Below are 119,425 nucleotides of genomic sequence, written 5' to 3'. Positions count from 1 at the left end.
GTTAGAGTTTGTACTATCACAACAAATGTCCACTTTATTTTTCAACTGAGATGAAATCAGAGTCAAATATGCAAATTGTTACACTTTACAACTTTGCAGATGCAAAGACATGATTGGTCTGTCTCAAGCGTATTTCCCCCGCTTCCATATAGTGCACATTCGGAATGAATTGTAACTATGTAAAAAATAAATAATAATAATAATAATGAAAAAAGGATCTTTAACAGACACAAGGTGAGCCCTTTTCTGGAGCCAGAGTGTAAAAAAAAAGAGTGATATGAAACTAAGAAAAAGACAAGTTAAGTAAAGACAAGCACATATGCATACTACAATTGTTATGGTTAGCGGTACAGCTTGTGCAAAGATCTATCTCAAAACACAAGTCCATGCCTAATTACTAAATATCATGTCTAATATCTGAAATAACGAATGAACAATCAGCCCTTACTAATAAGCTTAGAAACACAAATGAAAATAAACAAACAAACATACAAACACAAAACAGTTGAATCAGGACTGAAATGCCTCCCACAAGAAAGTAGGGTGACTTTGGCATATGCTTAATCGAGAGAAGGCTACCAGTATTGCCATGGAAATGGGGAGCAAAAAAGGGCATCAGGGGGAGGAAAAAGGAATAAAGACATTGGAGGCAGGCTACCAAAAATGAGACCAATAAACAGAGCATAAACTAGAGATATATGGTTAATATTGTGTGTGTAAGTGTGGTGGTGGACCCAGGATGAAAATTGGAAAGCCACTGCTGCTCAAATGAATGTTTTGCAGCTCATTATGAGAGAAAATGGAAAAGAGAGTTGAGAGGCAGTCTTGTATATTTGCGTGTTGAGAGGCCTGATGACTGAAAGAGAGGCACACTGTTATAAACCACTGAGTGCTCCATGAGCCATATAAAGAAAAAGTAATCAGCCATGAATAGAAACAATATCAAATATCAACATACCTCACTGAGTTTGGACAGACTGGTCCACAAAAAGCATCTCAACTTGAGGAGCCACATATGACCATGAACATCTCCCCCTCACCCGACTCCCAAATCTGCCCCCTTGTTGTAACTCCATCACCATTCAAAACCTTTGTATCGCACCATGTACACAGTAGAGCATAAACTAGCAGCTAAATGAGTGGAACAGTGTGGGGGGGGTGTTAAAAAAAAAAAAACACGACTTGAAAGCTTCGATTCAAGGACAAAAGGTATAGCCACTCTGTTTGTTCTGCTTCATACAGCAAAGGGTCCAAAACCCATTTCAAGCAGTCGTGCTTACAATGACTACAAAACAAAATGGACAGCCACAGAGGTGTACCGGGCGCACGTCGTCTTGAAAGCACAGCAGACCTTTTGAAATAGTTCTCATTCCATTTCCGTAAAAATGAAGCGAGCAGCGAAAACCTACGTGGGAAGTTTTGAAGAAATGAGAAACTCAAGAGACATTAAGCTACATAAGCGAGAGAGTGCATCTGCCACTACATATTGCTGTTGTGAAATGCGCTGCATAAATAAAGTTGTATTGTATATACACTCTAAAATAGTTACTCATCCCTAGTAGCTGTGGGCCAAATGCACTTATATGATGGCGACATATCATCACATAAACCTGCTACTAGCGTTGCAGCATATCTAGCTCTCATACTCTTTTCTCATGTCAAGTTCAACTTCAGTTATATCCATAAGTTTGTTCTGGTACTCAGCTCCTGTAGTGTCAAAAGAAATCTAAAAACCTTGTTTATGAAATAACAGAGATCATAATTGCTGGCCCCTCCCTGAGATGCACATTGTACCTATATGTTCAATGTATTCAAATGTTTAAACATAGTCCTGTGATCATGGCTGTGGTAATTGATGTTGAAATATGCATAATTCATGGCGTAATCGCACTATTTTACCTTGTGTGCATCAGACGACAGCAAAATGGTTAGTTTTGAATGATCGTCTCAAAACTCTCAATTCATTATTTCTAGGTTACCATCCAAACCTAGCAAAACCAAAGTCTTTATTCAAGACAACATTATGATTCACTCCTCGCTTTTTACTCAAAATTAAACAAACAGCAATCAGGAGCAGCCAAATGTTATAAAATGTTGGAATAAAACACTGCCATGTGATTTATATCTGATGCTGGTGTATTGATACAGTGGCATGAGAGATAACACTATGTTGCAAGAGGGATATTTTGTGCCACACGCAAGTTAAGATTCCACCTAAGCAATCATAACACCCTTTGCCACTACACTCGCTGGAATTGGTTTGCGGCGACTTCCTCCAATTCCCCAAAATGTAATAGAAAACGAAGAGTCCAGTCGTATGGCGGCGAATCAATAGTGTGATCTTATTTCGATTAGCTCCACAGCCCCGGTTAAAGTGCAAGAAAAGGAACAGAGGGTAAGCAGAATTAGAAAGCAATAAAGTCAGACAAATCCTGGAAATTACTTTTCATTTTGGTGAATAAAGTTTTGCCTATGAACACACTTTTAAACACAAAAGGCATGCGGACGAAAGAGCATGTGTGTGTGAATAGATCACGTGCCAAATAACATTACATTCCTTAATTCCTAATTAATCCTTCTAAACTGGATTACGGAACAGAGCAAGACAAGGCCAGGATTCACCCTGATGACTCTGTGTTTGCGTGTGTCTGTGTGCACATTACACACGCTTTTCTGATATTTAGCTTTTGTTCTCATAAGGCTCACCTGTCCTCAATAACATTATTTTGGAAAACGAAAGCTGGCACACTTGATAAGTGTGATGACACAAAATCACTTGCACATGGTCAGCAACACCCTCTTAGCTTCACACTAACACACATGCCCAAGTCCCGAGATCATTTTACTTTTAAAGAGCCACTGAAATTTCATTGAAAATGTCAAGAAGTCCTCACATTAGATGACAAATTCTAATTGAAAGCTCTGCGGGACCAGATGCTTACTCACAGCACACAATGGCAATTACCAGAACATTAATTTTTATTTTTTTTATTTTCTTAGTTCTAACCCTTCCCACTGTGAATCCTCCAAATTGATCATGACGGGGGTGACAAATCTGCGACACAAATGAACGATCACCATTGGTTTTAGTCACCCATATGATATTGGTTCAGCATTCTTAAAACACCAGTTGACCATTCTTTTCGAAAGTGTGAGTTAATTTTGACTAACAGCTAAATACTGTATTTAATGGTCTCATTGTAATATTCGTTGCATTATTATTATTATTATTACTATTATTAATATTATTATTAGTAGTAATAGTTGTAGTGGTGGTAGTACAAAGAAGCACTAGAAATAGTAGTAATTAGTAAAAGTAGACCGCAAATATACTGGAATATGAGTTTGAAAAAGAGTGCAATATGATGCATGGATTTGGTGAGGATAAGAGGCCATCACAAAGGGGAAGATGGAATGAGTTGGGAAAAATTAACAGGCTTTCGTGCATGTTATGCCTCGTTGGAGAACCACAGGGCTGCTTGATGCCTTTAAGTGCCATGAAGTATTAAGCAGCCAATCTCTAAGGAGTCTATTGGCGGTGTGTGTGGGGGTGTGCGTGCGTGTGTGTGTATGTGTGTATGTGTGTGCGCGCGCGCGCTTGTTTCCTGACCATTAACTGTGTACAGTTAAGTACCAAGACCTAAATAACCTATTTGGAGAGCGGGGAGAAAGAGAGAGATTGAGTGGGGTCACAAACAACAAGCGGGGAAATAATGCTTTCTGTGACATCGTCAAGCTCTTAGACAATAAAAGCACACAAGTAACAACAAAGAGGTCATAAAGCAAAGTGTATGCTCACTCTGCCTGGAGTGCCCTACATTTTGTTTAACAACAACCAACAATAGACCTTATTCTTTCAGTTACTTTTGTGTCCAAAATATATTCGTTTAACTTATCTTTATTCATCCCCTTATGCCCGGGGACATTAAGGGTTGCATAACATTATTTATAGATAGCCACTGTGGTTATCACATTTGGCATTCACGGAGGTGCAGATTAGGTTCATGATGAAAATGCAGTAGCAAAGTATCAACAATGACGTAGAAATACTGTAGGAATCTCTGAAAGCACACGTTTCGAGTTGTTTTTAAAAGACTTCACAAATGATAAAAAAAAAAGAATGAAAACAGTATTGTAGGGATCTTGTGAAGCTACACCCAAAGAGAGAGCAGTTGAGTTGATGTCAGGATGCAAAACAAGTCCTGAAAAGATTCCTCTCCCCTTTATATATTTCTAAGGCACTGACACACCAAGTATTTTACACAATATTGCCTGCGCAACTTGATTACAGAGACTACAGTAATACTGTGTGTACTGGCACAAGTTAGTCTCTTTTTAAATTGTGTACTGGGGCATTTTATACATGTGGTACGTCAAATAGCCTTGCTTAGCTACGGCCAACAAATATACGGTACAGCTATGTTACATACCCGCAAGAGCTGGATGACTATTAAAAATATAATGATCGCGATTATTTTTGCTTGAGATTGAAATCACGATTATTAAAACAAATATTCACTCATTTCAAAACTTAGAAGTAATTCCACTAGTAAAACTCAAATAACTCAACGATATCATCATAGCCTCATGTCGATTCATCCCTGTATATTAAATATATTATTCTTGAACACTATTCTTTTTGTCAAGTAAAAAAATGATCTTGGGAATATCATGTGAAATTGTATTCTTGAATTTTGGGTAAAGGAAAATTCCTTGACTTTTTAAAAACTCAACTTTACATAAAAATTGAAAAGAAAAAAAAATATTTGGAAGAAAGTAAAATAATATAATGCAATACAAGGATTTGAAAAAAAAATACTGGTTCCTCCTGCACTTTTTGCCCCCTTGAGGGCACTGTGGTGCCGTGGATGGACACTAACTTCGAATGAGAACAGAAGAAAGCTGCGACCGATGTCACTAATTTTTTACAGATTGGGAAGAATTTGTTCCTTTAAGTAGTGTTATCTTAGTAGTGTTTGTGCGTGAATATTCTCGATATGAACAAAAAAAAAAAACTTGTTCTACTTTCATTCGGTATAGCCTTTTGTCTTAATTACAAAACTTGTCTCTTGGCCTGAGGCAGGGTAACCCAAGAGGACTGGGTTTAAAATAAACAAAACAACTTAAAAAAAAAAAGACAACTGAATCAAACCGACATCCGCATGGTATTACAGGACCGCTGTGCAGTAGGTGTAAACTTGTGTAGACAACCTCTGATTTGGCCATGCTGTTAAGGCAAGGGTATAAAATATGACTGGAATCTAAGAAGGGAGCTATTACTTCCGCTTCTTTACTTTGGACACAAAACAAGTACAGAAATGGGCAGTTAGATTGTATTCCCACTGAAACACAGAAGTAACAATTCTCAAAAGTACATTGAGCAAAAAGAACAAAATATTTTTGAAAAATGCTCACTAAGAAACTTAAATCTTATTTTCAAGAACAGTGGTGCTTTCTCATCCCGCTGAACTGTTATCACTCCAAAGCCAACCCCCACAGTTCCAAACTTAAAACTTCCTTCCCCGGATGACAAATTAGGGATGTCTTTCTTCCACTAGTGGTCCCCAATTCCCTGCTTCCATCACCCTGCCTTGCCAGTCTCAGTTTCACCCCACATTTAATCTGCTAGGTCCAGAGATGAGCACTTTGGGAACTGAGGAAATGAAGACGAAGGAAGGGCAGAATGAGTTAAAAAAAAAAAAAAAAAAAAAAAAAAAAAAAAAAGGAGTAGTGGGTGTATGACTAAGAAATGGCCATGCATTATTGAACATACAGAGTGAAGTTTTACGGGGATAAATGTGAAAGCGCGTTTAGGGAAAACCTTTTCCCTTCAGCCTCCTCACCTACCTCCTTCCTTCATTACATGCCCACCCCTACATTCCCTTCCCTTTCCCCACGAGGCCAGCCACATATCTTATTCAGAGGGGAGGTTAAAAATTCAAAGCTGGGAGAGAGGAGGTAGAGGCGTGTGGGGAGAGACGCTACCTGAAACTGGTCAAAATACGAGAATGTCTGAAGGGAGTTTTCTGAAGTATTAATCTAGAGAGCGCCCTGCTTTGATTATGCATGCACGTGTGTGGCAAGGGGTGGGTGGTGATTGCAGTGGGGGTGTGTGATGATGACAGGGGTGGGAGATGAATAGGGAGAGGGTGTAGAACTACACATCCATACAGAGCAGTGTAGTGTAACACCATGGTGAAAAATTAAGGTGCCTTCTGGGCAAAGCAGAACCTACATCTCACAAAACACGACAGATGCAGATACCGCGTAATAGAGCAAGGCTCCTGTATCCAAATGCACCCACATACACACCCAACTGTGTTCTCACAGACCTAACAAAATAGCACTCATGAAATTTGCATTCAAGTAAAACTGGCTCAATGCATGACACAAATACTCCATTGCAGGCGAACACCAGAGCATTGTAAAATGCCGCAGGTAGAATGTAGCAGATGAAGGGCAGAGAATGGAGCATGGCCTAGTGTAAATGCCACCGGGTTACCCATATTTGCACTGCGGCTACAAAACTAGAAACTACACTGCAATTTGCCCTCACTGGTAAAACAAAATCTAGCCATGGCTATAAATATGGAATTAAAAAGACTGAGAAGTTGCGTAGTTAGCTAGCTAACTCCAAATGAGTAGCAGAGAACAAATATTTAACAACTTGACTGAGATAAGACACTTCTTGATGCCTTTAAAGCTTTAATCTTTACTTCATCAAATTATAGCTAATTTGCCCCCTCACCCTTCCACCCCAGCAGTCTTTCTGAGACTGGATATATCCCTCCTTGTTTTCATATGAATCTCCATCTATCAGGCATAGAGATAAGAGAAGAGTGATGAGTAAATCTGGAGACATATGAAAAGAAGGAACGCAAATAGGGGTTAATGCTCCTATCTTGTCAACCTTATCTTTGAAGTTGTTTCTGTTTAAAGCTCCATTTTCTTATGCATGTTATCAGTGACATCAAAGTCTTGTGTTTGTGTGTATGTGTGACTGTGTGCGTGTTCCGCAGTCCTCAGATGCACAATTCTTAGCTAATATTACAACGCTAAGTAAACGGAACAACGCTTTGTGAATACTTCTTCTAAATGGATTTGGGTGGCAGTTGGATTGATGAGCACTGAAAAATACAACCACAATTAGGGCCGCAGCTACCGAATACTTTACTGAAAATGGTATCGCGCAATTAGGTATTCTGAAAAAAAAATGAACATATTTTGAACTGGTTATCAATGCAAAAGACAAAAACACATTTTATAATGAATGACCAACAATTTAAATTTTTTTAGATACTATTTAATACTTAAATGTAGTCTATGCATAGCCACACACTACTTTCCTCTCAAATTTCTCCACCATATTTTGGTCTACGAGACAACGTACACACATTTTGGTAACTTTGCCAACAGTTTTAACCGTTGCCCCTTGGTGGGATGGGGCTTTATTATTTTATTTGTATCTTTTCTAGCGCCCTTAATTAGCGATTGAACATTATTTCAGGAGGACGTGTTATTGACGTTGGTAGGAGTACAGTCGAGTCAACCATTATGTGCGACACACTGCTGGGAACAACTTCAAAATAAAAGCATTCAAAAGGTATTGATGTCCAAATATTATTTGGTAAGGTACGGTTCATTATTATTTATTTTTTAATCGTATCTTACGTCTCATGCATCGCATTATTACGGTTGGCTTGGCTTCTTCTTACTGATACACACAAGTGGATAAAGAGGCCAAAACAAAATGCCTTTTTTTCCTTTTTTTTAAACTGAGATATCTGATTTACTTGAGGACCCGTTTCAACCATAACCACAATTAAATAAGAGTTCAATTCATATATTTCGGATAATGTAAAGGAAAAAAACATTCATAACGCATTAAACTATTCCTAGCTGCATTTTGCCTGTAGTCTAGCAATGTTTTAAGTGGTTGCTGGCTAGTGATTGCCCTGTTCTTTGAGATCCTGTCTGTCAAGATTTCAAGTATCCCAACAGCCACGCGATATGTTTGCTTCCTGTGGGGAGATGTCCAACACTTAAGACTCTGAAATCGCCTTCCCCATGGGAGGGGTTTGAAGAAGGAGTGTGACGGTTCTGCGCCCTACATCTGATACGTGTAACATTTACGGATAAGCGTACAAGGTCAGGTTCGGAAATTTTGAATACGTGTGTGTGGTGGGATACCCGGCAGATGAGCGGTGAAGGCACTAAAACAGAGCAGCATAGCCGCTGTTGTGTTATCTGCAATTTTAAATTATCTTCAGCAGGACGGATACTGGATGGTTGGTATTTAAGTGTGATACAGCTACTGCAATCATCGAGACGAGCGAGCTTTCTAATCATAGGAATGGTTTAGCTTTGACTTATCTTCTTTTGATACGCCATGAATAAAAAACTAAAACACCTCTACCTTGACGAGCACTCAATGCCTCAGATGCAGCAAAGCACAAAAAAATGTGTATATATATATATATATATATATATATATATATATATATATATATATATATATATATATATATATATCACACATAATATAAACAGAGTGGGAGGAATAAGAATAGATTACTATGACCAAAAGGAGCAAAACATGAAAGAGGAGTGGGCGAAAGGAATGTAGGTATGTATAGATTTCGCTCTTCAGTCTCTTACATCCTCACATTGTTTTTCAGGATTTCTTTTTTAAAGATTGAATACACAGAATAGCAACTAAATCAGTCAGACAACAAGATTGTGTGCTTATGCAGATTACAAAATGCAGAGACATATGTTCTTAAGGGCTACTAAACTGTCATAATATTGAATACATTAAAATGCTAATGGCAGTTGCAGATCTGAAAACCGGTTGGCTGACTGACTGGCTGTTTAGAAGAGGAGGGCGAGCAAAGCGAAGAGGGTCTGTTCCAATTCAAATACATTATAATCTCTGAGGAGGAGGAAAAGACAGCAAGGGGATTAGGAGCAAACGTGGTGATGACGCAGAAGGCGTAAACTTAGTTTATTTGCATGCAAAACAGGCGAGAAGTAACGAAGGAGTGACTAAATGAAATAAAAAAACAAGCAGGACAAAAATGTTTATTTCTATGTTTGGGTATCTGTGTATCTGTATGTGCTTACATGTGTATACACGTGTGCGCTTGTGCTTGCATATGTGAGCGGGTGCCTGTGTGGGCACACAGATGTGTTTCAACCTGATAAGGCCTGATGAATGAGCAGCGCTTTGTGGTTCTTCGACAACCATAAAGAGATGGTGAACAAGGGAGTGCTCGCAATTGCAACACCAATAATACATACAGAGGCTCAGACATCGAGCAAAGCCAATCTAATGCACCACTGCTGATCGCGGGTAGAGGGGCTTATGCAGTACACTTGGGATTTCAACTTGAGCACTAGAACACACAAACACCTAAACGCATTCACAAACCTCTAAGACGCCCAATAAACAACAAACCTTTCATCCCCACCCAAATGCCTGCAGATGAAAATCCAAAAATCGGAAATCCCGTTGTCAGTGCAAATACCGGTACCCATGAATTTCCAAGCGGCAATATCAAAACAGTTAAATTGATGCTTCTTTGCAAGGCACCAAAAATTACAATTATTGCCATTCTACATTCTCATTGTTGTCCAGGAAGAACAAAGTAACTTGATTTGATGCCGCATTTCCATTGTCACAGTTCCATCAAGCATATCTGTTACGTCCAGTTTGCAGAGGACAACAGGAAAGCCTGATCTTGCTTGTGTCAACCCAAAAATGTTGACATTGCAACATAATATAAAGTCACCTCCCAATGAACTAAGCTAAGAGGACAATGATACAGCACAACACGGGCAATAATAGAGAACATCCAGAATACCATGTTCTTTGTTTTTGGCATGTGGCTCTTTATAAACAGAACGATTTTCTTGAAAGGAACATTTTGTATTCTTGGCATTCCATTCTCTAAAGCAGGCATCACCAAATGGCGGACCGCGGTCCGGATGGTTCGGACCGAACCCATGACCAATCTATGATGATTTTTTTTCAGGGCGCATTCGCAAACATTGGCGCTGCAATTCAAGTTAAAAAGGTGTCACTGATTTGAGCCAATCAAATCTTTTATTTACGATCCACTGTCAATTGCGCAGCAGACCGGAAGAGAGTGCTGCTAAAAAGTTAGCAAAGTCGATGCGTGTTGTTTTAAATGAATGGACGGAGAAATTTAGTTTCGTTCTGGCTGTAGCCGATTCAAAACCAGTGTGCATCATATGCTCCGAAACCATCGCAACATTGCGAAGCGCCACTATGAAACAGGCACCGCGCTTTTTTGCAAAGTTATCCGCTGAAGTTTGAGGTGAGCGCACGCAAAAATATCGAACTTCGAGTGCAGTATAACAAATGTCTAGATATTCGTTTACAGCCCAGCGGCGTGCAAACGAATGTTCACTAAAAGTATCATGGATTTTGGGGAAACATAAAAAAAACATTCAGTGATGGGGAAGTTGTGAAGGAGTGCTTAAATACGGTTGCACAAACATTATTTAAAGGAAAACACAAAGGCCAGATGTGTGAAATAATCAACCAAATCCCAATGGCCCTGACTCCGTTGCAACCAAGAATTAAGTCACTGGCAGGGCAGTCACAAACTCATTTTTCTCATTAAAAGATGTTAAAAAAAGATTCAAAAGAAAAGGTGGTGTCAAAGCTCATTTTGAATTAGTTTTTTATGGGGACAGCCATTTTTATTGATTGTGTACTGAACATGTTGACCTGGTTTACTTGGATAATTAGGCTTTCCGTTTTTCTTTAGGCTGATAACTCTTTGATTTAAGAAAAAAAAGGTAAAAGATGTTAACTCAATGCTTAGGACTTGATATATTTCTCCAGGAGATATTTTACTGTTTTTTCTGGAAGTGGCAAACTTAAGTTCCTGGAGCGACATTTTCTTGAATGTGAAATAAACGCCTTAATTTGTTTGACCGGCAAAGGTGTTTAATGGGAACATTGCTAAATATTTAGTATATAAGTGTGCTTTGTTGAAAATGACTAAATATTGAAACTATATAAAAATGTGAACATAGGCTAGACATTAAATTGGACTTTGGTTCGGACCTTTTAATTGGAAGAAATTTTAGTCGTGGACCTCTGTGACTTTTAATTGAATACCTCTGCTCGAAAGGATTATTTGCCAACAAATCAACTTGATGCAATAAGTCCAGAAGAAGTTGTCACCCCATGTACATGTGCCAAAAAGGTACCGTGCATTATTTTCTTAAGTCTTGTTTCCGGAGTACAGTCCAGTATTGCAGGCATTTTTTTTTTCTTTCTATTGTTATGGGTCCTAAAATACCAGATTGGAACTAGACCTTTTATCGGAAACTTTTTGTGGGGGTATTAATCACAGCAATTTTGTTGAGTTTATTTGTGCGATGTGAATCCCTAAATAGATGACAGAATAAATATGACATGCAAACAAAAAAGGATGAACAGAAAAGAACAGAGAAAGTCAAGTGCAGTATATTTCTCCAGCTCTCTCTATTGCATTGTGACCTTTGAATTAACCTGTTTCTTTCTTTCGTTCCAGCCTGAACACCACATGATTTATTCACAGCGGCTTCCTTCCGCTGTTGACTTCCAAGAGAGAGGAAATAATGGACATGTTTTATGAAACATTTTCACATACAAGTCATCACATAACATCAAGGCTAAAGAGTTTATAATCTTAATTTATTATTGTTGACTTATGCTGAGCTCAAAATAGACGATTGTAGCGCAATTTGGACACGACAGGTCGAAGACAAACGCCAATTCTTTTTTGTTATGAGCTGCGAAACAAACATTGTTACCTTGTTTACAGTGTCATAATCAAAGACTGCTAATCTGGCATTTTGGATGCCTCATGACCACGACACAGAAAGTCTGGCGTGTCAGAACTTTTTTTTTTGTTTATTCGCAAGTGTCCTACGTGGCCCCACAATTTGTTCCTAGACATTGACCAATAGTGTGATGGAGCGAAACACCAGTCACTCTCTGTCCAGCACGCTCTAGCTCTCTTTTCAGCCTCCCAAAAACATCAGGCGTGCACTTGCAGCAACAGGACTCACTGAGCGCACACACCATGCTTTTTGTTCCTGCAGACTTGCACTTATGTCCCGTGGTCCTGCATGCCCACAAACTGTTTCCTTGCTGCCTGCACGCTTTTCTTTTTGTTCCGCCTAAACTGAAACTCTCCATCATAAACGGCTTGACACGCACGCACACACACAAACACAGAGTGACTCCCAAGTCTCTATGGGATGTTAGCTAGAATAAAACAACAAATGCTTGTTGAAGTATTGAATAGCAGTTGTGGTTGGGCTGGTAGTAGAGCAAATGGAAAACATTATTTGGCATTTAAACTGACCAAAGGAGACCTTCTCTGTGACATTACTTTCCATGATGTTTCAGTATAAATCCCGCATTACAAGTGCTGCACTTAAAACGAACAACACCGAGAGGAATTGGAGTTTGTCAAATGTCTTTCATTAGCGAGGGTTTTCTTTGACCGAGAATAGCCTTCAGCCCACCAACTGTTCAAAGGCTACAAATGTGAATTATTTTAAGTAGATACTGTAATGATCTAATCAACAACACTGGCTATAATTGTTCATACCGCCTTGGCCTATAATGAGCTGCATCTCTCTTCCCCTTAACTGATTGGTCTAAGCCCCCCAAGAAGCCAAAGGCAAGCACGTGCACCTGCAATCACACAAGGGTCCTTATTTATCAATTAATGCCTCATTAAGGTGAAAAATGAATTGGAGAGACTTGAAAGGAAAACCAAGTACACATAGACACCTACAAGGAACAAAATGTGTACGTGCTTTTGAACACAGAGAGATCAAAAGGCTTATTATAATTGTTTTGCAAATGTGGCCAAGCTGAGCCGCCTACTCCGTTGAACAAAGCACACAAACATGCAGACCTCCTCCAACGATAACCATTGCATCCGTCTGTAATAAACCCATTTGGGTTGCAAAGGGACAGAATGTATTACAGGATTATATATTACACTGTGGGACACTGTCATTGCATGTGAAACGATACAGAATAAAACCTCACTCGAATTGGGATATTCTGCCAGTGAAGAAAAATTAGGTCACCTTACTGCAACAGACCACAGAAATGTAGTAATTAAGACAGAGACAAGGAGGAAGAAAAGAGCGTACAGGCTGGAGAATTGGGATATGAAAATGATCCTCCCATTATGAGGATTAATAATCTTATACGCTCCTGGCCCTTTTCTCTTCTTTTCTCTCCAGAGTCAAATTAATCACCAACGTTCCTGCAGCCCAGCCATCTTTTTGTTGAGTATTTTGCTTTTCCAAGACTCCGTTTATGTTCATTTGGTGACTGTACTGTCCGAGATCTAGGCTTCAAAGTAGCTACTATCTAACATGGATTAGGAAATTGAAAAGGACGCACTGGAATAAAGTTTTTCAAATTATTCTCCAACACTATAATTGTCACTATACAAACACACAGAGAAGATTTAGGACTGTATTGTATAGAAAACAGATAAAACCCGTAAATGTGGATTTAAATTCAAGGACAAGCGTTCTCAGAGGAGTATAAGGCTTGGCTTGCACCCACATGTACTAATGTGAAACTGGCTTGTTTATTATTACATACAATCACACCAGGTGCCTGGTTACAGGCCAAATCAGGCACAAAGTACAAAACAGCAACAACAAAAAAAACATGTTTACCAAAGTCACACAAAGTAGTACAATGTTCCACAAGCAACCTGCATGAAGTCGGCAATTACGTCTAAGAATGTTCTAGACCACCCGATGAAAAGCATAGTCATTTGCGTGTTTTATTTCCCAAACCTCGCTCAGTTTAATGACAGAGAACAAAACACATATTGCTAATAATGTGTTAGCTCCATCTTTGAATGAGCAGAAAACACCGGGAGATGATCTGTTAGTGTGTGTGCGTGTGTAAAGTCAACAGCAGCAGCTTAATGAGATCAGGCATATTCATAGAATTTAAATGAAGAATTAAACCAACATAATACCGCACATAACCTGCACGTTTAGAAACTGCTTGATGATGGATTCTCTCTCGATGCTGAGCGAATAATTACATACAAACACCAGATAATGTATGCTCTGTGCCTCTGAGTAGTTTAAGTGGTGTAAACCAGACCTAAGAGGTTGTCAACATTTTGCTCTTTGTCGGGGGGAGGGGACGTAATCCTAAAATAATTTGAATAAATCAGAGCAGAAATCTGTGTCTTCCTTGCCCTTTCCCAACAACTTGTTACTGCAAATATGATGAGCAAATGCACAGGCCCTACGTGGTATGTCTGTCAAAGATTGTCACCATCCCATCTCTTCCCTTAAGCCCTTAAGTCATAGCCCTGCACTGAGCACTGTATTCCCCAGCATGTATGTCTGCGTGGGTGTGTGGGCTGCTTGGCTGTTGATGGAAAGAACGAAGGGTCAGTAAAGGTGAGTGATGGCTTGGCGTAGTGTCTGTCTGCCTTTGCGGCGTAATGAGGAAAGGGAGGCGCAAGAGCAGGAGAAAGGGCACCAAGGAAGGAATCAAGAGGAATGAAGCTGGGTTCCCAAAGGTGAAGGATAAGGAGGATCAGGAGGCCGGGAAAGAATGCATTAGGCCTTGGGATGTACATTTAAGTAAGAGGATTGATAGATGTAGGGTGAAGGGTTACTCTGCATAACTGGAGCTCCTTGCTTATAGAGCCACACAAACATGTACACAAAAAGAGCGTGTGGGTTGAATTACCTTTGCACTCAAAGCACATAATACATAAAGATGTTTACACAATAGCTTCAGTCATCTTCAGCCTCAGTCTTTTTCAAAGGCAGACACATGCATTCCAAAAGTAATAAGGCATTCTGCAAAACCTTGTTCACACTAGCCTTTTTCCTTTCTTTTCATCTCACTGGCATTCAAATGTGGCACTATTGACATTGACATTCCCTAAGAAAAAAACAAATTGAATGCAGCCTGAACCCCAACCGGAGGTTTTATAAGATTCTTGGTTCCAACAAAAGTTCCGGTTTTCTGACCTCTTAGATAGTAGAATGCCAATGCCGCGCACACACGCACACAAACAGACAGGTGGGAGCTTATGAAAAGGGCACAGTGTCTTTATAGTCAGCTATGAGAAAAGGTTATTAGACATCATCTGGAATAGGCGGCTGTCTTGGCCTATAAAAAAAAGTGGAAGCCACGGTATATGGGTCATGGAAATTGGAGGGGGGGGTTATGAAATTAAGGTGTGATAGGGGAATGTTACGATTTGACATATAGGCGAATGCAGTCCTGACAGCTGCCAATGGTGACATTTTAACGGATATCAAGTGCCAGAATTGGCCACGTGCGCAGGTGTCCATTTGTTTATTCATGACACGTCCATGTCTGTGCGTGTGTGTTTGAGACTATATATGAAGGTCAGATGAATGCACACAAAAACGCCCTCACGTATACACACTGCCTGTGAGCTGATAGTGTTCTCATTATGATATGAATATGGAGGAGTTCGAGCAGAAGGCTAGGTGACACTGGGACAAGGTGATGCGATTGGACAGGTGTGCTTGTGTGAGTGGAGAGCCCTATGTCAGCGCTTTGTGCCAGGACAGCAGGTGGCACGTCTACGGGTATCAGCGACCTTCTCCTTATCTCTCATTTCACCTTCAGCCCAGAGAACATCTTTCCCCGGATTCCCTGAAGTGCAAATTTATCTGATCTAGCACAAGTCATTGAGAGGAGGATCCCATATGCATACAAGTGTGGGCGACTTTTACTTGAACCAAGGCAGGATATTGTTTTGACAGGGTGTTCAGGACTAATGCAAATGTGTGGTGTCCTTTAAACAGAGGAGAATAGAGGGATAGGCTGAGAATGAAATGAACGGCTGGTTCAGACTGTTCTTACCTTTAGCAGCTGATGAAAGGAGAGAAGGAGTATTCAAATGGACGCATTGTGCCAGGAGGGAGAAAAGAGAGAGGACAACGCGGGAGAAGTGAGAAGCAGAGAAAATCATTGCTGTCGCCGATTACACATAAATAATGACAGTAAATATGTAAAGCAGTCACACACTCACTCTTAGTCTGTGAGGAGAAGGCCAAGGTGAGTTTGGCAAAGAGCTCATTGTTTTCATATTTCTCCTCTTTGGCTGAGGTCCAAAAGCTGTTCTCAGAAAGGTCTTCAGGGCCAATCTAAAAGGAGAAACCGACATGAAGACACTAATGTGAGACAGACAGATGGAATGCCACATGGAAATAAGATTGATGTTTCAGAAACTAATCATCAAACTTATTCCACAGTCGTGTTTATGAGTGCAGCTGCCTCATGAGCTACAAACCGCGAGGCTATAACATAAAAAAGCAAGGGCATTGTAGTAAAGGGAGGGGATGCGGGAACAGAGGAAGCAGGGCTCAAAGGAGGAGGAAGAAAGGAAACAAGCACTCATTTTCTCTAATCTGCACACTGTCTGCACCACAAAGCAGCTTTCGCTTCAGAGCTTCACTTAGAAGTCTGAAGAAATAAAGAGGGTTGGACTTTTTCCTCCACCCCCCACTGTTCTGCACTTTCTATTCTGGTCACAAGTTACAATTAACTTTGTATGTGGTTCCATCACTTTCTGAGTGTTCTCATTAGGAAAAGGAGAGAGTGAAAGCACTGGTAGTAAATTGACAGATATCAGACGTTTCATTATGGACGAAGCCTTAGGGATGTAGAAGGATGGAAAAAGCTGAACAGTGGAGAGAGAGAAAGTGATACAGGGTTGAGCAGAAGGATCTCACAATAGAGCAATAGAGCACACAAAAAGCAGGTTGAGTTATAAAAAAAAAAAGTTAATTTAAATTACAAAAGAATACGGTCTTTTCTAGCAGCGATTTAATTATCTTTCAGTGGAGCAGTTACAAGAAGAAGGCTTATTAAAAAGCAATTTCTGTGACATCCTTGTCAAACACTCGCCAGAGTGAGCAAGCTACAGCAAGAAAGAGAGAGAGAAGGAAGCTAAACATTGATGAAGTCTGCTGAAGCCATTAAACAGTAGCTTGAGGCTAAAGGAAGACAGAGGGCCATTTTGATGTTTTAACCATCACAGATGAGAGGGAGGCGCAGAGCATGAAGGATAGTCATGAGATACAAGTATGCAAGGATGTGCACTCTTCAACCTCACAGTTGTGGCTCACACTCAGAGCTGCCTCCAAGACCACAATAGTTTACTTAAAAACCCACTCCAAGTTAACTCCAGGAAATAATTTTCAAAATACAAATAAGAAGTGGAAGCTAAAAATGATGTTAACAGTTAAATAAATAAACCATCAAATGTTTAAAATTGTCATTAATTAATCAATTGTTTCATTTATTCATTAAATATTGAATTAAATAAATCTGATGAATAATTTGAAAATGTGTGTGTATACATATAAATATCTCTGTACTTAATTTTTCATGGTCTCGAGTTGCAGTGTTTCATGAATTTATTTTATCTGTCAAACTCGCCCATCAAAGTAAGTGGGCAGGGCTAAACGCTGCCAAACTGTAATCTTATCTAAGCCATTGCTTTGGCCTGGAGTGGTTGGAAACATGACGGCTAAGATGATCGAGGACTTTCATGAACTCCCTTGATTGAGCGGTCGAGGCTTGTATTTAGTTGTTTTGCTTGAGTATTCAAACCAATGTAGAGGTGAATATCGTCACTCAGTGTATTGGAGTATTTTCACTAGACACTCAGGTTGGCATCAATCCATTATGCTGGAATTGATTTGCCTGGACTTGATGAGCAGCACAAACAATCAGGTATTAGGACGTGCCCACCAAACTTTGATGCATGGGTTTGACAGATAAAATAAATTCACAAAACACTACAACACAGGACAATAAAATAATTAATTAAATGGTGAGTGAAATTATTATTATTTAATTGCATATTTATTTTCCATATTATTGTCATGAATGCATGAAACAATTAATGACAATTTTAATTAAACATTTCATGGTGTATTCATTTGTTTAATTTTTGCACTTTCGGTCCAATTATGATACGAGCAAAGGGCTGTTAGTACATATGGCATTTACTTTAATAAGATATTACTAAACTGTACTGTGAGGGTTGTCTTCATAACATATATTATTAATTGGAGACACAATTGTACAGTATAAATAACTTAAAGATGACCTTGCTCCAGTTGGCTCTCTTCAGTTGCACTTCGGGCTTGTACTCCTTCTTAGGCGTGAGACCATACGGCAGTTGAACTATTGCAGGGGCCCCCCAACCTCCCATGCCAAACGGTGGCGGTGGAGGCATACCAGGACCTGGAGGTGGTGGAGGGATACCAGGACCACCTGGTGGCGGAGGTGGAGGGGGAGGTCCCATCCCGGGCAAGGGTGGAGGAGGTGGAGGTCCGGACATGCCTGGTAAAGGTGGGGGTGGTGGAGGGCCTGACATGCCTGGTAAGGGTGGGGGTGGTGGAGGGCCTGACATGCCTGGTAAGGGTGGGGGTGGTGGAGGGCCTGACATGCCTGGTAAAGGAGGTGGAGGAGGAGGCATGACCACTTTCCCTGGTAGAGGAGGTGGTGGAGGTGGCATGATTACATGTCCTGGCAAGGGTGCGGCAGGTGGTTCAAGTGGCACACCAGGCATTGGCACAGGAACTGAAACTGCGACGGCTTTAGTCTTCGCCTCTTCCAGATCTTTGGATAGCGTTTCAATCTGTAGGAAAGGAAGTATGCACTATAATGAATACTATTTTCAAGACGTTTTATCATGTTTTATAATCACTTGTCTGCTTTTTAGTCCATTAAATCACGTTTCCCTGCAAATTCTGCCATGTCCAAGTGATGGGCATGCCAAGAAAGTGATTAGATTAGACGGAACAAAAGAAGGAAACGGAGTTGACATATAAAGGGATTAAAGTCTGGGCTGAACGGTGTGTTGAGAGAGATGAGAGGAGAGAGGAGGACAGGCAGAGAAAACCTAGCTATGGATTAAATCCTCAAAGAAAATGTGTGAAGAGTTAGGAAAAAAACATGAAGTACTACAAGTCAACCCTAATATTATAATAATAATGATAACACAATTATAATCATAAATGTAATAATAATAACAATATTATTATTATTGCCTCACTAACATGAAAACTTAAACTAGCTCACGAGAGGTTTTCAGAACGTTTGATAGTTGTGATGATTTAATGTGGATGTCTTGTGTGGTTATGATGAAATGAAGGTTAAACCAAAGTCAAGTGAGCATTTCTGAAAGTTAAGATACTACTTTTATTCACGTTCACATGACAGAATGTGTTTATATGCATCTTCATGAACAGTGTTTTATCAGACTTTGAAAAGATGACAGTAACAGACTTTAAGGGCCTCTGAGGCAAGCTTCTGTGGCAAGCTTCCGTAATGAAGAAGCAGATGAAGAGTTGGGCGTCGCATCAAACAGAGGGATGTCTGAATATGAAGAAATCTTCGGTGGGCAGTGTCTCAAACGGAAAGAAAGGGAGCCATCATAGTTTGAAAGCCTGTTTGATGCTTTGGACAACTCTGTGAGCATGTGAGCGTGTTTGGGCTTTTGAGTGGCAAGAAGATGATTCTGGCTCCAAAAGCCTGGATGAATCTCATTTTGGAGATTGTGTAGTCCAAATAAAAAGGCTCACAAAGGCATGACACACAGAAAATATTTATCTGGTGACGCACACAAGAACGGCACCAGATTGTTCTGGGTCACTTGGAATGTTAGTGAGTTTGTGTTTGGGTATCACAGTGAAGCAGAGTCCAGCTGGTGTAGCAGCAGGGTATAGACAAAAAAAAAAAAAAAGAAGAATTGAGTTTCCACACATTGCCCAGTAAAAAGTACTGTTTTACAGTCTAATCGTAGCTAGAAAAAAATGATGTAGTTAATAATTGTATAACCACACTGGGTGAGTAAATGGGATTTCAGATGGAAATATAAAAGTAAGTTTTACCCCATCTCTATCAATTATTATGAGCTAGATTTAGCTAACTTCATAATAGCCTTTCATTGCAACCCCCCTTTTCAAGAAAAACTAGTTACCCTTGATTAAATCCTTTAAAACCGCAGCCATGCTCATTGGTTAGGTGAGTGTGCGAAGCTCTTTGGCAGCTACATTTCTGCAACATTATATCCGTCTGAGCACAAAATAAGTGTCCATTCTTCATTGGCGTACACACATCAAACAAGCTTGGTCAGAAACGCCATTGATTTAAGATTAGGTTCTCCTTAATAGAAATTCACATCATAAATATTACAGACTATAAGTGATTACAAAGGCTTATTTATGACTAATTAAGACACGAATACATTAATAATTTTGCTAACCCTACCACAATAACTAGCTGTCAAATTAAAATGACATTACAGGACCTAATGCTGCGGTCAGACCAAACGAGAGTTGAGCGTTTCTGGTGGAGCGTTTCTGGTGGCGCGTTTCCATTTCGAACATGGTTGTGCCAACCACAAGTGGTCGGAACGACAATGCATGCCCCAAACCTGTTTTTTGATAATTAAAAAAAAAGAAATAAATATATGCAGCACCGGGAACCAGTGTTTGATTATGTTTGTATTTCCACACGAATATTTGTAGCTGCGGCAAGATATGTTCATGGAAATGACGAAGCCAAGGGTTTGTGGTCGTTTTAGACTGAACTGGGAGAAAAATTTGTATTATAGCAACGGGGAGCGGGCGGCGCTTAAAGACTTGAACGCAGAAATTTGAACCACGTAAGCGACGTGTCGGGGTTGCTTTGGTGGCTACTTGGTGGACAACTGCTGCTAGAGGTGACAACAACAAAGCTTTAAACTCATTTTTACGCAAATTTATCACAGCACACCTCATCACTACTTTACGAAGGCCAAGAATCTTCCACTGAATTGTCGTGACTGCTCGGTGTGGTAAACCCTCACCAGTAAAATTGACTTCTCATAGCTTCCTGCCTGTGTCTTATCGTTAAAAGCTGAGCAGTGATGCGTATGCGTGTAAAGTGACGTGATTATTGTGGGAAATATAAATTATAACGCAGGCAAGCGTGACAGTCGCAGCTGGATCTTTTATTGCATTGATTCTTTTTATGTAAGCCCTAGCGTCCACTGCGGGCCATCGCATCAGCTTTGACACACCGACACAGTGCCATACTGGTCCAAGGCTAGCGGCCACCTTTAATCTTGAACCCCGATAACCACTATTTGTAATCTGTGATACAGTGGCACCAAAAAAAGTGAACTGAGATATGGCCAAAGAATTCCATCATAAATATTTTGAAAGTGAAATTGTTTGTGTGCAAAAGATGGGAAAACCTTTTGTACCTGCTGTTGCAGAGTGCTTAGCTGTTGCTGCAGACCCTGGTTCTCCTTTTCCCGATCATGCTTGGAGGAGGCCAGTTGCTCCTTTTCTTGGCTAAGTTCCTGCAGCTTCAGTTCATAGTCACCCTCGAGTTTATTCATCTCCACCTGCAACTCGTGCCGTGCGGTCAACTCCGCATTCAGCTAATACACATGACAAAAGGCAATAATAGGCATAGTCTTTAGAACTTAAGTGATGGCATAACAAGGAACTACCACAATTGCACTTTGATTGCTGCAGTCCGTTCCAGGTTCTGTCACATTAACTTCTGAGACTTCAGCAGAAAAATATAACGGATAAAACGAAAAAAAAAATATTAACAATAGTTTTCAATGTCAACTTTGAAAAATCTGTTTTAAATAACTTTATTAACATCTAGGAGACTTTGCAAATATACTATTAACCGAAATAAATACACACATAGCTGTTCACTTTGCAGGCAGCAGATATTGTACGCGGGCTGTCAGCTTCTTGACAGCCCTTTCCCTAATTCCTGCCAAAGACCGTCTGCAATTACGCCATCAAACACAACTAGAGCTAATATGTGTGGGTGGCCAATGACAAAAAGTGTGTGCTCTGTGTGTGTGAATTTGTACAATGGATATGATCCAGTATGTGACAGTCAGAATGAGGGCTAGTTTCAGCTCCCTCTGCAATTATCCCGTCACTGGGACGGAAACATTAGAGTAGCAGCACACCGCAATTAAAGCATTTAGCCCCTTATGCGAGAGCGTGTGTAGTCTTTAAGTGTATTTTTGTGTCTAATAGCTGTCAAGCGTGCATGCATGCACGCACACACACTCAATTCTTTTCATCATCTTCTGTTCCTCTTCCCCACCACCCCCCTCATTTGTCAGCCAATGTCAGTCAAACACTAGCCACACGGAATGTTATTAAATCCTGCTGCATAATATTAGTGAGGTGGAAATCTATTATCTTCTGGGCCCTTGTACGCAATGTGAATTGATGTGTGTGCATTGCACCTTCTTCTCAAGCTCAATAGCCTTGGCCTCACTGGTTTCCACCTTGGTTTGGTCGACCATGTTGTCTGTAAATGAAGGGGAAGGTGAGATGGGAAAAATACAGTCAGTTAACATTTATGAAACAGACGTAAAATAACTATGTAAGATCTGTTAGGTAAACTAAACCGACATAATAAGCAATGATTAATCAGATATGATAATGGTAGATTAAAAACATAAAATCCTATAGGAGAAGTGGAGAAAGACTCTGGGTGACCAGCAGGGTCCTCTAACAGTACAATTGCAGAGACTACAGGTGGTTCACTGCTCAAGGACTTATTGAATATGTGCAGTAAAAGGGCTAATTAACATGAAGATGAATGCCCGAGAGTGGCTGGATCAGAGACAGCTGGATGAAACAGACAAGTGATGACAGACACTTTGTAAGAACTTCAAATAGAGAGGAAAATTATATAAATGCACAGAAAGTAAAAAAGTGAAGCATACAGAATTGGAGTAGATAATGTAGCAGCTTTTCTGAACTGACAGAATGGCTGCTGGGTAAAAAGAAACCATGCAAGTTAATCCGGTACAAGTAAAGTAGAACAAAACGGGAAATATATTTAGTCAGAATATATATATAAAAAAACAAAAAACGGTAACCCACAAACAGATTTGTGTCACCCTGTTTACATGGTTATTGGATATATAATGGAGGAGGGATTTTTCCGTCATGGTGGCAAGGCTAAATGGGACAAACTTCGAATAGAGCGCTAAGGGAGATAGAATGTAGGGGGAAAAACTGAGCTGAGTTTCAGAGTTCAAAGAAAAACACTAAATAATGCATGCGGGGCAGAATTGGGCTGCTTTCCACTGATAATAACTGTGGCAGCCTTAAAGGAGGCCAGACAGGCTCACTGTGTGTGTTTGTGTATGTGTGTATTCGCATTTAGTAGCAGTGCAATTAGAGCCTCCTCTAGTGAACAACTGAGTCCTGCTCATAAAGGACTATTGAACTCGGGAGACATTGCCTGTTCCGCTGCTGCACTCATTTTGTTGATTATGACATGTTTTTTTTTTTCTTGACCACACATTAAGGACCCGTGTCTAAGGCCACATTCAGACAGCAGGTCTGAAACCTAAATTCAGATTTTTTGGACATGATATACAAGCCGCACCATGGTATAAGCCGAAGTTTTCTATGTGGAAAAAAAATAGGATTAGTAATAGTAATAGTAGTAGTAGTTTACTGCATGTAAAGAATGTTTGTACTGTGAATGCACATAAAGGTACATAAACAGATTGTTCAAACAGTGCCTTTCAACACGGCAACTACTTTGCTAATTAAAACAGAACAGACCAAAGAGAAAAAAAAAAAAAGATTAATTTAAGCGTATTTTCTGAACTATAGAGCGCCACTAATGGTGAAAGAAAAATCCACAGAAAAGCCGCACTGCTGTATTAGCCGCATGGTTCAAAATCTAGGAAAAAGTAGCGTCTTCTAATCCGAAAAATAAAGTATGCAGATTGACTGACAATTTTCAATCTCATTCAGGGGCAGTCTCCCATATACATGGAACGCATATTAAGCTTTTATAATCTATAGGGTGTATACATGCGGCCTGTCCGTTCAGACTGAGGTTGCATGTAAAAAAAATCTGCTAGGTATGACGTTTAGGAATACATAAAAATGACAGAGGTCACATTTCAGAAAAAAAGAAATCTAGTGGTTTGGAATAAAAAAATAAAAAAAAATACATAAATAAAAATACATGTAACATGAATAAATAAATACTTGATCCAGGTCACACATGGACAAAAAAAAAGTATTTGAGTAGCATTTACCTGCAGTCTAAACCTAGCTTAGAAGGTGCCATTTTGCACCTTGAAAGAGACACAAATTCAATGTCACGCAGAATATTTCAATTCTCAATTTATGAATAATAATTTAATAAAAAATGCCAGTCACATAATCATATAGGGCTTTACTTACACTTCATGTTTTATCAAAATATGGGTAATTGTGATATTGAATAATATTATTGATATTATGATGTGCAGTGGTTGGCATATGTTTGCCTCACAGTCCTGCGGTTTTGGTTTTCCAAGAAGTGGTATTTATGTTCTCCGTATGCCTTTCTCCGGGCACTGTGGCTTCATTCCACATTGGAAAAACATGTCTGTTAGGTTAACTGAAGATGCTAAATTGTGGATGTGAAAGGCTGATTGTCTACATGTGTTGTGTAATTGTCTGGCAAGCATCCCAGGGTATATCCCGCCTCTCACTCAAAGTCGGCTGGAATAGGCTCCGGTTCACTCAAGGGCCTCATGAGGACAATTATTAATTATATCTTAAATGCGTCATTAAATGTTACATCTACTGTTGAAAACCCACCATCTTCTTGATTGTGCTGAGTGAGTAAAGAGGAAATAACAAACATTAATTAGCTTGGCGCTTTGCCTAACTATTTTTGCAATGAATACATCAAGGTCATCTGAAAAGAGGTGTCCCCACACACCAAAAAAGGTTCCCTCCGGTGCATGCACACAAAAAAAAACGTAAAAAAAATAATTTTACTAGTACATCAGTCACCAAGAAGCATTGGGGGAGTGAGGAGTTGTGTAAAGGTCTTTTCTTTTGTGAAAAAACATCAGAGATCCTGTGACGCGCAAGATAAATTTTACAGGAAACACCTAAAAACCAATAACAACTTGATGTTACAATCTAATGAATCATCCAGGACTGTCAAGGATGAAATATTGCAAGACAACAAGTTATTCTAAATAGTTTTGTGTTATGTGTATGGCATAACAGAGACTTTTGACTGTACTGCTTTAGGATTGCTACAGCCTGGACTATTTTCTCTATGGCGCCACCCTGTGGTGTGTCTGAGTTGCTGCACGTTCCACTCGTTGACACGACGGCTGTGTTGTGAGCAGATCAGCCTTGATTGAACATGTATGAGGTTGCAGCAATTTTTCAGTTCTTTCACATCTGACTGTGCAAGTGACAAATGCACTAATGTCTGTTAACACGTAAAACTCAAGTTCTAGTTTCATCACTGTCAAATTAATATTCTGATAAATGTACTTGCATGGTAAAAGCACATGTTGTGTCGTGCATTTTCGCACAACTCACCAATTAGTCTTTCAATGTTGAGACTGATGTTGTGGCACTTAAAGTCAGGGTCTGCTCCATTCCTTTGAAGCACGATCTGAGCAATACACTCATCTATTAACTTGTAGTACTGAGGCCTGGGGGTAAGAGTGACAGATTGACAAAGCAATGATTAGGAGACACAGAAAGATACTAAAGGTGCAAGGCAGACAAGTGTCGAGCAATGGGGCATGATTCTGCAATATCTCATGACAATTATTGCAATTTATGGTTTTCATAAGCCCAGTATGGCCTAGATTACACACAACGTTGGAAGGAGCAAGTACAAACACATACTGAAAGTGTCGTTTTTGCTTTAGTGCATGGTCCAAGATTTTGTGTCAGTTTCACTCTCTTGAGTATATTGTTTGTGTACGTCGATACAGAAGTGTGGCACAGCGTCTCATCAACTCAGCACAACTTTAACACTTCATTTTGGAAGCATTTTATTCTTTGACACCATTACATGCTGCCATATGTTACGTATTTATTCTGTCTGCCTACCTTGCCTATCTTTCTTACTCACTATGTCTTGGCATACATACTTCATTCTATTACTATACTACAACAGCACTTGCTGCAAAACTCAAGATTTAAGCGTGGAGCGAGAGAGACACCTAGTGTAATTTTTTGAACACTGTAATTGCAATAAGAATCACACTCTTAAAGTGACATCTGTCTCGATTCCTCCCCAAGGGTCTCCTTGCAGTGCATTTCCACTCCCCCTGCACTCTGTTTTCATCAATGTAATTAAAAAGTGTATATTTCCCGCAAACTAACACTGGTGCCTGCCTCCCGAAAGCCTCAATCCCCATTTTTTGAAGAGCATGTCATAGACCATCTGTGCAACATTTCACTGAGCCACCTGGAAAAATTTCAATCACAGTTTTTTAATTGTCCATGTTAGTTCGATTCAACACCTTTAAATTAACACAACAACATAGTTAATGAGAAATGTGAGCAGCTGCCTAACTTTGTGTACATGTTTTGGTAATTTTCGGTGTTGTATTCTTCCTTTAGTGCTAATGCAAGATATGTTTACAGATGCACCACACAATGCAATATAATTCTCCATCTGCCATGTCAATCAATAATTACATCTTGCTTTCCCCTACCTTTTTACAGCAAGGACTTTGAAAGAAACAGGGAGAGGTATTAGCATTTTGCTGGAGATAAGGGTTGATGGGCGCTCGTTTCTATTAAAGTGGAACTGGCATGTAATTTCATACATTGGGAATAATGTCAGAGAAAACAAACAGCAAATTGAGAGAGAGAGTGTGCATGTGGGTGTGTGCGTGTGTGAGAGAGTGAGAAAAAACAAGAGAGAGCGAGAGAGAGACCATGTCATTGCCAATAAATTTGTGTAAATAGGTTTAATATGTATGAATAACGTAGAATGTGTGACTATGAACTGTGAAGCCATCAAAGAAGAGTATTTACACTTGGAATATTTATCATTATCATCACACTACAAACTTTAATAGCTATTTCACGGCATTAATTATGATTGAGCCAGTGAATGGTATTAAGGTTTAATACCAATCTGGAAGAAAAATGTAACGTTGCGAACTTGCGACTAACTGCCCTTTGCCTGAATGCATGTGATCTGATTCTTGTGTGTAATTCATGTAACAAAGATAAATTAAAAAAAATTGCATCATAAATACTCATCAACTAATAATAAATATTTGAACCCCACAGGAAAAGTATTCAATTAATTTAAAATGCATTAATAAACAAAAAACATCTTGGGCCTTTTGCCATTTTGAATAACAAAAGCAAACAGGAAGCCTCTTTCCTGATGGAACAGCAGTGTAACGCAAAGTTGAAAAAAATAAAAACAGAAAAATATGTAGCCGCAGGTGGTTTGGGAGATGAAGAGATTATCATCAGTAGATTCTGTCGTGATCTTCCTGTTTATCAGCAACTGCACTCAGATCAATACCACATCACACTATTCCAAGTTTCATTTTAGACCTCTTCCTATACTATGTACGTGTAAGTATGTGTGTGTTTAAAGAAACATTTTTATTCTTCAACTTTCAACTCAACATGTGACTGTCACTGTTCTGCTGTTCTTCTGGTATCTATTGTAAATGTGTTTATGTGTTTTAATTTGTTCTAATTACCTGATAATTTACATGACGGCATATGGCAAGCGCTTTGTTACAGCTACAGCTGTTGTGAAATGCGCTATATAAATAAAATTGTATTGTATTGTGTGAGTGGCTTCTCACTCAAATAGAAATCTCAAAACCTGGCCTTGCTTAAAACAGGGAAAACTACTAGAAACACAGGACCAGTTTTATTATGTAGATGTGTCCACCAAAGTATGAGACAATGATAACTGTAGCTGTGAAGTGTTTGTATACTACCTGGCCAAATAATCATTGCGGATTAGCAGGAGGTGCTGCATCAAGGACAGGAAGTTGCTTTCAGCTTTGGAATCCTTCACTGTGTTGACCAAAATTTCAAACACTTCCCTCACGTCAGTAAAAAATATTCAGTTAAGGAAAATGTTATATATATTCACGTGAGATGCTCAATCTACATTAGGATCTGCTTGCACCAAGTTTGCTATGAAAAGTAAAGTTAAGGCTTCGTCTAATCTGTAGCCAAAAATCCCACCTCTCCCCCCCAAAAAAGACACTGTCTTCATTACATTTGTATTTATCATATGCGATTCTCTGTGTGTGGTACGGTTATGGTTAAAATACACAGCAGAGTTTAAATTACATTTCCGCCTGTGGCATTCTATTCAGTCCAATAAGTAACAATAAAAAATAAAAGAAAATTGCATTGTGACCATAATGTGGACATTTGAGACACCTGGTGTTGAAAACTCTAACTGCTAGTTGCATAAAACGCCACGTTGACGGCAAGGAAACAATTTTGAGCACAGACATGATTTTACACACTCCACCAAAAATGATTAAACTGTAGTTACACTTGTGGCATATCACACCAGCTAGCAGCTGCTCTTATATAACCATCATTAGTATTCAGCTTGAATGCTTTAAGATATTTACAAATTAATAAAAAAGAATATTAAGATGGTAGTACATTCATCAATGATTAAACTTTGCAGCTTCTACCAGTATTGCTGACATGTTTATACACGATGAAGCAAATTAAATATAAGGCTATCGGATACAGTGGTCTGAAGGTTTTTGTTGAAAATGTGCATTTTAAAAATGGAATAAAAAACTACACACTATGCAGAGTTGCACTAATACTATGAATCTCATATCTATGAACACAAAAATAATTATTTGAAATCAACAGTGCTAAAGAAAATGTAAATACATATATTATTATACAAATATTGGATTTTAATTTTGTTTTAATGTGAACTTTATCCGAAATGTTTTGTTTTCCCACACTAGGACTCCTAATTTAATAATAGCAATCGATCGACACAAACTAAAAATGGTATGTACCTGAAACGAAATATAAACAAATCCTGAATTGTTAGAAGGAGTGCAATTTTTTTTAACACTATAAATCAGTATATTGTAACAAACTAGGTTGTGTTTTATGTGTTGCCGTTGAAGAAGGCTTGTGGCAAATTTTATGTTCTGAACACTCAAAATTACCAACTTTTGAACGCAACACTCGCGATCTTGCATGCTGTGCTGCCAAGGAAGGCAGGTTTGCAACGTATGAAGTCTTTTGGGTGAAGTGCGCCTAAACATTCGGACTCACGCGGGCCAAGTCATGCACCGCATTGCCCACACTGCTTCTGTTTACATCACAGACGACCGGATTACTACTGTGCATACAGCCAGCAGGAGAATCAGGACACAAGGCATTTTTTGCAATTAAAAACAAAGCGCAAACTAAATAAATAGATAAATAAACAATTTGTCGACTATTAATTTCAGTGTCTACGATTTAGATCAGTGACGTCGTTGTGGCTAAAGAACTAATTGTGGCAGGCCTTCTCTCCATCGTCGAGCACAGTATTCATTTGAAATGATTTAAAAGGCTAGTTAATCTTAAGAGTAATTGAAGTGACTTTGTATTGCCACTTTCAAATCAGTGATTTTTCAGGTCAAAGTAAAGGGGAGCAGTACAGTTCGGACTCAAATTGGGGCAATGACAAAGCCGACCACGGGAAAGATGTTTGCACTGCTGCATGACTAATGCATGCCTGTAGGATGTCAAATGTCATGACTCAGTTTAGATGTGTTAAAAAAAAGAAAAAGAAAAAGAAAAAAGAAAAGCATCCTAAATTAGTCTTGGCAAGTATGACTCCGACAATTAGTATTGGTCCAAGATAAAAAGAGTCAATCTGACTAACAACAATAAGGAGAGTACAATTATTGCATATATTATTTTTTTTGTTAGCATTGTCAATACTAGGCCCTGACACCACTTCGATCAAAAAGGATATTCCATCTCAATGCGGATGTCATCGAGGCGTGCTTTAAGGTCCTCTGAGTCATCTTCGGCCTGTTCATCAAAGACTGTGAGTTGCACCCTCAGCTCTTCATTTTCTATTGTCCGCACCTCCTGTAAAGACACAGGAGGAAAAAGCAAAAGCAAATATTATATTTTATTTAAAGATTTGTTTACCACAACGGATTAACTTTTATTGAGGGCAGCATCAATAGTGAATGTTTGAAATGCATTGCGAGAGAGTATTTTCTCTACCTTAAGGCAGTCTCTTAGTCCTAATCTTAGAAGTTCAGAGCGAATATGGATCCTGAAGTCCAACTCCTCTCCCCGACTGATCAGTGCATTGATTAGCTGCATGCATCCACCCTGAAAAAAATAACATGAGATAAAGTGTCAATAACCAATTCAAAAGCACACAGCGTAGCAGGTGGATTATGGTGTCTAGCATTGCATCTATTGAGCAAATGTGCATTTTCTACCTTGAGGGCAATGCTAGAACTGTTCATTCCAGCCAGAAGAGGCTGGAATCTCTCAATGTCCCATTTCTCTGCCTCCTCCGTGATGGCCTCTAGAACACGCTCGTGACTGCAAGAAAAAAAGTATTTAATAGCACTTTGTTGTTTTCTGTGATTGCAGGTATCAATGCATAGAAAGGGCTACATATTTGTTTTGGCAAACAATTTAAGATTACAAACTATCACAAGCACATTTGTTTCCACCAGTGCAAATTTCTTACAGATTATCCGAGTGTTCCAATATGGAGATGGCCGAGAGCAGCTTGACAGCATCAACCATCATATGAGGCATCCTTGGGTTGATGGCTCTGACCAGCAGAGGAATTCCCTCATCGGACTCCAGCATTGATTTTAAACCGTGCTAATGGCAAGGAGAGAACAGGTGGAATGGCAAGGTTAGGTGATCACACTAAGAAGGTATCTGAGTAGTTGTGAAGTCAGTATATTTGCATATCACTGGCGATGCATGGAACCAGCATACCTCCAAAATCACTTTTCAGGAGACACCAAAAACAGCACGTTTGTTCAACCATTATTAGAACAATACTATGGATTTGTGAAAACATGTAAAAATGTAACCAATTTTGACAAGGGAGGTTTCAACCCGGCAACTGTGATATTTATTTAAATGGTGGAGTGATTTTCAAAGGGAGGTACAATATTGTACAACCACTGGTGGTACACAGTCTCCCTCTAGTGGTATGCAAAATAATTAATTGATTAAAACACCGCTTCTCCTGTGTCAATGCAATTTTATTTTAGTTGGGCATGTTTACGCCACCTATGTTTACCAACCGTGCTATTGAATAATCCTACTCAAATCAATTAAATTCACAACATGTGCGCGCATTAGCCTGTAAGTGACTCAAGTGTTTATTTTGATTGTAGGTCATCTATGTACACTGCCAGTTGATGTTAGTTGTACTAGTTTGAACTTTGTGAATAGTAATGACCGCAGCCAATTAGGATACTGTTGACGAGACATTTACATGCAATCGCTCATGTTTATTTCATTGCAACTTGTTCGACAGAAACCACACACACACACACTCCTACCCATATCCGCGCAGATAAAATATTAGATCTGATCTGATTGTTGCTCACCTAGAAAATATTTTGTTCTAACCGGACATATACAGCAGCGGTTAGCACTCCCATAACTAGTAATCTTAGCAAATATTTTTCAGTACATTTACAGTTAAGTATAGTTCAGTAGTAACTTTTTGGTACAATATGATTTGCATTTAATTTTTTGAATCATTTATTTAGGTACAATTCGTGTTTAAATTTGATACTTAAACTATTTTAATTTAAGCATTATTTCACATATTTATACTATAACATATTTCCCTTGCTATATTAGCGCAGTACAAATGTTGAAACGGTGCATTATGTTCCAGCCTCAGACAATAATAATAACTTTTTTATTGCGTAGGACAAAAAACTGTCTCATTTTTGATGGTCTTTTTATCATGATGTTACCATAAGAGTCAAGTATTTTTTTAAGCGTAATCATTTGAGAACCAAAGCACTACAATCTTTAATCAATCTTTGTCTTTATCTTTGGAATTATTTCCCCCTCTCGCTGTAAAACTGCCAAGTAGATAGTTTAATGACAACTTTGCTTTTATAGGCCAACCCAACTACAACAAGTCTTGTATTTTAAAGGAAGTAATAAAACAATTTACCTTGTTGTTCATGAAGGCCTTGAGACAGCGTATAATCTCATGTTGACATTTAACTCCCGTCATTCTAGGAGGATGATAGTTTAATACATACACAATTTGCATAAACAATTGCACGCTCAATGGTTTGAGTATCTTACGGGTACTCGTCCTTCTCCTCTTGCAATCTTCTGAGCAGATTTAACAGAAGGGCCAGGCCTTCATCTCCAAAATTCTGGACCCAACTACAAGTCAAAAGACCACTTTATTAGCATTATTCTCGTTTTATATGCTGTGTATTTGTCCTTTTTTTTCCAAAGACTATAGCTCCATACACAAAAGGTATTATTAGGCGTATCACCTGACAGGGTTGTTATTGAGCGACACCCGTAGAGATTCCAGACAGCTCAGCAGCTGTGAGTCCCGGTAGTCCGACCTCAACTCCTGTATATACATCATGGCTGACTTGGAGCTTTCTTTCTGGTCTTGGCCCTGATGGAAAAACAAAATCAAGGCAGACTGTGAGACCAGTGTATTCAAATATTGTATGTTTTTCAGCTAGCTAGCTAGCTAGCGACCTACCTACCTACATAAATAAATAGATAAATAGAGCATATAACTAAATACAAAAACAGAGCAATCTGAATTGTAGAATTAAATGATATTTAAATTATTTATGGTGTTAGAAAGACGAGGCAAGCTGTTGCATAAGCGTCATTTTGATCTGGGGGTTCTTCAAGATCTCACCAGGGAGTTTATTACACAATAAGACTGTAATTCCAACACTTTTGTAGCATTTTCAGCCTGGTGATATACAGTAGTGTCAGGGCTAATGTTCTAACTCACAATGTTTACTTTACTGGAAAAGTGCAGTTGCGTAAACCAGTTCTGATTAGAGTAGGGAAATTGCACATTATGTTCACTATGTGAAGCGTGAATAATCACACATTCTCCATCTTTTACGCACGCTTTCGTCCTGGCTGGCAATTATTACTATGTTGAGTTTGCAGTAATATTAAAAATGATCACAATCCCACAATGTCATGAAAAGTCTACAATACAAAATTAGATAAGCACAATTTATAAAGCCACGGTATAGTAGGACATACAACTGCACTAGGCTTTAATTTCATCGAATAGAGGTCAATAGTACCTTGTAAATTACATGTAGACATGGAGTTTGTCATGACAAAGTCAACTGATCGCGTTCAAAATCATGTAGAAAGAATATATAGAAAAGGATGAACTTGAAGAGTCCTGTTAAAAATGTTTCCACTCAAGAGGCCCTGATTCACATCGTCAACTTGAAATATATTTTTGACTGACCGCTTTAGAGGTGTGGAGGTACCGGGAGACCATTTCACGTTTAATTGTGATATCTTTTTCCCTGAGAGGTTGCTGCTTCTCCTCATTCAGGTTCATATCCACCTAAACAAGATTGAAGACATTGGATAGCATGATGAACAATTTGTTAACCTGTGCAGGTAACAAACACAGGCTTTTCAAACATCCAGGTGGGTCAGCTCAGTTGACATTGAAGTTCAGTAAGATTTTAGAGTCAAGTCGATGGCAGTGTAGGCATTTCCATCCTTTCCGAAGATATTTTACATTTAGAAGCCAATAATTATACTGAGAAGTTTTACTCTGTGCTTGCTTACCAATTACGTCACATGAAACTTCAATGTCACATATTATCATGAATGGTGTTTGTTAAAAGGCAAACAGTCTTTATTTACATACGATAAACCAAACTAGAGATTATGACTCTCTCAAACATCATGTGAAGCTATTCTAGACTTATACTGGAAGGCATTCTCACCAGCATCCGTTCAAAAAGTTCCAGGACATATTCATCTGGATGGTCGTGGAGCATGGCACTAGGTGCGTTGATTTCATAGTTGGCGGCTGCAGAATGACGCTGACCTGGGACATGGCTCAGCTTCTCCTTGTCCTTTTTTATCCTCATGCTAGTGAAACGTTCCAACTAGATATGCAGACAAAATGGTAAAAGTTAGATCCGGAGCTGAGAATGAAAATCTACATAATGAAAAAAGGCAAGCGAGCAATCCCTAATCAACTTGTGGTCAGACAATGACATAACAGATCAATTATGAATCCATCCATCCATTATCAATAAAGATAAATAGTTGGCTAAAAATTGTTTTTAGGATGTTTTGTCCATCAATGGAAACCTAATTTCAACAGTTTCACAAGTTTGATTCGGGATTATCTAAAACATTTACCACAACAAATTGCCAAACAAATTCAACACGTTGATAGAACATGCAAGTGCAGAGGAATGATTATTAAACAACACATGTGCTAATTTCCCTTGGGTGCACACAATGTATGCATTGTTGACTGCCAAATGGGAAATTAGTTGTATAAACTTTCCAGTAGGTGCATATTCAAAAGCATGCACACCCAACATGAGTGCACTTGACAACAACTATGTTCATGAACAAATATGTTAGGGTGGATTAGATTCTGACAAGCAAACAAACAAACAATGGCAAGGTGAGTTTGTTTATTCAAAGATGACAAGATGAGTGAGGCAAGCAGACTAATGATGATGCCGGGCAGTTAGAAAACCTACCTCATCTGGAATCAGACGTTTCAGTGTCTATGGAAGAGGAATGGGCAAAAGTGGGGAAGCGATTGCCATAAAAAGGATAAGAAATATGAAACAAATGTCAGAAGGATAACCATGACAACAAAGGAGGCATATTTAGGGGGAGAAGGAGGAAAAATCAATTAGACAGAATTCATTGTTGACAAGGAAAGAATACAGAAAACTATAACTTAAGTCTTTCACAAATGGACACGTGGAGGTTTTGAGGCAAGGTTAAACTATTCTCTAATTCAAATCAACACAGTATTAAATATAGAGTAATACAATGAACTCAATTTTAGATGTAACAATTATGCATCTAAGTTTGAATCCAAAGTCTCTTCAAGGTAGAAGTTGGGTCATTTATATTATGTGTAATTGCTAATCATGTCCACAAGGTGTCAGTCTAAACCTACACATTTTCATCAAGAGTGCCCATTGAAGCCAGTAAGCAGAACGACGTCTACCTCATATGCCCCCAATTTTAATTGATGATTCAGACAGTTATTTTTCGAATAAAATTGATTTTGTAAATGTAGTCATACCACAAATTAAGTAATTTCACCAAAAATGTCGACTACTTCATAAAACAGGGGGACATGGTAAAACTCATCCAAAAAATGTGTATGGCCTATTTTATGGGATCGTTTGTGTTTATTTACAAAACATTTTAGATAGACCACACAATAAAATGCAAAAAGGGAATTACCAAAAATAAAATGAAACTAGTATCCAGTGGCCAAATAAATTCCATTCCAAGACATTGTGCTCCATAATTATAGGCACCCTTAGCTAAGATGGGTTATTTAGCTTCTGATCAATGAATTCATTTTTCCATGAATAATAGAGGAACAAAATTAAAAACTACATAAATTTGAAACAACAAAGCGGAAAGTCCAACATTTAATTCAAGTGCATTTATTCAGTGGTTAGGGCAGTTGGGGGAAATCCCACCTTAAGAGTTTTTTTTTTCTTTTAAACATCAAATCATGTGTGCCACCATTATTAGCAGCCATGATGTTAAGTCTTCTTCTCCTCTAATGTTTCACAAGAGAGGAGAATACAGAAGGAGCAATCTTCGACCAATCTCTCAAAATCATCCAGAAACCTGGGTACTCTCCTCTGCATTCTACTCCTTAGCTTGGTTCTACCATTTTTAGACTTTTCAGTAGAGGCGTATGATTCTGCAATAAAAATGTAATTCATTTTCAGGCTTTTAACGCATCTTCACCAGGAGAGCCAATATTTATGAAGGGCTTACACTGATATCTGGTAGTTAAACCACTTTTCAAGGAATGCAGTCAAGTGCATAGAATTAAGATAAATACAAAAAAACACAGCAACATTCAAGTGGGCCTGGCATATACCCAAGTAGATGTTTAAAAGAAATGTTTCAGAGGATGAATTGTAGGAACACAAGATAGTCAACTTGTTCTGAAAGACTGACTGTTGTAAACAGTGATGGCGGTTGAGAATAACATTGTGGTTTAGACTCAGATGGTGTTGGTGATTCAGTATGCCAGCACGCTAACCACGCAAGTTGCTTTTGCTTACCATGTTGCCATGGGAACATTGTGAGCGGAATTACATCACTCTGAGGGAAACTGTTACAAGCAGCCACACCCGAACAAACTTAACATAGGAAATGACACACAGAAAGCTCTTTTTTTTTTTTTTAATGCATCTCAAAAATGTTGATTCATATTTATCCATTCTTATTTATATGGCACATTTCACCCAAGATAACTTCACAGAATTGCTGTTCTTCTGGTATCTATGGTTTGTCCTTTAATTTGCGCGCTAATTTTGCGCTAATTTATATTACACCATATGAAAAGCGCTTTGTTACAGCTCTAGCTGTTGTGAAACACGTTATATAAATAAAGTTGCATTGCATAGTATTGTGTAATTAAAAGTACATTTAAAAGCATTATCAAACAAAAGAGTTGAAGACATTTAAAAGAAAAGGAAAGAAGTAAGTACCTTATTAAAAGAGCAAGACAAACAAAAAAAATAGAAAACTAACTGAGAAACACGAACACCTAATAGAAGAGTAAAGATTTGCAGTCTTTCTTGGATTTTTTTTCCAAACAGCACTTTCGAGAGCACTGCTGATTTCAGCTAGAAATCAATAGGCTCACTGGCTATGTGACAGACAAATTGCGTGATTCTATCAGTATCCAATAGGCTTTGCCTGGTAATTCAACAAGCTTTAAAAAAAAATTGAAGTAGTCCTAAAACACCTAAACCCCTGTTTCTGCCAAACTTTCAACAAACATCGCCACACTCTCAACAACCCACTGCAGCTAGACACGTACTGTCAAATTTTTTTTTTTTTTTGTATTTTTAACAACACACATTTCTCTTTGCGTTCATATGGTTTTCCTCAGTGGCAATCTAAAACACAAAAGAGAGACATGGAGCTGAGAAAGGAAGATGAATGATTTACTGTAAACTAGTTTCCCTCCATTTACATCTAAATGGGCTAAAATGGGGTGAGTGTAGCAGATAGGCTTGGGAGTTGTAACAGACAACAGTGTCAGATTAGCTGTAATCTGTCAAAGGGAGATTGAGAATCACTGAGGATGACCAATTTATAATCCGATCTATTGTAAAACCTCCCCGGCATACACAACAGACACATATCAGTTAGGCTCAGTCTATCCAGCTGAGTGCTTACATCATATGGAGTAAATAGGGTCTTTGCTTATTTATTTGTATTTACTGAGGGAAAAAAGACAAGATCTGAAAATGGTGTTGTTGAAGAATCTGCTCAATCATTACAAGCGGCAGCGGTCCAAGACCAAATGCATCAAAGTGTACGGAACCAAAAATATTTGCACAAACTGATACAGGATTTAGGGCTCAACAATTTGGGAAATTTAACTCTCAAAATTGTGATTTCATTAAAAACAACAACAAAAACATCATACCAATGGTCCTCAAATGAGGATACGAGTATCCCTGAGGGTACTTGAAGGCACTTGAGGGTGTACTTGAGAATTGAAAAGATATTCAAAAAGTCGCATCAATGTAAAAAAGAGCTTGATCACAGCAGTTGATCCCTGCCACTAAGAATGACAAAGCTCCAAAAGAAATCCCAGAAACAAAACAAAATATTGAAAAAAATATATACATCAGCAAATATGCAAATTTGCGAGTGCCGAACGGCAATTATGCATCGACGGCAGTTTTAAATTGTAATATCATCATTCACCAGTAGGTGGCATACATGGCTTAGTTGCACTTACACAACATCTTATACTGCACGAGTAGGCCTAAGAATTTGTGGCGGATTTGGAATGATATACAGGACAAACATAGAACCTTAATATTATTACAATTTTAAGAGAATTGATTTTTGTGAACAAAAATTCACAAAATGAGTTCTTGCACTTAATGTTGGTTTATTGTTGAGCAGGTTTGTGCAGGCCTTGAATAGTCATTTACATGCAAGACTGCATTTGCACTGGGGAATGGGGCAAAAAAAGAAATCACACTATGCGTTTATTTTTTTATTTGCTTAAACCTCTTGTTGTGTTAGGGTAGTGGATTTTAGATCCATACTTTGAGAAATGTATTATGAAAAATGAAACATATTAAGAGCACATATTTTGAGCAAACGTATGTATTTTTTTTGTATTTAAAATGGTATGTTTGTCATACATCTGATTGAGAAGTGTGTGGTGCTGTGTGACTCCAGAGTAGCAGTGATCAAAAATTGTGACACGGTCTAGAGTTTTAAGTTTGGGTAACTGAGTTAGTTAGTAATACTGTGAAAAAGCATGATCTGGAATGTTTCAAACCGGTCCTGGGTCAAGTAATAAAACTATCGACTGACATCATCCAGACCTCTAAAGAATTCTGACCTCCAGCTTTGAAAGCGGGTGTAAGCATATTTATCAGCCGCCTGCTGGTACCTCCTTGCACAAGGGACAGGGCAAGTGGGGAAAGATAAGCGCATTCAATAATGGGGAAGAATAAGAATGTATCCTGTTTGCTATTTTTGCACAACTTCCTGACACAGCCCTCCGAAACACGGTCATATCGCATATGCCTGTGGGTCCACATGCACAATGCACACAAGAGTATTCTTATCACTACTGGCATCAACAAATAGTGGATTTAATATGCTCATAAATAAGTATGCACTCAGTAAAGTTTGCATATGTGTATTGCTTTTCTAGAAAATAAAGTCATGCTTAATTGTATTCTGACTTTATTTTCGTGGAAGGTCTAACAGATGAAATGTGCAACTCAACAAGACGGCAAAAAGAAAATCCACTGTACGCTGTGGCCATGCGACATATTGGAACATACTAGGATTACAATTAACGATTATTTTAATAATCAATTATTTTGTTGAGTACTTGATTTAGCGATGAATACCATTTTCAAAAAAGTCATTTTTATCCCTATATTGAAAAACGGGACATTATTTCCTTTCCTGTCATTATTCCTTCTGTGGCCTGCACGCCTGCTGATGACGTCACGCTTTTATCACGTATTTCTCAAATATATTTCTTTGCCTCTGTGGTTTTTTTTTTAACCCCTGGCTGTTTTATTTGCATGGATTGATTGATTGGCTGGCAACCAGTTCAGGGCATACCACACCTACTGCCCGAAGATAGCTGGGATAGGCAGCAGCACCTACCGCGACCCATGTGAGGAGAAGCGGTACAGATAATGGATGGAGGGATTTTGATTGATTAAATAAAAAAGTAAAAATAAAAAAAATGCATTACTGTCACATTGACGAGGCAGCTCCTGCATCTCTTCCAAATATGCCCCGAGAAGAAGCCACTTCCCTTCTTGTGAAATAACAGCAGTGGAACGTTTACGTTTCTCCGGTCGAACTCGCAACAATAACGTGGTTCACTCTGGGTGCAAGATTGTCTGAATATAATATCTGTGATATATTTGTTAATAAAACATTTCCATGTTTTACCTCCGACCCTCAACCACAGTCTGATTTCCAAAGCAACGGAACATTGATGTGGTGTCTTCAGGAGGCAAGCAGGACACCGAAAGAAGATTCTCGCCCAAGTAGCAGTAAATGTAAAATGTGTATGCTAATTAGAGGTAATTCGTCATTCCACCAAAAGGTGGCGCATATCTCTAATACGTGGCCAAAAACTACTGGTCAATATCGTGATAAAACGAAGCAATCTACCATTAAAAAACAAAACTGTGATTAAGTCACTCATATCAGCATCTAATGAGTAGCTTGCTTGTTCCACAAATGTACGCATACATTGACGTGAGGAACTGTTTTCCATCAGATGAACCCTCATGTCAAGCTCAAGTAAGCAAGGTCACTGCTTGCTACGAGGCTAAAGAAATTGGTCAAAACCCATCGGAGTCCTAAAAGTGTCGAACACTATTTTGGTATGTCTTATATTTTACTGCGATAAAATGAGTAGAAGAGGATGCTAACGCTAATTGCGAGTGGTATACCGCTATGCTAGCACATACATTACACGTACTACACTGCAGGTACTTTGCCGAATGTTAACTATGAAGGTAGCTAAGCTAAAGTGTCAATATTGTTAATTCATTTTAGTTGTATAAAATTGAAAAATGTACACAGTTCATTAGAAGTGATTCATCCATTTCAATTATAAAAATATAGAATGTTAAATGCTATGCAACTATTTTCTGTATATATACCAAATCATTTTGTAATGATTTATGTATTGTATTGCCTGTGATAGTTACAATGTAAATTATAATTTAAGTAATAGATACTTTGAGTAATAGAATAATGGTTGGAGGATATATTTTTTTGATTAGAATTCATTTTGGATTATGAACCTTTGAGTGGTTCAGTGACAAGCCAAAACCCGGGACAATGACAGTGGATAGAAGTGTGGCGTGACCAGCCGTGGCATCCGCCCTGAGGATGTCAAACTTCAAAATTTATTCTTCTCATTGACCCAGATAAGAACACAAAAACTACCCGAGTAACCGGGTAGTAGCAGACCAATCGGAACGGTGTACACATACACATTTGTAAAACAACATTTTTCAATTTTTAGCTGTTGATAGAGAGTTCTATTTAAGTTTCCTTTTCATAGTGTTTTTTTGTTTGCAGCATTGTGTTGTCAAGGCAACAAATTCCTGCTGTTAAACTTCGCATGATGCTATTTTTCCGAGTAATATTGCTAATTAATGGTATCCATCTCGCCGAACCTAAATGTGTAAGTGTCATTAGCTTTGGGTTTTGAGTACCATTGAGATTGCTACACACACACATTTACGTGATGAGTTTACTGAGTTTGTGACAATTTTTTAAGCCTGTCCTGAGGTGGGAATTTTAATCATTATTTTGATTAGGTCATGTTTAATAACAAACATGGTTAATCTAAGTGCATTAGGTCAAAATGTTCAAGTACACAAGTTAGAGCAAGACGTTTCTACTATTTTGCAGCATTGGTTCTCCTGAGAATGTCTTCCATATGTAAAGAAAACTGGAAATACATGAAATCGTTAAATGAATCAAAAATCTAAGTGAATCGTTAATCGAACCAGGCCCTTGTGAATTGGATTCAATCAAATTGATTTTGTAAATCTGAATGAATACCCAGGCCTACTTTGAACCACGAAGGTGTAATGTAATACAAATGTTCAATTACAAGCAGGGCTGGACAATTAATTGACACTTAATTGTCATTTAGATTTTGGCTTCTTTACATCTTTAAAATGTAATAGTCGAAGAAAACAATTAATGTGCATTTAGAAGTTCATGACGTCGTGAAAGTACCTGAATAAGCCATGTACATAAGTTGCCTATGTAAATCTGCTATTCCTGATACTAATCACTCAAAAAAAAAAAAAGAATTACACACGTAAATTTCTATACAATATGTGCTTTTTTATCTAAACATCCCCAGCGCTAGTTTAAAGGTTTAAAGTCAATGTCATTACCCATCCAATTGCTAAAGGGAAATTAATTACTGAATGGCACGAATTCTTCCCAATGTGTGAAAAACGAGTTATATTAACAGAGTTCAATCGCAATGTTCTTCTTTTCTCATTCCAAGTTTGGACTCTATCCATGCACGGCACCACACTGCCTCTAAGAGGCCAAAAGTGCAGGAACAGCCGGTATTTTTTTAAATTGTGTTTTTCAACTGCTGTTATTTAGATTTTACTTTCTTACTAATGTATTTTCCCATTGTTCTTTTAAGGTATATTTAAAGTTGACTTTTCAAGGACTGAAGGAATGTTCCTTCACTCCAAATTCAAGGATACAAAGACAAGGCCTTTTTTTTATCATTTTAACACACATTTTCACATGACAGGGCACAAAATACAACCCAAAGTCCCAGTTTTGCCTAGTAAGACCCAAGACTTGTGAAAATAACAATATAAAATAAATATTATAAAGAGATAAGGTTAATATTTATTGAATTGTATTGTATAGTATTGTATTATTCAAGGCTTCAATGTATAGAAAGATGCAAGCCATTACATGTGTGGATGTAGCGGACAACCTTACATTCAACAATGGATAGCAGGCGATAATAGTTTTGAGTAGTTCAGTTTTAGTATTTCAATGAAGTTTTGACATCAATGAATAAGCACTTTACTAATCGTGATAACAATCAAAATAAAAATAATCTTTTTTTATCTTTTTCCGCAATCATCCAACCCTAATTACAAGCATCTGCCAGTAACTTGGCACAAGTGATCAGCCCACTTTTGCTTTCACACACAAGGTCTGTCATAAACTAATCTTTTTGTAATTGATGATCCTACCAATTATTCCATGACTACTCATGGAATCGAATAAATACCAGTTATTTTATTTAATAGATTTTTTTTACCAGAGAAAATGTTAGTCCACAAATAACGTTTCAGTTTGCCAATCTTGACATTCGAAAACTTTTCCAACTTCAAAGTAAAGGACATTTAAATATTGCTTTTCAAGCATCTGGTGTTGATCACAATCACGAGTGCCTCAATTTTCCATTAATAGCTGAGGGGACGTTAAAAAGAATTTATCCAGCAGCGATTAACACGCACACCTTGTCTTTATTGTTCCTACACATTTCTCACAATAATCACATCACATCACATAAAATTCCCATGCAATTACTGCTTAGTGATGTAGATGCGCTTTGGAGTAAGCTATGCTAAAATAAGTTCAATAGAGAAGCTTGAACTCGCACGACTTGTACTGTAAATCTGGGTCATCAAAGGGTGGATCTTATTGATACTGCAGTTCTTAAAAATTCAGTCCAGGGGCCAGTTTAGTTCCGAGGCTTGCTACCCATCCCGAGTCTGAACATGTTTTGTCAGCAAGTTTACAGTGTACCGTTACAGGGCAAATACAAAATTAGGACACATCTATAATAATAGCTCATTTGCATTTGATAGCCACAAACAACTAAATGAAGTGAATAAAAACAAAAATCCCACATTATTTTGCTTAGATGTGTGGAAAAGACTCGATGCTGGTGGTGGATTTTCTCAATACAAAGCAGCCAAAGAGGCAAGTAGCTACCAGAAACGTTAAACTACATTCATAAAAGAAAACTGAAAGTGATTGAAAAAGAAACCAGGTGAAGTGGAGTCCAATCCAAGTCCGAGTATTTCACTTGTATAGTGAGTCTGCATTCCTTGTCGCGCCTGCCTCAACATATTGGTCAACGCCACCTTCATTACACAATTCTCCTCTCACATCCAGTCAGAACAGGCGCTGAGGAAAACCCAACAGTCTTCTGCCAACATTAATGAGCACAAAATACTAAACAGTCATCACTATACGGATGTTACAACTGCTGGATTCACACACTGTATCCAATGGATACAATATTTTTCGAATACCAAATGTTTGTGATGGAAAAACATTTGATCAAGATAATTCCAAATGTTTTTCAGCCTTAATGTGGTCTTGCAAGCAAAACAACTCGGTTGGGGAAAAAAGTATATCTTTTAGAGAGTGCAGGTAATAACCCTCTTAAAGGTGGGTATGTGGTCAGGTTCAGAATGAAGCAAACACATTCAAACAAAGTAATCACACACCATTTAAAGTAGGGCTGAGACTACGGATGTGCCCATCACACTTTTGTGGCACCCGAATCTGAGTCTTTGGTTTTAAGTACATATCTGATATCGAGTCCCAGTCCAAGACCTCAGCAGATTCAGATTCAGATATACTTTATTGTCATTCTTGTACACATGTATACAGAACGAAATGTCGATACATCTGACCCGCACAGGTTCCATAAATATACTGATATAAATATGTAGTATTGAGTTGGAATATAGAAAAGGGATTTTATGTACAACAGTGCAAAAAAATAGAAAGTTTGTAGAGAGAAACACGCAAGTGGGGGGGTAACAGCTGGGTAGGCTTGCAACACATTAAGAAAAAAAGTGTGCATCCAAATCGTCTCAAATTAATATAAAATAGATCATCTGTTAAAACTCGTATCTGGAACAGAGGAAATATAAAGTGTAGTCAGATGTGACATTCTCAGCTACTTTTTAGTAGAGATGCACAAGAACTGTAAACCAACCAATACCAAACTTTTTTGCACACTACAAATATATTTGTTGTTGCAGCATAAACGAGAAAAACATTTCAATCCCGCTTCCTACTAACTTAGCATGGTCGCAGGATGCCATAAAAAACAAAAGAAAAACTGACCAGCAACAAAATACAGTCGTGTGTTTATGATCTCTCGTCACTTCAGACGATGAGGCGATAAGCAAGCTCAAAAGCTTTGACGCTTATCAGGAACTATTAATAAAATCGGTAGCGTTTTGTTCAGAGGTTGGACGCAGCAAGTTCCCAGGCAGTACAAGACATTTTAAAATGCTTTTGATGTTTAAGGAAACAAAAGATGTTCAAATAAACTGCTCTGGCCAAACTAAAGCCAACAAATCGCTCACAGTTCCTTGTTCTTTTGTTTATAGGCAGGTGGCATCTGATGAACAATAGATGAAGCCATGTATTCCGAATATAAAGGATCTGAATGACCAATCGGAATAAAAATGCTCCTTATGACCACCCCAATCGAAATAAAAGGGCTGAGTCCGAATGGAATTTTATTCCAATTCATAGGGGTGGTATATTCCTTTCGCCAATCCGAATGAGTGTCATGTAAATAGTTCGATCCGAATAGCCAGGCTGCGTTCGGTGTGCATTGGGTGGCCTGACATTGTCATATACGCACTTTAAAATGGCAGCTTCTTAGCAAAGCTCGTCTGCGACATGAAAATTTATTTGAAAGAACTGATAAATCGTTTTTATAATGGTGCTATGTTAAGAAACGTGTAAAAACAATCGCAGATATTGCGCTCCATCTTGATAAATCATGTGATGTTAACATCGATCTCCGCGTGACACACAGCTGTAACACAACTGATCTGATTAACAGGGTAGAGTGTTTTAACTGCGGATCGTAAAAGATCATGTCACATGTAAACAGGTGACCAGAGATCTTCATTCGGAATGATTTCAATCAGAATGACCAAAAAGTCCCCATGGAATGTCACTTCTGAAGTCACGCAACAACAAAGTTTAGTGGGGGAGGAAAAAAAAAAAAGCTGTGCTCAGCGGCACCATATTACCGTATTACCTCTTACGTCATGCAGCAGAGGCCCAGCGCTTTAAGTGACAGTAACCAGACCCACGTTAGTGTATTTGAGGCGGCTTTTGTGAAATGTTAGACAGTTGGACGCAACATCCCAACCCCCCAAATATCGGTCTTATTATTATTGTTCCGATCGTTATCCTACATGGCCGCTCAGTGGACAACAAGTAAGCACGATGGCCTCACAGTGCAGAGGTCGTGGGATCGATTCCGGCTACGGTCTCCCTCTGTGGAGTTTGCATGTTCTCCCTGAGAATGCGTGGGTTTTCTCCGGGTACTCCGGTTTCCTCCCACATTCCAAAGAGCACCCCTGCAACCCTTGTGAGGAGAAGCGTCTTAGAAAAGGGATGGATGGCTAGTCATCATACATCCCCACTTTTTAGCTAGAGTCCGGCACCCAACCACCTTTCTTCTTCTGTTCAGTGTAACATTAACCTACTCAAGATATGTCGACATTGACAAGGTACACGGGATCGACGTACATCAAGGCAAATGCCCTTTCCCCAGCTTTTTCACCTTTGTCGAATAATAATCCAGGAACGAGACCTCATTAAAACATAAATGACTATTCAATATTTATCTATTCCTATAAAGAGCACCCTTAGATGCTGCTGCAACCTTGACAGCCTAATAAGTCACACTAATGATGATGCATATTATGCACCCTATTCTGCGAGCGATAAAGTCAGAGGAGGGAACAGATATTACGCAATAAGTATTTTAGATGGTGCTTATACTGTCAAGCTGCTAGCAGAGCATCATATCAATAAGAAAATAGGACTTTGTATTTATTCAACCACCAAAACTCAACTTTAAAATTAACTTGAAAGAACAACCAGAAAAGAAAAGAAACCAGTAACATAACAGCTATAAAACACAAAAAGTGAAAATAAATAAATACAATATAAATAAATTCTAAATCCCCTGCTATTTTATGTTCAAAGTAGTACCAATTTTCTATTTAAAACAACTTAAATCCAGTAAGACATCTATAAAACGTGTACTCCATCACGCAAGCAGACAATTCCACGATTACATGTCACTCTTGGGTTAGCAATTAGCATGGCTTCACTGTTTGTCCTTAAAGTGTAGATTATTCTGCGTCGATTACTGATTTCTGAGCAACTCCGGAACATGTTTTGCTGCACTCACTAGCCTGTTACTAGCTAGCTGGTGAGGCGTAAGTAGCACTGAGCTGGCTTCAACCTCCTACTTCTCCAGCGCAGGTGACGCAAGCACATTGCACCACTAACGCATGGGGATCCAGCCTAGCGCGGCTTTTTGTGAGAATCTCCAATCTTGATAGAGTTGTGCTATTCATTGTGTTTTAATGATGAGCAACACCTGCGATGCAAAGCCATACAATTGGAATCTTACATACATGTCGTTTTCTGCAATCAAGACAGCTGCATTCAGTGTACTTTCGCAATGGAGGAACTCACGCACACACAGCGCTTGGTGCGGCACATTTTTCGGAAATTGTGTTTTCATGACAAGCCTAAATCAAATATCATTTAATTGACTAGCCTTAGTGTCCCAGTATTATTAATCTACAGTTTTTGGAATCAGCAACAGAAATCCACCGAATACGTCATATAGCATTCAGCTCAAGTCTCACAGAACGATGAGTGCTATGGTTTAATTATTGTAAAGAGAACATGAAGAAAGAGGGAGGGTTGCACATTTTATCTGGACCTTCTCACTAGGACTTGTTGAGTCATTACGTTAAATTAGGCATTTGCTGAGGTGGTTCCCCCAGGAAGTGGATGCACTGTTGTATGAAGGCACACGCTGGCAAGATTTTATGCTTTATGAGAGCGTGCACACATTGTCGAAATGAGCCACATGCTCCATGATAGATGCAATTCACTTTTCATGTAGAAACATGGTTGGTACTATCACACAGCTATCTTCATAAACTCAATTCAGGCCAATATTGTTTAACATGACTCTTGACTATTTTTGAACACAGACTCTCCCCAAACTTTTCCAGTTCAAGATGAAATCTGGTGTGTATGCGTGTTGCATAATAAAGATTGTATCAGAAGACATTCAAATAGAGCACTGGCGTCAAGGACAGAGCTAAAGTCTACGGAGGGCACCGTAGTCATGCAAACACAGACTCGTGTACTCAGTGTTCGCTCTGGGCACAGCATATTTCTGTCTATGACTCATGTTTACTCATAGTTCTATCAGAAATATGCACACATTGGCATTCCTGAAACATTTTGTTACGTCTGTAACTTCACTTTTTTATTTTGTAATGGAAATGCGTAGAATAAATCTAAAAAAATTTACAATAAGCAAATGCAACTCAAGAAGTGTGGAAGATTACTCGGCAGGGTGACGGACTGGTACTATTAAAATGTTAAGGTACAATATTATTTAAGACCAACATGTGAATGTGGTACTACTGTTTACTTAGTGATCATGTGTCCCCCGTTGCTCCTCTATGGTTACTGATTGTCAGTATGCGTGCTATCACTTTTCACCTGTTGCTCGACTTGACTAAGGAGCCGAGTTAGGCAACACAAGTAGCCGATGTAGACGTCAAAAGTGAATCACATACTAACTTTCTCCACAACAGCTAATGAAGGACAATCAAAAGGCTAACTTTGCCATTCGAAGTTCATTTACAACAGCACTTTAAATGACAATGATTATAGAGTAATTAGCGGCAATGACACTCATGTGTTTGTTTGTTTGCTTTTTTTTTTTAACTCAAAAGGGGACGTTCATGTGTTTAAGTGAAATAACTTTGGAGGTAAAGGAGGGGGCAGGTACTTCCTTCTATTTTGACACTTCCTCTTGTATGATACTTCAGAGAACTATAATAACATGTAAGAGTACAAACAGAGCTGATGTCCACGTTTAATCATGATCGTAATTGCAGGTTGAACTCTTGATGGCTTTGTAGTTTCACTTAAAACGCGAATTTAAAAAACAAGCGACATGAGTGGGGCAAACCATGAACCCAAACGTGATTTGCCAGCAAATAACGCTAAGAGGATACTCACAAATTTCTTTTTGCCCTCTCCATCCTCGAGGCTCTTCTTAGACTTCTTGTCTTTCTTGGGACCAGGAGCCGATGCGGCGTACCCCGTGTATGGATCCATAATTGTAAAGTTAATCCTCCAACAGGGAGTCAAAATATTCTCCGCGTGGAGGTAATGTCGTTGACGCAAAAAAAAAAACACAAACACACTCAAAGCAAATGACTGATCTGACGTACTACTACCAAGGTAATAGAGACCAAATCATAAGAATGATAATAATCTCCTCGGGCCCGGGCTGGTGTCCCGGCTAACTAGCCACAATTAGCACAGAGTTGCTAATGATCTGGTCCCGAGCCAAACTCGCAGAGTGAACTTCACGCTAAACCGCCTGTCTGTCTTCCAGAGGGAGGGAAATTCAAAGTGCTGCAGCTCGTCGTCGCGACGTACACAAAAGAGACACTCTAACGTCTTAAAAAAAACACCAACAAAATACGAATTCAACCACCGGTATCCGCGTGCAACGTAACCTCAAGTTTGTTACGAGTTGAGTTTAGTTCACCAAAGTTTGGAGCCAACTCCGCTAGCGTTAGCTTTAGCTAGGCTACATTAGGTAAATTCCCGACTGAGAAATCCACATTTAGCACATTGATTCAGACTGCGGGGACGCCTCGTCACTGTTGCCAAGTCACTACCGAGGCTATCACTTGACGTCCCATGGCTGCTATTCGTCTAGTTAAGGTTTCAATTCCGACATGACAGCAGTAGAGCGAAGATTTTTAACTCCGAGCCAGACGTCTTCCTGTATTTTCTTCTGACAGTCAATGCCTGGCCCTGAAACCGTTTTGAGGGTGGAGGCAGCGTCAGACTACACCTGAACTGCTTCCTGATGTGCTGCTTGGACTTGGCTTTCTTGTTGATGGATATAACAACTTTTCGAGCTATATGGAAAAAATATTCCCCCACTCCCCCTAAAAAAGAAACAATTTTAACCACTTTTGAAATAAGAGTGTCATCTTTTGAAAAGTCTAAAACGCTAAAACCACGCCCCCAAACGTTTATTGGTTTTAAGAAATCCTGCCAAGTTGAATTTTCCATTGGATATTGCTTAAGTTAGAAAGACCAAGACATAAGGCGTTTTCAGTCAGCCTGACATGCATGTTTTGGTATGTGAGAACCTACAGAAGTTCAGGAAGTATGCAAACACCACATTGGAAGGGCGCGTGTCAACATTTGAAACGCGATGGTAATAAGGCAGATGGTCCAAATATCGACCACTGCTCCACAGAACACATTGATAAGTGAGAGATCAGATGTAACAGAATGTATTTCTATATGATAGAACCAGGTTTGTTTGGAGAATAGCAAATAGGACGTTGTTCCTGTTTTTTTCATATAATCAATATTAATATTTGTCGTTCTATGATTCTCTCTAGCTATCATTCTATGTTATAGTACGGAATTTTGATGTACAATTGGTGACATAGTTGTGATTCAAAATACAAAGTACATACGATAGATTTACACACTGCATCATACTGTATAGTCTCTAAGACTGTCATGTTGCTAATGGGTAATCGCACCCACAACAATAAAATAAATACTAAATAAATGGGCCTCTGACAGCGTCAAACAAAAGTAAGCATATTTATTTTTACCAAGTGTAAGCCAAATTCTGTGTTGTTCAGCCTGCATTGTTACTGTTATTGAAATGACCACTTTAGAATAAATTATATAAAGGTCAATACAAGTCGTTATAATGATTACATTAGCGCCTACATTTAATCCGAGTATGTTTCATTTGGTGGTCACCGCACACAAAATAACAAAAAGCCCTCGGGATCCACCAAGTGGTTAAACGACGAACTTCAAGGCAAGCACAGTTTCTGGACAAACGAGAGCCTAATACACTCATTCTGCCAATTGGCCCACTTTGATAATTGTCCTTCTGTTGCGATCAAGGACAGCAAAGGCCAAATTGTTGGTTGTCTCTAAAGCTTTTCCTGAGTGATTTTTCGGTGGTGCCTTTTGTGGGATGTATTAATCGTGATCTGCTGGCAAACTAGTCAGGCCTAACAACCGTAAATGGAAAAGATGTTGATTATTTACGATCGCACATCCTGACGTTTGTGGTCACCACCGAGTCCTGCAGAGACACTGAGATTGTGAAATGATAATGATAGTCAATTAAAAGTGAGTTGAAGGTTGTACTTTTGCTAAATGAAAACCGTTATAACAGTGTAATTGCCTAAATACATTTTAATTTATACAATAGTGACCAACTCAATCAAAAATACCAATGTACTTGCTAAAAGTGCTGTTTTTTCTTTTTTCTGAACACTTCAAATATACCTTGGGCAGCTGTGCTAATTAGGTTAACGAACAGCAACTAGGTTGAGTGTTTGTACAGCATGTCTCACAAGTCATTCACCACATTAAAAATGATAAGATTTTGCCACAGCAACATACTCACTAGATAAGCTAACAGGTAGCCTAGTTACATCTTGGGTAGTCAGGGCTATAGATAGCCCCGTCAGAAATCTGTGTAGCTCTAGTTAAGCACTTCCAACATTTTATTTGATAATCGAAAATCTATTTATAAAATATGTTCTCAGTGGGGTGAGAAAATATCCTGGTGGTGTCCCTGCTGGATCCCTTTTGACACCATGCTGCCTCTCACAGGTCAGTCTTGGAACTATGACAGGCTGTGGTGAGATGTGTTGTTCATCTTGAGTAAGTTACACATGATAAGCGCTGACAAGGACACGCCTCGATTTTTTACTGTGCCGCGTTTCTCACATTTTAAAAAAATATTAAAATATATATATAAAAAAAGAAAATAATTAAACCAATTGTATTCTAGTACTCTGCATGAGAAATGCCATAATTAAAGCAAGTAGGCCCTGTTTGAGTGTTTAATTGGTTGCTTTAGTTTGTGTTTTTGTGGGTGCACGGAAATGTTGGTTTTCCAAATTAATATTTTGTGTTCATTTGAAATCCAGCTCTCAACAATAACAAGTGTGTTTATACTCATTTTAGTGAAATTCTCGTTCAGATAATGCACAATGAGTACATGTTTACTGAATTTCAGGAAGATGCCCATTACCCCTGTTTTTATGTAATCCCCAGAGTGTAATACAAATGAGCTTTAACCCTGAAAAACGTACACACAGACGCCCACCAGTCTGCACTGGATTACACTGATAGACTCGATTATCCGTCGTGGTATGTGAGAGATGTTTCCAACAACAAGGCTGAAGAGGATTTGAGCATGACTGGTGGCAATGAAGCTGACAGTACTGCAGTTTGGTTTATTGCTCGCAAGGTGTCTTGTACTTCAGCCTCAAGTCTTACTTCCTTAGGACATTGACTCTTTGAATTGGGGAAAGGTTCATTAAAAGTGAAAAATGGAATGGCCGGTAGCCAGATGGCTTTCATAAAGATGCCCAATGAGGCTGCGTTCAATCACAGCAGTGACCTCTGCAAAAAAACAAAAAAAAAACCCCACCACATTCCATTCATCACATGAGACAAAGACTGCACTTAAACCACAAAGAGGTTTTCAAATTCTTTATCTCATGGTGTAGTCTTGCAGTCTGCCACTTAATCACTATTGTACAGTCTACAGAAGAATAGGGAACGTGATTTGGTAGCATCATTGCACAAGACAAACACTTCTATATTCTGGATAATATCTTTCAAGGCGATGGTAAAATATTATGAATGCTGAATTCCAGAAATCTGACAAGTCAGAAATTTTCATTGACGAAAGGAAAAATGCACAGTCACGGCCATCTACATAGCTACACAATCTTTGTATGAAATATGATCCGAGGCTACCAAAAATATAAATTTTCATTTGTGTATTGACAAAAAAAGCAAATACTTGCTCATCAAAGTCGCCTACAATGTTTTTGAGTTATTTCTGACCTCTCAAAAGACTTAACTAAAACAGACATTCCGACAAATGTGTTGAAATAAAAAATGATAAAAGCAAGGTTTGTTGCAAACATATGAGCTGTTTTCAGCTTTCAGAGACAAATTACCCAGTGGGAGAGTCAATACCTGGGTCTCCTCCCGCAGTAAAGCCCAATCTTCAAACATTACATACAATAGTTTGCTCAGTGACAGGACGAGAAAGCTGTTGCATCTTTTGATCGAAACCTAGCCTTGCCCATCTTGTGTGTGTTCATATTTCAGACTGGTATCCAAACAGTCCAGTGTCTTAGAGAAATGAGAAAGGCAACAACTTCATATGAAGACGCAGTCCACGGTCCAGTAAAGATCCAGAGTCTCATCCCGTCAGGCTACTTGTATGAGGTCCGGGCTTCTCTCAGTGACCTGTCGTACGGCATGGAGGCAAAGAAAGAATTCCGCAGTTGACAGTTGATGAAGAACACAATGATCAGCACCAGCAGAAACAACAGGAGGCACATGACGATGTATGTGAACAGGTCCGGTTTGTGGAGCTCGCCATCTCGGAGCCCTCCTCCTCCTCCCCCGCGGCTCGCGGTGGGTCTCAGTAGGGCGGCCACGCTCACCAAGCCCCCGTGAGACACATTGACGGAGGTGGGGGCGCTCGTAGAAGAATGGGCCATGAGCACGAGGTCAAGGTGTGGGGTACTGGTGGAGTTGAGGAGGACCTGTCTCAGCATGACCTATGTGGGCTCACCGGCTGACTGGGTAGACGAGAAAGGAAACAACACAAATTCTCAATGAGGCATCAGACTTGCATTTGTGTCTTGAGCCAGTCACTGGAAAACTTTGATACAAGATGTGTTAAAAACAGAATCAGAATCAGAATGCCCTTTTTTGTCATTGTACTCAGTGTACAACGAGATAGGAGAGCTCCCCTCGCCGCAGCAATATATAAAAAAAAAACAATTTAATTAAATAAATCAATTATATTAATTAAAGATTAAATAATTAGATACAAAATAAATATGAAATTAAATAAATAAAACATTGTGTTGCAATTCTGCAAGGTAAGGGTTGTTGTGTGCGTGAGTTCAACATGGAGATGGCTCTCGGGAAGAAACTGTTTTTCAGTCTGTTAGTTTTTGTTTTGATGAACCTGTAGCGTCTGCCAGAGGGCAACAGGTCGAACAGGTGCGCGCTCGGGTGAGTATTTTCCTTGATGATCTTGTGAGCGCTGTGCTAAGGCACCGGGTGGTGTTGATGTCCGATAGGGAGGGGAGAGGGCATCCAATATGGAGCCATGTACCAAAAAAATCAAAGGATGAAAGGGTCACTTGGGCATTCTCGACATTAGTGAACACACTTAAACCAATCGAGTATGTTTTTTGCTATTTTCACTTCGAATGGCAAAGTTATTTTTGACGTCTCATTTAAAAGTGAAGAGGCAAATAATTTCATGATTTTGTGGTGACTTCGAATAGGTCCGCCCCTCCACTGAGCATATCTTCAGAACCAAAACAAGACCAATCTGCAATAAGATTGAGACCATTTTTAAAGCAGTTTACTTGAGGATCTTAATTATTATTGTGATGTATGTTCAAATTAGCGCTGTCAAGTGATTAATTTTTTTAACTAATTAATCAGAAAAATTCCATGATTAATTGCGATTAATCACATTTTTCAACTACAATTTTTTTGCCATGCTTGGAACAGGTATTTACTTGAATAATATCTTGTAATTGATGCAAAATCACCAAATATGAAGTATATTTACAATCAGAATCAGAATCAATCAAAGACTGTTCTAATAGCTTTCTTTGATTCTTGAATACCATCTAAATGGAGACATCTTTACAGGCATTTTTTGTCGAAACATTTCTCAAAACTGCCCACAAGCGCCACACTCCAGCAGTGTTGTTTTGCAAGGCCCAGTGGTAACTTGAACACGGTGTTTTGTTCTGAGACTTGCTAAAGATGTACAGCTAATATGGCACAATATTTGCCAAGTATGCAAATTATTTTTGAAGTCAATCAAACTGACTTAATTGAGTTCAAATATTTTACTGAGTTAAAAAATGTTCAATTAATCACCTGAGTTAACACTTTAATTTTGACAGCCCTAGTTCAAATCAAATCAGACCTTGATACAGACAGCACAATGAGAAGGAAAACATTATTTGGCTTCTGAAATGTAATTATCTGACCACACTACAACTGAATGGTAACATTTTGACACAAAATCTTTTGATAATACAATTTCATTTTTCATCTCCTTGCTTATGTGTCAATAAATTTGCAGATTTGTTTTCTGTTTAATTTGGTGTTGAAAAACTCCACACTTTGGGCATTTATCAGTAATACAGTGAAAAGGAGTGGAAAAACTGAATATTTAGTTTGCAAGTCAATTTGTGTTTCACGCAATAGTCTGGAGACATTATAAAGTGAAATATTGTTTCTATTTTAGTTGTTAATAGCTTCTTTGCACATTGAGAAAAGTTCCTTAAGTTTAATTTATTACTAGAATCAGTCATATAGTTGAGGGATGTGGGTGTCGTAACCACCCTCCTTTTTAACACCCACACCCAATAAGGTTACAGGCCATGTGAAAATGTATTTTTGGGTATTTGATGTGGGCCGCTGAGAAAGGGACGACAAGTGGCAAACGGCCGTACTTTGGACACCACTGCCCTAGAATGTGACAGTAACATGTAACTACAATTATGTGGCTAGCATTAGCTGGTTCAATGCTAGATTAGCGTCGTTGAACCTCAATAAGCATTCTCCATGACGGTTTGTCATGACTACACTCTTTCATAATTGCACGCCATTATGAATGGCCATGTTAGAGGATTGCGCTCATGCACATCAGTGACAACCATAGCTTTGGTCAGAGAGACAAGGGCGGAAAGGGATAGGTGGAAAGAGGCTACATTTAAATATTGCTCACAGTTTTGTTATATTTATTATTTCAAAAATGCTGTTGGTACCCGATGATTAAAGACAAGTTAGCCAACCCATTTTATCCATCCATCCTTTATCTGTACCGCTTCTCCTCACAAGGGTCATGGGAGGTGCTGGAGCCTATCCCAGCAGTAGGCGGCGTACACCCTGAACTGGTTGCCAGCCAATCACAGGGCACATGTAGACGGACAACCATCCGCAGTCACACTCACACCTAGGGGCAATTCAGAGTGTCCAATCAACCTCCCATGCATGTTTTTGGAATGTGGGAGGAAACCGGAGTGCCCAGAGGAAACCCACGCAGGCATGAGGAGAACATGCAAACTCTGCACAGAAAGGTCGGGGGCATACAATTTTATATAAATAGGGCGGGAGGGTGTAGGCCGGAAAGCTTCCTAGCTCACAACTGGAAGGCGGGGAATGGCCGGCAAAAAAGGGTCAAGTGCCCAGCTCTGCCAAAGAGTCATGTTTTTGTAAAATGGGTAGAAATGAGAATAATCGGACACAGCCCACGCAAGCGCTGTGAGAACATGTTAAATCCACACAAGATCTAAAGCAAGTGGCAGATGAGCTAACAAATACATCAAGGTACTGCATGTCAGTATTCTTTTCAAGAAGTTATCATTAACTTTGATCCCCGATTGACAGGGACTACTCACGTAGTTTTACTGCCTCCAGTTCACGCGCTAAAGGGTTCATAGTATAGCTTCTGTTTACTGCATATGACGTATTGATTTTTTTTTTTTATTCAAGCACTGCATACTCATATAACTACAATTTGTAAAGGCATCCGACAACAATGGGAGAAAACTACACAAAGTGTATTTCAAGGTCAGTGTTGAACTTCACAACAATTGTAATGGACATTAATGTGCACACTTGGCTCGGTAATCAAATATTAGGTTTGGTTCAGCAGTACCATGCCCTAGATTTACATACCATGTGACTTTGCTCTTTATAAATTATCATCAACACGTAAATTATATGAAGAGTCATGAGAAAGACTTACGTGGGTGCGCACTGCTGGGAGTGTCACAGGTGATAGTGGATAGGACAAATCCGGGCTCCGCATTCCTGACAGTTCTCTGTTGGGTGCCGACAAGCCTCACCGAGGACGCGTTGTGGAGAAGCAGCTGTGCGACTGCTTGTACACTGCGCCCTGCATAGTCCATATGTATCGGGGTCGGATTAAAAAAAAACGCACAGACACCTACCGAACTGGACTCAAATCTAGGTTCTTATTAGGAAAGATAATTACCCATCAAAGAATCCCAGCAGTTTGCAGAAATAACGGTTATTAAAAACTGTAAGTAGCGATCTGGAACCGAGTTGAGGCTTCTTCTGTGAGTGATCGCGCACATTTCTTCTTGTGCGTCGTAGCGTGCATCACAACAAGCCAGCATGCGCTTATGCGCGCAACATGCGGAGCGCGGAGGAAGGACACTCCGAATCTTGCTTTTTCTCCAAGCCCACGTTTTGCTCCTCCAGTGGCGGTGGTACAACCAAAGTGATGTGGATTCGATTAATGCTCCGGTGAGGTTAGAATGAGTAGAGCGGCGACATTAATTAATCATAAATTCGTGGAGCAGCAGGTCGGCTGCTCCTGTCTTCGCCCTTTTCTGCATGTCTGTGTCTCAGGGGAGAGAGCAGATCAGTGCGTGTGTGTCGGGGGCGTGTCACCTGACAGGGATGTGCTACAGTAAAGTCACAAAGTAGACATAAATCTTTCGCTCTCTATTTCTCTCCCCAACTAATGAGGATGTTGAGGGGGCTATTTGTGGGGCCATGGAAGGTAATGCCTCACACTGCAGTTATGAGAGGGGGGACATGGGAATTCTGTGAGATTTCGTGTCCAGTGATTATGAAGTTCTTATCACAGTTTACAAAATAAAAAAATAACAGAAAAGAACAAGAAATAAAGAGAGAGAGTGGGGAGAGAGACATCACAAAGATAAGAGAGAGCGAGGGGAGACATAAAGTGAGACAGAGAATGAGAGAGAGAGAGAGGGAGTCACAGCAGGCCAGCAGGTAGCTGCAGAGCTTCCCATATTTAAAGTAATACAAATAAGATAATTGCACGATTTTTATTATTTCTTTAAAAATATCCATAGTGCAAATAAAATAGATCTCATTGTGAACGCAATGTCCTTGTAACCTTCAGAGTTGTACATACGTCCTTATTGGATGACAGTGAAGCTCTATTTAGTTTGGAAGAAAAGGAATGCCGGTTTACTTGGCAAACTGTTGGAATCATAAACCAATGTATTAACCGAAGACAGAAGTTTAACCTATCATCATTTTCTGTAGTCCATTTTTCAGTTGTACTTCTACCTCATGTGCATCACTGATTCAAGACAAAAGGAAATTAGTTTTCTTTTTTAGCTTGTGCGTTGTTATAGTTTTTGGGTAGTTTCAAATATCAGCATGCCTTACTGTTGTGTGTACGAGTGTACCAATCAGAATAAAAAGAAGTTAAAGTTGTTCTCAATACCAAGAAGAAACAGGCTATTTCAGAATCACCAAAGGACCCTGTGGCTACCAGCTATTAAATGCGTAAACTGGACCAAGGACATAATCAGGAATGCCCTCGTTTGCGGTGATGAATTCATATCTGGTAATGGTGGCGATTAGGTTTAACTCAACCTTTGTCTTAAAATGAACTCTAAAATGTACAGGGAACCAGTGAAGTGACGCCAGAATCTGAGTCATATCCTTTCTTTTATGAGCTCCAGTTCGTAGACAAGCAAAATAATTTTGGACCAGCTGGAGGGAGGGCTGGCTGACTCCAAAATGGTGTATTACAGTAATCCTTCTGAGATGAAATGCAGGCATAGATTTCTGTATCTAAGTGCTGTTGAGAAAGAAGAAGCTGCGTAAAATGAACATAGAAGACAATGGTACCAATTTGCCGGTCCAAATTAAAATCACTTTTCAATTTAAAACCCATGTCCGAGACTGCACGCTTTAGATAAGGCGTCAGGGGGCCCAAGTCAACAAGGTGAGAAGTACAAGGGCCCCTGGAACCAAACACCATAATTTCTGTTTTCTTTTCAGTAACATTTTGACTTTAATTTCCTCCAGACAGGACAAAAGTGGCCTTAATGAGAAAGCGTCCTTAGATCATTGTCATACCTGTTTGATAACATGTTGGGTCGGATCTTGATGTTTGAAAAAGGCGGCAGGGAAATAAATTAAAAAAAAACAAACAAAAAAAAACATTAGCCTTGCTACATGCAGTTAGCCAGGTCTTGTTGCTCAACCAGGTCATGGATAAAGTCTTTGGACTGCTGAATGATTATGCTCTCCGTCTAATCAGAGCTGCACTTGCACATGAAGCTTCCCCCCGGATACGAACTCTTCTAAAAAGGTGTTGTCTTCAGTGTCTTCACTGAATTATTGAATTTGTCTTCATCCATTTGTTTTATCTATATCCGATTGTCTTTAAATAACATGGCCTGACCTGTCAGTCAGCCGCACCTTATGACAGACAGATGTGATGTTAGCCTCATGGTGGGAAATTGGTGGTATGTAAGCTGTCTCACACGCGCCAATATCTCGTACTGAAGAGGAACTACTGCATGTTCAACTTTTATGAATAACGTACCCCCTTTTGGATCAAAATATTGACCTAACATTTTGGACCTAGTGATGGGTTAGTTATATAACAGATTGATTGATAAATAATTGATGTCCATATGAAATGTTATGGATTCTGATATTTAAAAAGCTGAATATGTAGCTATTTTATCTTTGATGGCGTAAAATCACATGACCCGGCGTCTGTTGAGTTTGTACTGTGAAATTGTGGGTGTTATAGTGAAGCGGGAAGCCATACGGAAGCAGGAACACATGTTACATCATCAAAGAGACATACACACTGTACTCAGGTGCACAAGAGGCACGCACGATAATTGTGCTTTTGTTTATTTGTATTTTATATTTATTGATTACAATATGCTTGCTTAGGCCATGTTGTTGAGACACAATGTGTTATTTATTGTACCCTGTGTTAGCAATGACCTGAGCCCTCCCAACTGAGCCTCCTGCCATCCCCTCGCCACACAAGGTAAAACGGTCTAGAAGCCACAGTGGCCTTCGGTTTAAGTGAGTGCAAAAGTTCAAATTTTGTGGTTTCATCATACTGTCATGTTGTCTCTCTCAGAGTGTGTATTTGATTTGACACTTGAAGCCAGAGCTAATTGACACAAAAAAGCCAGACGTACTCCTCTTCCATGACGCCTCAGACATGCGCATGGACACACAAGGGGCCGACCCTAAAAGCGCTGGCCGTCTGTTTCATATTCATTTGCACCTGTTCTGTCACAACAGAAGGGTGAGCAGGCACTCTGCAAGGACACTTACACTTTCCACACACACATGCATATCGCAGGAAAGAAAAAAGGAAAAACAAGACCTGCTGATTGTTACAGAATTAGAAGCTGTGATGCTTGAGACATAACAAGGTTGTGGACTACAAATAACAGACCTCTCTCATTTAGTGGCACATGGAAAATGCACATGCAAATATAAAGACCAATTAGAAAAAGGGCAGATTTTTTTTTAAACATAATGTTCACATGGGAAATTTGAGCACAGCCCATGGCTTTGTTTACGTATGTGACGGGTGAAGCAGTAATTGCGGTTTATTACACACATTCCCTGCATGGCTGCCGGCTTGCTACTATCCTCATCATCAGCATTACTATCCACAAGGCTAATCTAAAAATACATTGAGGGGGAACTTGGGAAAGAAATAAGCCAAACATTAATGAAAATACCCTCAAGTTGTTATCAGTGTTCCCAGTATTGGCAAGGAGTATTAGCAGGATGAAATCATCTTAATCAGCAGATGTGATCAGGTTGAGAGAGGAGATGCAAAGAGAAGTGTTTTCCTTGAAAGTTCAGGAGGTATTAATTTAGTGATATGTTTTATGTATTTTACATAACAGTGGTGGTAGAACTGCACTGAATCATAATGTTCCTAATACACGTCGTTCCAAGTTATTATACAAATTTTGTTTTTCTCTAATCCAAATGGCACTCAGCATAATTTCCTAGTCATCAACTGTTAAGAGAATAATTTAATATTTTTCCAAAAGCCTCCCTATTATAACTCTATTTTTTTCAAAAATAAAAATGTAGTTTTTCTTGAACGGCACTGTTCCAAATTATTATGCACAGCAGTGTTCCAAGAATGTACATATTGTAAAGAAGTGAAAAATAGTTGTTAAATAGATAAATAAATTTGCAGCATTAGGAGTTTGTATTGAAAAGGTAGTTCAATCAAAAACCTCTTAAGAGGTCAAGATACATTTTAATTTGGACCTCGTATTTGATAGCAGCTCCGCAAGTCTTACATCTATTGAACTTGCGAGTTTTTGCAGATGTTCTGCTTGAATTAATTTGAAGGATATTAGAACAGCCTCCCGAGGTTGCTGTTTGGATGTGAACAGCCTCCCATTCGCAAATATCTTTGCTCGAGGAAAGTCAAGCCTGAATTAGTCCTCTTTTATGCTCATAGCAGCCAAAGATGCTAGAAGGTATTCCATGCAGCATAACACTGATCACTACTGAGTGTCGTGCAATATGGATGTTATATATATATATATATATATATATCTATATATATACACATATTTACCCATATAATATTAAGAATATATTGGAAATTAGTACAAAAATAAAGATATACATTTTGTAATTCCTGGTAGTATCTTGAAATTTTGTGATCTCATTACACTGTGCAAATGAACCTAATTTTGTGGCCATGCAGTGGGTTTGGGACGGATTGCACTGGCAATGAGGGTGAGCTCATTAGTCATAGGACACCAGAATGGAATTTTGATGAAGAAAAGGTCAATTGCAATTCTACACATATGTGCAGCCTCCATTAAAGGCTTCTAACAAATTTGTGGTAAAAAAAAAGTAATTCAAATTCAATGACCGCTTTCACTATGTGAAAGCGCTCACTCTCTTACTGGGTCTGCATGCTTGTACATGTCTCTTGTTGCCTTTTATCTGTCCTCCATGTTTTTCTCATTATCTCCCTTGTGCTTCCTTCTACGCCCATCATTCGCTCTCTTTCTGATTCCTAATCCACTTAATCCATGACTAAAAAAATAGTAAAGCAAATTGGAGATAAACAAAATAAAAATGAACAAAATTATTCTTCTGACTTTAATAACGTTGAAGAAAAATGAAACAAGTTAACAGAAGTCTCACAGTCCCAAATGCATTCCTTGAAAGTCAGCAAAGATTACGTGTGTGCACTTGCCCACTCTCCAAACAGACACTGACGGAAATTTTCATGCACGTCGCAATGTACTGTAGCATTTATGCAAATTTGCTCTTTTAAAACAGTTCAAAGGTGTCCTAATAACATGCCTGTGTTTTTCAAGTGTCGTGTCCTTCAGTGATAGAAAAGTTTAAATGTTTTCTCTCCAATGACTAGTTAGACTCTTTTTTTCTTCTTTGCATTTCTTTCCTCTCAGGATCAACTCTTTGGGCGCTGTTTCCATTTTGTTCTTGGCTAAACTCTTTGCAGCTCTACTTTCCTTTTGGTTTGGATATGATCGAACAGTGTTCTCAACTCGTGAATTCACCTAATCATATATTTTTGAGGGAATACATTCCTTATTTGGTGAAAAAGTCACAGATTTGCTGTTGCCAAAGCCCTGTATAATATGCCAAGTTGTGGCATACTGGTGCCAAGTAACTATGGTGAAGGGAGGGGAGATACTTCATTTACACAGGTCATCGTCATGATGAATAAGGAAAGTATTGCTTTGCTATCATATTGTGGAGGAGGGCCTCAATTAATTTCGCTCCACACCCAGACTGAACACAAATGACAATCGTGGCTAATTCAACCATTGGTCCATTTGGAAATTCACTCTGATGCCCTATCACCACTCAGAGAGTGTTTGTATTCCAAGAGACAGATCGTGTTCCCCTCTCATTCATTTCTGAGTCACAGCCCATGTTAGAAACCAATCAGAATCTCGTGCTCCTGCTCCAGGACGAATGCACCCCATTTTGCGCGATTGTGCTAAACCTAAAAGCAAACATACATATTTATTGCTTGAATTTTGAAATACAAGTTAATCATTCCCCGTTTTAAAACATAGTGAAAGAAAATAATATTATTAAATGTTAAATAATAATATTTTTTTTCACCACAGCTATATCTACTGGATATTGCAAGTTTAGCCCACAGATGGCTCTCATTCAAAAACACGCTAAAAATATTTTTTTCCAGTTTTGAATGTCCTATATGTCCTTTCCAGTCTGAATAAATTTGTCCTAGACTAATGTGAAATGTACCAAACGCAGAATCCCTTCCAATCATTTTCTCTATAATTGTGTTCAGTTCCTCCTTTGCGGACAAAAATCAGCCATCTTTAAAGATTTTTTTTTTTTTTTTTTTGCCAGTGTAGCAGTCACCCCCAGTGGTGCACATCACACACGCTACAATTAGTCACTTGATTATCTCACCACAACACCAAATGCTGCACAGGCCATTAAAAATAGCGCCACTGTAAAACAAACTGATTAGGCTCTGTCGCGCAGGCCTGCCCCCTCCCACACATACGTATATAATTAGGACCACCACAGAACAGGATACTGAGGCATATTTATAATTATAGTTTACATGGCCAAGTATTTATGCAAGCCAATAACATGTTTGCTACTAAATAGAAAAATATGAAAGTACAGGCTCAATCAACTTCTTATTCGTGATGGGTTAAAATATGATTGATGTCTCATCTAATATGTATTTAGCATCTGTGCATTTATTTTACAAGTCACGTAAATGAAGCAAATATTATCAAGTTATTTGTGCGGTATCACGATTAAATGTCCGTGTGCACTGCTCAAAAGAAATGTTAGAAGAATCCAACAATGTCAGAAAACGCCAATACTTTTGTGCAGCTGTTGTATGTTGTCAGTTAGTTAGATTTGCATTTTACAACTTTTTTTTTTTTTTTACACTAAATGACACCAAATAATTTAAGGTTAATGTAGAATGTTCAGAGGTATTTTTCAGTGTTCATCTTTGATCCACGACAGCTAACAGAGGATGTCCTTTTCAGGAAATGACAAACAAAGGAGTCTGCACTTACTTTGGTGTTCCATTTCCTCTTCTACTGCTGTTTTCTGTGTGCATTTTTTCATCAGTGTGGATGGCCTGTAGTACCATGTTGCCTCTCACACGTCAGCGTTGGTAATAGGAGACACTTCTGGTTTTGGGGAGGAGACTCACGATTGTTAATAGCGATAACATTATGTGTGTTTTGCTGTGTTGGTCATCTTGAGTTCACCATGGTAGTAAGCAACAATTTCCTCTCATCAAAATTACATTCACACAACAGTGATGCAGAAAATTCATAATCTAGTGAGAAAGGATAATTTCAGTGCAGAGCCACAACAGGAGCTAGATGTCACAACAAGAATAAATGCCACACAGGTAAATAAAGATAAATGATAGCTCAATAGAAGAAGAGTAGTAAAGGAACATAGCCGTGGAAGATTTAACTACACAGCAGAAGACATAACTTAACATAACACAAAGAAAGAAACAAAACCTGAATCACACAAGTTTAAACCAAAGCACCGAAGCAAAAACAAAAAACACAATATACTTTTGTACAAAAGTCTTAGCAAGAAAATCAGGAAGCATGTACACCACTTACATGGGTATATACCTATGTACTCATACAGTACATTTATTTAAAATTCGAGGTTCCTGATTGATCACATTCCCAAAATGTTAGGGATCCCTGCCTTTTATTCAAAATGAACCTAAAATAATCTATAAGAAAAAAATACATAGACAAAATTCATGCACATCCACTTCTAGGCCTTTCTGTGATGCTTCCAGTTTCTTTGCATCTCTGTTTTAACCAGATGATGACACGTAAACCTAAGCTCAGTGGCCACATCTCTCTGACAATTTCCTGTTAAAAGCTTCATAAAGGTGAAGTACTGTTGATCAGTTGTTAGGTTGTCTTGATCACATGATGTCAAAATGTGGATAGTGGCTTGTTGAAATAATTCCAATTGAACCTGAGAATTACACATTTTTCCTTCAGTTACAAGATGTACAAAAAGTAATCAAAAGTAGAAATTTCGAGACGGTCAAATGAAGTTGTACTGTAGAGGTTGGCTTATCTTGAAATTTCACCCGAGAGCCTTCACTTTGCTGTGTGCAGTGTATGTCAGCCGAAATACCTACGAACTAAAAGCATCGATACGTCGATGGTGAGGAAATAAACAGATAGATGCGCTAAAGATAAAATCAATTCAATGTGCGCAAACTCACCGGCCACAAGATTTAGCACACTTGCACAATTTAATGAGAATCAATAAAAAAAAAATACAAATCCAACTTGGAAGACAATAACTGCACAGTTTCTTTTCCAACGTTAACCTTTCAGCAATGTGATCTTACTCAACAGGAATAAAAAAAATAGTTGTGACCCAACTTCCCTGGACCCAATTGAAGTTCCATTAACCATCTTGTGCGACAATGACCTCACTTCGAACTCGTGTGTCATTTTAACACTGCCACACCAACACTAGTTGCAGCCACATTGCAGTGACCTGATACATCACACAATGCAGGAAAGATGGAGGCTTACATGATGATTTGTATAAGAGAAAATTAATGTTCACAGTTGATGTAAAATCATAACCTGTAATATTTCATTTCAGGAGAAGTGATGCAAATCATATTCTAAAATGTGTTTTATATTCACAGCACACACAAAATTACAATCACTTGCACAATTTAATGAGATTCAATGTTAGGAATAGATCAACTATAGTACATTAAATATAATGTTCCATTTTATTTGGATTAAAATAAATTGTTGCTTTTGTAAAGCTACACTAACCAATGTAACCATTCTGGATATCATTAATTTTGTAATTGTTGGAATGTAATTAACTTTAATGAATTATAACTTTCACTCCATTATTATTATTATTTAGTCTTTCACAGAGCCTAGTGGGCGTGGCTTGCATGTTTTCCCATGATCTAATGAGGTACCTAAAATTAAGCCCGATGAACTCTGCCTAGCAACAAATGACCATGCTGATGCATCACATGCATGAAATGAGGCAATTATGTTCTATATCTGTGTCGCTGTGTCTACTAGAGTAAAAATGTTCAGTTAGAATTTCTTTTATGGGTCCCCAGTGATTTGTGTTATTTGTAACCTTGTAGTTTGAAGAGAAATTGCTGTTTAAAAAGAACATCGGCTGGGAAGTCAGACGACTGCATTTTGTTGTTTGCCACCCCATTATTTATTTGTTCCACATAAAGCACCACTGTTACAGACCTAAATAAATGCTATAAAAGCTCAAGAGAAAAAAGTCACAGAGTGAGTAAAGGAGGATGAAGAATGACATAGAAGCAACACAAAACAGAACAAAGTGGCCAGAGAGGCAAAGCGAATCACAAGATGAATGGTGTTGCAAACAGCCCATAAAAGGCAAAGTATGTTGTAGCAACATAAATACACTGAAGCGCATTGGCGCTGTACATTGCGAGCGACGGCTCTGCTATTGCAATAAACACAACTACTTCTTCTGGACCAATCATTGTACAGTTACTCCAAAAAAATGTATTCCTCTAGTTCGCTTCTGCACTCACTAATATTGGCACTTTGGTACAACAAACAGCCTATTCTAGCTGACAACCCCACAAGCCTCTGCGAGGAGCAGTGCCTGTACGTAAATGGTCACACCTTCTGTCTCTGCAGTCTCTGATTGGCTAATTTTAGAGATGTGTTCAGAAATAATAATTAAGAAATAAATTAGAGACATAAAATCATTTCCTTAGCCATTTGCTGTAAAATTCACCTTTTTATTTTTTTGTGCTAATTAACTTAACACAGTAAGATGCTACAAGATGGCGCCTAAACCTTGGCCAATATGAAAGTTGTAATCAGCGTCAAGGAAGTATTATTGAAGAGATACATCTCGACTGGGTGGCTGACGGCCTGTTTTCCTGTGATCCCAAACAGTTGGCGCTAAGACAGCGTTCAGATTGCAGGTGTATCCGATTCCAATCGGATTCCACCTCAAATCTGACTTTTAGGGATGACTGTCAACACTGTTTTTGCTGACAAACTCAAATCTTGTCTAAATCATTGTTTTGGCCTGAGGTTTTTGGAAAAATGGTGGCTTTGATGATGGAGGACTTTCATGAGCTACCTTGATGGAGCGTTCGAGGCAGTATTTAGTTGTTTTGCTTGCAGACCAATTTAGAGGAGAAGAGCGTCCATCAGTGTATTGGAGGATTTTCACTAGACACTCAGGTTGGCATCAGTCCATTATTCTGGAATTGATTTGCCTTGACTTGATGAGCTGCATAACCAATCCGGGGTCAAATCACCATGAGACTGTCGCTGGTCTGCCTTTTTTTTTTCTAGTATCTACTGATTATATGCTTTAATTCATGTTTTAATTTACAGCTAATTTATATTACACCGTATATAAAGTGCTTAGTTACAACACCAGCTGTTGTGAAATGCACTATATAAATAACTTGTAAAACTGATTGATGTGTTTGGAGCTGTTCAGACTGAGACGCATCCTGTCCAAATCGGAGCTAAAACTACCCCTCGACTGTGGTTTCAATCCATCTCGCAAAAATCACATTTCATGTGCTTTGTGACTGTTCCGCCTCCCTTTAGTCGTACAGTACTTGCTAGTACAGAACAGTTCAGTTGTATTTAACTTTTAAATTCAATATATTTGTGTTTAAACTTCAGCTTTGTTTTTATTCACAAATTCTATTTAACATTAATGTGCATAGTGCAGTCTTATTCTTCAAATTGAGTATAATTTTACAGTGACTTGCAATATTAAATATACATTGGAATAAAACCCCAGTTTTGTTTTTGATAAACATTTTTTTCTCACTGCAGAGCGTGTTGCCTATGCCATTTTTTCATGATGCTTTTTTTAATATAAAAAAATAATGTGTTCAAATAAACACCCCCACCAAATGAATGATGTGAAAAAGATTATGTCCCTTAAAGATACAGGTAATTGGTAAATGTCTATCCCTTGTGGGTCACCACAATTAGATCGATTGTATTTGTTCTGTTATTAGAAGCAAAAAAAACTAAACTGTGACAAAGTAGTCACACAGTTATGATTTTCACCTTTTTGAAGTATTGTCCCTCAGTGTTATTTTTCATTATGATGACAATGTGTTGATGGCAGATAGAAGTGCTCTTATTCTGAGCACTTCATATCGCGTGTACGTGAGTGGCCGCAAACGTACATCTCGGCTCTAGTCACACACCTTGAGGACGGAGCAGGTTGCGTGGGGGGCTTTTTGTGTCAGTCCCTACATCCATCTCAAAGGTATGCCTTCATTCCAGCAAAATTGGTAAACACTTGACAGCTCTTTTATTTTTCGTCCGAGGGCAGCCTGGCAGAACCTTCTTAACGAACTTCATCAGTGATGGGCCTGCTCCACAAATGAGATTTTGACATTTCACCAATCATTTCCACTCACAGAAGAGAATAGATTTAGTGTTATATATTGTGTCATCATTTTGTAAGACATACAAGCTACGACTGTTAACAACAACAAGAAAATTAAGAAAAAAAAAAAATATATATAAGGACTGCACTCAAATGTAAGTTAGTAAAAGCATGAGGATTTCATTTTGTCCTGATGAGTTTTGGTCTCCGGGGTGTTTTTCTCTAATGAGAAGCTGTGATGAGAAACTGATGGCTTAAAGGAGTGATTGATGTATTAGATATACAGAAACATGTTGGCTGGCCATTGGTTTTGCTGTTTTAATGACACTTTTCCATAGCAAGTCCAGAAAGAGTCGGTTGAATTTCAATGATCAAATACGCCATCATTATTTCAAATACAGAGTGTTGACCATAAGCCACAAAACCAAATATTTAATCATCCCATTAGACTTTGGAAGACAACATTACACGTGGGCTTAAAACATATTATTTTTACAGATGAAAGGTAGGTCAACTTGACTCCAAATGAGTATATGAAAATTGTATGCAGGAGCAGATGAACAAGTTATGATCCAAAGCATACCACATCATTAGCCAAACACAGTGGCGCTATGTGTGGCTGCTATTGCAAAAAAACGTTCTCACTCTACCGAAACCGTGACCGCTGACACAAGTAATTCAATTAATTGAGGGGTTATAATTGAAAGCAATTTAATGGAATATATTCTATGGCCCAGTAAAGGGGCCTGAGCTATAGTCTATATTGGATGTGTTTCACTTACTGAAGCCAAAAGTGAAGGATCACTAACAAGCAGCAAATAAGGTGCTGCGAGTGCTAAAGCACCCCCAGGGAGGAAACACACACTTTTGATCAACGGCTCCAGACTGCAAATATTTTCATCCACAATTTTTGAAAATACGGTCCTCTTTTCAATTATATGACTCTCATTCACGGACACCCATGTCACTCACCAGACAAGACGTCGCCTTTTAAAGACACACACATTCAAAGTCACAGATAGTCACAGGGGACAAAAATAATACATGGACCTCACATTCATTTTGTATTGGAATTATGAATACAGCTTTAAAATATACTTTATAGTGATGATATAATAAATATAAGGATGCTACTACCGCAAAATTTCACGGCGGGTTCTAGGACTTTAGCCCCCATGAAAAAAAAGGGAACTACTATGACGCAGAGGCACCCAAAACCCCTAAAGATGCGACACCCTGGCTGCTACCATGTCAAAGCCAATTAGTAAGCAGAGCTGCATTGATTTTTGTTAGATGCACAGATTAGCTCAGCGAACAGCGCTAACTTCTGATAAGCAACAAATACTTGATTAAGTGATGTTATTAATGTGTTGGCAGGGCAGGGTACTTGTGTTTTGGTGGCGTCCATCCACATACAAATGTTTACGCCTATTTTGGGGCGGTACAAAGGAAAAATAAAACACTTTCACTGACACTGTTCAATTTTTTCAGGATATGGTCATTGTAGAAAATATGTTGAGAAAGAGAGAGATAGAAAGAGAGAAAAAGAGAGCGAGAGAGAGAGAGAGAAAAACACAAAGATACACACGTAGATAAGATTGTTCGTATTATCTATTAATGAAAGATAAAATAAAACTAATGAAAAATAAACATTTAATAAAAATGACCCAATTGAAATCTATCTGGCTATTTATTTATCTATGCATCCTTCCCACCTACGCTATTTGTGTTTTATTTATTTATTTAAACATGCTTACTACTCTGCTTCCCTCCCGAGTCCCGAGGCAGACAGCTGGGAAGATGAGAGCTGCAGAGAAAAGCCTCCAAATCCTTGGAATCCTTGTCTCATCTGAGGCAGGAGGTCATGTTGTGATAGATGGCAGATGCAGTGGTTGAGATGGAGACGGACAAGTGAAAGAGAGAGAGGAGGAAGAGTTGAAAGAGGGGGCGGGGAAGACCCCAGTTGAGGTGGGGTTGGGCGCAAAGATCTTGCTTTGGGCCTCTGGGCTAAATTGCACCAGCGAGGAGCATGTCAGTTAGACTGTTTTGTTTGAACACACACACGCACACAGAAGCAGCTTGAGCTAATAAAGTCAACTGCTGCTGCGATCGAATCAAACACACATCCACATTGACGGAGTGTGTTATTAAGTAAGGCCCTTTAGACTAGAGAGTTGTATCCAAAGTTTGACAAGAGAGCACTGAAGGAATCCAATAATACAATATCCTATCAACGTCTAAACGCATCACTCTTGGACTGACTTGGTTGCCATGGAGATCCAGTCATTCCTTTTGTTTTTGTTTCTAAGTGTGCTTAATCACAGCAGCTTGTGTGCACAATTAGAAAATAGTGTTGCCTCATTTTTTTTTGTTTAGGTGTACAGGACCAATATCCAGGTAACTGGTAAAACAAGGAAAATTCATGTACTGGATCGTAATTACTCAAATAGACCCACTCATTGATTGAACATAACGATAATGATATTATCATGTTTGATAAGCTGTCAAGCGACGCATCACTAAACCAACTGACAAGTGTCATTTGGTGGCTTGGCGATGAAATGCTGCCTCCACGGGTGAGAATGCAATACCTTGTACGTATGTGAGAGGTGTTTAAATGAGTCAAATGATTACTTGCATTACTTCCATTATTTTTAAGTAAATCTTTGGCCACTATTTGAGGATATGGTATCAACCGTATGTCTGTGTGGATTCTGAGTCATCCATTGTAATCGGCAAAGGTTGAATCAAGGAACAGACTAATTGCCTTAATTACACCTTAGGTGTCCAACAAGAGGGAAAAAAAACAAGTTCTCAAAATGGCATTGAGGCCAATGTTGCACATCAAACCGCAGTGGATTCAAGAGGAAGAAGGTGACAAACCAAGCAGGTTAGAGCTTAATATTTATTTCAAAGAACAAAAAAAATGACAATATACTGTAAGGTTTAATTTCAATAAGTATTAAAAAATACAGTATTTTAGGTCAATGTCCTCCAAGCTATGGAAATTAATGGCTATAATTTATGTGTGTGTGTGCGTGTGTGTTTGTGTGTCTTACTTAAGATCAAAGCCTGAATATAAATAACATCTGCGTCTTGAAACTCAACACACCACCTGTGGCTTTTGTGCATCTTAGCCTCTTAATCAGCCCACTTAATAATATTTCAAAAGGACAAATATCTCATGTATAACATTCTTAATGGCAAAATTCAATAGATTGTATGAAATATCAAAGGTGGAACAATAATACAGCAGAAACATTAGACATTGACGGAATTAATAAAGCGTCCAATTTCAATGGTGGTCCTGAAGTAAAAAACACAAAAATAAAAAAACTAAACACAACAGCAAATAAAAAATCACAAAAACGAGAATTACTGGAAACGGTTTTTAAATAAGCGGAGGGCACAGGGAATCTGCCTCGAGTGATTGGACGAGACATTAATAGCGGAAGGGCTGACACTGCAGTCTGCCTGTGAGCCTCCAATGTGACATCTAACACAACTCTACGTCGGTTAAACATAATTGGTTGTCTTCCTCGAATTCCATATTCCGTGGTGACATACAGGTATGTGGCACAAATTACCGTATAGCAAATACAAGTTTTGGGGGAAATTTGTTCATGTGATTTTTGATTTTAAGTTTATGATTTGCAATTCCAATTAGGGTTTTTTTGCATTTGCTGTTTGTTTTTGTGCTTTGCATTTCAGGGCCAACATAAACATTGTTTCTGTTGTGGATCAAGCTATGCATTGTATACGTTTCTTTTTTAAACCTAACATCATAAATACAATACGATTTCTCATCAGTTGAGTCACTGGCTCTGTTATAGGTGTAGCTTCTTAGGAGTGCAGCTACCACAACTGAGTGTCAAAGTTTAATACTGGAGATCCTCTTCATTGAATCTAACTCCATACATCCTACCTCTCCAATAACAAACATCTGTTTGGCCTGACGCTATCTGGAGTAAAAGGTTTTTCAGCCCCTGGTGATCCTCATAAGCATCTTCAGGCTTTAAAAACAATAACCATAAACAACAGAGGGACAAATTAAGTCGCACATGGCTTATTGGTTACTAAGCGGTAAAATTCACGCACATTTAATAGCTCCTGCAAATATTTTGGGAGCAGTTGGAATTCCTAAATTAGGTCCTAAAACATAATAAATGCCATGTGTACAGCAGTGACTTTATTGATTCCCAGATATTCTTTTTGCAGTTAGGCTGTTTACTTTTTTTTTTAAATATAAATGATCAATTGCTACATATACAAAATGTGCCATAAGATAACATTTGCAGTGTAACATTTGGCACTATAGAAATGATATTTTGCATGCGGGCAGCACAGTGTTCGAGTGGTTAGCACAACAAAAAGGTCTCATGTTCAATCTTCGTTCTTTCTGAGTGGAGTTTGCTTGTTCTTCATGTGCTTGGTCTGGGTGTCTTCCACAAAAAAAAAAAAACAAACAAACTCATACCATGGACCCTCGGAACTCTAACACTTTCAACGTCAAAGAAATCAGACAATTTCGCATGGATAAATGTGTGTTTCTTTGGCTTTTTTTCTTTACAACAGGGATTTGCTTGTGAAAAAATGTCGTTGATCAACGATGGGCAAAATGAACAATTAATCCACAAATTCCTTTTTTTTTTCGTCTTTTCTGGAGGCTCTTCTTTAACCGGCAAAATCTCTTTATGAATGTTCCTGTTTCCGCACCAGCTTTTGGACTGAGCCCAATAGTGCTGCAAAGGTGAAAGTCTGCACGGATGTAATTTAACCTCCCATCAACTGTGATGTTGTTTTTGGCAGTCATCTTAGTTTTTATCTTAGTTTTAGCCTAATTTTAGTCATTTCCCTTTGAGATACTTTTACGGTAGTTCAATTTTAGTTGCCGAAAACTCCAAACCGTCTGGTTTTAGTTAAAAAAACAAACAAAAAACACACAAAAAAAAACACGTATTAAGTGAGTAAACAATTGACAAATAAATCACGTGTTTCAAGTTCAACACATTTTGACAAATGGTAACACACACAAAATCTTTGGAATTGACCTTTGTACAACGCTAACCTTTGCCTGAATTTAGCTAGCCGCCCATTTGCGCAAGGTGTTATTTTAAATGGAAAAGCTTTAGTTTACTACAAAATGTATCCCATTGTCAAGTTACTTTATATGTAGAAGATAAGTTACACGTCTTTGAATAAACATTGGCGTGTTGAGCATGGATTTTGAACGTCTGACAGGCTATCCATGGACACTTTTTGTTGAATCTCGTCAATAAAAACTTGCATGTCTTAATCATCAATGAGCCATATTGGTTCACCAATTACTAAGTTATCGGGTGAGTCAAAACATCTTTTGTCACTGTTGCCAAAAACAACACTGCATATCTGATGTCATGTTCTTCAAGCAACAATCAACTCAAAACAATCGGGTAAATTCTTAAGCATCAGAAGAATGCATTTTTAAATTCATCCCTTGTGTATACCTCTCTTAATTAAAATAATTGAGAGGGGGTCACAACCCGTGGCAGGACTCTACACGTAAATGCAATTAAATTACAGGGAGGGCCATATTATTTTCTTGATGGCAGTCTAATTTCAGGGAGGAGTTTGTCTTAAATTGATTATGCATGAGGTGACCAATTGGTACATGTGGACTATTTAAGGAAAAACAATTTCATTTTGGTTCTTTTTGTATGACAGCCAAGGTTGGATATCTTAAACAAATTCAGGCAATTCACGTGCATTTGGTGATGAGGGAAACTATTGAAAAATGCAAAGGAATCGAAGGATAGCACGGATAGTGTTAGGCTTTCGAGGGTCCGCTGTACAAACTGTATGTTTCTTTGACGCATTTGAAGCCTTGGCCAAACTGACACAATCTACAAGTCTGAGTTAAAAAAATGTATTGTTTGTTTACAATTACTGGCACATGAGGTAAAAGGCTGGATGGATTGATGTTATCTGATTTTTGTAACAAATACAGCAAGGTACACACATACGGGTAACACGGGTCAACAAGTGTTTACACAATTTTTCAATCAGAGATGGAAGTACTGGTTTGGTCTAATTTTTTTTTCCGCAGATCAGGGTTTCTTAATACTACTAATAATAAAATAATGCAATAACAAGATGTAAGATAGTCATATACTGTACTTTGTATTTTGTAATATTTAAGAATTAAGAATTATCTGGAGAGATTTCCTTGTGGTGTGGTGATCTGCTTTGCAAATATGCAACGATTCAATTCCTAGTCAACAAGCTAACAATTAGCCTAACTTGTTCTATTTCTTCTTCTACTCGTATTCTTCTTTATTTTACGACTGCGTGGATACCCTGCTGCCTCTCATAGGTCAGTCTTGGTACTACATAAGTTATGGACGTGTGGTGCGCAACGTTTACTCAACCTAAGTGTACCACAGACCATAAGGGTGGTAAGAAGACATTCTTTCTTTCCTCATAGTGTGAGGTTTCTCACATTTTAAAAATCGTTTAAGATATTAAAAGTTGGTATGTGTGTACCCTGCTTACGTTAGCTGTTTTTTGGGGCCATTATACATTAAGCTGTGTGTTGAAACAGCACATTGTGTTTGAAGTGGATTATGTTTCTTTGTGAATTGTTTTCAACTGAGCGAATCAATCAAACATATTTTCTAGATAATAGCTTTTTCCTAGTTGTACAACAGGGAAGAGGATGATTTAATTAGACTGCCTGGTGTATAAAGGGCTGTGTTGTCTCTCGACATGCCTGTCATGAGAAAACACAAGCCTGTGCAGCGTGAATAAAGATTTCTTTCCGCTTCTTCTTCCTCCGGTTTTCCCCATGCCATCTTGTCCCTGTTGGACATGTGCTCATATCCCTTGGCAGTGCATGCGTCTTCATCTCTTCTCTTCATCTACTAACCAGTCTTCTATGTTAATCAAAATTGCACTGTCACCACCATTCACCCCAGCTGAGCGTACTCGGCCCTGGAAATGCAAACATTTTCTTTTACTTTTTGCCTAAAGACAGGAAATGTTACGAAAACTCCAATTTGTTTTCTCAATGCTTTGCTTGCACTTTTGTCCTTCCGTCTCTCATAAACATCCTGCTCCCCCCCATCCACTTATTATTTTCTGTCTCTCTCTTTTATACAATCAGGGCCCAGTTCTCTGACCGTCCTTCCAGTCCCGTCAGTGCCTCATGGTGTTCTTGCCAAATTTCTCGCCGAGTTGCTGAATAAGCAGAGACAGCTCCCCGGCAGCCTCTGACTTCTCCTCCAGCAGCTCATAACGCAGGCTGGAAATGTCCTGCTTGATTTCCTTCAGCTCACCTGTGAGTACACGACAATTGCAACATGAGCGCAGGGAAATTGTAGCAAAATTGCACAGGCAGTATTTGCACATGCACAACTTACTTACTTACTGCTAAATCCACCAACATGCAAAATTAGATTATATAAGAAACTAATTAATATATAAAGTGATTTTCTGGAAAGAATTGTGCCTTGATATTTAATGAATCTACATAATATACATTTCACTGGAATGGCACTACTGAAATAAATGACGGTAACTTTTCTACAATATTCTGATTAATTGAGCTACACCTGCGTATACAGACTAAACCTATAATTATGATAATGAATTGCATCATAGTCCGCAACCCCCGTGAAAAGAAGTGGCTCAGATAATGAATGGATGAATTGCATCATATTTGTGTTCTACACACACACACGCACACGCACGCACCCACACATATAATTTATTAGGTATACATGCATACTCAAATATGATCCAGTAAAAGAAATCTCCTGAAATGTGCCGGAGAGATGTTAAATCAGTCATATGGAGACAATAATTTTTTTTCAAACCTTCTGATTGCTGATCTACGCCAAAATCGCTGATTGCGTAAAGCCTAATGGAGATTATTGTGTTCGTACAAGTGTAGTGTGTTGGTTACTGTATAAACAAATGTGAGAGAAAATCTATTAAACACACCCATCAATGTAATACAGTGTAGTTGCAATACAATATTTAATTAATATATTGTTAAATATTAAACAGTGTCAATTAAAATTGCGTAGAGCCGTTGTATTGGCAGGCAGTGCGGGGGAACTGATGATGTGGTTGCTGAGTATGTAGTATAGCATCGTATTTTTACTTATTCAAGATTCTTTTCCACAAGGTAGAATACGTGTTCTATTGTATCAAATATGAAACGGAAAGGTTTTTTTTAACTTGTACATCCAGTTCAGGACCTGTGCAGCGTAAGAAAATAAACCCAAAAAGTTACCTTCGTTGACTTCATCACTCTCTCTATCCACTTGGGCCTTGAGCACATAACGCTTAATGAGTCGCTTCATGATCTTCTGCAAGGGAAATAGTGAGGACAACAAAATGAGGAGGTGGCGAGGTGATACGGCAACACTTGTATAACCAGACAGCAAACAAGTATCTCATTAAAGTTTTAAGATGCACACAACAAGCCCCGGCAAAAATAGAGGTGTTGACTATTGATCTCTGAGCCTACAACCAGCCTTCACTGCTTAATATTTAATCGTCTGACTCCTTTTTTGGCTACTGTATTGTCAACTACGTGACATGAAAATAACTTGAGTGTTACCAGCGAGTGGAATTTTCATTTCAATATCTCTCAAGATGGAAATGATGTGGAGACAAACGAGTAGAGGGTCTGATCCCTCTTGAGTGCTCATTTGCCAAGTGCCAGCATTGTGTCCACCTCAGCGAGCTCATTTGGGTCATTTCATCCTCATTATCTTTGCTCTTTCTTTCTTGCCACTTCACCTCGCACGTCTTATCCAAACTTCTCTTCTGTCACTGCTTTTCATTACAGCCTCTTAAAATGCTTTATTTCCACTCATATTGCTATCTCTTTCACGCCCGTACATCTATTCTTTTATTCCCCCTTCGCCCTTTGTTTTGCATTTTATGCTTGTCTCTATTACACATTTTCATTGATTGGAGAGTTTGTGAGCAACTTCCCGTCTGCAGATTTTGTACATCGCTCTGAATTTAGTTTTTTTTCCGATGAGTAGGCATTTTTTAAAAGAATGATGTGAATAGGTTTTGGTTAAAATCCACACAATATACATATAATTTTATTTTAAATTGTTATGTCAATCAATCCATTCCTTTTCTCTTGCACGTGTCCTCATTAGGGGTTTAGGTGTGCTGGAATCTATCCCAGCTGACTTAGGGAACGAGGCGGGACGCACCCTTGAGTGGTCACCAACCAATCTCAGAGTACTACATTAAAAAAAAAAAAAAAAAAGCACTCGGACACTATAAAAAGTCTACACACCCCTGTTCAAATGCCAATGTTTTTGTGGTATAGAGATTAGGATATGATAAATCAAAGCATTTTACACCATTAATGACTTATAAACTGTACATCTCAATTGAAAAAAAAACTAGGTTAAGTAGGAAAAGTGTTTGCACAAGTGTACACACCTTCCTCTTACTGGGATGGTTTTGTGCTCATGATAAAATGCCGTCCTACGACATACTTAATAAAAATGCATGTTAGGATAAGTGAAGAATCTAAGTCACTCGTTGGCATGCGATTCATCTATGACGAAGGCCATCGACAATGGATGGACGTATGGTGTGATCTGGTTAAGACTGACAATCCTCCTCATATAAGTATAAAGCTTATTGTTCTGATCAAGGTTACGATAAAATTTTCTACTTTTTGCTCAATCCGTTCAACTCACCTCATATCTCGTTGGATGTTTTCTAGAATTTCTGGACAAATTCTGGAACTCCTCTCCTGGTGGATAAGACCTGAAATGTTCCCCCTGGTGCAGGTGCAAACAATAGGAGAATGTCAACACAAAAGTTAAGGAGTGCCCTTCCATTATAGGATCATACGAAACGAGAAAAACATATACGTTCCCTTGACCTAAAAGCTTTATTAACCATCTTCCATTTGAGCTGTGACCACCTTTTATATACTGCAGCACTAAAACTCGCTGCGGTCACGCTGCAGTGAACTCATTCCTCTGACTCGATATATGGTGAGGCAAAATCATATTAATATTTAATAGGGAAGGTGATGTTTTTCTTTTGATTATTCAAACTTGAATTACAATAAGCTAAAATATACCCACGGGACATTTCTTTTGGAACGCATTTAAATGCAATCCAATAGAAAAGACGACGCTACGCAAATTCGTTTTAATAATAATAATGTTCATTTTGATAGACGTATCATAGCATAGCAATATTTAGCTTTATTATTGCACTTGAACATGAAAGTGGTGTAAAACGATGCTCATCTGTTGTTTTTGACCACTATATAGCTACATGAAGGAAAAGTAAAATAAATGAATATCAACAAAAAAACAAACAAACTAGGTGTTACAAAAGAAATATAAAGTACGGGAGGCACATTAAATCGTATTGAAATATGTCTGTCTTTCTTATTGCCATCTTCTATAATTACAATTGATCATGATAGTGGTGGTATTAAGAGATGTATTACGTCAGGTCAGTCCCTATTGCAGGCCCAGGTACTAAAAAATACTTCCCAGCACTGATGTATTCACATGTCAAAAATTCCCAGCCCCACAGCAGCAAGTATTTTACAATCGTTTTATTTCCATTCAAGGGTAATTTAGCAGCGCATCTGTTCTATTTGACATCATTGGATCAAGTTCCATTCGAGGAACTCCAAATATGTGAAAGGGGAAAAACAAATTGCTGAACCACAGTGTAAGCAGATGTATTGATTGCTTGCTGCACCTGCTTGACTGAAGACCTAAAGTGTCAGTACTGCGGAGAATTGGAGAGCCAGGCAAGGCAGCGGCGTGGAAAACATCTTGTCTCGATTCAAAAGCTGACAATGCCTTGAAGCACACAAGGGCAGGTCTAACAACCACGCTAATAGCTTAGCCGAGGCGCTGGCCTGACACATTTACGTTGACAAATCCAAAGGAGGAAACGCGACACACACAAACCAACGCTGAGATTGATTTTCTGTTCAAGGGCCAGTTTTGTTAAATGAGTGGGATTTTATCACACTGGGTCCTCGCTGGCAGTGAGAAATGTGGAGCATGAATAAAAGTGAAGTGGCAGGCAAGACTTTCTGAAAGATGATCAAATCTCTCATGTGTCGTAACGCATCAAAACGACTGACCTTTTGTGTGGAAGCATTGTTTCATCGATTTGCATTAGTTCCTGTTGCTAGTGGCCCAATAGTTTTGTCTGTTTCACATGCTCCCAATGTAGAAGTGGGCGCTAATGCAACAAACATTCGATTTAGAATTTGACATTTGAGAAAATTAGAGTGGCATACAATAATTGATTTTGAATAGGTTAATTTGCAGCGATATTGTAGCATTTAATTTCGAGATAATGCTGTCTGGTATCTCCGGACAACTACAGTCCCGTGCAAAAGTATTGGAAGTCAGGGTCAATTCCTCTGTTTTTCTTGTCTAATGACGACATTTGGGTTTCCGATCAAAAGATGAATATCAGACAAACGTTCACAGTTTACATCTAGGTGTGCAGAACAACTCAGGGCAGAGCAACTTTTGTTTGGAGCTCACTTTTCAAGTGAGCTAAACTATTTGAACAGACATTGCCAATTTAACTTAAAGTGAATAGTATTTAATATTTGGTGGCATAACCCCTACTTGCAATAACTGCATCAAGCCTACAACACATTGTTACATTTTTCATTTGAAATGCTTTTCCAGGCCTTTACTGCAGCCTCTTTTGGTTCTTGTTTTGTTTCTGGGGCTTTCTCCCCTCAGTTCTTCAGGAGGTAACGCGCATGCTCTATGGGGTTATGGTCTGGTGATTGATTTCTCCACACTATGACCTTCCACTTTACCCCTGTCAAAGAAATTAGTTAGTCATAATATCAAGTTTCAAACTATGCTTTCAGGTCAATTGAAGTTCAAGTGAACATTGTACCTTTGTGATTCTGTGTTAACAGAAGTGCCTGCACACACAGGAAGACACAAAACAGGTGCACATCTCAGACTGATAAAAGCAGCACAAGTGTCTGAGCTGCAAGGCCACAAGTGAACATGCTCCTCTTTGCGGTTTAGAATTAGCAGAAGTGTCTGCGCTGGCAGCAGAAATGGAAACCGGTCAGCTCAAACTTAGCAGAGGTGTGAACCAAAGATGTCTTGAAAGCTGAAACTGTTAGAATAAGCAGGAAGAGCGTGGCCGAGTGTGATAAAGTCAATGTTCAAGTTTTCCATTGTGTATGAGTTGCATATTCAAATTGCATATGCTGTGATGCAAATAAAAACCACACGGGAGCAGGAAGCTTTCAGCTTCTCCTCTGAGTCGTTCAGAGGGCTGCTCCTCGCGAGTGACAAAGACAATCGTGGCAGGTTGATTCATTCGTTCAGGCTTGTTTGACAACCCCCTAATGAAGTTCTTTGTTGTATTGGCAATGTGTTTCGAGTCAGTGTCTTGTTGCATGATGAGGCTTCTCACGACTTGTCTGGATGAATTTTTATGTCAATTGTAAGACAAAATGGTTTTGTAGACTTTGCTGCATTAAATGGTTTTCACTTGAAGTTAAATCACTGTTATATATGATCATGTTTGTTCCTGGCTTCCAACAAAAGATGCTGTGTCCTGAGTTGTTTAACATGTCTAGATGTAAATACCATGAAAGAAAAGCTGGAATTCTGAACTTTTGTTTGATATTCCTCTTTTGTTCTGAAACCCAATTGTATTCATTAGACAAAAAAAACAAAGGCATTAACCTTGACTACCCTTGGAGTGGACTGTATGTGTTGATTTGGAGTGAATGCAATAGCAGAAACAAAACACCATATTGGGGAAAAAAAGGCAATTATTTCATGGCCGCAATTTGGCTTGAAAATCATCCATGAAACAATTTGACAATTGCTTTTCAAAGCCATTGTATGTCATTTCCCATCAATTTACATATTGTGTTGGGTTTCCACATTGATAATTACCTTGCCCTGAGAGTGGAGCATACCAAGCTCCAACTCATTGCTGTGCTGATGTCTGCCCACCTTGCAGATTCCGAGCAGGCCTGACTTAATGCGCAAGACCAGGTAGTAGAAGGACTTGGGGCTCGGGACCAGGTTAAAGGGGGCGGGCAACGTGCGGCCCTCGTCGAAGTAGGAGAGCCACAACTTGGCACGAGCAAACTTCCACTCCACGTCAGCGTCCTCCTGCGGACACAGAGTGTGTTGGAAATGACAGAATTGGATTAGGCAAAAGAAAAAAAAATGTTGCACCTAGACAAGGAGGTTCTGAATGTTCCCACTGACATGCTAAAATAAGGGAGCCAGAACATGTTAGGAACAGATGCAGTATGTTGTAAGTGGCTTGCGATTAACTTTCACGGACCAACACTGATCCAATTTCTTTTGTTTTTGCTGTGTTTGGAATCGAGCACCACAACAATAGTGACCCTGCCCCGAGCAGGTCACCGCGTTTATTCCCGAGGCATTATCACACTGGTACTCTTGGGTCTCATTCCACTTGAACGTGAACGCATCATTCCAAAGTAATAGCCTTATAAATCTAATCAGGTGCTTGAATCAGCTCATGCAAATAAGCAGAGGCTCTAATGAGTTGTCATCAAACTGCATCTGCCAGTCTCATAACACTAAAATCTTTTCGAGCTGAGCTTCAGATGACCAAAAACTCAGATGAAAAGCCACATTTTCAACAGATGTCTCAGTGTTAAAGCTCGTAATTATTAAAATTAACTATTTGCTTTAGGAATCACATACGACACAAAATTAATCCGAACCAGTGCAAGACACCGTTTGTATGCCCCGTCCCTAGGATAGCTTTCTCTGCATGCCTGCATGTGTGTAGTCTGCTTCTCTGTGTTGAGTGCATCAAAAATAGCAGAATCCACATTCCTCTTGAGAGATAAATAATGCAACATTTTACTAAAATAAACAAAAACTGAAGACATTTTCTTTCAATTAAGTTACAGGGATTTGAGGCTGCTATTTCATGTCCATTGACAATAAATATAGCTTTCTCGTATCACAAATGTGATGACAAATGATCTGACCCTGAGCGCTATTGCTTACCCTGAAAAGTTATATTCATAACATAAATATGCATTACGATCACACTTAAGACAAAAACAGGTTCAGCCCAAGGACGACAATTCAGAGAAGCATGCTCCACAATCTTGTTTACTCAGTGCAGTTATTGAGAAGTGCAATGATTTCTACACTGGAGAAACCCAGCAGCCTATACACAAGCGCAAGGGACAACATCGGCAAGCAGCTTCAGCAGTTGCTTTGCATCTCAAAAAGAAGAGACAATCCACTTTCTAGAATGATGGTTTAAAAGAGGTGTTAAAGAAACCCTCTATAGCAAGCTAGAAAAGTTGCTTCTAAATCAAGGAACTCTGTTGCGACATCCCAGCCAAGATTGTCTCGTTTCACAGAAAGTCGTAATGAGCTGTTTTGGTGAACAAACAGTCAGTACGCAGGGCAACAACAAAAACACTCTATTGTGACAGACCCATTCAATTTATCAATATGGATACGCCTCACCTAAAAATGTAGAACTGAAGAATGCTTTTGGATTACAAGTGAAACATCTTCAACAAACTAGAAAAGTTCAATTGCCCTGATTCAACCTTCAACTGTTATGGCACGACTCGCTTCACTGGCGATTGTATAAAAAAAGAAAATCCTCTGTAATGATTCTGTTATTACAATTTGTGGGCATCTGTGTAAAAGAGCCTTGTGGTGACCACTGCAGTAGTTAAATTTGAAAAGCTGAAGGAGCACAAAGAAGAATTTACATTGGTGAAATCCAAACATGAGTACCAAGCTGCAGAAGTCATTGAGGAGAAGGGGGGTGGTGAAAGAAAAACGTCATAACGTTTTCCATTCTGGAATTGGCATCACATTGGCTTTGTTACGACCTCTATAGGTGGACTATCACCGGGGCAACTTGGTCTGCCTCATTCTGTATCTGTGTTTTTGCAATGTAAAACATTCCAAACCCAAAACAATTCCAGATAAAGAACACTTAGAACCCGCAAAAAGGCGATAATTTCTCAGCATTTTCAAGGGAACAATATTGTGTGAATATTAACAATTACCTCGATCTCCTGGTATGAGCTGTTGATCATGGCAATGAGCATATTGAGAAGGACAACCACCATGGTGACGTTGTAGACGCCGTACAGCACGTAACCAATGTTCTCGATGAACTTATGGTCATATTTCAGCACCACCGAGATCACTTCTGACAGGCCGAAGATGGACCAGAAAAGAGTCTTAAAACTCTCCTCCACTCTGTAATGATAAAAACGGAAGTGGTAAGAAAAGGGAGATGTGAACCTGAAGAAACATGGCTTTCCCAAGTGAAAAACCGTTTGTTGTTTAGAAAGGTTATTTTCAAAAACACTGTGGGTGGATCGTGGACTTTTTCATCAAATTAACTTTCTCCTCTCACAGTCTCACCCTTCCTTTTCAAGTACCATAGGCCGGTGAGAAAAGCTGAGAATACGCGGGATTGAACACTGAACCTCATCAATCCATGCAAGACTTGGATGGCCATATTTTAAAGTTCTCCATCATCTTGTGCCAAAATTTCCAAGTATAGGATCGATACGTTAAAAATTCTTCCACAGCTGTTTTAGATTCTTGGTCATCAATCTGAGATGAGCGGTCCTAAAGGGGCTAACCTTTAAACAGATAAAAATGCAGCTTTTACTTCACAAACCATGGTAAAGTGAAAAATGACACAGCACCTCTTTAATGCTCACAACGAAAAATGGAGCTAATAATGGCAAGGAAAAAAAAAAAATCATCCCACTTACTTACAAGAAGATAGGATCAATATAACTGCTATTATGGTTGTTTTGCAAGGAACCGCCGCTCACTGTCATTGACCCAATGTGTGTCTGTTGGTCCAAAAGGAGATGCAGGAATTGTGACATTGACATTCAGGTGGTTTGTCTTCGTATGTTTTGGCAGGTCCTGCTGGGAAACAACTCAGGATGGCTTGGTAGGGATGAGGGCGCTGTCTGGTTGGATAGCTAGAGGCAGGTAAAGGCAAAGGCCGGAGGATCTGTCAGCTCCCCCGTACGGCTCTGTGGGTGTCTTCCAACTCGACTTGGTTCAAAGAGAGAGTTGTAATAGCGCACAGAGTGCCAGATGAAGGCATGTGTGTGTGTGTGGGGGGGTCTCTTCAAGTTGGAGGGGAGCAGGACACACTCTGACTTTTCTTTTCCACTGCATTCTTAAAAAAGACCCTCTGCTGACTACTTCAAGTTTCAAGAAGGAAGTAAATCAAACTTGTTACACTTCCATGCGCTCATTTTTTTCTCTCATGTGTATGCACATAATCATAAGAGACAAGTTCAAAGAACATCCAAATGTTAAACAAAATAAATCCTCAACTTTCGCTGGTCAGTGTAGGCTGAATGCAATGATCAAACACAATCGCCACAAAAGTTTGAAATAATGTGTACACAGTATCATCTAAAAAAGCTCTCCGCCATCCACTTTTTTACAACCAGGACTGCCAATCATAGGGCACATATAAACAAACAGCCATTCACGTCTATCGGCAATTTAGAGCAGAGGTTTTCAACTGTTGTCACGCAGGGACCCGCATTTTTCTGTTATAGCTAAGTTGTGATCCACTTTAAAAGATGTTAAGAACAATTAAGAAAACATACTGTTGAAAGATTACTTTAAAAACATATTTGTATGAATCATGTTTCAATTACGCATGCCTAAGATGCAAATTGAAAGCGCCTTTCGGGGCACCTTATTAAGAAAAGGCTGATGAAGATGAAAACGGCAAATATAAAATGCATTCTTTATATTAACATCCGTCCCAGTGTCGTAACTTGAGCAGTTATTCCAAATGTTCGCTACCCTCCCGAAATAGTTCTTGGACCCAATTTTGGGACCTGACCCACCAGTTGAGAATCACTGATTTTGAGTCTTCTGTCAATGTCACATGCACATTTTTGTGAATGTGGAATGAGAACAGCCAAGCCAGCACCTGGGGAATATGCAATGTACATTATATGCAATATGCTCCATGCAGGAGGCAGAATTCAAAACTGGGGACCTTTCGACAGAGAGCATGTTCTTTCCAAGCTTGTGTGTATTCTCTCGCGGCAACTTTCCAAAAACTAACATAGTCGGTAAATTGAAGACTTTAATTTCCCACATATGTCATGCAAAGAATCAGAGCCATTTGCTTCCCCAGGGAATCAAATGCATACATGCAAGATAAAATGAACTGAGAACTAATATATTTTCACGAGACAAAATGCCCTGCACATTGACCCGATTCGATTTGAACTAAAACTACATTGAACAGCGGAAAAATATCAGTATTTCTGCTTAATCCGGTGAGAATTTACCATGCAATAATAACCTAAATCCTTTTAAAATTGTATACTTTTGACATATTTTTGTTCATCACATTCAAACCATCAGTGGCGTAATGAAAACAGAAATAGAAAATCGTTTTTGATTTCACTGTAAAAAATCTAATCGAACATTTCAAATCGTACCAAATATCAATATGTGTCAAATTGTCTTTTATGAGAGATTCACACCAGCTATAAATCGTTTTGATGTTGCTGATGTTTCGCTGTTTCTTTCAATTTGATGAACGTGGATTGTTTGAGTTTTAGAGAGTTCGTATATGTTGCAACATACTAATAAACATAACAAAAGCTACAGCCGTACCATATCGAATCGAATCGGAAGGGTGAATCAAAATACAATGCAACTTTATTTCTACAGCGCAGTTGGATGGGTAACAAAGCACTTTACATAAAACACAAAATGAATGATACAAACACATAGTGGACACCCTCAAACAGCAGAATAGCGTCAGTCTCATGGTGGGTCGAAAACCAAAGAATAAAAATGCGTCTTCAAACAAGATTTAAAAGTGGGCAGACAGGGGGTTGCCTAACATTAAATGGAAGGTCATTCCAGGAGCAAAGACCGGCGACATTGTTCCCAGCGGCGCCGAACATACTGAAGTGACATAAGGCACTTCAGTCCGTGTCAACAGCAGCGGTTCCTCTCTCCTCACGATTTATCTTTGTGCTGCTGTGTTGAATTTTGTAAGCCTCGGAAAAGCTTCCTCACTATTCCTATCACACACAGTCAACGGGTTGTTATGAGGAAAGCTGAGCAAGGTGATTTTGCTGGACTTTGCCTTGAAAGCCTGTTATTTTGAGCCTTTCACGTTTGAAATAACGTCTCATCTCTTATCTGCACTCTCTCCTTACAATGCGCCACTCTCCCTCACTTTGAAATGTGACACACTGAAACACAAAGGGTAATTGCCGGGTCTTGATGATATGCTATTGCAATTATACTTTTTTTTTTTCTTTTTATAAAATTACTCTCCATCCTGTCCGTCTTAAACACATTTCACATTTGGTGTTCCCATCATATAAACACCAAGAATTGTAGCATGGAAGTAATGTTGATGAGCTCCGCTCCAGGCTTTAATCATGTGTCAGAAAATTCACCACTCTCAGAAACAAATGTCCTGGATATGGGTTATTATAAAAATATGCACACACTGCAAACTATTCGTTCAGCCGAACTGACAGTTTGTCAAAGTCGACAAAGAAAATCAAGGCCTCCAAGATAGACCTCACTAAGTGCACTGTCACTGTTTTACTACTATGATGGATTAAGCTTTGAGAGTTTTCGCATATACTACACACCAAAGGCTAATTTACAATCTTTGCGGGATAGGTCGCAGTCACGAGCGTCAGTGCGAGTTATCTCTGGAACGGTAATTCTGAAAATATGCAACAACAATTTATTGCACCTCCACATTATCCCAATACAACATTAGTCTTTTGCTATAAATTGGTTCAGTTGTTGTAGACAACCACATACACATCGCTGGACACATTCTAGGTTTTCATTAGGCAAGTAAATACACGCGCAATTCAAGTACAGGATACTCAACATAGACACAGCACTCTTGACAACCTTTCAGCAAAAACAAAATGAGACTGAACTCAAGTATTTCCTGTTTCCGCACCTCTTCCCCAGTCAAACAGGGTAAAAGTGTCAAGTGTGGGGCACTGTAATAAAGTCATGAAGATACAAACAAAAAACATTACTTTAAGTGACTTAGTAAGGTACAGTAATATTAGTATTTTTTTCAACCAAGATAAAGAAAATGTACTGATCAGTATATTGCAATTGTCTGTTTACATGTGTTGTTGCACCGTTTGTGTTCAAACCTCACCTTCTTAAAGATTGTAACACCGCAACCATAGATGCTATAGACCGTCTATGCAATTTAAAAGGTTACATTTGCGGACAGCAAAGTATTGTGGTGGTTTTAAATATATAAAGTGCTATTTTCTTTTGGGTTTAGTTTACCAGTGGACATCCGCTGGGAGTGGCATTGATTGTCTTGAAGCCTCTTCTCAGCCTGTCAAACTGTCATAATCTCACAATCTCAGTCCGTCACTCATATCTTAAGGCACCACGGTATTTCTGTTTTCCTCAGTGCAATGACTGGTACCCTCCTGTCGGATCCAAAATGAAGAAAAAAAACATCACACAGTTGGGGGCCTATTTTGGTAGACTGGCGCCTGTGCTTGGAATAAAAATGGGCATAATTTAATTTCTGTGTCGGCGCAAATCTAGTCTACCCTGTTGGAAGCTGTGGTGAAACTCTGGGCGTTCCGTCGCATCCCAACGACATTTCTGTTTCCGCTATGTCAAGTACATGGGCATACGGCGCTCAGAATGCCCTGATTTTGATACAAATGAGGGATTCTGCTCGGATTGGCCTTGAAAACACAACTTTCCCTCCCACAACAGCGCAAACGCCCCTTTAAATGGTCTTTTTGGTCTTTCACACGCCCAAATGCTCTGAATTATACAACCTCCGGCTCTTCATTATGAGCAAATGCCGGCTTGGGGGTGTTAACTACAAACTCCTTCGGTCCCCTACACATTGAGCAATGCGGCGAAACGCGGTGTATGCGGGGTTCTGCTACAAGATTTCACCAGTGGGCGAGTCTCGGCCGTTGGGTTTGCGGCGATTCAGAATATGAACGGAAGTTCCACGATGCAACGACGTCACACACATTATAGCCAATCGAAATGAACACGCAACAATCCATTTCCGGGTTATAAGATGTGTGGGTACCCACACCGGAACAGAGCAACCCAAAACTCGCCATCAAGCAAAAATATACACGATCGGCGCACCGCTTTCGTTACATTCAAATGTATGGAAGTGAGCGCCGCCTTTGAAGTTTCCCCAATTTTTCATCTTTATTCTCACCCAGGTTAACCTGCATCTTTCTTGTCTGTCACTCCACTTTATTATGGGGTCAAAAATCTTAAATGGCAGCGCCAGAACTTAAGACAAGTTCCCTCAGTTCACCTCTCAAGGAGTCATTTGGCAAAATCATCCATTGTCGTATTTTGCCATGATCTGGTCGTAGTGGGATTCAGAAGAATCACGGAGGGTCAGTGCGCTTTGTATGAGGCATAAAACCGAATGCCGCTGAAGGGCAGGATGCAAGTGGCTGGATTATGACAACTATGGTATTGAGTTGTTATGGTTACTAAAGTCTTTATGAGAGCGTGTGTGCATTTGTGTGTGCACGCACCCCATTATACAGCCCGTTGGGAAATGCCACTCTTAATAATAGATAATAGCACATCATCCATCGCTGTCGCCAGATGTCCACTTCCCCTGCTGCTTTACTGATGCTTGGACAATGCTGTCATGATAGGACACATACACGCAAACACACGCACACACCACGTTGAATGCGTGTGGGAGAGATCAGAGTGCTAATGTCCTGCAGAGAGGTGCTTGTGTGTGTCACCTTCGCTATGCTGTTGCTTTTCCATCCTAATCACAGACAGGTCCAAATCAACCTGCCCCCCCGAAAGACATGTTTCTTGCACTGTTTGATCTTTGCCATTTATGCGCTGCCGCCATTGTCTTTGCTTCTGCTTTTTGCTCTCTCTTGTATTTGCTCGCTCTACCAACCGCTGCTTCATTATAATCCCATTGCTCTTGCTTTTATATCTGTGTTCCAATCGGCCCTTCGCCCCCTTTGTGCTTCCCGCCAGCTTTCAGCCATTACTCCATCCTTCATCTATTCCTTTGAGTTATAGGTCTTTTCTTTTTTTTTCTTTTTAATCTTAAACACCCACACATACTCACGTTCCTCCTCTTTTTATGATCTACTGGGACATTCTCACATACCTCAGGGTGAATGTAAAAATTGAGTTTGTAAAGGGATTGTCCATCACTAGTCTTTAATTTCTGCCCTTTGGCCTTTTCAGATAACATCTTAGCCATAATATTGAATGTGTATTTTTTGATAGCAACAGACCATCGCTACAGGCTGATAGACAAATTTAGATGACGTGTAAAATATTCATTTCAAATTAACTGTCGTTTTTCTGGTGCCAAACTCACTGACACCGTGGTGATAGCAGCGATGAGAGCCACATATATGTTGCTTTTAAGGAAAAACGGTACCTGGTATAAAAGCGTGTTTATATATTTGCATGCAAGACAATGATTTTGTGTGTTTTTGTTTTGTAATTTCACAAGTGACTCAACAAATCTGTTGTTGTGTTTTTAGCCATTAGCGTGTGTGGAATTATCCCTCTTGTTGATTAGATAGTAAATTGGCTGCATTCATACACAGCCATTCTAGTCCCACGGGTCCACTTTTAAAATGTTGTCTTGTAAAAACAAATAGTGAAATATGCTAAATGCTAGAAAGATAAATACTATGCTGTTAAAATAGTCACAGCCTCCAGACGAGCTTCACTATTTTGTTCACGACTCCTGGGAAAGTGTGAGGTGGAATGAAGCTTTTTCCAATTACTAGACGGCCACTCGACCACCTGAGCCGTAGCGGCTGCAAATGAGTTTTCGAGTGATGCGTTTACATAGTTTACGATGATGTTTTGCCAACAAGAGTACATGGGTTTACGTAGCTTTCTTAATTCACTGATCAAAGCAGAGATGGAACAATGATTTCCAAAAGCCACTCACCGAAATTATTTGAAATGCACGTTCCTACAGCAGCTATTCAGCCTTCATTAGAAAGTCAAAATGCTGGTTGTAATCTCACTGAAATCGTCAGAGATTTTGCTCTATTTTCATTATGACTGAGTGATTTTGATGAGGACACCTAAGGAGATTTATGGTGATATTGGCACTTTCGATTCATCGATTTTAAAAATATTCCAAATTGAGGTTAGTTTGCAGAGGTGTCGACTCTCTTCCCTGGTACGGCACCACTAAACTTTTGGTTCATCAGCAACATGAGAGCATGGTTAGGCATTTTAATTGAAAATCCATAAAAAATTCATGAGGAACCAGGATGTTTTTTGTTGCCTTTTCTCATCATATTTTTTAAGGTCTATTTTGTCTTAGTCACAGAGTCTCGGCTCCAGTTTTTTTTTCTTCTTACTTCCAGACTGGTGGAAGCTGAGTTCGACTCCCCTCCGAGCTAATAAAACTTCCTCTTTCACGTCCCCCCTCTCGACTATCATCTTATCCTCTCGTTCTCTCAGCAGGATCACCATCACGCTCCAACTCTTCCACCCTCACCGTCAAGCTAGACCTTCCGTCATGCTTCCTTTGTTTTATCTTCTTAATGGTGTCACCCTCTGTTACTTGTTCTAGCTATGCCTTTAAATTCTGGCCAACATCTTCACCACTTCATTTCTTTTCAGGTCTTTTCCATTCGCTTTATCCCGCACTTTTTGACACTTGATGACATTTTCTTACTTTTCCTTGTGTGTCTATCACAGTTCAGTCCATCATACTCAGACACATGAACACACAAGGCCACAACATACTCCAGTCACGATCATAAAGAAAATATATGTTCTCATGTCCAACCAGTTATTAGCAATAAAATGCATGCAGTGCCAATGTGTGCCAAGTGTGCGTGTCAATGCTTCTGTTTGCTGCACAGTCAGCTTGACCTTCTCTCATCTTCTGTAATTTTCCCCTCCTTTGTTTTTGCATCTTGGCAGCTCTCCCACATTTTTTGCCTGAATAAACTGCAGAGCCCCAAACGCCCTTCGCTCTGCATCTGCATCCCTCCCCGTGGTTCTCTTTCCGTCCTCTATTCCCTCCATCTCCTATTGTCCGCTTCCTCTTTCGTGCACAGCAGACTTTATCCCCTTTTGTTTGTGGCATTGCAATCTCCCTCAGTTGCAATTGATTTTTTTCTTCCATTTTGCCTCTTTGATTGTGGCATTTCTTCTTTTTTTAAATCAATAATAATTTAGTCTTTTGAGCATCTTTGGACTTCTATTTCTTTGATCCATTTTACTGCTCTGTGCAGCGCTGTAACACGCAATTGACTAAAACAGAGAAATGTAGTTTGTGGGCTTACGATAGTTGTATGTGAGAGTCACCGATTTTAATGTCAAAACTCTGTATAATGTTAAATGTTATATAATGTATTATGCAGCTTCACTTTTTTTCAATTCAGCACAGTACATGTGTTAAGTACAGTTCAGTTGTTTTTAACTTTTAAATTGTGCGTAATGTTAGAGTAAAATGTTTGGCAACCACTGGACTAGAAAATGGAGACATGCAGGTCTACTCGCCTCTCTCGGCTGGCCAAATCTGAATCCTGATAACCGTTTCTGTGCATGTTTTTGTGTGAGCGCAAGTGCGCATGTGTTTTATTGAAACTGTACAGCCATATTGTTTGAACACCTGTTAAATTATGCAGAACACAGGCATTATGCAAGCGTGTATCTTTGTGTATTTGCACATATGGGGATACTTACACTGGCCCCAACAATAGGTACACCAGCTCAATCTAACGTAGGAGTGGAATAGCTACCGACCATATGTGGCCCACAGGAACATTTGTTCGAGCTTGCCATGCAATTCTAAAAACAAATGAAACCTCAGACGAACAGTTATGAAAAGCCCACAACCTATTATGCTACAACTTATAATATTTAAGAAAGAGCTTTCGTTAGAACATTCAAACAATTATTTCATTGTAGATTTCTTATGGAATTGAGAAAAAAAATTGCTGATAGGCAAAAGACATAATGTGATCTGACAAAACCGGTATTAAAAATTCTGACTTTGTAATTAATTAAAGCCATTGTGACATAATCATGGTTATTTGGGCCTTACAAGAGCTCTACTTTTTTTTTTTTTTTTTTAAATTTGTACTTTCCCTTTCTTTTCTGTCATTCAGTCTTCATTGTATGGCGTGTGGACCCATTGTGGAATGCTTTTTAGAGTTTTTGGGCCATGACATTCATTGGAGGAGAGCGCTTGCTGTTTGGTGCCATCACACAGAGAATGATTCGATTGAGAGTGCAGAATATCAGCAACACACTAAACGTTAGTTACATTAAACACATCTATTTGATCTTAGATGCACACATGTACCTTCATTTGTTGCAGGTCACCTGCATGAGCTGACAAAAAAACAGTGTGGGTACATGTGTGAGAGCTTTAGCCAAAATGTGTGTGCTTTGAAAGAAAATGCTACTAATGCCACATTTTTCCATCTAGCCTCCTCGCTTTTAATCTCCCACCCCAATAGCTCCTCCTGGGGTATCATTAACATCTCCACCTGGCTCTCCCATCATCTTCCTGCTTCAGAGCATCAAACATATGCGCCTTGGTAGACATCTTAAGTCTCACACATACACGCTTATGAAAACCTGCTGTCAAGATTAAGAGAGAAAGTGGTCGATATTTTGTAATCGCTACAATTGTTTTAATTTAATTATTAGGGCAGCATGGTGGGTACAGGTTAGGACACCAGCCCTATAGTCAGAAGATCTCGGTTCAAATTAAAGCTGGACCATCTCACCGATTAAACATACATTTTAGGTGAGAGTGGTGCAGAATTTAACTCATGCGACTATCAAAAAAGCAACATACCCCATATTCTGCCAAATTGGACATCTTTGACAACTTCACATAATCATTGTGTCGTCACGCGTGCTGCAACACTTGATTGCTCATTTGGGACTGGTTTTCTGGTCTATAAAAATTCCGTATGGCATCGCCAAGCCCTTCGAGCAAGAAAAAAAAAAAAGATATATTTACAGCTGCAGTGACTGGCAATACCGGCAGATTGCGATGCTCCAATGTGGTTTCTACAAAAACTTGACATAGGAAAACCATGATCGATTGCCACTAAACTGTATGTGCATACGTGTATGCGTGACCAAACCATATCCGGAAAAATTACTATGAAAGCCGTAATATTTTTCATGTTTATTCATGTCGTAAGGTTGCCTCTCCTATAGCTGCCTTGTAGAGAAACGTTTTGTTCTAATATGTACAGATTATAATAAGGATATTCATATCTATATATGTGTCCATAAATTTTGTTGCCAATAACGTTGGTAAATAAAAACGTCCATCTTTGTGAATGTGTGAATGGTTGTTTGACTATATGCACGTGCCCTTTGACTGACTGTCCATTAATTGAAGGTGCATCCTGCCTCTCGCTTGAAGGCAGGCTGCGGTTACCTGTGACTGTGAGGACCAGCGTCTGCACAGGAAATGAAAATGGAATAAAATATGGAGTAGGACTATACACATCTTCGCTCCCCCTGGAAGACTTCCTGTAAGATGCTGGAGAGTACCGTGAGAATTCATGTCCACTCATCCAGAACAACATTTGCAAGATGAGATGTTGGACGTGAGTGAGGATTTGGTTCACACTCTGTTCTAGGATATCCCAAATGTGTTTGTGTCAGGTTTAGGCTCAACTTTTTGCACAGCAAACTCCTCCAAGCATGCCTTGATGCACCTTGCTATGTGCACTGGGCCATACACATTAATGCAGGAAGAGAAAAATAATGAAACATTTTCTCTTTTGTCCAATTAGATTGTAGGGTGCCAAAAAGCGTGGTGCAGAGGAAATAATAAATTGTAAAATGTGCCTTGTTGTGTTTTAATCGAGCATGATAGTTGCAACAATTCCTGAGTTGAATTTCAATCGATTGTAAGTGTACTATAAGCAGTGGTCAGCTCAAGGTATTTTTGAGACGACAACGCTGCAAGCTGAGACCAAAAGCCCGACTGACCCCTGGTGGTGGAAGTAATAACCGCAAAGCGTTCTCAATATTTATTTCTTTGCTCCAGACGCCTTTCACACAACACTGAAGGCAATCTAAGGTGAAGGTGAATCGGGCCAAATTGCAGCTCATTTGGGGATTTTTAACATCGGTTTTGCAAGCCTCCATTTATTTCAACTGGTAAAAATCAAGTTACTGCTACAAAATTCACTTGATTGGTATTTGACTAATGAGAGTTCTTTTTATTCCCAAAGGAGAGACAGAAAAAAAGGAAAAAAAAAAATCAGCACTGGAATACTTCCCACCCATCTGTCTCTCTTCCTTTAGGGTGACTCTCTCTATTACGGCTGGTGTCTGTCTGCTCATCTCATAGCCTGGATCTTTGGCTCTGAGTGAGCAGCCAAGCACAACTTACCACCTCTAACACTCCTGTGCAGCAGCTCGGCAGAGGAGCTCATCGATATGCACAGCACAGGCACGGAAAAGAGGAGCCCTTGCTCTGCAGGTCCAAACATACACCTTTTATCTCTATTAGGATATTTGTCCAAAATGTTTGAGATACTGCCATGAGCAGAAAACAAATGCTCTTAAGTGCCACGAAGGAGACTGGTGGTAATAGCTGACAGCAATTTGGAAAACATTATCAGACCCAACGACTCAATATTAATCATCTCGTATCAGACTGATGCACATGTTAACTTTTCCTCATTTGTCCTCAACAGTTATGAGAGCCAAACACAGTAATTTATGCAAATTACAAACAGTCTTATCAGATTGAGTCCAAATTGTGCCATTTCATCTGCTGAAAAAACCTAAAAAAAGATACAATTTGAAATAGCGGATCATAAAAGTGATGCATTAATTCTGTGCTATTTAAAAAAACTGCATAAGCATGCATAGCATACATTCTTACTAAACTTTACTTTTGCTTTTTTTTTCAGTTAAAGACAGAGAAAGAAAGAGAAATACACACGCCCGCACACACGCACGCACACACGCATACACCTACACACATACAGTGTACATATATACTGTGTATATAAAACCAGTCACCGCTTATTTAATTATTATTAATTGAGTAGAACAGGTTAACAAGAAAATTGTAAATATTAGTTTACATAAAATCAAGTGCCCTATTTCGTTTTAATTGAGTTGAGGAGGCAAAATCAGTGTTGTAAAAACACTTGTCATAACCCTCACATTTTCACTGAGATATGTAACATCGGCGCTAGAAGCCTGCTAAAATTGAAAGCTCTCCAAAACTGAGCAAGTACTCTAACCAACTATGAAGCTCGTTAGACTTGCCATCTTGTTCTGCCCTTATCATTCATAATAATTCTACTGCACACACTGTAAAATGCTTATATCCGAACACTGTAACTGTGGATGTAAATTGACCAGTCCTGGGAATTTTGAAGACTTGACTCGACTTGATAGTGACTCGATTTCACATTGTTTTTTTGACGATTTTTTTTTCATCTTGCGAGTTATGAGTATTAATGGCAGCAAGCTTCACAAGAAGATTGAATTCTTTACATTTTTTGTGATTACTGTATTCTTCTATAGAGTACAATACTGTAGAGTGCTATTTTCCCTAATAAACACTTTTTTGAATAATATTTCAAAGGTTTTGGAACAGATTACTGGGATTTCAATTCATTTCACAGAGAAAACTGATTTGAGATAGTAGTGATTTGAATGATAAGAGGTGTCACGGGCTAAATAGAGAATGTGTAACAGATTGATAAAGTAGACAAAAATAACAAGTGTAACTCACGTGGTGAAGGCTGGATTGTATTTGGCTCCCAGGTAATAAGAGTACAAGTTGAACATCCCAATCATGAAGGCCACAAACACCATGATGAAGATGACCATGAACTTGAAGATGTCCTTGACTGTGCGTCCCAGCGAGATCTGCAGAGGGCCGAAGCTCTCATTGGCTGGAAGGATGTAGGCGATGCGCGAGAAGCTCAGCACAACCGCGATGGCGTAAAGACCCTCAGAGATGATCTGGGGGTCTGACGGGCGCCACTTGTTCCTGGCTGGAGAAGGAGCGGACAACAGATGGATTAAGATGTTTTATTTGAATGAGATGGTGCAATGTCAAAAGACTATTTTACATCAAGTACAAAGGGTTTGATCCTCTGCTACAAAGCCAGTTCTGCCAGTGTCAGAACACATTATTCTGAATAACAGACACAATTCCATTAGTAGTGCAGGATCCAAGTAAAGTGTTGATAACTTTTGCAGGTACAAAATAAAAACATTGTGTGATCTGTTTTTAAGTGAAGCAAGAAGCTGAATTAAGATGAAAAGACCAGTGTTGCAGAGATGAAGCAGAGCAATGGATGGAACTGACAAGCGATAGACGTGAGGTCTGTGGAGCACAAAGAGAGGGGATAAAGAGATACAGAGTCTTGGGAGAATTAAGAGCAGACACAAAAGCGAGAAAGAATAATGGGCTTTGGATAAAAAGCAAATAAAGCATAGAAAAACAACAGCAGGTGCGCCTTAGCAAGCAAGATGGAAAGACTACTTGTGGGAATAGTTCTGGTGGCCTTGAAAACACATATGGAGGACAGTTAGAAGTGATGATTACTGACAGTGAGGAAGCTAATAAATCATTATCTCCTTGGGAGAGAGGTCACTTGGACCTGAGCACTTTTAGCTAATAGCCTAGCCTCAGACGTGTTCGTTATGTACATTTGTACATTACTGAAGGAATCTTGTCGCCTGATCACAAATAAATGTGATTTGTTCACAAATATTTATTTGTGTTTAACAAAAACAATGCAAAGATGAAACCAAATCCAAACATATTTACAATATCCAAATAATGACTAAGTGAGAGAGTGAGTGAGTGACATGTCCTTCTTGTATGTCCTGCAATTTTAGCACTCAAGGACGACAAAACAAGGAAGCAACGCCTTATGCGCTTCTTATACAAGGGAGGAAATTTTTCTGAGACAGACAGGGGTCGATGGGTTTCAAAAAAGCCGGGCTACTTTTCCATCCACTTATTTGTCATCAAATCATATTTATTTTCTTGTTTTTACCTGAATAACAGGAAAATTCCTCTTCTCCACTCCGACAGCCCTATCCTGAGGTAATGACCACATTTACAACTGAACGTCTCTCACCCCTCCATCCCCCCCCACCACTATTCATGAGGCAATGGCCACATACACATATGAAGAGGTGGTGCGTGTAGCCAAAAGAGTGTTACATTAGTAAATTCCGGTCATTTTGATCATGTCCTGTTCATCAACGACGGGTCCTTTAGTTCCCTAAAATCCTGCGCCTTCTATTTAAAATAGAATTTCAGACTAAAGTTACAATTTAGAAGTCGGGTTTCCTATTACGCTTTAGAAGAAGGGAATCAAAGTAGGATTTGGGTTTAGAAGTATACGGTTTCAAACTAGGGTCAGGGTTCAGAGGTCAGGATTAAAACTAGAGTTAGGGTTTGGCAATAAGGTTTAAAATTAGAGTTGTGTTAAGAAGCAAGGTTTCAAATTAGGGTTGGGGTTTTGAAATAGGGTTTCAAACAAGGGTTAGGGTTTAAAAAAAGAGCTTCAAACTAAAATTAGAGTTTAGAAGTAGAGTTTAATATGCTGTAACAAAGTCAGGCCACTAGATGACAGCACTGATGAAGCTTCTCTTCCAAGATGCAAACTGCACTATCTTGCAGCAGATTTCTGTGCAGTATAGAGAGCGCAGGTATGGTACTTAGTAGTCGAAAAAAATTGGTTGAGCACAATACATACAGTGTGTTCTTTTTAAAAACAGCAACATTTGTATGTCCACGGGATGCAAACAGTACAGAAATATTTCCTTATTTCAAGTTCTGATAAATCACATTGACATTTTAAATTTGGAAGTTAGTATCATGATGTCATCTTTAGTCTATATTTGACTTTGACTGAAGTTTGTTGTCTCCACTACGTGACTGCTCCAACACAACAATGATTTGAATGCATTTCATACGTGCTTGTGGAAAACGGCCCAATTGCATGTTCACATCTTCTACAGTAACTATTACATTTTTTAAATAATTCTAGATGCAATTATGAGGCGTTATCTCTGGTCACGGTACATATGCACTGGCTAAAAAGGGACTCTGCGCTGTGTTTTGTTTTGTGGGTGATGAGGCAAAGAAAGCGGGAAGAGGGGGCGTTTATTTTCTTGCACAGCAGTCTGTGTACAATATACAAATGAGTACAGCAACTTTTTCAAAGAATGTCCGCCCAGACCAGCTACAGTGACAAAGTCCGATTCATCAGCGAGTCCGGACTAATGGAGCTTCTCCAAAATATCAAGAGTCAAAGTTTTAGCCACCCGCCAGCCATCTGAATGACCGGCGATGCTCATGCATTTTTTTTTCATAAATGTCAGGGAAGCAGATGTTGAAAAAAATAAGAGTTTTGGGGTTTTAAATTAATCAATTTTTTTATGTATTTAAATGGGTTATTTGTGGATCAGGCTGGTCCCTATCCCGCGGAATTGGCGAGGCCTGCTACACTCACCAGAGAAATCTTGGAACAACAACGAGTCAAGTAAAGTCTCTCTAGAGGGCCGTCCCGGAGTTCAGCATCAACAAGAGCTCCATTGACATTCTTCAGATGCATCAGAGAGTGATGAGGCTTTAACCGGTGCAACTTTAGGTTGTTCAAAGGCTTGAAGCAGAAGATTATGATGCTCAACATCCTGAAGTCGATGCGGCTAAAGCTTTATCACTCTCCGACGCATACACTGAATCGAGCTTTAGGTGATGCTGAGCGGCAGTGCAGCGCTCCAGATTCTCGGGCTTCAGTGACTTTGGGCGAATGTCCGCTGGAAGAGTTTGCTGTTTTCAATATATATGAATATATGTATGTATGAAATTCTCCATGTCTTTTAATATTTGTTCAGTAAATTGCGAAAAGTCTAACTAAGCACCCAAAGAAAAGCACTTGGAAACAACAGCTCACCGAATGTAAAGTAGGCCACCTCGTCAGGCAGCGAGGCGTTGCTGAGGTCTTCATCCGGCACATGCATGTCCACGTACTGCTGGGCTTTGGACGCCTTGAGGAACGCCATGAATCGTGCCGTGAAGGATGCCACAAAGATGGAAAGCATGCCGAAGTCCAGAACATTCCACAGGTGCATAATGTACTCTCTGGGCCCATCGCTCCAGATCTCCTTGCACTCCGACCAAATCATACCTTTTAATGCCAAACGCACAAACACACAGAAGGTTTCTGCTATCCCCACTTATTTCCTACTATTAGATATAGTATGCAAATATTCACAAAACTACACACTTAAAAATAAACAGAGGTTGAAATTTAAGCTCATTATTTCAAAATAACTCCCATCATGGACTCATTAAAATTCAACTCTGTCGCCTTTGGAGCCAAAACGATGAGAAAATTGCTCATTTGCAGTACAACCATCAGTGCAATCACTGCGACAATGTCTGGGACTTGAAAGCAAGCTGCTGGAATCATAATGACCCGGGTCAGTAGAAAGTAATGTCATAGGAGTACAGTACTCCAAACCAATATGCTATAACAATACAGCCATTATCTGAATTCCAAATGTGCAAATACGTTTGCAAGTATGGTTGGCCTGATAAAAAATGCATTTATTTATCTACTGTATCATCTTCAAGTCTCCTTCATTTTATCTGTTCTCATTATACTGCATTGTGCTACTCTGCTGACGTTGTATTTCCCTCTCGCTTTGAGCTAGGACTCTGCTTCAGCCAGTTTCCATTTGAGCTTTAGGAAATAAAACTCGACTGGTGCATTCATCGTGTAATTCGACTTGATATCACAATTGGGGAGGCGCTTCGCTGCCTTATCATCATGGTGCAGAAATTTTAGAATATAGGTTCAATTAGACTGTAATAAGGCTGACCAGTTTCTCCTGCTTGCATTATGATGGACCACTGATATCAATGTAAAGCTAATTGAAAAGGCAATCATTTTTTAATTACCTCAAACATAATTTAATGCGTGTGCATTTGTTTGTGGGCATATTTCTGTCTACAGTTTTTGATTTATTGTGACAACCCAAGTACCTTTATAGAGTGAAGATCACATAAATCACAACTCACCCAACACCCACTTCATAATCAACATCTCTGTCCAGGAAAATTGTGTGGTCTTGACTCTGAACACCTGGCGCGGGTGGTCCGTAATGGTCTCATTGGGCAGGTTCTTGACCCCCTCGAAGCGGTCGGAGGCGTTGACCACCAGTAGACCGAGGAAGATGGTGAACGAGACCGCATGAGCTACAAATTTCATGAAGGGGCTTCGCAGGATTTGACCCAGCTGGAAGAAGAGAGATGAAAAATATACCAAGTGAACAAATATATACGGTCATTGCAGTGTAAACTCCTCTCCCCAAACGACCCCCCCCCCAAAAAAAGCATCCTCTGAAACAACTCAACAAAACCCTTCATTGGTGCCTGAAGGTGCCAAAATGACATCTATCCTATTATTTCTTGTCAAGTCAATGCATCATTTCAAGCTACAAAAGTTACCGTTGTTACTTTAGCTGCTGTAAGTTTAAAGGAACAAACAATAATGGTGTGGCCACCAACCTGAGGGGCGTCCCGCCAAACAGCACCGCAAATATGGTGAGAAAATAGAGGCAGAAACTTGAAGGTGATATCAAAGAGGGTCTATGTAAACTTGTACAATGGGTAGAAAAAGTCTGCACACCCCTGTTTAAATGCCTGGATTTTGTGATGGGTATGAGAGATTAACCAATTACATTGTAATTCATGTTAAAATGGGTTGATCATATTTTAATTTCCAGAAGAAGACACTCGGTTTGTCCTGGAGATACTGAAATGATACTCAAAGATGCCATACATTATAACTAATATATTTCATGTTGGGCTGCACAATATTGGAAAACCATGCAATATGCGATATAGGTGTTGCATATTGCGATATTTAACATGTGCCTAAATAAATAACAACTATACTATCTAATGAAATACATTTTGTAATGCGGATAAATAAGAAGGCTCAATCTATTCTTAACTAATTAAGTTATTTCGTATTGGTAATGAACCTAGATACTGTTCTCCTATTGGATGGTGGTTAAGGCAAACCTAACTGCAGACTAGCTATGTGCTACAAAATGCCTACAAAAAATGTTGATCTCCCAAACAGTAATTCCAGTCTTGTTCCAGGTTGAAAGAGAACATTGGGGAAAAAAATAAATCATATTTTTACTCTGCCACTACAGATTTCTGGGTAAATATATTGTGCAGAAAAATGTGGTAGTGTGACAGGCTCACTAATAAATAATGCAAATACAGTACACAGACTAAAATGAAATATCCATTATGAAGCCAGTCGGCTTCTCTCCCACCTGGCTTAGCAAGTTGTCTGAATGATTATTTGTTTTCCTTTTTTTTTTATATAATCAATACTTTTTCAAATTCACATTGTGTATAGCAGCAAACTTTATTTTTCTCGTCTAGATCAATTTTCAGTGATTCAGTATCAAACACAAATGTAAAGTATACGTTTAAACTTATTTATTTCTGAATCAGTTGCATGGTCTCTTTACTGAAATGAATTTTGAGAACACTTATTGTGTAGACCTCAAAAGAGGACTGTATTGTGACGACAATGAACATTACTAATTATCAATATTTTACACTATATTAATACATTTAAGCCAGTAGGCCACTTCTCCTGCCAGATGTACACTGCCACTGAACGCAATTGACTTCTGGTTTTCTGTTCTGTTGGCTCTAATTTTCCATGCATCTGAGCATTCACACAAACTCCCTGAGCATTTGTTCCTCTGGTTTCAATGCCATGCACGCACACGCAGACACACAACCATACACACGCATTAAGTAGAAAAAGGTGAAGCCCGATTTAGCAAAAACCTTCTCAAAACATTCTCACCGTCACAAGGACATGCTCCTACTTCAGATGCCGTGATGATAAAGTTGATTTATTTCACCTCTCTGCTTAAATGAGATGCTTGTTCCAGATTGGGCTGACAACCGTGTGAGACCTGCAACCCTCATCATTTTTTATTTTTTTTCATGGTAACTACAGCTAAACGGTCTTCCAAAAAAATGCAGTTGACAGAAAGTGAGACATATTTCAACAAAATAAAAGTTGTTGTGAAATGAGTCTCACCAAGGATGTACAAATATTCTGTATGCGCTCTTGTTCTGCACCCGATCCAAACCTGATACACTTGATGTGCTGCTGAGTGTCCAGCGACAATAGTAACACAATAGCTACAGTGAAATACGATCTTGAATTCTTTCAAATTATATTTATAACAAAAAGAACATAATAATGAGCTATAAAAACTCAGTCCAGGACTGCGAAAGCCCCCTAATCCCACAGTGCCTTAAATAGTGTTTTTAAAAACAAATATATAAAGGATGCTTGGCTGCAATTAGCACTTTCAGAGGTACCCAGCCAGACCATTAACTAGAAATTGATAAAGCCTGTGACATGTGGGTATTGAAGCATGGATTTTCCCTTGCGACGCCTTGCGTTTGAATCTCCCTGGAGACAAGTGTGTAACGTACAAACAACTTCCAAAAAAGGAGAGTAAAAAGTTTACATTCGGAAAAGTAGGAGAGCAAGTCAAGAAAATAGTTCCAATATCATGTTTGTAATGCTCGTACACAAGATCAGGATTTACTGAACGTTTTCATCCTCCATTTATAGCTCAGACTGTCACTGTAAGTATCTCACCTTCACAAATATGTATCGGCTGTGCATTTACATCCAAAGCTAATGTTCTACATGCTGTCTCAGCTTTACTCCGATACAAGCATATACACTTTTTTCACCTTGTCTACACACATTTGAAGCACTTACGGGGTCCTTGACAGGGTTTATGGAATCCTACTGTGCGGATGCAGGCACATGGAGGGACAGTGCTAAAACGTTAATGATAATGTAGAGGATTAAAAGATTACTAATCAAGGGGATCTGGAGATTTGCATAACAGCTCACTCATCTCAAGAGTAGATGTCATATTACACTTTAGATTCTAATCAACCTAATGCACAAGAAGAGCAAGGAATATGAGGCAAGACCAGAGGAATAGACTAAACAATAAACCAGTGCACATACGCGATTGTTCACTGGTCCTGCTGTATTTCCAATAATGTGGTGACGTTTAGGGAAACAATATAGTGGGAAAGATTTAGAATGTGTGAGTGTTCATACCTTGCTACATGGCATGATCCAGTAAGCAACAGCCAAGAATGGAAGACCAACGGTGACTCCCAGCACGGTCCAGCATTTAACCCCAATGGACTGCTGCCTGAGACCAGGAAGGTTCTCATACCAGATGGTCAGTAGCTGTTGTTGGCAGTTCGGATGGGCGACAAACTGGGGAGAGAGGGTGGCACGTGAATTAAAGGACGGACAATGTCTAGCAAAATAAGTTAGAGAAAATGTGAGAAAGAGAAAAGGAAAAGAAAGAACAAGATAATTGTCACGGTCGCCCTTAATACTTGATGTTAAGTACCACTGCTCAGGGTCCTTTACTCCGGCAAATTAGAAGGACCTGCTCTTCAAAAACTAAAGTGTAACCAAAGTATGCTTGTTCTTCACAGTTGCATGTGTCTCCTCCCTTTGTTGGTTATTTTTAAAGAATATTGACCAATTTAAAGTGGTGGCGATAGCTTGAGAACAAATATATAAACGCTCTTTGACGCACAAAATGTAAAATCAGCCTATTCCCTTATTCTGCGGTAGAAAGCCATGCGGCGTAACAATATAAGTGCATGCAGATTTATTTCTGTCGAATACACAATTTTAGTAAGCTGCGGGAAAGTATCATATGTATGTGGTGTATTGCTCATGGCTTTGAGAAATACTTTGGGAAGATGATGTGACATAGGTGTTTGACAAGAGGTGCACAGACTGGAAGGATGGATAAGTTCAAGGCTGTTGTTTTTTTTTTTTGTTAAGGTTTTGTTCTGAGGGACTCTAAACAAGCTTTGTCACCAATTCTGTTCAGAATATGTAGAGAATTCCTAGGCCTAACTGAGATGTTGAGTGGGTCTGGTTTGGTGGCCTCAGTATTACATCTTTGTTTTAAGCACATGATGTGGTAATGTTGCCGTTTTCAAGCTGCAATCTCCAACTCTCACTGGAGCATTTTGCAGGAGAGTGTGAAACGGTTGGGATGAAAATCAGCACCTCCAAATCGGAGACCATGGTCCTGAATAAGAAAAGGGTGCAGTGGCCACTTCAGAATGGGGATGAGATCCTGCCGCTAGTGGAGGGGTAGGTAAGTAGGTAGGATGGAGCATGAGATCGACAAGCGGATCGGTGCGGCGTCTGCTGTGATGCAGATCCGTATCGTTCTGTTGTGGTGAAGAAGGAGCTGAGCCGGAAGGCAAAGCTCTCAATTTAGCGATTGATCTGCATTCCTACCCTCACGTACAGTCAAGAGCGGTAGGTCATGACCGAAAGAACAAGATCCTGAATTCAAGCGACTGAAGTGAATTTTCTCCTCAGTGTGTCCGGGCTCTCCCTTAGAGATAGGGTGAGAAGCTCATCAATGTCAAGCCGCTGCTCCTCCATGTTGAGATGAGCGAGATGAGATGGCATATAGTTAGGATGCCTCCTGGATGCCTCCCTTGTGAGGTGTTACGGGCATGTCTCACCGGGAAAAGGCCCTGGGGTCGACCTAAGACACGCTGGAACACTTTCTACCAGCTGGCCTGGAGACTCCGGAAGAGTTGGAAGAAGTGGCTGCGGAGAGGGAAGTCTGAGCTTCCCTACTAAAGATGCTGTCGCTGTGACTTCACCAGGATAGGCAGTGGAGAATAAATGGATAGATGGGTATGAAATATATAGGCCTGATTTAAAACATGTTTTCCCGTTTAAACCGCATTTATGCAGAGTTCCAGCATCAGCAAAGATCTTTATAACTTTCTTGTTCTTTCATTCTTTTTAGAGTGTTCAATTCACCTAACTTGTATGTTTTTGTAATGTGGTAGGAAACCAAAGCACGCAGAGATACTACAAACTCCATACAAGAAGGTTGGAGCCTGGATTCAAACGCTAACCTCTGCACTGTGAGGCGGACATGCTAAATACTCGACCATGGTGCCACCAAAATAATCTATCTGACAATTTAAACAGAAAATCAAACTAGGAAAGGGGCCAGTAAAGCCACGTTGAGTATTCGAGTACCATTCCAGCCACAGATGACATTGAGATAACAGTTGACAGCTGCTGACATGTAATCAAACGTTTTATTGATTTTATGTTGCAGCGTCATTTGAGTGTGGCATGATGAAAAAGAAAAAAAAAAAGATCAGTGGATCCGGCATTTCACTAGTCAGCCATCATTTTAATTCCGAGTGGTTATCAAGTGATTACAGTATTGCGACATTAGGTTTTCAAATGCTTTTAGTAATAGTATTACATTGCAACAAGTTAACCAGTATAATATAGTAAAATTTGTATGTCTCATTATAAATTTTAAAAGGTGGCTTAAAACCTTGCTTATATCGCACAGGTTAAGGCACACAGTTCTGGCCCAGATTAGCTGTAGTAATACAAAATATTACAAATAAAATATTAAAAATATTCTCACGGGTGTTTATATATATTGATCAAATGCCACATGAATAAAACACTTTAATAAAACTTCCAGTCCTTCATCTATTAGTTTGCCTTGTCATTTTCACAGCGCGTGAATCTGCACTAATTTAGATCTGCCGATACACGAAAAGATACAGACACACAATCCACTGCCCATTCAGCAGATTGATTTATACGCATTGAACCAAAACAATTCCCATTCCGAATCCAGCAACACGCATCACACACAATCATGCACCACCTGGTTTCCATGGCAATCAGCCTCCTCCCTCTGTGTTTGTCTCCTGTGCAATTATCTCCAGAGTATTGGTTATGCTTGCTTGCAGAGAATTAAGGCCAGCATAAACAGTCTGGCCGATATATGCATGTGACACAAACGTGCACATATAAACAAGAGACAAACAGAGAGGAGATTTGGCAAAGGAAATGGGAATTGTGACAGTTTGTCTGGCACAGAGTCCAGTTTTGCCTCTGTAATACAAACTCCTGAGACCTTGTACATGATAAAACTGTCCTGCAGAAATAAAAAAAGGGAGGGACTTTGAGCCGCTTCCCAACATGCCGTGACCAAAAGGAGGTCTGAAATAAACGTGGCAGCAGTCTAAAAGGTCATCTAAAGGTCACTCAGCTGCCCACTGACCTCTAGCATTTATCACCAAAAGAAATGCCTTGAAAATCATTTCTGGCTAACAATGCACTCAGAATTACACTGAGTCATACAGGCAAACTCACAAACTTGCCCATACACACCAAAAGCAAAAAAATAAATAAATAAATGATTCAGAATTCCACCTTAATTCAGGCCTGATTATCCAGATGAAGAAAACCACCAGCATGCTTTACTGTTGATATGGTGTTCTTTTGGTGATGAGCACTTTTGTGTTTGAAGCAAATGTACCTTTGCGAATGATGGCAATAAAAGTAACCTTTGTGTCATTGGACCATAATACATCTTTTAACATGTTTGGGAGATTTCTTTGTGGTCAACAAAAAACTACTGGAGGTCAATTTCAAGAGTCTTTTGAAGAAGGACGTTCATTTTCAGGAATAAAAACATAGATGGACTAAGTCAAATCCATAAAAATATTTTACGAGCACAATGGCTCTGCCTCCGAGAGAAGTCGAAGTCAAATGCCAAGGAGTCCGACTCTATACGAGAAAACAAATGTGGTCTCGACTACTACAGCCCTGGTTTGATCAAGCCTTGACTGATTGACGCGCACATAGCTGCCACCTTGGGTGTGTGTCGTTCCAAGTTCATTATAACTCATTGAATTCTCCAGCAATTTTGACACAAATTGTGTTGATACAAACATTGCTGGTGTCCAGCCAAAACCTCTTAAGTCACACTTTGGTTAATTTCATATTTTTTCAGAAATGTACTCTATTAGTCAGTCCACACGTATGGGTGTTATTTTTACACGTTATTGAGCAATGCGTGTGATTGGGCGTGTGTGTGTGTGCAAATTGCACATAAAAGAAAAATATAAAGAAGGTTGATCAGTTGAGAAAACGTCTACAAATCGTTAAGAAGGCACGACTTATTCCTGCAATAAAGTGAAAACAGGGAATTAGCCCTCAAGTCCAGAGACCCCAGGCAGCTAGCAGACTAAATTCTGTCTGGAGCGTCAACTAGGAACATCTGTGGGAAAATGCTTGATTTGACAGGCTATGTAAAAGAGGTTTTAGAAAAGTGTTTCCAATATTTTGGTTTCCTAACTTATGACAAGAGTGAAATATTAATGAACATCCCTCAGTCTGTAATTAAAGTAATATCTCTCCAACGGACCAGTATTATTTTCATGAAGGCTTCATTTTTAATAAAGCTCTCATTCATAAATCTCACGGGATTTTGTCATAAACTAACAGGGGGGGGCAGACGTGTGATATATTGAGGACTACATTTCCTGTTCCATTTGATATTACAAGTTGGCACTTGTACACTTGTTTTATAGTTGAATAATCCATCTTAAACAAAATACCAATGGTTGTCTGAAATCTTTACAGTTTTGGAATAGTATTCAAGCAGTTTACCTTCTTCACTTCATACTTGATAGCCAGCTTGACACGGCTGAGGCAAGGTCGGTTGTACGGGCTCGGCGGGCACAAGTCCACATCGCCGTTCACAATGGCCTCCACTTCTTCGGTGTCCCGACAGAGGTCCAAAACTCCCACTACAAAGTCTTTACACTGCATGGACAGCTTACGGTAGTCATTCTGAAGCGTGGGCAGAAGACAGTAAAGGGTCAGACAACAAGGTTGATATGTTCTAACCATCCTTGTGCCTTCTAAATGGCCGCGATGACCGCCGTCTTTTTTGCATCTGTTTTTTCAGTGTTAAACGCTAACCAATCATGGATCCACTCAGCGCCTCTAAAGCACAATTTAATATTGAGTATTTACTGCATGTTTTATGTTACACTTTATCACAAAGTTACACAAAAATTGGTTTAGAAGTATTGACTTTTTGATTCTAATCAGCCTTGTTATGAGCGGCACTGCCATCAAACAAATTAAACAGATTGCCTCACCTTGAACAGCATCGTTTAAATGTCCATCGAGCTTCTCTGTCTAATCTGAATGTAAATGTTAGCTGGGGTTATACTGCAATTTGATTCATTCACTATCCCTTATGAAATACAGTCTGGCTTGACATTCTAAAAGTAAACAACCTGAATGTTTTCATAGCATTGTTTGTAATAATATAAAATGTAATAGCAATCAAAACAAATAATGTATTAGGGTAAATCATAATAAGAGATGAACACACACTTGAAAATTACATAGTAACAACAAATTGAAAAAAATTGTACGTTTTCAATACAGAACACTTCATTACATATTCAAATCAACATAACACCTGAAAAAGTCCACACTCGCCTACAAGCAAAGAAAGGCCTTGTGCTGTATATCATGTTTGTATAATGACCTGAACCGTATTCAAGAGCACAACGCTGCTTCGCAGTCTAAAATAAGGGCCAGTATATGCTTGGTCTTTGAAGACTCAAAGAAACGCATCACATGATTCCTTAAATCTATAGCAATCATGATTTGTTACAAGTGAGCAAGAAAAGAAATACCTCAGGGTAAACCAAGTGTCTGCAAAAGAATACCAATGATGCTTGCACTGTGAGAACCACATCAGGTTATTGCACGTACGTATGACATTACACTCACGACTCAGGGTCTGTGGTTGGTGCTGAGGGGAGTGGGGGTTGAGATAAAGCCGTTGGAATGATGTTGTGAGAATGAAAATGGAGCCAAGTGTGTGAAGTCGAGGGAAATCGGTTCCAGTTGAGTGACTCAAAAATAAAGTGAAATAATGCAAGATGTGTGAAGATGGGTGAAAAAAGGATCCTTTCTGTTCTTTTTCTAAAAAGGTTAACACTACTCATCGCACATTCATTCTTCTGCATCATGTCACAGAGAAACCCCTCAAGTTGGACAGAATCAGTTTTGGCATGCTGGCCAACCTCCAACATGGTCAGGGAATGGTTCCGGTATTCTATTGCGAATCTAGACTAGTATAAAGACAGTCCATTTCTGTTCTGTTCTATTTCCTTCCACTCCTCTTTTTCAATTTGTGTCACCTTAGCCATATTGAACTAAGCAGCCAGGACACAGGTACACCATCACCATCCGGATCTACGGCCATGATAATTCTATGGCAACAGACACATGATCAATATCAACATAAAATACATGTAATAAAAAAAAAAAAACACATTGCAATAAATGCACATAACACACCCAATGAGAATACATTCCAGCGTTTTAAGCGAGCAGGACGCAGCCAACCACCGCGCCATGCCAAGCCATAGCAATGCAGTACAATACACAATGTGTTTTTACAAAAACTCTCTAACCATATATAATTTTAAATGGACCTGAGAGTGAAATAGCAAAGCTCGTGGTAAAAATCTATATGAGTATGTCCCAATACACACACTAGTGATTTCATGTATTGTCATAGTGTCTCAGAAGGTAAAAAAAATTCGGTGTACTGAAACAAAAGAAAAAAAAAAACGTGTGACAGCGTAAGAAAAAAATAGTTGTTATTCATGTTTGGAATGTTTAGATAGTTATTTATTCAAAGGCCATGCTATATTTCTCTATAGTATACAGTATAAGAGTGAGTGGTCTTGGCAACATTTTTGTTTCATGTTGCAGCTGTTTTGACAAACTCAACTTTATTCTGGTTTTTATGTTTACAAAATACGTTTCACATATTTTGCAACAATCAGTGCTGGGCATTTGACCCTTTTTTTGTCGCCTGCCTTCTGGCTGCAATCTCAGTACCGTTCCGGCCTAGACACTCCGGCCTTATTCATAAAAATTGTCTGCCCCCAAGCACATAAAAAAAACAAACAAACAAAAAAAAAACATCCCTGCATGGCGGTGCCACAGGAGAGATGCTAACAGCAGAGGTTTACTTAAATGACTTAAACATCATTAGATTGACTAGTTTGTTCACTTGACTTTTCTATAGTTGTGTTGGCCTCTCATTAAAGGGTTAACATTATGTTTTAAAACAAAATTACCTCAAATCAGCCTCTATTCACCAAGTCCTAATTTTGAATATATAAATAGAAAACGTTCAATGATTATCAATCAACTGATGTGAAATATTAATAACGTGATATACAGTACTATTCTTTTCCAGTATATTACCCAGCCCTTGTTGAAAAACATTTTGACACTATATCTCCATATATACATAGTTGTCAGTCTTTGTACAATATTTCAGCAGTTGGTTTTAAACATACATAATGCATTTAAAAACAAATCACCAAATTCACTTTACCGGCTCTTTGAGCTGAATAACTTCTCCTTCATTTGCCCCTCATACTGACTCTCCAAATGATTGAGAGGTTGAGAGACCGCTTGTGTCCATGGGCTCTTATGAGAAATTGATGTGCTGTCGTGAAAAGCGTGTTGTTTGGAGATAAATATTCGGCTGCCAGGGAAGTCCTGATACTTGTTTTCATAACTGCTCTTCATCCCCCTGTGCTGTGACAGCTTGTGTATGTGTGTGTTCTTTTCGCTTGTCATTGTGCACATAGGATTAAACCGTCCGTTTTGCATGGGCAAATGTCACATAAAACATCATAACTCCATGCATTTAATCAACATGTTGACAATGAGAACGAGTCTGAATCATATGATTAATAACAACCATGTCAAAAGTCAGAAAAGGACGCTATTTCTGAGTGATGTAATGAAGTGTCAGACGCAACATTTTCTAAAGGTTGTTTGTTTGTTTTCTCAGTCAGAACACACACGTTTGAGTGAGGACAGCACGCAGGAGCCCACGCACACCCTGCTTTCATCATTTGACTGGTTTCCATCACAATGTTGATGGGCAAGTCTCGGAGGCGGAGAGCAACCTTTGTGCACAGAGCTGTTCAACTCCCAAACTTCAGTGCCGCCCTGCCCGCCCTTCAGATACATAGCAATGAGCCACTTATCACACACTGAGTCCACATTTTGGATATTGTAACAGCGAGCTGATGACTGAGAAAAGATTTGGAGAAAAAGTGTGAGCAATAGAATACAGGTTGGTGATAATGAAATGGTAATGAGACAGATGAGTGCCAACACAACTGTGTTCCCTCAGGTGCGCCCTTCTCATTAACTTGTCTGGAGACAGGGAGCACAGTGAGTGGAGAGGCTGGATGACAAACAAGATTGGGCAGACGGAAGAGTGGATGAATGAGGTGACGGACAAATTAAAGGAGGAAAAAACACACATGGGCACATAAGAGATGAGACGATTCATTGGCAAAATTTAAATTGCTATCAGATCATTGTTATCTGATGTGATGATTTAGACTGTAAATACAATGTAAAGTGTAATCAAGTGGAACTTCACAATGTGAACAAACGTACTGGCCATTAGATCCACTGGAGGTGAAAATGGAAAAACAGATGGAGTCGGCCTCGTCTTTACTGCTTTGATGGCTTTCACTCATCTGGGAATTCCTTTGTGGGCCTTGAATCGTGCACTGTGCACAAAGTCATAATGGAACAGAAAGTCACCAGACTTAAGAGCAGGGACGGGCAACTTAAATGATGCAAGGGGGCACAATATTACATCAGTGATACTGGGACACATAGAGGGGGATCCAAACACTTTGAAACTAGATGTATTACAAAAATGCCATTTAAACATGCAAAGAATACATTTGAGTCCGCGAGTAGTGAACATGCATTGGGAAAAAGGGGCTGAGCGGGGGAAGGGAGGGAGTTCTTCAGAAAACCTTTATCTACCTTTAGATAAGCCAAACTGCGGGTCCACTGCAATAAACAAAACATGTTTACAATTTTCCCTCCCCCAAAAATTTGGAAATATATTATTGAAAAAAGCATTTGTGTTGGGGAATTCATCGAGGAGCCACTCGGACTCTGGGCCGCAGGCCGCAAATTGCATAACGCTGCTTGAGAGAATGCAATTACACAACATGGACAAATTATATCCCCCCAACATCTGCTAAAACAAGTCACACTGAAATTTAATTTTATTGTGTAAAAAAAGCAAACAAAGGGCGGTTAAAGAATGATAGAAACAACAGTAAATGACTGACCACAGAGAGGAAACGCTTTAACACAAGCTAGGTAGCAAAGTTAAGGTCACGGTGATATAATGTGATATTATATTGAATATAAATTAATATGGATACGCAGACAAACAATGAAGTGGCTGTAACTTACCTTGAACTCTGTCTCGATGTTGGCCAGTCTGGCCAACTCGTTGCTGAGCTCCAAAGCGGTCAACACCGGATCTTCGCTGCTGAGTGACAGGTAAGCCGCACTGGCCAGGCCCTTGTATGCATTCATCCTTGAGCGTGAATGACTGAAGGAGTCTTTTTTCTGATTTTCCACACACTCTAAGCACTTGCAGAAGTAGTCATGAGGCCTCTCGATGCGAGCCCCTTTGGTCAAGAGAATATGGACTATCTCGTACTCCTGGCAGTGTGCAGCCAGGATGATGGGCGTGACATCATGCGAGAAACGTGTTCCGTCCTCATCGTAAGCGTAGAAATCGTCATCACGCATCTCCTGTTCAAGGGGGCTCAAAGCCAGGCGGAGTCCACCCCCAAAGGCATTGTGGCCGAGGATGGCTTCAACGATGCGAACGTAACCCTTGGAAATCGCCAGAAGGAGGCCGTCTCCGATCCGAGCCAAGCCGTCCTTCTTCAGGAGCAGTTCAGTTACCTCGAGGTGCTCATTTCCTACTGCCAGCTGCAATGCATTCTGCCCCATGTAGTCCACGCAATTAAAGTTGAGGGTTTTGGAGTCTTCCAGCATTTTACGCACGACAGGAATATTCCCATACTCGGCCGCATCTAAAAAACGCTCCTCTTCTGCTGTGAGAGCCGAACCACGCTCATTGAACATGTAGGCTGGGCCGCGGACTGCCTGGCGACGCCCCTTCTCCCTCAGCGTGGTGTGCCGCCGATGCATAGCCTCCACCCTGAGATGACATGATGAAGAACAATTTAGGCAATGCGGCTAAAAATAGCAAGGTAATAAAGCAAGGAAGCAAGACGAAAAGCCAGTATCATTAAATGCACCACACTTGAAGCTTTAAAAGGGTATCCAGTAATTACCAACTCCTAAATTAATGTACTTTATTGGCAGGGATTGGTCAAATTTAATTAACAGTGTTTAACACCCAAGAAAGCATTCACCATGCATGGGCCTGATGAGCCACAAACAGGGTCATAGTTGATCAAAAGGTCATTTCAGGTCAATGGCTATGAGGGAGCGATGAAGCTATCGGCTTAATTGTCTCTGGCATGCATCCATTTTCAATGCTGCTCACCCTGTTCAGGGTCACGGCTGAGCTGAAGCCCATCGGAACCGCCTTTTGGACAAAAGGTGGACTACACCTTGAATTGGTCGCCATGCAGTCAGTCGCAGTATCTCTGGCATTTCAAGCACTTTTATACTTCGTACTCATACAAAGCGATCATTTCAGTCACTGTCACTGAGACATTGACATTAAAATATACAGCACTGGGAGATGTTTTTATTGAATAAAAATAAATAAACCCCCCCCCCCCCCCACACACACTATTTTCAGTTGTATAGAACAGGTTAAACTCGGTTTATGTTCAGGTTTGCCATTCAAAGTGGGCCTTTTATGCGCACCGAAAAGTCCTTTTCGTGAGGGAAAATCACTCTTTGTCTGCTGTGGCCAAACACTTTGACCTAGATAGAGACAACGTTTTTGATGTTACACAGGAGGCTTATAAAGAATAGGAGTCCAGTCTTGAGACTTTCATTTTTCAAGATGATATTTGGACCAACTTCCAAATCGACACAAGAATGTGACCGCAGCGAGTATACACGGGGAAAAAAATGAAAAATGTTCAAAGCATCGTGGTACAAACGTGCCATGCCATTCCTGCTTTGAAATAACTGTGCAAAAAGCGGGGGCAGTCACCCGCTACAAGTAGGTAATGAACTCCATAGTATGATAGAAAGGAATTGGGAACGATGGACACAGTGTAGTATGTGCAAGGTACAAACGAGGCAAGCTTGTTATCCTATTAATCACATTGTAAGGTTAGTTTAATGCATATTTTCTAGCAGATTTCTATAATGGTCACTTGCGTTCGTTCATCTGCTCGTTTTCTGCTTTTCTTAAAGGAGGTAAAGGTGATCAAAGTCAGAATGAAAAATTGCTCTCTAATTTTCATGAATGAACGTAAACTGCAACAAGAGGAGGAACATGTTGTAGTTTTTGGTTCTTTGGGGATTTTCAAACAATGTGGTAGTGCGACGATGATGAGCTTATTGTATAAGTGTACGTTTGAGAGTTTGGTTCTTCGTTACACATCTGGGAGAGCACTTTGACTTACTTCCCACATTACCACAATTATTGTATTCTGCAGTGACACTCAACATACAGCTGCAGACAAGAGAATAAGAATGGAAAGAATTGCCCTTGTCTCTTTCCCATCCCCAATTGTTCGCATCCTTTCCATCCTTTCATTTCTCTTTCCTCATCTATTTGACTGTTTGTGAATCAAATCAAATTTGAATCACAAAGAGTCACTCAGATGGTTTTGACAGTTTTGTGTGTGTGTGTGTGTGTTGCAAATTACATTAAAAATATGGTGTTGACAGAAATTGTGCCTTCTCACCACAGTGGGATCAGCAGTTTCAAGCAACCCGAGTGATATATTGTAAATAACATCCTCGAGATCTCACAAGTTTTCAGCACTATCAATGTTCCATGACATTATAATTCATCCCTCTGGAATACTGACAGTGAATTGAAAGTCTGTGTTTGTTTGTTTGCTAGAGATTGAACTATTGATGATTATACTCCTCAAGGGAGGATGCTTTTATCTTCATTTAGTTCCACTTGGAAACATTATGAATCATCATCAGTACGTACATCTTAGCCGATGATTAAGAGTAAAAACGCACAGAGGTCTCAAATCCAAGCCCAGAAAGTAAAAACTCGGCCACAGTTTTGCTTTTCCTTAGGCGCTTCTAATCAACTGGCAGGTAAACAAGCTCTCCTAAACCTTGGAATTATTTTACAGTATTATTTGAATGTTTCAGTTAGGTCTTAATGAAAACTAAGATTGCCCCAGCACCTTTTGGAAAATGTGATGTTCTACCTCAGCATGTCAGACAGTGGAACTGGTTAGAGCAGGCATCCTATCTTCCGAATGAGGTTGGATTTGCAAAGCGAGGCGTTTCATGAGTCCTTTTAACGACGACATGTTCCTTCTGCCTCCATGTCATGGACAGTGTTAGATTGATTTTACACACTGCAGGCTGGCCACTTCCTGCTGGTTTGGTTCCAGGTGCTATCTCAAGAGAAATACTAAAATAGCCACACAAAGCCGATGATGACTTGTTCAAATTTTCATGAGTACAACCTCCAAGAAATGCGTTCTTATGTATGCATGCAATTTTGGTTGAAACGAATACATTACTGAGAATTTCAGCAATGGTGTGAGGTTCCGTCCTGCCTCAGTGGTAAACTGAATAACATTAAACAAAACACAGATTTCGACAAAACTCTGTGGAGGATTGGACCATGAGCCACACAATTTATTTGACCATGTGGTCATCCTTGTATGATTTTCCCAGTGAATAACTAATAAATACAAGGGATTAAAAAAAGTCTACACGTACCTTACAACCTGTACAACTCAATTTGTTTTTTATGTTTTTGAAAGACAAGTTTAAATGAACAACTGCAGTAATTTAATTGCAGAAGTGTACAGATTAACTTTTAGATGTGTTCATAGTTAATCAATCAGATCTAACGGGAGTTCACCTGTTATTGAAAGCTTTTCCAGGCCTTTTTTTTTTTGCTTTCTATTAGAAGCCGAAATGTTTTCTGCAAACATGATTGTTATTGTAAACTGTTCATATTACCAATATGTGTGTGCTTGGTTTTGTTATGGTTGAAGCGTTTGGCCTTAATTCTGAAAGCTTGGAACTGGTGCCATAGACAAGGTGAAAGGAATTCTGAAAAGTAGCTACCAATATTTACACAAAAAACATTTTGCTTCTGCTAAAAATTAAAAAAGAAATAAACAAGTAAAAAAAAAAAAAAAAAAGAGTCCGAAAAAGGCTACTAGAACATCCCAACTTTATTTGGGGTTAAACAGAGACACATTAAAGGGTGGCAGGTGTGTGCTGACTCAATTTTGCTCGTTTGAATGTGATTGGTTAATTCTGAACACCGCCACATCCCAGTCATGACCAGGTGTGTATAACCATATCATTTCAGTTCACTTTGACTTCCACCCCGGAAGGGATTTTAATTTTTCAATTGAGTTGTACATATAATATCTTACACTAATGGTGTGAAAATAATTATGAAAAACCTGACAGTTGAACAAGGATTGTGTCGACTTTTTATACCCACTGTAAGTAGAACAGCAATAAAACTGAAATGTAAAGCGGCGGAAGGTATGAATAAAAATCTGCAATTTAGTGCTTAGAATCATTCTAGTTACGCTTGGTTCCAATTAACAAAGGAAAAATGTGAGGCCATTTCAATCAAATTGTTTTAACATGAAAAGGATGCATGGTTTTGAAAATATGGATTTTCCTTCTGCTTTACTATACACCAGATGACAATCAAGTAATTTCCACTTTATTAAAACAACTGAAAAGAAGAGCCAATTTGCATTCAACTTAAAAAAAGATAGAGGTGCAATCAGGTTTGAAATCATATTTTTGAGGATAGACTGTCGACAGAGGTGCCCAGCACACTTGCATACAGAAACGCCTCATTTTAAGGATCAAAGCAATGTTGCTCATCATGTTTCACCCGTAATGAGAAACAGACATGTTCATCACACAGCCTACTCATTTTGAGCGACCCCAGCTCCTTTTCAAACTGAACCCTGTTGTATCAAAGCTGCAGAAAACGGGAAGATCAAAGAGCCAGCAGTGTGATCTGCCACTCTCAATATCTGATTGTCCTCCCTGAGTCGCCTGGGCAGCATGAACACCATTAAAGAGTCACCATTCATTTCCCATTTGTCTCAGCTGGTGGACGCTTCCTGCGGATCATGGATACGCTGCCCTCAGTTTAGAGTTGATTTCCACAGAGCAGGCAGGGGTTTCAGAATATAGTAGGAGACACAATTTCTGTTGATGTGCTGTTTGAACATTCATGCTATGGAATCAATCAAGAGGTTGGGTGGGTAAATACGCGGATGACTTAAAGGCTTGAGTGGATAAAAAGTAAAAGGTAAAGACAGAAATTCAATTGAACCCATGCAGACTGCACTTCTTCACGTGTATTCTGCACAAAACGTAAATGTATCGCATCACGTGGTCATACTAGGAAAGAGGAGGAAAGCTCATGGAATGAACAAAATATTTGAAAGACATAACCCAGCAAATAAAAAGCAGCAAAGAGGTGCACTTAACAGAGACTCATCCTGTTCAAAAAGGGTCAAGCCGTACAGCAGGTTGGATGAGTACTTTTGATTCAAGAAGCGCCACTCCATTGATGAAATTACTGGTGTACAGAACCCTCAATGGAGCAGTGGAGATCTTTATTGCTTTACTTCTACCTCTTAAAGCTCCTCATGGAAGAGTTTATTAAATTGTTGCGATAGCATTTATACAGAAATAAAACATGCAATTTCAGGCCGAAGCATAACGTACACCTTTAACAATCTACATTTTTTACTGACACGCTGGGGGAAGTCAAGTTTGTTGTTGTTGTTGTCAGTCATGATTGATTTGTGTTGTACATTTTGCGTAGCTAATAAGATTTTTCAGCGAGGTATTATTACAGTATCAAAAAATGTTGATCAATGGAGTTGGTGGTGCAATAATGGTGTAAAACAGCACTCGGTTGTTTCTGTTCTGCTCCCCTCGCTATATGAGACGATAGATAGATCACTTCTTGTTAAAACCCCATGCTTTTATTTATTTATTATTTTATAGCTAATTTTGTTTGGCATCAGTTAGCATAGCACCTAACACATGCAGCTCGCTGTATACTCTTGAGCAAAAAGTCCAACTAGTATTGATTGGTTCAGTTATTAATGTAAATAGATTACAATGGACTCATCACAATTTGCTGGTGATAGGGACCAAGCCCGTTCGCAAAAAACGAAAAGCCGCAAATCATTAATGATCCCCTAAAGTGATTGTTATTGCTTAATTTAATAACTTAAACCATAAGTATACCACACATTATTGGAAGAGGATCATAGCATTTCAACTGCTCACAAATATACTTTAGATGGTGTTTTGGTGAATTATGAATTTGCAAAGGCAAAACCGTGAATATGCAGGGTCCACTGTACTACTAAAAGTGAAAATTAGAATTTGAATAAAAAGTAACTTTCTCTTTTTTTTATTTAGCTGAAAATATTTGTTGTACAGCATATGTTTTTCAGGTTCCTGTGAATTAGGGTTGTGCAAAACACAGAAATGGTGTGATGACAAATAAAATATTTCATAAAAAGTGTTCCGTTGGTGGTTGAGCTGAATGAATGAAATTATATATCATAATTGATCAAATGTTCTTCAAATGTTAACACAAATATTATTAAATTATCCCTTTAATAACAATGGTTGCTCAATGTCCATCCAATTCTGGAATGAGCTCACGTCGTGCCAACGAATTGTCCACTAAGTAACGACTTGTTCACTAATAAGTGTACAACAGTAATCTTTTGTTGGATATTGTAATTCTAAAATCAAAACAACAAATAAAAGTGAATCACAAAAACTCACGATTGCCGGGAGTCGGAGTTCAGCTCGGTGTTCATGTGCTCATTGGCGTGATGGTTCCCGCAGTCCGGGGGCTCCGGGACTCGTTGAGATCTCTGTCCGCGGTGCTGAAGGTTCCCGTCGTTCCCGGGGCTGTGTCCTTTCCATGGGGGCAGCGAATCGTCATAGTGCTCGCACACCACGTCGAGGTGCGCGTACTGGAGCGCAGAGTCCCCGGTGCGGTTGCGGAACTTTGTCGGCGTGAGGTGAGCGAAGTCCTCGGGGTCTCGCTTCTCCGGGGACGAGTGTAGACAGTCCGGTGAAGCCAGGTAAGGCGGATCGGTGTCTTCCAAGAGCGGAGAGGTCGAAGAGAAGAGATCCAGGGGCCGCCGACAGGAAGGTGATCCTCGGGGGAGACACAAAGGCGGAGAAGGAGACTCGGAGTGACGCTCTTTTTCACCACCATCGCTTTCCTCCCCGTCGTCAGACATTGGCAGAGTTGTTGACATGGAAATACTTTATTTCCCCCCCTCCGAAAAAGACAAAAAAATCGTCGCTCATGTGACGGTCATTGCGCACAATGCGCAGCGTTTGTTAAAGTTTCATCCCGACAAGTTTCATCCAAGATGCGCGGTAACCTGGAGTCCAGCTCTCTTAACGTTAATGTGCACGCGCGCTACAGCTAGAGCGCGCGCTCGAGGCGCCAGCCCTTTCTAAAATGGAAGACATCATCAAAAGTGACATCTGCGGTCATTAATTGATTACGCTCAGGTGGAGGGAGAGTAAAATTTAAACAAAGAGCGATTCAATGCAATTTTCAATTCCAGACCTCAGTTCTGTGATTTTTTTTTAATTTAATAATGTCTATGATGTCAT

General features: G+C 39.3%; 3 protein-coding genes across 6 annotated transcripts; all 3 read right to left on the bottom strand.

The window, feature by feature from the left end:
• Positions 1-15,789: 15,789 nt before the first annotated feature.
• diaph1 (diaphanous related formin 1) lies at positions 15,790-49,150 on the bottom strand. 2 transcript variants are annotated; one of them, XM_088293727.1, is made up of 18 exons: positions 48,307-49,150; positions 34,668-34,694; positions 33,891-34,055; positions 33,398-33,499; positions 32,433-32,563; positions 32,233-32,316; positions 32,096-32,159; positions 30,629-30,768; positions 30,372-30,477; positions 30,148-30,258; positions 29,888-30,006; positions 27,867-27,983; positions 25,474-25,589; positions 22,356-22,420; positions 21,336-21,515; positions 18,189-18,722; positions 16,101-16,215; positions 15,790-15,940 (listed from the first exon to the last, which is right to left on the bottom strand). In XM_088293727.1, exons 1-18 carry the CDS (start codon positions 48,403-48,405, stop codon positions 15,843-15,845), a joined length of 2,373 nt encoding a protein of 790 aa, XP_088149853.1. In that variant the 5' UTR covers positions 48,406-49,150; the 3' UTR covers positions 15,790-15,842. The 2 variants fall into 2 exon arrangements, with proteins under 2 accessions (XP_088149853.1, XP_088149854.1); XM_088293728.1 differs by lacking the exon at positions 34,668-34,694.
• A 2,707-nt stretch (positions 49,151-51,857) lies between these two features.
• smim32 (small integral membrane protein 32) lies at positions 51,858-56,770 on the bottom strand. 2 transcript variants are annotated; one of them, XM_088294451.1, is made up of 3 exons: positions 56,420-56,770; positions 56,171-56,320; positions 51,858-52,961 (listed from the first exon to the last, which is right to left on the bottom strand). In XM_088294451.1, the coding sequence occupies exon 3, from the start codon at positions 52,935-52,937 to the stop codon at positions 52,590-52,592; it is 348 nt and encodes a 115-aa protein (XP_088150577.1). In that variant the 5' UTR covers positions 52,938-52,961; positions 56,171-56,320; positions 56,420-56,770; the 3' UTR covers positions 51,858-52,589. The 2 variants fall into 2 exon arrangements, with proteins under 2 accessions (XP_088150577.1, XP_088150575.1); XM_088294449.1 differs by having other exon boundaries at positions 56,171-56,770.
• A 13,883-nt stretch (positions 56,771-70,653) lies between these two features.
• trpc7b (transient receptor potential cation channel, subfamily C, member 7b) lies at positions 70,654-119,203 on the bottom strand. Of its 2 annotated transcripts, XM_088294416.1 has the most exons (13): positions 118,574-119,203; positions 112,043-112,805; positions 107,366-107,548; positions 102,935-103,099; positions 99,823-100,039; positions 98,693-98,926; positions 95,503-95,767; positions 82,745-82,940; positions 80,613-80,834; positions 77,382-77,465; positions 75,941-76,016; positions 74,823-74,978; positions 70,654-74,634 (listed from the first exon to the last, which is right to left on the bottom strand). In XM_088294416.1, the coding sequence occupies exons 1-12, from the start codon at positions 119,056-119,058 to the stop codon at positions 74,839-74,841; spliced, it is 3,030 nt and encodes a 1,009-aa protein (XP_088150542.1). In that variant the 5' UTR covers positions 119,059-119,203; the 3' UTR covers positions 70,654-74,634; positions 74,823-74,838. The 2 variants fall into 2 exon arrangements, with proteins under 2 accessions (XP_088150542.1, XP_088150541.1); XM_088294415.1 differs by having other exon boundaries at positions 70,654-74,978.
• Between the last annotated feature and the right edge of the window lie 222 nt (positions 119,204-119,425).

The sequence above is a fragment of the Idiotropiscis lumnitzeri genome, chromosome 4 (assembly GCF_059441095.1).
Source record: "Idiotropiscis lumnitzeri isolate Australia: NSW breed Sydney's pygmy pipehorse chromosome 4, RoL_Ilum_1.0, whole genome shotgun sequence".
Lineage (NCBI taxonomy): Eukaryota > Metazoa > Chordata > Actinopteri > Syngnathiformes > Syngnathidae > Idiotropiscis > Idiotropiscis lumnitzeri.
The sequence above is the reverse complement of the archived record's forward strand: the minus strand, read 5'-3'. Positions and strand labels throughout refer to the sequence as shown.

Bases quoted from the DNA above. Each gene is read 5' to 3' on its own strand.
- diaph1 (XM_088293727.1), bottom strand. From the start codon at position 48,405: ATGGATCCATACACGGGGTACGCCGCATCGGCTCCTGGTCCCAAGAAA. The intron at 34,056-34,667 runs GTAGGTTTTCTA...CTGCATATCTAG, and splicing joins AACGTCTGATTCCAGATGAG to TTGGAACGTTTCACTAGCAT. The intron at 15,941-16,100 runs GTGAGTGTGTGA...TCCTTTCATCAG, and splicing joins CTTCTCCTCACAGACTAAGA to CTGCTAAAGGTAAGAACAGT.
- smim32 (XM_088294449.1), bottom strand. From the start codon at position 52,937: ATGCTGAGACAGGTCCTCCTCAACTCCACCAGTACCCCACACCTTGAC.
- trpc7b (XM_088294415.1), bottom strand. From the start codon at position 119,058: ATGTCAACAACTCTGCCAATGTCTGACGACGGGGAGGAAAGCGATGGT. The intron at 107,549-112,042 runs GTAAGTTACAGC...CCCACGCTTCAG, and splicing joins ACATCGAGACAGAGTTCAAG to AATGACTACCGTAAGCTGTC. The intron at 76,017-77,381 runs GTGAGTTGAACG...TTTCCCTTGCAG, and splicing joins AACATCCAACGAGATATGAG to AAGATCATGAAGCGACTCAT.